At 42.7% G+C, this 144,179-nt stretch overlaps 1 protein-coding gene across 1 annotated transcript; it reads left to right on the top strand.

Annotated features, from left to right (window-relative positions):
* Positions 1–25,389: 25,389 nt before the first annotated feature.
* Positions 25,390–139,989, top strand: MKLN1 (muskelin 1). The gene is made up of 18 exons (XM_054399953.1): positions 25,390–25,481; positions 42,692–42,761; positions 52,019–52,161; positions 53,509–53,597; positions 59,859–59,968; positions 64,023–64,215; positions 73,783–73,860; positions 75,092–75,157; positions 84,647–84,759; positions 104,945–105,157; positions 107,386–107,607; positions 111,251–111,380; positions 120,526–120,673; positions 122,101–122,215; positions 125,039–125,178; positions 128,332–128,434; positions 137,327–137,381; positions 139,293–139,989. The coding sequence occupies exons 1-18, from the start codon at positions 25,390–25,392 to the stop codon at positions 139,412–139,414; spliced, it is 2,202 nt and encodes a 733-aa protein (XP_054255928.1). The 3' UTR covers positions 139,415–139,989.
* Positions 139,990–144,179: the final 4,190 nt, after the last annotated feature.

Raw genomic sequence — 144,179 nt, 5'->3', positions numbered from 1 at the left:
GGCAGGGATGTGCCCAGTCACCAAACCAGCCCCATACTTACTGGCTCCAGGAACGTTTCTCCAGGAGCTCTGTTGTCTGAGCATGGCCTGGGGATGTTTTTGCTTTGCAAGGCTATTTCATGCTGGATTGGTTCCCCAGCTCAGATCATTTCATAGCCCTGTAACAGTGAGGGAGGGATTTGGGGGCTCTGGGGCTGCTAATAAATAGGGAATAGCAACCTTAGTGACAGCTTATGTAATAATGAGGCTTGGGGCTACTGGCTGATGCAGGAGACATCAGTAAAAACTCTTCCTGTGAGGAGGGGCTGCTTGGAAAACCCTCTATGCAAGTAAGCTCTTGGAGGAGTGGCACAGAGATGGCAGTAATTGCCCAGTGTCATTTTGTGGGCATCCTGCCTGCAGAAATGCGACAGAGAGTGAAGAACTTGCCTCACAGCAGTCCTCAAAGCCTGCAGAGGTGATGATGGGGAAGAGGAAAGCCAGGAAGGAAGAGGCACTTCCCCATATCCATGCCAGGATGACGCAGCGCATAATTCCTGGCATAGAGGTCCCAGTTTCCACAGCAGTCCCCAGAGCTCAGACTGACCTCCCTAACCACAGGGAACTAAAATAACTCTCTAAGCTACCTGCTCACAAAGCCTGCTATCCTTGCAGTGCCCAAACAATGCTTAACAGGAGAAAGTGCTCCTGGGACTGGTGAGCACAGCAGAACTGGCACACACCCCATCTTAGACACTGGATTTAGGTTCTCCTTCATCCCATCCACAGTCTGTCATGGTCCCATCTACCTGAAAGAGCTGCTTCAATATCCCAAAGGGGCAGATTTCTCCCTGCAGCCCTTCAGATGTGCATAAACTTCTCCATCGACTCATCCTCAAATTTACTACCGGTATTGTTTTTATGACCTCCATCAACGGTGCATGGGGTTGCCTCCAGGGGGCAAGCCAGGATGCCTGAATTAGCTATAGGGAACCTGTATAGGTGACTTCAGTCTGCCCAGGACCAGCAGAGTCCAAATCTCCCTGCTCTGCTCAGCCTGCCAGAGCACCTGGCTCCATTGGGTGCCCTGGGTAAAAGTATCTCCCTACCTGGACATCTCTTACTGGGTAAATAAGCAAATACAGGAGGTAATGGAAATGCTGAAGTACGTTGTTGATGGATACCTGGGGTTTTGTTAGCTTCCATCCACCAGTATTCCAGTTTCATGGATGATCTTCCAAAAACAAGAAAAAAAAAGGACAATAAAAGTCAGATCCCACCCATGTGTTACAGGTGTGGAAGCACTGCTGCACCCAGCATTTGCTTTCCTTATTGGGCACATGCTTTGGTTTAGCCACTCTGGTTCTGGCTCTGGGTCCTGCTGGGGATGGTGAAGCCATGGAAAAGGGTCTTGCTGGGGATGGTGATGCTGCAGATGACGGTCCCACTAGGGACCTCCCTAGCCCTGGCAATGTTTCTTGCTTCTTGGACACAGGTCCACAACTCAGCCCACCTGTGAGGCTCCTGCTTCTGGTGGGTTCCCAAAACCCAGTCAGTTGACAGGGTTATTTGCTAAGGCTGGCAGGAAGGAAAGGCCATGAATTCCCCAGATATAATGTCTGAGTCAGAGAAGGAGGCAGCCATGGCCAATTCCAGCATGGCCTGAAATCACAGCTTAAATGGAGGGGACAGAATCAGCTGTGCCTTGTGCTGTTTCCCCCCATCCCAGGAGGTCCCTTGGAAGCTAGGAGAGATAAGATATCAGTCAGCAGGTCTTGCTTGCTCCTGATGGTCCCAAAGCTGCTTTCCCTGTGCAGGCCACCCCATGTTTATTTCCCATGCTGAGAGGCAGCAGTTGTCTTTGGTCTCCTGCCCTGCTCATAGATTGCGTTTGGGTTGAAAGGCCTTGCCGACAGCCTGCCCTTCCACCCTGGGGATTGCTGCTTCTCTTGCAGGAAAGCAGAAGGTCCAGCCTTCAGGGCTGAAGACCATGTACTGTCTTCTGCAAGGACTTTTGCAATCTCTTGGGGTTTTTACAAAGAAAATAATTGCACTTTCCTAAAATTAGCCCCGAGATGCTGCAAATGCAAAATCATCACGTTTCATTAAGAAGGCAAAAAACCTAACCCTGCCATAAGGAGACATTTGGGTCCATTCACTTGGGTTTCTTTTTCCTGTTTGTTTGGTTGTTTGGGAGCAAATTCTCCATCAGGCTTTGAGCAGCCAAAAACCCAAATGGATAAATATTGTCTCTCCAGAAGGCATTGTCCTATGCATGCCGGTGCCCCTCACAGTGTATGGCCTCCACAGATGACCCACCCATGTCCCATCCCTGCTAATTTTCCTCCTGGTCCCCACATCAGTCACTGTATCCGTTATTTCTGCTCTCTCCAGGTTTCTTCCTGATCCGTCTCAGAGGCATTCTGCCAGAAGGGAGGACAAGGTACAGGGACCTACCATCTTTTCACCTCTTGTTTCTCTTCATTCTCCACCCCCAGCAGATTCTAAGAATCATAGAACCATAGAATGGTTTGGGTTGCAAGGGATCTTAAAGGTCATCTAGTGCCAATCCCCCTGCCATGGACAGGGACACCTTCCACTAGACCAAGCTTCTCAAAGCCCCATCCAGCCTGGCCTTGAACACTTCCAGGGATGAGGCATCCACAAACTCTCTGAGCAACCTGAGAAGGCTGATGGAGGAAGGTCTCCCCTTCCCATTGTGGCTGCTGGCTCCCTCATTGACATTAATGTTCTTCCCATTTCCTAACTGCAGCCTAATTTCCTTGGATTATTGAACCTGTGATGAAAGACAACAAGGTGATGAAATCAGCCCCAGCAACAGCCTGCGTCCTTCTAGCCTGCTTAGAGAAGACATGAATGCTCCCAGATGTCTGTCCTCCCCTGCTCCTTCTCTCCTGAAGGCCAGGAGAGCTTGGCTCAGCACTCCAGTGATGCAGCTTATGCTACTTAAGGGATTCACAGCTGTTGCATAAGACCTCATGGATGGAAAGGTCTTGAACAAGAGCTGTGAGTTGCCCAAACAGTGTAAAGAGAAGGTGGCCAGGGGAGCGTGTAGGCAAGCACAGACCTAGGAGGCTTCTGGTGCAACCGGTTTGAGCCATGTTATCAGGTCAGAGTGCTGAAGGCAATGGGGAGATGAGAGACACCTTGAATACTCTATTCAGTTTTGGGTCCTTCGCTACAAGAAGGACATTGATGTGCTCGAGCGTGTCCAAAGGAGTGAAAGACCTTGAACACAAGTCCTATGAGGAGTGGTTGTTCAGTTGTAAAAGAAGAGGCTGAGGGGAGACCTCATTATCTTCTACAGCTGCCTCAAAAGAGGTTAGAATGAGGTGCAGGTTGGTCTCTTCTCAGATACAACATGGCTTTACATTGGCTGGAAATTTCCAGGTGTTTGGAAAAAAAAAACAAACCAACCAGAAAACTGTTATTTACTAAACCAATTCAGATTTACTGTCCTCTGTTTATCTCATTTTACACTGGAAGGCATTGTCCTGCCAGATCATTAGCAAAGATGTTAATGAAACATGATCTTCAGCCCCAACTCTTGTTCTACCCTGATCAATGTGCCTTGTTCAATGCAGCACACTCTTGTTGAGGATTACTTGCTGCCTTTCAATGTGTTTTCAGTTTGTACAAACCACAGCTCAGACCAGTGCTTTTATTTTCTTTTTTTTTTTTTTTATTTCCTAAGACAAAGAAGCAAACTACATTAGTCAAAAGAAAAACACATGTTCAGAAAGGCTGTGCTGTCTTCATCCTCTGGCTGTACCATTCTCTACCAGCATTCCTCTTTGCACCAAAAAGATCTGGAAAAGAAGAAAATCTGGCAGTTCTCTGTGCCCATCATCCCCTGAGTCTGACTCTCCTCTCATGGTAATTTTATTCCACATCTGGGTTCTGCAAAGTTTCTTCCCTTGACACTATTGTGTGGAAAGAACCAAGCTCTAAATATTTCATCATGATTTTTTCTCAAATATTTGTTCTATTATTTTTATAGGCTGGTGATTACCAGAGTTATTTCCTCCTCTTTTTTGTCTTAAATCATCAGCATGTTTCCTTTCTTCTGCCTCTCAGGATCATATTGTCCAAAGAGTTTAAAATATAGCCACCCAAGGATCAAGATGTTCATTAAGTAATCCTGTTATTAGCACCCCAAAATGAAAACAGATGACGTCTGCAACCTAAACAGACTGATGTCTTAAATAGAAAACTCCTCAAGGACCCATTTTTCCTCCTTTTCCTTCTCCTTTCCTTTCTCCTTGCACTCAGAGCATAAGACTTTAAACGGCATTCAGAGTATTGACCCTTTTGGCTTTCCAGGGTGTCATTTTCCACTTTGATCACTTCCCTCCTACATTTTTGGGTGTAAAATCCCTTTTTTAACCCTTCAATGGAGTCCATCTAGTCTTGTTGTGGTTCTCCCAGCAAATAACAGTCTCAAAAGGCCTCCGCCTTGGTTACCTCCCTTTATTCTGCAGCCATGGGCAGATGTTCACCCTGCAGAGGGCTGTGCCAGCTGGAAATGTCATCATGTCCCAGCTAATTGTTGCTGTTCTCAGCTGGAAAGGACGGTCTGCACCACTTCGTTCACAGCAAGTATCGTCCTGACCCCAAATCCTCAGCATCCGCTCCAGCAAGTGATGCTGCCTCATGTTAAAAGGGCTGGAGCAGCTGATGGGTGGGGAGGAGCAGCTGGAGGGGGAGCACATCCAGTGATACAGCTGGATCCAGGAGCACACATCTGTCCATGGCTCCCCATCCCTGAGGAGCCTGAGACTCAATCCTTCAACAGCTTTTACATTGGACAATCTTCTGGCCTTCAGCTCTGGCTTGGGATTTTCCAACCTTCTCCCTTACTACTGGCTTTACTTCCCTTCAGCCATGGATTTGAAACCCCACAAACCCCTGTTTTGATTTCTAGCCCTGTGCAATCCTTCCCAAGGCCCTGCTGAACTTCATTCACAAGCTGTGCATCCAAAGTTTCCCATCCGTTTCCAGTCTGCAAGAAGAAGGTTTCGGAAGGTTCCAAAGCACAACTCAACAGACAAGTGCACATGGTGGGATCTTGCATTTGGATGAGCAGCTGTGTTGGGGAGAAGCTGAGGATAATAGAATTGCTTTGGTTGGAAGAGATCTCTGATATCACCTAGTCCAACCACTGACCTAACACCAACACGGCCACTGAAAAGTGTCCCAAAGTGCCTTGTCTACACATTTTTTTGAACACCTCCAGGGGTGATGGTTCCACCACCTCCCTGAACAGCCTGTTCCAATGCCTGACCACCCTTTCAGTAAAGATATTTTTCCTAATATACAACCTAAATCTCCCCTGGCACAACTTGAGGCTATTTCCTCTCGTCCTTTCATTTGATATGAGAGAGAAGGAGATACTATGGAGAGGTGCAGGGAAGATTGGCTGGAAACATATAAAAGCTCTGGGCAGTCTTGGAGCATCAAGACAGAATGACCCAGGAGGCTGGAGTGGTCCTTCAGCTTTAGACCAGGAGCTGCCTTGTGCTGGTGCTGCAATGGTGCTGAACAGCCACGTGCTCTTCTTCAAAGCCTTATGCCATCCTCTGGCTCCAAGGAGCTGGCGACTCAACCTCACGCCACGCAGCTGTAACCAGCTGTGACAGCTTTGATTTGCTGCCTCCAGGCTCTGCTACACCACCCGAGGAATCAGCCCTTGCTGACAGCTTTGTTACCTTGGGCTGCCTGCAGCTCGGTGCCCTGGCGAGACACTGGTGAGGGCTGCTCCCAAAATAGTAAGGAGGCTCCTGGCTTTGGGTCAGATGTCCCCTGTGCTGGCCTTGTTTTGAGGAATGGACTTTGTGATTGTGTTTCTGCACTCACCATCCAGATCTGCATCTGTGGAAAGAAAAAAGGAGGAGGAGGGGGATAGAATTTCAAGTGCAGAAGCCGTGTGGGAAGCCCTCTATCATGCCCAAAGCGCCGACTCTGTTACATGGATAGCACAAGAATGCAAAAACTATCCCACTTTAATCACTGTTATGGTTAAACTGAGACCCCACACTGATTTAGGATCAGACCAAAGCCCTGCCATGAAGAATAAATGCTACATGACTCCATGGTCATCACCTCGTTGGGTAAATGGAAGGGCTGATGTGAGCCTACAAGCTGACATTCTCCAATTCCCATACAAAGTGGCTCTCATGTATTTTAGCTTTCAGGTCTTCTTCACCAGCACGAGGCTGTGAATATCATATCACTTGTTACTCAAGAGAAGAGACCAACACCCACCTCACTACAACCTCCTTTCAGGGCATTTTCCCTATGTTTACCTCATGCCAGGGAGCTCTGTTTGTAGTGGTTGATGCAGAGGGAAACTGAAGCAGAGAGATGAGGCAAATGCACTTTTCAGTGCTAGAGCTCTCAGGAGTTGGGGCTTCTCTGGACCTTCTCCTCCACCAGCCTGCCAGGGCTGAAGTTGCTGGGAAACAGGAATCAGAGATATTTGGCCAGATCTCTCCCCAGACAACTGTTAAATCCTTATCCTACCTCTGAAGTCTTTCCCCCACTGCCCTGGGCAAGTCACCGAGTTTATCTGTGAGTCAGAACTAACAACACCTCTGCACTTAGTAGCAGAAAAGAGAATATTGCTTGGCAGCACTAAACCCCTACCATACTCCTATTAACTGTGGCTTTCTGAACCTGCTTCTCCTTTGTGCACTTCATCAGCATGTTCATAGCTTCTGTTTATTTGATAGCATTATTTAGCAGCACAAGCTTTCCTAGTGGTGTTTTGACATCTGCCTCTTCTCCAAGAGCTTTGCATCTGAGATGCAGATGTGCCCGCTACAACCCCGCTGCCTGCAGATGGAGGAGGTTCAGATGAAACAGTTTTGAGATGTAGAGCCCCAGGGCCCCATGTACCCCACCTGTATTTTCCAGGCTGTAACAACACCAAAATTAGTGGCAAAGGTTTCATCAGCTCTTGCTATGCTGGATTGAGGCCTGGAGATGGCACTGAGCTGGATCATGATTGATGTTTTCACAAGCACAAGCCAAAGGTGGGTGGAAAATGCATCTTGGAAACCAGCTCAGTAGCACTTTGATGCTTTCTGAAGTCTTACCAGAATGTGAAAATGTACCTGGCATTTTACAGCTGTAAAGATGGGCTTCACAGCCACATACAGCACTTCCAGCTGCACAGATGCTACTTATCTTTGTGTTCTCCTGGAACAAAACCTTGCTTTGTTTTCCTCACTTCCAAAACAAACTTCCTTTTCTGCACTCCCACAGAGAATCTCCACCGGGAAGAAAAAGCTGCGCAGGTTTTTCTATCCAGCAGATTGCTCTTCTGTTCCCTCCACCCTGTGAACCTGAAAGCAGAGCAGGGCTACTGTTTACAGCAAACTGCCAAGCATTTAAAGATGTCTTGTTTCTAAATAGATCCGTTTCTGATTGAAAGGAGCTGAGCTCGTCATGCTGAAGCAGCTAATTAAGATGTAAACGGCATGGCTTTTAATTGCTACCGCTCAAAATTGTCATTATTTATTTTAAAAGTCGAGGTGCATAAGAATGTCTGCTTAATTGCAGAAAGAAGGAGGAGGTGAATGTCAAATATACTTTGGAAATGCTGCAGGCTCAGCTGGTTGTTTCCATGTGAAGATGCAGTGGGCTTTTTGGCTCTGAAAATCCTTCCACGCAGACACTGGTTTGATTAGTTGTTTTGTTTTAGTTTTGGTTTTGTTTTGGGTTTTTTTTCTTTTCTTTTTTTTTTCTTTCCTCTTTTAATGTCTGTTTGTTTGGCCTTTGTGTTTCAAAATCCTTTTTCCCACCTTCTGCAATTCTCACTCCTAGAGGAGTCTGGAAATCAGTCCAACGCTTCCAGATCAGTCATTATTGGATGTTTTTCTGTTCATGCTGGTAAATGGCTCGATTGTGTGTAATTAGTTAAAGATGTGAAGTGCAGACTAAGTGCTCAGCAGTGTTACATAAGCACAATGTATGGCTGACACTGTGCCATAAAAAAGCATCATACAGCTTTGAACTTCACCAGTACCTTTTACCCCAGCTTGGCAGAGCTCCTCTGTTACTACTGGAGGTTGTCAGCACCCCAGCAAATCAGGTTATTGGTTTAATACGTTTGCAGCTCAGAAAACTGAGGCTCAGAGCATTTAAGTTTCTCATCCCCATTCTCCTGGTGAGTCAGAAGCTGAGCAGCGTGGTGAAGCCAGGCATCCCAAGTTACACCACAGCACGGCAAAGCTGAGCATCCTGAATCCCACCACACCATGTCAAAGCCAGCCATCCTGTGTCCTGGCATAGCAAGGCACAGCCAGGCACTTCACTACAAGAAAGACATTGTGGTGCTGAAGCATGTCCAGAGAAGGGCAACGAAGCTGGTGAAGGGTCTGGAGAACAGGTCTTGTGAGAAATAGTTGAGGGAACCAGGGTTGTTTAGTCTGGAGAAAAGGAGACTGAGAGGAAACCTTCTCACTCTCTACAACTCTCTGACAGGAGGTTGGAGCCAGGTGGGTGTTGGTCTTTTCTCCCTAGAAACAAGTGATAGGACAAGAAGAAATGGCCTCAAGGTGCACTATGGGAGGTTTAGATTGGACGTTAGAAGAAACTTCTTCACTGAAAGAGTTCTCAAACAATGGAACAGACTCCCCAGGGAGATGGCTCAATCACCATCCCTGGAGGTGTTTAAAAGACACACAGATGTGGTGCTAAAGGACATAGCTTAGCACCAGACTTGGTAGAGTTAGATGATGGTTGGACTTGATGATCTTAAAGGTCTTTTCCAACAGAAACAGTTCTATGATTCTGTTTCTACGATCTTAAGTCCCACCACCAGCTCCCCAACTTCTGGCTGCACAGCTACTGCCATGTGCACTGTTGGTGGAACCCTGGGGTCACAGCCCTGGGGACAAGCTGGAAGCAGAGAATGTTTCAGTGGGGCTCTTCCAGATGTTGCAGTATGGACCGTGCATGGCCACGAGGGTCTGCTGTGGGCATGCTGAGATAAGTGGCTCCTCAGAAAGGCTCCCATCCTAATGAAGGATGGAGACTTCACCTCTTCCCTCTCCATGGCCAACCACTTGGTAGAAAGATCAATTTTCTTTGTTAGAAAAATCTATTTCCTTTGAAGGTGGCAGGCTTCTGGTTCCAGCAATGCCTTTTTGTAGGGCTTGCTACACTGAGAGCAGCTTCATCTATTGCTACTGTGCTGACATCGTTGCCCACCCGATGGCCATCCCATGGATGCACACTGGATCAAGCTGCCTGTTAAGTGGAGAGCTTTCCACTTGCAAACCCCCAACAGCCATGCAATTAACCAGAATAGGTGAGGACGTGGTTGAGCTGCAGTAGGCCACTGCTCTGTGCCTAAGGTCACCAGCCAGGAGCTGAGTCTTGCCACCTCAGCTGGTCCTGACTCAGCCAAACTGGCCTTGGGAATGACCATGGTCCTTGCTGCTCAGGCATCCCTGCTCTGTTCCCCTTTTGCATCATTGCTATCACAGAATGACAGAATGTTAGGGGTTGGAAGGGACCTCTGGGGATCGAGTCTAACCCCCCTGCCGGAGCAGGTTCATCAAGGACAGGTCACACAAGAACGTGTCCAGGCAGGTTTTGAAAGTCTCCAGAAAAGGAGACTCCACAACCTCTCTGGGCAGCCTGTTCCAGTGCTCTGTCACCCTTACATCTAAGAATATTTTCCTCAAGTTGAGGTGGACCTTCCTGTGTTCTCAACCTATCACTGGGCACCAGTGAAAAGTGACTGGCTCCATCTTCTTGACACCCAGGCTTAAGGTCTTTGTAAACATTGATCTGATCATGTCTCAGCCTTCTCCTCTCCAGGCTAAACAGCCCCAGGTATCTCAGCCTTTCCCCTCTTCCTCTTTCTGGTGAGAGGGAAGTCCCTGTAGCCTTTGCCTCCCTCTTCCAAGGCATTTTCTCCAGGCCTTGAATCACTTTTGTAACTGTGCCCTCCACAGATTTTCAACCTCCAATGGAAAATTCGATTTCACACCGTATTTGTATGTTTAACAAAAATAATTCCAAACACCAAACCCCAGCCATGCCCTGACTGGCATTACACAGTGTTTGTGATAATTGGATTCTCAGAAAGCCAAGCACTTTCTGGGGTTTAATGAGATTCAAACTTTAATTACTGCGTCCCTTTCCCAGGCATGCAGTGGAAGCAGGAAGGAAAATGACCATAATCAGGTCTTCGGCATGTTGCAAGAGATGACCTCGATGGATTGAGTTTGGGTTCCTTAATGAGGGGCCACTCTTGCCATGCACAGTTGGAAAGCCAGTTCCTCTTGCATCATGGCCTACATTTACACCCCTTAGGATTCTGGCCAAAACCCACTACTGTATCCTCTCAGATGAAAGCACTTTTCCTTCAGTGGAAAGCCAGCAGAGATGGACCTGAAGGACAAGAGAGGGAGACAAGGACATAGAATCATAGAGTTATTTAGGCAGGAAAAAGCCTTTAAGATCATTGAGTCAATTATATTCCAGGATGATGATCATTCAGGAGAATGGAGGCTCCCTTTTTACAAGGAGTCCCAAGGAAAAGGCAAGGGGTAATGGGTACAAATTACTCCTGGGCAGATTCCAACTGGAATCCAAAACACTGTTTTTCACCACGAGAACAGTTAGAGATTGGAATAATCTCCCAAGGGAAGCAGTGGATACCCCTACATTGGACAGTTTTAAGACTCAGCTTGACAGGGTGCTGGGCCATGTCATTTGAATTACACTATCACCTAGAAGGATTGGACCAGAGGATTCTTGGGGTCCTTTCCAGCATGAGATTATGGGAGTCCAATCATAAACCCAACACTACCAAGTGGACTGGTAGTAAGGGGCTGGTGTAGACCTTTATTAAGGTCTTGGTAATAACTGATACAACACAGGATGGTCTTTGTGCAGGGTCCAGGATCCCTGCAGGACCAGAACCAGCTTCCTGCAATCTTATTGCACAGCTATTCTCCTCCTGCACGTTGCAGATCCCAGGCAAATCTTGCTTGTAAGGCTGGGATGACTCACTTGCTGGCTTTCTCACTTCCCCGCCTCCATCCTGGAGGATGTGGTGTTTTGCCGAGTCTTATCTGCACTGAGGTTGAAGGAGGCAGATGAACGCAGGGGTTTCATGTTTGCAGGGCAACAGCTTCAATGGCTTCCACGGCTTTTACGGCAGGATGGGGTCATTAACAGAAACACTTGAACTGGGTCTGGGAGACTCAAGATACCACATGGGCATCTGAGAGAACCTGTAATTTTCCATGTTGAGCCTGTGTGAGGATGTTCAGATTCAAGCCATGACAAACTGATTACCAAAAAAAAGGGCTTTGTTAGACACTGTGTCCAGTTCTTCACAAATTAATGGATCTGTTGCCTCACAGTCTTCCTACATCTTGTCCTTGATAGCGTCACAGCTTAACTTCTGTTATTCCATCATCTTTTAGGTGTCAGAGGTTTCCGTCGCTCCCTACTCCTTTGCTGTCTTTGGGACTGAAGTCAGAATTGCCAGGTAAAAATTTCCAAGACTGATTTTCTTTCCACTTCCTGACCTCTTTTCCAAGTTCCCAGCTATCTCCCTGGTTTTCCATCACTTCAAAAAGGTCACTGCCATTGCTGCTTCTCCTCTCTCAGCAGTCTGGAGTACACGCTGTCCTTGCCTAATACATGCAAGCATTTTCTTGGAATTACCTTCTCTCTAATTGCTGGCTGGTTTTGCGTTCAGTCATGAATGCTGCTAGATGCCTACACAGTGAGATGTGACTACTTGCTGGCAGCAGGGGAAGCCATGGTCTAAGCAGGCAGAAGCTGTGGGTGGCTTGAATCGCTCTTGACATGAGACACCCCAGCAGTTAACAAGAGCAGGCTTGGCACCTCCAGATCATGGCCACGATCTTCATCAATTCCTGATATTACTCAGCCACTTTTTCTATTGGCTGGTTGTTGACAACTCATCTGATTTAGGAGGAGGAAACCCTTTCTCATGGCCACACGATTAGCAGTAAAAGTAGCTGTATGGGAGCTGGGGCAGGTGCTTGGGATGGAGGAGCTTGATGGGCCTTGTGCTGTGGTGGTGTGGCAGTTTAGGCTGGGTGCCCCCTGCCACTGCTACATGAGATACACCTCTGGTGTCCTGGGTGCCCACCCAGAGGGGTGGACACAGGAAACGACGTATTTCTACCCATAAATCCTGCGCCCTATAAGGCCATCTGCAGAGTCATTCTCTTCCTCTTTCTTCCCTCTGCTCCCATGGGAGATGTCCTCTCTTATCGGGTAATGCCGGGGGAGTATCCTCAAGGCCTCTTAGGCCTGACTAGGCCTAATGCCAGGAGGAGAATGGAGGGGGAGGCAGTCTCAGACCTGGCCAGCCTGAGACTTGCCTAGCAGTAGGAGGGGGGGGAAGGAAGAGCCCTGAGGGGTTGGGTAGACCCTCAGGTGGGAGGAAGGGAGGACTGGGAAGCTTTTGGGAATCCTGTGAGGGGATTCTGTATGCTTTAGGATGTTCTTTTCCACTATGCTTTGTAGTTTGTAGTTTTCTGTAGCTTCACCAATTCGTTTTTCCATTTTAACTTTTTCCATCACTCTCCAATCCGTTTGCGTGTGTCATTCTTTTGTCCCTTTCGGGGCAAGAGATGTTCTGGCTGGCCTCAAACCAGTACAGGTGGCAAAGCCTTGAACAGGGCTCAGAACACCACTGGGAATATGGTTTTTGTCGCCAGGCCCTCTAGTCTGTTGCGGGTTTAAGACTGGATGTCTTAACCATGGAGTTGAAAGTCCTCTAAGGACCAGATAGTCCAGGGAGGTGGACACCAGAAAGTGTATTCTTTTCCTATTCCATCCCATCATTCCTGCATCTCCCCTATACAAACAGACAGCACAGGCTGTTCAGCCCTGTTCCCCTCTCACCCTTCTCCCAGTGTGCTAAGCTGTTATCGCTCTGGGATTCTCTTGGGGGAGTTGAGGTTTTCAGCCTTAAGCAGCTTGGTTTATTTTTACTGGGTAGGGAGGTATGGAGTGGGGGACCCTGAGGTTTGGCATTGAGGCCTGATTGGGGGGGAGGTCTTGGAAGGTTTCTGGCTTAATGAGGTGGTTGTAAGCCAAGGTCAAAGGACTGGGCTGAGGCCAAATATGAATTTATGTATTTTGTTTGTTTTTTGTTGTATATAGTTGTGAGGAGTAGTTCCATTTAGATTTACGGTTCTTTCCAATCCTGTGAGGAGCGTTGTTATTTTACTCCTTTGGGAAGGGATAAAATAGCTTCTGTCCACTCAAACGCAAGACACAGCCTTGGCCAGGTGATGTCAGGCAGAGCAGGTCTACATCTTCTAGACCTTTTCCTCCAGAAACAGGCCTGTCTCCCTGGTACCCCTTGGGCTGGTATTTTTACACACTCTTTGCTCACTTTTAATCGTTCCGATCTCCCAGTTCAGACTTTGTTGTTGCTCTTCCCCCCACCTTCCCTCTTCCCGTGCAAACTCAGCTTGACTCACACTTTCTTCTGTGTTTGCTTTGCCCTTTTCCATTTCCAGAAGGATTTATTTTTATCCTTGAAGCTGTGTATTCTCAGGGGGAGACATGCCTGCTGCTGCTGTAGGCCTGTTCTACCTCTCCTGGGCTCATTTTTAGGGCTCCACAGCAGACATGAGTGGTAGGTGGTCCCCAGACACCCAGGGTAAGCAGGGAGTTTGGACCTTTGTGGTGGGTTGAAATTACCCCCCAACTAATCTTAGAGAATTACCCCCTAAAATAAAATCACCAGACCAGCTCAGTTTGGGATGGAAGCAAATGAAGCTATATTTACAAGCAAACTACAATCTAGAAATATGAAATGCAATGAATATGTACAAAATATACAATATATGTACTCTCTCTATATATATATATATATATTTACAATTTATAAACAACACAGAAACTCCTCAGACCCCCTGAATGGATCCAGGGGGACTGTTCACCTCCTCCCCCATTCCCTCCTTCCTTCCAGTAGTCAAAACAGAGATACCCCTGGCAAGGCCACAGAAGAGAGAGAGAGGGAAGTTGCAAGCAGAAGCGACAGAAGAAGAAAGGAGAAACAATTGCTTATGCCACTACTCTATATCCCCATTAGCAAGCCAATGAATTATATATACACTTTATCATTATTTTTCTTTTGTATCCGATGGTAATAATTTTACTTTCAGTCTTTGCAGTCAGGATCTAGGCCAAAGTTCCCCCTTCAAATGATAACAACCTGTGAGTAAAGCTGCAGCTTTGGGGCATGTGTAGAGGGCACATCTGATGAGGTTATGGTCAAGCTTCTTCCAGTTTTGCATGAAGCCATATTGTCCATCTTTGAAAAAGATGATCAAATTCATGGCAAATAACAGAAATAAGGCTCTTGTGGAATATAAGAGGGTGAGCTGGAGGGGTCCTCACCTTGCAGCAGGGCACAGGAAGTCTTAGGTCCTGTTGAAACAAATCCCAGGAACACAGTGCCCTCATAAAGGCCCTTATGTTGGGTCTTATGCAAAGGAAACTCCTTCACTCCTTGCTGCCTCCAAGGACCTTCAGTTTCCTGCACTTAGTCTGGACCTGGACAAACATGACTACATCAGCAGGTAATGTGGATTCACAGAATTACAGAAAACATCCAGTTGGAAGAGACTTGGAAGATCATCCAGTCCAACCCTTGACCCAGCACTGAAGTATCCACACTAAACCATGTCCCTAAGTGCTAGGTCCACACACTGCTTAAACACCTTAAGAGAGAGTGACTCTACCACTGCCCTGGGCAGACCATTACAATGTTTGATAACCCTGTGTAGGAAGCAAATTCCTTGCTAGGTGTCTAGACTGGAGAAGGACAAGATTGCCTTTTGGGGTGTCCATCCTGTTACATGCAGGACCAGGAGAAGTTGGGATCTGCTTATCTTGTGGCATTCAGCAACACTTCAGAAGAGGATTTGAATGTTTTCTTGTGTCCCAGTCTAAACCAGCAAGAGAAAATTTGTGCTGGATGAGGTTAAGAATAAGCTAGTTTTATTCCAGCATGTGTTGGGCTGATATTCTCTGGACTGGGCCTTTCCAGTGCCCATGTTGAAGAGCAGTGGGTAGCTTGTCACTCTTGACATGCAACACCCAAGCAGTTGCCATAAGCAGGTTTGGCACCTCCAGTCTGCCCATGCTCATGATCTTAATCAATTCCTGATGTTACCCAGGCACTTTTTCATGGGTCATTCTCCTGTCTCTCTTCTACTCTGGCTTTGGGAAGGGTATCCTCCTGCTCCAGCATATCTGGAATAGGACTCCTCATTCTCAGCTATGTGGGGAGAGCTGGCCCCTGAGCCCCACAGCCAATCCATGGATGTGGGAGTAGTTTGGAAAGCATCACTGATGGCACTCAGGCAACACACAAGCCTCTGAGCTCTGGTTGCCAAGACCACAAGGATGACTGCTCATAATCAGAAGTCCATCCCATGCCTTCAGCAGTCACAGGAGCATTGTCTCTTTCCTCTTCCCAGGAAGCAGATTGCAAAATCATGTAACCACAGAGACTAGCAGTTGTCTGAGCAGGCTCAGGCACCAGTCCATGCCCATCTGTGGCTCCTGGAAAATTTCTTCCTAAGAGCAGGAGAAGATGAGTGTGGTGAGAAACAAAACCTCCTGCTGGGTATGTGGCTATCCTTTCTCCTCAGAAAGTGGAAACACTGTCCTGCAACAGACTGAAAACTTTTGGAACTATAGGAAAACCATCTCTGTCCCATGTGTTACTCCAGCATATCCCCCAAACAGCCTTTCAAGGCGGGTAGCACTTAGGGCTGTTTGGGTGGATCTGCTGCTAGGGCAACCTCTGGAGAAAAAAAATAGCAATGTGGGATTCCCAGAACGACTTGCACTGAGATATTTATTCCTTCACATAATACTGTTTTTCGCTTTGGTGGACGAAAAATCCATCTCTCTTCATAGGAGCAGCGTGCCCCACTTGAACCTGAGTGCCAAAGAGGGTCTTAAGTAGAGCATCTAGCCATGGCATGGAGGGCGATGTGGCTGAATAGGTAGACCCATCCCCAAGACCTCCCCTTCCCAGCACTGCTGCCAGTATTTCCACCTACTTAGCACAAAACTGGGAACAGACACAACAGGAAATGTTTATTGAGGACAAAGCAGCCTTTCTGAGACTTCAGACACTGGGCACAACCCCTCTCTGGGGAACACTGGGATGGGGCAGTGGGTTTGGCACAGTCTGTCTTACAGTGGGCAGTCCACCATGACAGCATGTCTGCAGATTTTCATCTTCTCAGGCCTGGCAAGTGAAAGGATGCTCTTCCTTTTCCAGAGATCAAGCGTCACTTCTATTTATGGACCACTGTGCAAAGGTGGGGGAACGCAAGTCGTGGAGAGGATCAGTTCCAGGTTATCCAAATTCCTCTTCTCCCAGCTTATCCATATTCCTCTTCTCCCAGCTTCTGGCTGTGGAGATTCCAAGCAGAGCTGTTGGCAGAAGCTGCAGAGACGGTCTGCAACGGGTTAACCACAGCTCAGGAAAAGAGAAGGGAGTTGGCATCACCTCTGTGTGGCCTGTGGCTGGACACTCAACAGGAAACAGGGGAGAGCCCAGCAATCTCACTGGAAATGTCATCTTTTGCATTGATCAAAGCATGAGACTGTCTCCAAGATGAGAAAATAAATAGAGAGCATGCAAAATATTGGCTCATTTAGAAAAGAAGCAGAGGAAGAATCACAGAATCACAAACTAGTAGGTGTTGAAAGGGGCCTCTGGAGATCATCTAGTCCAAGCCCCTTGCTAAAGCACAGGACTGTGTCCAGGCAGATTTGGAATCTCTCCAGAGAAGGAGACTTCACAACCTCTCTGGACAGCCTTGTGCAGTGCTCCTTCACCCTTAAAGTAAAGATGTTTTCCCTCATGAAATGTGCTTCCCTGGAAAGCATAAGAGCCAGGCTTGAAGAGGTGGGATGGCAATCCACAGCTGCACTTCCAGAAGGGCATTATGATAGCACCGATGGTTTAGTAATTTTCATGTACAACAAGAAGAGGTTGAAAACATCTGTTTGTGAATCCACAGCATAATTAGTAGTGAGTCATGGGAAGGGTTGTTCCAGTTTCTGTGAAAACAAGCTGGTGCTGAAGGGTCTGATGGTCATTTGAGAGCATTGAGAGCTTCAGCCTAAGATTCCTTCCTTAATTGCACCATTCTGGGCCACTCGCAATAAATTAAGCAGACAGGAGCACAAGAGAGCTAATGCACTACTCTGAAAGGCAAATTACGAACCAAAGTGTCTCTCAGTTGTTTAACTTCAAGGAGGCCAAATTGAAACCTCATCAGTCACGATCAGCAGACAGGAGAAGGGCTTGGAAGTCCATCCATAACGTAATTTGCAGAATAATAAAAATTAAAGATGTGAAAGCACTTTTATGTTGAGGCCACTTTAAGTCCACAGGGTGAGTTAGGTGGGTCTCCGTGTTGCGCTTCTCGCTCTGCTGCATCCATGCAATAAATGGGGTGCAAGAACCCCTTTTTTACATGGACTTATTACAAGGGGTTGCGGTGAGAGGATGAAAGGGAATTGACTGAAGCTTAAAGAAGGTAGATTTAGCCTGGAGATTAAAAAGAAGTTCTTCACAATGAGGGTGGTGAGACATTGGAACAGGTTGCCTGGTGAGGTTGTGGATACCCCCTCCCTGGAGGTCTTCAAGGCCAAGTAGGAGGCCAAGCCTTGAGCAATCTGGAAAGTGTTTCTGTGGCAGGGAGGTTGGAATTAGATGATCCTTAAGGTCCCTTCCAGCCCAAACCATTCTGTGAATGTATGAATCTATGAAGAAAAGTTTCCTCGATGCAGTTTTGTTACTGAGATGACGTTTGACGTTGCTACTGAATATTTACTCTGCAATTACAGATGTGAGCCCAATTTGTACAGTCCCAGGCACATTCCCTGAACTTTTGTCTTCCTTGGCAGTCTTCCCTTTTCAAAATCCACCCAGTTATACTCCCAGCTCTTCTCTGGTATTGCAATAAGCTCTCTGCTGTCCCTGCAATCCTCTTCCTTTAAACTCTTTGCACAAGTGCCTTGCCCTTCTCAGACTAGGCACTGTGAACGATGAACTTAGGGAAGACCCTGAGATTCCCAATTGAAAACCAAGACTGAGTCCTTCACTTCCCACTGTGCTGCTGACAGCAATGTTACTTACTCTATGATGGGTTACCCAAACATTAGCTAATTATCCTGCCTGACTCCTTAGAAAGTAGGCAATTAAGTATTTAGCTCCATTCTGCAGATGGGGAAACCCAGGCATGAAACGAAGTTAATAGGAGGAAGACCAGTTCTGCTGGTAGGGTGGAGAGCATCTCTGCAATCTGGAGGAGTGATGTTGAGTGTGGGGTTTGTCTTACAGAATCACAGCATGGTAGGGGTTGGAAGGGACCTCAGGAGATCATTGTGTTCAAGCCCCCTTCTAAAGCAGATTCACCCAGAGCAAGCTGCAAAGGATCATGTCCAGGTGGGTTTCAAAAGCCTCCAGAGAGGAAACTCCACAACCTCTCTGGGCAGCCTGGTCCAGAGCTCTTTACCCTCACAGGAAAGAATTTTTTTTTGATGTTCAGACAGACCTTCCTGTGTTCCAGTTTGTGACCATTGCTCCTTGCCATGTTGCTGGGCACTTCTGAAAAAAGTCTGACTCCATCCTCTTGACACCCATCTTTTAGATACTGATCAGCATTGAGAAGATCCCCTGTCAGTCTGCTCTTCCGGAAGGAGCAAATACCAAAATAAACTATTTTTAATGCAGAGAGAATGTGTTTAGCAGAAAGGTTTTTAAAAGAAAGGAACAGAAGGAGTCCAAACCTAATAACAAGATCTCCAGCCATTGTGACTAAGTACTCCATAAAATGTGTAATTACAGCACTATAGCAACTATTGAATTCCAAGACACATTTTGCATCTGAAACACAGGACAGAGCATCCTCTTTGGGTGAATCAGAGAAATAATCCCAACACCCAAGTATTCCCTGTAGACAAGGGAGAAACGCTGAGCTGCGCCATGCCATGTGCAGCAAGCACCATCCCTATGGGATCAGCTCTGCCCAGAATGAGTGCACCTGCCCAAGGGCAAGAGATGAACAAGTAATTTTAGCCTGTGGCACAGCTGCAAGCATCTTATCTGCTTCTGTGAACACTTGCTGAGTCGTGGAGTGGAGATGAGTGTGGGGGTGTGTCACACTGGTGGCATGGGGAGGGTGGCATGGGGGTGACATCAGAATAACACAGAAACTACAGGAAATGGGTGCAAGCTGCACCAGGGGAGTTGTAGGCTGGATATTAGAAAATATTTCTTCACTGAGAGGGTTAACAAACACTGGAATGGTCTGCCCAGGGTAGTGGTGGAGTCAACCATCCCTGGGGGTATTTAAACAGTATGTGGACCTGGTGCTTAGGGACATGGCTTAGTGGTGACCTTGTAGTGTTGGGTCAAAGGTTGGACTAGATGATCCTGAAAGTCTCTTCCAACCAAAGATATTCTTTGATTCTGTGATTTTTACCAACATATGCAGGGTGCAAACTGGAACATGCCACCGTTCTCATCTCACCAGCTTTTCTTGGGTGCCCCATTTCAGTTCAGATGGGGACAAGCACACAAGGGTACCAAGGAGATTTTCTTTCCTCAGCATGGCTCAGAGCCACTAACAACCCTTAAAAGGCATCTTCTGCCTCAGATACACTCTCCTCCACTGTCTGGGGCATGTTGTTTGGCAGCTGGAGACTGGGGAATGAAGCTGAGTTACTGACCTTGATTCCAAGAAAACGTATTCTTCTGCTTTGTGAAATCAGGCTTTTAAAGCTGCCTTTTATGCAAAGAATGATGCCAATGTGTGTCTGGAGGTGCTGGTATTTCAACCCTTTTCAATATTCTGGATTGGCAGCAAGCTCTTTCATGGATCTAAGCCTTCATCCAAAGGATGGATTCTGCAAGGGGTGGTGAAGAGGCTTCAAGCAGGTATTGAAGTGCATGGCCTAGAAGCAGATGCTTGGATCAGGGCCTGGATCAGGACATGTGTTCTATTATGCTGAAGGAGGTGGTTTTTTACTATGTTGTATGGAGGCACAAATGATCTCTCTCTCCAAGTGGGGGACAAAACTGGTGTTTGAGACCTGTTCCTACCCCTCTTCAGTACGGAAATGCATGGAGGCCCTTCAGAAAATGAGTCTCTTAGTCAGCTTTCCCACTATTTTTCCCATTATGTCATTAAAATCAGAGATGATGATCACAGAGCCACAGAATGGCAGAATGGTAGGGGACCTCTGGGGATCATCCAGTCCAACCTTGCTGCTAAAGCAGGGTCATCCAGAGCAGGTTGCACAGGATCATGTCCAGGTGGGTTTTGAAAGTCTCTAGGGAAGGAGACTCCACAACTTCTCTGAACAGCCTGTTCTAGTGCTCTGTCACCCACAAAGGAAAGATTTTCCCTGTGTTCAGATGGAACTTCCTATATTACAGTTTGTCCCCCTTTGCCCCTTTGTCCTGTTACTGAGCACCACTGATAAGAATTTAGCACCATCCTCTTGACAATCACCCTTCAGACACTGATCACCATTGAGAAGATCCCCTGTCAGTCTGCTCTTCTCCAGGTGTCTCAGCCTTTCCTCCTCACAGAGATGCTCCAGTCCCTTCATCTTTTCAGCCTCCACTGGACTCTCTCCAGTAGTTCCCTGTCTCTCTTAAACTGAAGAGCTCAGAACCGGCTCTGGTACTCCAGATGTGGCCCCACTATTGCAGCGTAGAGGTGCTCTCCAGCGGGCATCCAGCACAAGTAGATAGGTTTATTCTTTTTGCGTGACTTACTGAGTTAAAATGAAGCCCTGGCTTTGCAGAGGGAGCTCAGTTAGGTGGTGCAGAGGAGCAAGCATCACCAAAATCTGGTACGACAATACCCCTCTGAGCCAGCGCTCCGCTTCCGCTCAGAAAACAATGGGAGTTTACACAACTGCAGCCCACTTGAGGTTTTTGCCTTACTTCACAGCTGAGCAATGAGACCCCAAATGTTACAGCTCTGCCTCATGTCCTTGGCTCTGTCCTGCTTTGGAAGGAAACATGCTGTGGCCTGAGCTGCCAATGCTATTTCCTCTCGCTTCTCTTTAAAGGTCTCTCTTTCCAACAGCTGATGGGCTCTGCAGCTCCGGGGAGTACGTGAGATCCGGCTGGCCCACGATCTAGCTGGTATGGCTGCGTGCCATGTTGTTGTTTGTATTGCTTTCATTTTTTTGGTGTTACTTGGCTCTTCCACGCAACTTGTTTTCATCCTGAACTATGTGCTCGTTACATATCCAAACACCCACACAGGTTTTGCATGAGGAAACTCGAAACACACGCGCAGCAGAAGAGCAAATTTGTCATGGGGGGGGGTGGGGGGCAGGGTGAGGTATTTGTCTTGAGGCAGACACAAACAATTCTCAAATCCCCCAGCTGCCCGTGGTTGGATTTTAAACTCAATGACAACAAGCATGTGAACACTGCATGCACATCCTGGCAAAGACATGAGTGGGACATCTCTTGTGGTCACCCTGGCCTCTCCCAGCAATTCCAGCTACTGTCCAAGGCACTCGTCCAGGGACCCCCTGACTTTCTGGCAGGCAGTGCCCTGACCGCCAGAGCAACCCATTTTTGCTGCTAAGAAAGCTCTCACTTACCCTTCACAGCCCCATCCTCACAAAGCAGCCACAGGCAGCACGGATCTACCCGACCAGCTCAAGTCTAGCTTGCACCAAGCTGTGCTGGAGGTCCCAAGCAAGGGAATCAGAATTAGGGCTGTCCTGAATGGTATTTCATATAATCAGAGAATGTTTTGGATTTTAAGAAACCTTTAAAGGTCATCTAGTCCAATCACCCAGCAATAAGCAGGGACATCTTCAACAACATCAGGTTGCTCAGAGCCCCATCGAGTCCGACCTTGAATGTTTCCAGGGACTGGCAATCTACCATGTCTCTGGGCACTTTCTGCCAGTGTTTCACCACCCTTATTGTAAGAAATTTCTTCCTTAGATCCAGCCTAAATCTCCCCTCCTTTAGTTTAAAACCATTATCATTTGTCCTGTCCCTGCTAAAAGACTGTTTTCCTCTTTCTTATAGCCTCCCATTAAGTTTTGAAGCCCACAATTTCTTTCATAAGTGCCGTCTTTGGGCTTTTCCTCTAAATCAGTGGGTCTGAGTTGCTGCTGGAGGCAGCTCAGACTGCATTGGTGCCATTGGGGCCCCCAGGAAGCATGGATCTGCTATTGTGTTAGAGCAGAAATGCAGCATAGACCTGGACTAGCAGAGCAGGGTTCAGGTATTCATGCTTTCCGAGTCTCTTCCATTTTTATAGCTTCACTGCCACTGCAGCCGAGCTCTGTCAGCCGCCCTGATCAGGATGCAGAGAGCTCAGCTGAAGGCTTCAGGCTGTCCCAATCTGCAGCATGCCATCCCTTTGCACATCATGCTCCTCTCTATTGTGCTCCATCCTCTCAGAGCATGGAAAAACCTTCTTCCAGTGACCACCACTAACTGCACAACACTGGGCAGGCTGAGCCCAAGAAGCTGGGGGACTTGGTTTGCAGCTCAGAATTACTTTGCTTCCTCACAACCATCCCTGCTGCCTGTGCTGCAGATGAGCAAAGATTTTCCAGGGCTGTCAGTACCACGTATTTCATCAGCATTCACTTCACTTTGAGTCCAAAATGTGCTAAAAATAAGCTGCATCGGCATCCAGGTCCTGATTCAAGTGTAATAGGATACCAGAGAAACTCCTGGGGTGGTTTGCACTGTGCAGTGGTGAGCAGGAGGCTTCTGGCCCTCCCTCCTCCTCCTCCTTTTCCTCCTCCTGGCTGCTGTGTAGCTGTTGCTCATCACTTGCTCACAATCCCCTAAACTTCACATTTGAAGGTCACAGATTTACACAGCATTGCTCTCCTCGGGCCAGCTGATAGCAAGGCTCCAAATGTCGAGGGAGTGTCTCTTTCTCTAGTGTTGGGAGTATTTTATTAGTGAGATCCTTACTAAACTGTTTCTGTTAATACCCCTGTGGTGACTTTGGGAGGGGGATGCCCACAGGCAGAAGTTTGGGTAAATGAAGCCTGAAACACCACAGGAAGGCCACAAATTTCACAAAGCCTTGTTAGTGCATCAGCGAAGGAAGCTGTGGGAGTTTGTGCTTCATGCATGGACTTTGTTGTGCTGTTGCAGAGCTGTGTGGCTTTGATACCTGTGACACACTGTGAACCCCTCATGGGAAAGGGTCTTGAGTTGAAGAGCTTGCTGCTCCCCCTCACTTTTGAAATACCCAGTTGATGTTCAGCCTTCAAGGCTGCTCAACAAGTTTTTCATCCACAGGCAGATTTTGCTGCCACATTCTCACTCGCTTTCCTAAAATAAAGGGAAAAAAAAATCCTTGAGCTAACTTCATCTAGCCAGACATCTTGCTGTCCTGCCTGATAGTATCTCTCCAATCTGTGACTTCCAGCAGACAGCTATTTACTTGTTTGATGCTTTTTCTTCCTTTTTCCCCTGATCTTGGAATATCTCCTCTGTTTTCTGAAGCAGACCAGAGCTGCCCCATGGACGTTCCAAGCCTCCTTTCTGTTTTGGTGGAGGCTCTGGGTGAAAACATCTCCTTTCTCAAAGGAAAACTCTCCAATAACCTCAGTCAGAGGGGAGACTTTTGCCACTGTACTCAGCTCTGATGAGACCTGACTTGCAGTGCCGCATCCAGCTCTGGAGCCCTCATCATAAGAACATGAACTTGTTGGAGCAGGTCCAGGGGAGGGCCACAAAAATGATCCAAGGGCTGGAACACCTCTGCTACAAAGAACAGCCTGAGAGAGCTGGGGTTGTTCAGCCTGGAGAAGGCTCAGGGGAGATCTTATAGCAGCCTTCCAGTACTTAAAGGGGGTCTATAAGAAAGATAGGGAGGGATACTTTATCAGGGACAATAGTGATGAGGAGTAATGGTTTTATACTGAAAGAGGGAAGATTTAGGTTAGATATAAAGATGACATTCTTTACTGTGTTGGTGATAAGGCACTGGAACAGGTTGCCCAGCAAAAATGTAGATGCCCCAGCCCTGGAAGTGTTCAAGGCCAGGTTGGATGTGGCTTTGAGCAATCTGGTCTAGGACAAGTTTTCTCTGCCCAGTGCTGGAGGGTGGAACTAGATGATTTTTAAGGTGTCTTCCAACCAACGAGTGCAGCACAGACTGAGATCTACTTGTCTGGGTTCTACAAGGGCATCACCAGCAGAGATTTGCAATTGCTTTCAAATGGGACTGTTGCTAAAACACTAAATCTGGGCCCCATTCAATCATCTGCATTTTCATTTTCCTTGCTATTTATTTACCTGTATGCCATTTTTCATGGTGACTTTAACAGCTTTACCTCCTTCTTAGAAAAAAATGAAAGATCATCCTATCCAACATTTAAAAATTGGCAGAAGTGTCAAAACAAGCATCTTGGGAAGTGTAAGAATACCTAGTCAAATATTTGGCTGATAAAATGGAACAAGGGAGGATAACTGTGCTACCCACAATGGGGATTGTAGCAGAAGCCTGTGTGGGATCAAATCCCACTGGATTTTCCCAGGTTCCTTTCCCAAGCACATACTTGAGGCTGCCATAGGGCCAGGAAGGGAGAAGTCCATCCCTTCTTGCAACAGGCCTCTTCAGCTCCAAGGGCCATCTCCCTGAGCCCCACAGTCCAATGTAGCCCCGTGTGACATCCCCCTGAGCCCCATAGCCCACCACAGCCCCATGGGGCATCTCCCCGACCCCACAGCCTGCCTCAGCTCCACAGGGCATCCCCTGAGCCCTACAGCAGCTCTACGGGGTATCTCTCTGAGGCCCACAACAGCTCCACGGTGCTTCCCCATGAACCCCACAACCCACTCCAGGCCCATGGGTCACCTCTTTGGGCCTCACAGCCTAACAGACATGCATGGGACATGTTCTTGAGCTGCACTTCAGTGACATGGGGCATTTCCCTGAGCTCCATGACTAATGCAGTCTTACAAAACATCTCCTGGAGCCCCACAGAAGCCTCATGGGGTATCTCTAAGTCCCACAGCCCAGCGCAGCCCACAGGACATCTCCCTGAGCTCCACTGCAGCCCCACAGGGCATCTCCCAGCCCCACAGCCCAATCCAGCCCACGGGGCATCTCCTTTAGGTCCACAGCCCACTGTAGCCCCATGATACCCACCCCTCCGCTCCATGAGGTGCCCCCCCTCAACGCTCCACATCCAGGGGAGCCCCAGAGCCCAGCCCCGCTTCCAGGCTCGGCCGCTCCCCTCCTTCGCGGCCCCTTTAAGAGCTCGGCCCCGCCCACCGCGGTCGCTGCTGGGGCCGCGGCAGCCGCTGCTGACAACAAGATGGCGGCTGCGGGGCCGGCGGTCCCGGAGAGCCGAGTGCTGGGTTACACCCTGCACCGCTGGAGCAGCTTCTCCTCCACTTACCTGCCCGAGTAAGTCCTGGCCCTCGGCCTCACTCCAGGACTCGGTGCTGGGCCGCTCTACGCCGCGGCGGGCTGCCGGGCCTGCGCCAAGGCCTGCGTCGCGGCCTGCACGGGGAGGCCGTGGCGGGCGACAGCTCGCGGGGGGCAGCGGCTCCGGCCAGCGCCGCGGGAAGAGGGTTGCTGGGGCGGCCTGGGCTGGCCAGAGCACCGGGATGGGGAAAGGGTGGGGAGGCGGAAAGATGCTGTGGGCAAGAGCTGGCCGATAGAGTTTGGGATACTGTGTACGTAGAAGGCTCTGCACAGCGGGATTTGGGGACTGCGTGCCTGGAAAGTGCTGATCGGCAGGGTTTGGGCGGACTGTGTGTGTGGGGTGTGTGCGAATGCGAAGGGGTGGTTAGTAGGATCTGGGGGGGGGGCTGGCTGTGGGGGAGGGTCTATACAGAAATGTTTGGGAGCCTGAGTGTGTGGGAGGGAGTACTCAGCAGGACTTAGAGGGCTGTGTGTATGGGAGGGGTTGGTCAGTTTGAGGCGGGCAGTGTGTATGGTCATCATTGGGGGCAGGGAGTGCAGTATGTGAGGAGGTCCTGTACAGCAGGATTTAGGGGGCTATGTGAGGGAAGCAGGGCTGGGAGGGTGTTTGGGGAGGAAGGTGAGCACCAGCACCAGGGGGTGGGAGAAGATGTTTTGGTTAGTGGTTGATGAGCAAAATTTGGGGAGACTTTGTGTGGGGTGGAGGGTCTAGGCTGCAGGTTTGGGGACTGAGTAGTTGAGGGGGCCTGGCTGCCAGGCTGGGGTCAAGTAGGAGGGAGTTGAGCGTCAGGCTTGAACAGGCAGGGCAGTGTGCATGGAAGAGAGGTAATCACCAGGTATGGGCAAGGGAGGGATGCACTTGAGCGAAGAAGCTGCCCCCAGATTTGGATGAGAAGTGGGCACTGTGTGTGGGAGAGGCTGGTCACATGTTAAGAGGGGATAAGGGTAAATAAACCTTCCTCTCTCTGTCCCACAGGCCTGGGTGCCTGTGGGCAGCATGTGTTTTGGCAGCTAGGTTTCCTTTCCTGCCCCTGACCTCAAAATGCTGGTGTTTTGTTGAGCTACCATCATCTGTTTTGTGTGGGTTTTTGGGGAAAGGGGTAGTCTGCTGCCCTCTTGCTCTCCTGTTAAGAGGTCAGGGTTTGGCAAAAGGAGATGGGGTCTGTGCTTGCAATCATCCGTTCATGCTGTCATAGTAGTGTGAACCTGTCCTGAATGGGAGACTTGTCCATGTGGCTGTCCACCTATGGCTTGTTTAATTCCTCTAGTTAGTGAAAGTAAAATTTGGAGGGACTAATGTGGTCTAGGTGTGCTGGCTTTGATTCACCTTTCAATAAGATGGCTTCAGAGTTGGAGGTCAGAAGGACCATGAGGATGTCAGTGTTTGGACACCTTATTCATTGTTGGCTGTAGAGTCTGGTTTGATCATGGATTGGGCTGAAATTATTAAGTATTTTGTGACTAAACTCCTGGTTGTTACATCTTTCTATATATTTGCTTTGCTAGATGTCAGAAAGAACTGGATTCTTCTCTGATTGCTAATCTTTGGTGATAATTAAGTAATCCTATTAGCTGTCTTGTTAAAAAGACTTGGCTTTAAGGCATTTCTTTTAGGTCTGTGATCATGCTTGTAGTTATTTCTATCAGCACTGCTGGCTTTCAACATTGTATTTTAAGTGTTGATCCCCAAGTAGGAGGGTGATGGTCCATTATTGATCTCAGTGGTGTGATCTAAAAAGATAATACCATGTTTCCCTTTGATGTTTGTTTCCAAGGCTTCTCTTAGTCCTTTCTGCTATAGCCTAGTATCAGGAATTAATGTTCACGTGGTATGTGCAATGCTGTCCAAAGTCCTTAATGTCATTGCCTACCGTGACTTAATTCCCTTCTCTGTGGTGGGGCTGGTGTTGTACAAGAACATGACCTTGCATTTGGCTCTTTTTAAGATGAAGTTTAAATGTGCTTCTCAGTAAAAGCAATTTTAATGGCTTTTAAGCAGTGTTCAATAATCCCAATGATGGGGTTATTCTCCAGTGTACTGACCTTGATCTGAAGGATGCTGGTCTTGATGTCTATGACTTGTCATAGAACCACAGAATGCACTGGTTAGGAAGGGACCTCTAAAGGTCATCTAGTCCAACCCCCCTGCAGTGAGCACAGATGTTCCTGCTTGTCTTCTATGGAAGTTTTGGGGTTTATTTCCTCTCTGATTTTTGGTTCCCCGGTTCTGGGAGAGAGCTTTAATCTGAAGTGGAAGGGGGAGGCTTTGACCTATGATTTAAGATTAGATCCTCAAAAGGAGAAAACTTAAAAAGAGATCTCTAGGGGGTGGGTTTTGGGGGGATGGAGTAAAGATGGAACACAGAAATTGCTGGGACAGGAATGTGATATGCTGTAGGATGAACACATGGATGGAGCTAAAAGTTGTCTTAGTATTTCAGACATGGAACAGAATTATACTTTTCTGGGAAGATACTGGGAATTCTGGTTATACTGTAGTTTGTTTTGTAGTTTGTTTGCTAGCATAACTAGGAAGAAACCATTTTAACCTTGAGCTAGAAGATGATTCTGCCTCTTACTTGGAGCTATTTAAAAGACAGGGAGATGTGGTGTTTGGGGACATGGTTTAGCAGTGGACTTGGCAGTGCTGAGTTAATGGTTTGACTCACTGATCTTAAAAGGTGTTTTCCAGCCTAAACAATTCTATGATCCTGTGTGTGTAGGAATACGCTACTTACTAAATAACATTTATTCTCTTTGGGACTTGTGGTATTGCAAGCAGAGTGCTTGTGGAAGAGGAACTGAGTATATTACCCACGCTCTTGGTCAGCTTGGTGTGATTTTAACACAGTTCTTCAGTAGTTGTGTGGTTTTATATGTAAAACAAAGATAGGAAATACAAAACTTTCTGCTGTCCAGGAAAGAAGGAAGATGTCCACTAATTTTTTCAGCTTATATGATGCTGAACTGATACTGAAACTTCTCAGAACACTGAAATCACCTTAATAACTGCCAATAAAACCTCCCGATCCAACAACAACAGAAGTGTTTTCCAAAGACCTTTCTGGTCATATTCTAGTTTAGGCTCTATTAAAACTCAGCAGTTTCCAATGGCAGAAGTTTCTTCTGGTGAATGGCAGTGTCTTTTCTGGGGGGGTTGATGGGGGTACCAGGGGATTAGTTAGTGCTGGATCCAGTTTCTGGCTGTTTTACCAGCATGGCTGCTACCTGTGTGTTTGCAATGACCTTTTAAATGATGAAATGAAGTTTGCCCTTCTTGGGTCTTCTAAAGAATAGTTCTAATGTTTTTCAAACTGCTGGAGTTGTTCTTTATTGGCTTTTAGCTACCAGCAGGAAGACTGACTTGCATATTTATTTAAAAAACCCATTGGATAGAAGGGAAAGAGTTGGTCTAGTAAATAGTCTCTAGTTCAGGGGAGGTTATGCCTTTGGGAAGAATATTGATCCAAGAGGAAATTTGTTCTTGAAACATCTGGTGTTTCCAGAGACACTCTGCCTGTGCAGAGGCATCAGTGTGTTGAGAGGCTTCAGCTTGTCCAACGTGGACCATGCTCAGCCCAGCATGTTGCCTGAGAACCCTCATCAGATCCCTTCCTTGCCTCTCTGTGGTTTCTCCCTGAAGGGGTGGAGCCATGGGGCAGGGTGGTCCCTGATACCTTGCAGGGATTGGATTCAGGATTTGCCCCTTACCACCAGTCACTCCACATCAGCTACATAACCAAGTGTTGGTGTCTTTTGATGTATGCTCAGAGCGAGAAACACAGACTTCATTCCTCTGTCCTGCTGCAGAAAGATGTGAGCTCTGCCACGTTGGGTGTTTTTGCTTGTTTTTGGTTTTTTTTGACATTCAGGGAATAAACGATTTGAACAAGGCTTACATTGCCTTCTATAAAGTTGGAATCTTAGGAAGGAAGAAAACCCAAAACTGTTGCTCTGCATTTCAAGAGAAGCTCTTCATATCTTGATTTGTTATTTTTTAAATAGCCTGTTTTTTTATATTTGCTCCAGTTTGAACTGTGTGCTAAGACGAATAAGAGGTGAAGCATTGTGCTCTGTGTCATGGTAGTCTTGTACCTCTTTCCATTGCCAAATCCTAGATCACTGTATCCTGGGACTGCGGTTGTATCACTTAGAATATCTTGTAGATGGCTTACAATGCTTGGATCCCACTTCAGAGACCAAGAGCAGCTTTTTGTTGTGTTATCCTAGTCATGGACCTTTGTGAGGAAGTTTCATCCCATTTCTATTGCTCAGGTCCTGAGCGTTGTTTTAGATTTTCTGTACTTCTATCAAATGGGGAAAGTAAACTAAGATATTTTGATAGTAAAGTACGAGTGGTTTATAGACTTTCAAAGTGAGAACACAATTAGTTTTAACTTTGGAGTTCAGAGGATGTGACAGTAAGTTCCGGCTCAGTCTAATCAAACATATACTGCTTTTGTGTGTTTAATCAGAAAGAGAGATGTACTCTCCTGTGTTGTCAATTCTGAATCTCAGTAAAGAAGGGGCCGAAAACGTGCAACAAACTTTTGGGGGTAAAGTTTGTAAAGATGTAACAAAAAACCCAAACACTGTGTAGTGACACCCCAAACAATCAAACAGAATAATAATAAAAAAACCCCAAACACAAAAACACCCACCCAAACAAACAGCCAGGAAATAACCTGAATTCCAGCTATGCCATCCCCTGAGATTTCTGTAACAAGAAAAACATGTGTTTGTGGCTAGTGAAATGTGATTCTTGGATTCTCCTCCTACCATGTTAAACTGATAATTCAAATCTGTACCTTCTAGGTTCATAAATCTTCTTATAGATATATCCAGGTCTTGAAGAATCTCATGATCAAATTGAGAGCTATGACTACTGGAAGGTTATTTTTTTTTCTGTTCTGTTTTCTGATTTCAGGCTCAGTTTCCTTGATAAGGTGAAGATACAGTCTGTTTGAGATCTCAGGAGTTTAGAGCTCTCTAGAGCAAAATGATGGTCTAGTGATGTGTGCTTCATTGGTTTTTGGACAGGATAACTTGTGCTCAATGTCCATATGCTGGAAGTCTTACAGATACTGCTTAGGTCTTACTGTGTCTTAAAGAACTTCAGTTACATAGCAGTGATGATTTCTCTTGTAGAACTGAAACTTTGAGGTTTGGTGTTTATGTTTGTTTGGGGTTTTGTTTGTTTGTTTTTCCACATCTAAGCACAAATGTATTTTTTGTTTCAACTTAAATTGCCAGCATTTATAGCTTTACTGGAATATTTTGATGCAGCCAGTTCACTTTCCTTGGCCTAATTGCTTTGACTTTAGGTAGGAGGAGATGAACAGGCAGACCTGCTGGTGAAATGATCTGTAATGGTCTGCTTGTCATGTCTTTGCAATATTGATCAATCCTTTAACATTTACTAAAACGAGCTGGGGATGCAATCAGTGTCTCCTGAAGTGAGCTGACCAGCTGTGTTCCCCTGCTGTGGCCCTGTGTACAGAAATGTTCTCAGTTCTGCTTCTCATCGTTTTCAGTGTCCAGTAGAAAGTATTTTTCCTCCACTTGTTTGTGTGGATTTTCTGGGTGTTTCTAGACAATCCCATGTTCTGACAGGCATTTCCCTCCCTTGCTTACGCCATTATATAGTCTAAGATTGTTCTCCAAAAGCTGAAATTCAGTTCTTCAAAAGCAAAGTATTTCTATAGAAAATAAAGTTACCCACCAATTGAATACAGAAATATTAGGTGATTCTCTGGTAAGGTGAAGTGGTGAGAAAGGGAAAGATCAGAGGTGGAGGGAGTGAAAAAGCCACAAAATTATGAAGTTGTTCATACCTTACATTGATATCAGAAGTCTGATAGCTCGTGCTGCCCAGGCATTGAGCACCAAAGCTGTAGTAGCAGAAGAAATTTTTTTTAAGCTCCAGTTGAAAAATAACTATTATTTAGGAGATGAGACAGTTTTATTCACTGGCAGGAAGAAAAGGTGAAATGCTAATTGCTCTGGTTCCCTGCTGTGCCAAACCTGGCAGAACCTGTATTACTCCAACGTCCAATCTCTTCTGGGATGGTATTTTTGGGGAACATTAGGAATGTAAAATTTTTATAGGAGGTGCTGAAAGCATCAGGTATGGATCATTTGTTCTTCACAGGCTTGATATCCTTCAAGCTTAACAAAGGTTTTCTAGTTCCTGATTACTAATTACTTGCTTGAAGACTAAAACACTATTTCAAACAGAAGATGTTTGATCTTAAGGGTCTTTTTCAACCTAAACAATTCTATAATTCTGTTTTCCTTGGGACAACTGTTGTTACTGCTCAGACAGCATGTACTGTTAGTTTGATGGTTACTGCTTTTTGCATGGCAAAGAGCATAGTTTCTAATTCTGTGCATTCATCTCCTTTTGTAGCACATCGCTGTTACAGTGTGTGGTTGTGATTTTTCTGTTGGGATTAAGTGGTGTGCAGCACTGAGTCAGCTTTCTATAGGTCAACATGTTCCAAGCATCCAAAGCAAGCCAGTGCTTGACTGATTTTAATTGCGTGTTAGCATAAACCTCTAAAACCAAATGTAGTTTTGCGTTGCCTTTATTTTTTTGACTCTAGCCTCTTGAATGCTGTAGGAACAGTAAGTTTAGCTGAGTTTGAATTTATAGAATCTTGAGTGGAAAAGGTTGGAAAACACCTCCAACATCAAGTCCAACTGTTAACCCCACGCTGTCATGTCTGCCAATAAACCATTTCTCTGAATGACAGTTACATATTTTCTGAACACTTCTAGGGGTAGCAATTCCAACACTTCCTTGGGCAATGGGCAGCCTGTTCCAGGGCTTAAGCACTCTTTCAGTGAAGCAGTTTTTCCTAATATCCAAACCAAACCTCTACTGGCCCAAGTTGAGGCTGTTTCTTCTTTTCTATTGCTTGTTGCTTGGGAGAAGTGACTGACTCCCACCTTGTGACAACCTCCTTTCAGGTTGTTGTAGACAGTAAGAAGGTCTTCTCTTAGCCTTCTTTTCTCCAGGCTAAACAACCCAGTTCCCCCAGCTGCTCCTTACAGGATTTGTGCTCTAGACCCTTCACCAACGTTATTGCCTTTCTTTGGGTATGTTCTAGCACCTCAATGTCTTTCTTGTGGTGAGGGGCCCCAAACCAAATCCAGGATTTGAAGTGCAGCAAATACTGGGAGGGGAGGAGAGAGTGCTGAAGATGTAGACTGGTTGTTACCTTAGGTGGTTGTTAATTCAGTCATTACTTGAAACTCAGAATGCATAATCTTTGAGAAATGATTTCCTGGATTGATTTAAATTAAGGACCGCAAGTCTGTATTTAAGTTGAAGATGGTAGCCTGCATGTCTGAATTTAAATGTCAAAAGCTACTGGGTTAACAGCACTTGCTTCTGTCAGTTTCTGGAAAATGACATGATCTTGATAAAGGAGGGCAATTGCACGCTGGTCATTCTGAGTTTGGTGCCATGTTCCTCCTATCCTCACTGCCTTTTCTTTCGAGGCTGGCTGCCGTGTTCATAGTGTTTCTCCCAAACACTGGAAGGTACCTGAAAAACATTGAAATTTGGGTTAGGACGTGACCTGTGTTTTTCTTAAATTTTTTCCTGTAGGTGCGTATGTTAAGCAGTATTTGTCTCTTATGATGACTGTTTAAATACTAGACTCAGAATGATTTGGGTTGGAAGGGACCTTAAGGATCGTCTAATTCCAACCTTCTGCTGTGGGAAGGATTAGCTCCTACTGGAACAGGTTGATCAAGGCCCCATACAACCTGGCTTTGAACGTTTCTAGAGTTAGAGCCTCCACAGCTTCTCTAAGCAACCTCTTCCAGTACACCACCCTCATGATGAATTTCTTCTAATGTCTAATCTAAACTGAGCTTCTTCCAGTTTGAAGCCATCATCCCTTGAATCACTTAATGCTTTTATAAAAAGCTCCTTTCCAGCTATCCTGCAGTCTGCTTCAAATACTGGAAGGCTGCCATAAGGTCTCCCTGGAACCTTCTCCAGGCTGAATATCCCAACTTTTTGAGCCTGTCCTCAGAGCAGAGGAGTTCCAGCCCTTGGATTATCTTTTTTGGTCCTCCTCTGGAGGAAGAGTTCCATGTCCTTCTTGAGCTGGGAAATCCAGAGCTGCATGGAGTACTCCAGGTGGGATCTCAGTAGAGTGGAGCAGAGGGGCAGTATTCTTTCCTTTGGCCTGCTGGCCACACTGCTTCGGATGCAGCTTAGGACACAGCTGGCTTCTGGGCTGAGGGTGCACATTGTTGGCTCACGTGGAGCTTCTCTTCAACCAGCACTCCCAAGTCCTTCTCAGGATTGCTCTCTATCCATTCTCTGCCCAGCCTGGATTTGTGCTTGGGATTACTCTGAACTGAATTTCCTAGCTCTTCCACATTTGAATGTTGTATTCATAAAGGGATGCTCTTAACAGCATTGAAATGAAAGGAAAAATTTGTTAGGTCAAGTGACCTGTGAACCCCCTGCTGAGTGGGTTCCTTGTGCTATTCCTAACTTCCACAGTTTGTCTCCTAAAAAAACTGCTTTCTGTTATAGGGTTTGGAAACTGCCAAATATGAAAATGATACTGGCTTGGGAACTGGCATACCTTTTAGCATAGGCTATTTATATTGCCCAAAGTAGGGAATTATTCCATAATGAAGCTTCAGACTTGTAATGTAATCCCTCAAATAAGCAGTACTTCATGACAGGCTGGTATTTCTCTCTTTTCCCAGGTCATTATTTTGTCTTTTAGATATGCTGAGTTATAGTGTTAGTGAGAACCTTAATTTTGAAAGGAAAGCTAATGCAGTGGTCCCACCAGAAACATGAAGCATTTTCCACAGAGTTTTGGTGAGAAAGCTCCAAAGCTGATATAATAAAGGTGTGGGTAGGAAGGGGCTTCAGTTGGTTTTGTTGAACATAATCTGCTTTAAATTCCTTTACAGGTGTTAATTTTTTGGGTTAACTTCATACTAGGTGTGGAATGACAGTGCTGTTGTATATTAAAGATGTGTTTATGGCTTACATTAGAAATTTTTATCTTTATATGTAATCGCTTAGTCTGTGAATTCTGGTCAGTGGAAACATTACTAATAACGTGGCATGCGAAACAGTTGTTGCAATGCTATGGAATCATGGAAGACCTGAATCTTCTTCCTGGCTTTCAAAAGTTTTCCATATGTGCCTTAGTCAAACAAAAATGCTTGACCAAATTTGTGATGCATCCAAAATTCAGTGCAGGGAGTTTACGTAGATGTGTGCTGAATGTTGCTTTGCTCTAACCTTCTTGTGAAGGGTCTGTCCCTTTGCAAGAAGATGCTTTTGGAAATGAGAAGTGAGAGCAATGCAGGGATGAACTGTGCTACACCACCAGAACTGTGGAAGAGCTATCAGTGTGCACTGGTGGCCAAGAAACCCATCAGCATCCTGGCCTATATTGGGAATCATGTGACAGTGGGACTGTAGAAGTGATTGTCCCCCTGTACTCAGCACTGGTGAAGCAACACCTTGAGTACTGTGGTCAGTTTTGGGACCCTCGCAGCAAGAAAGGCATTGAGGTGCTGGAGTGTGGCCAGAGAAGTGCAGCAAAGCTGGTGAAGGCTCAAGAAAACAAGTATTATAAGGACTATGGAGGTGTTTAAAAGGCACAGAGATGTGTTGTTGAGGGACATGGTTTAGCACCAGACTTGGTAGAGTTGGATAATGGTTGGACTTGATAATCTTAAAGGTCTTTTCCAATCACAAGAAGTCTGTGATTCTAAGATTTGGGAAGTCTGAGGGCAATGGCATTTCTGGGCATGACTGGCAGTAGAAATCCCTGTGTTCATACAGTGTTGAAATTATTTTCTTAGCAAGAAGTGAAAATGAAACTTTTTCATAAAGTGGCCTTGGCTGGCAGTATCTTACACACTGGCAAATTTTACTGCAGTATTTATTTGCTACAAATCCAGTGAGGTAAAGAATCTAATACCTTTTATCTTTTTTATTGAATATTAAAGAGTAAAATTCATCCTGTTCTTGGTCTTTTTATAATCTAGGGATTTATATCTGCTCAGGGAACCTTCTAGAAGCTCATAGACTGGGTTGCTTGCATGCCATGTTGCTTAAGTACTTTGTAGATCCCTTAAAAGGCTGGATTTCAGATATCCTTGTGGCTTAGACAAGTTGAAGTGAATGCTGAATATGACAAGAAATGGGCAAAAGAAAAGATTTCAGATATTCTTTTAAGATTCACTGATACCAGTTCAGTAAAGTGATGAGGTGAAGCAGTCTTGATAATTGTTTATTGTGTCAGCATTTTAGGTTCTTTAAAAAGTAGGAGGACTTGGAAGTATATGGAAGAGATCTGTTATTTCATTCATCTAACTACTCTTAAACATAAATCCAAAGAGATTGTGAGGAGAGAGAAAATCTTGATAAATTTGAAGCTCAAAGATTCAGCATCACCAGTTAAATTGCATTTAAACTTTAATCATTAAGGCTGGGACAATTAGGCTGGTAATCATATGCCATGTGTGAAGTTACTGTGGTTACCAACATACATGAATAGCCCTGACTTCATTTTCTTTCCAGTTTGTTTTTGTGTTGTGCTAATTCTGCTGTTACCAACCCAGAGCTGGGAGGATTTGGTGTGCTCAGTGCGGTGATACAGTCAAAAGTTTAATCCATGATTTAGAACTGTTGAGTGTCACTGGAATAGAAGTTATTTACCAGGCTCACTGGAAATTCACTATACTGGTGCAATGTTAGCACCTATTGATAACATTTAATTCCTGGTGTCTTAGCAGGGAGCACTGGTGAATCAAAAATACCTTGTTCAAAGAGGTCTTGATGGGAGGAGTGAAAAGGTGTGTTACTGTAAGTCTGCAACATTCCATGTTTAAGGAGCAGGTTTTGGTTGGTGTGTGTGTGATTTTGGTTTTTTTTCTTTTTTTTTTAATAGGAAAGGCCTTTGCATGTCATTGGACTGGCAGTGATGAGAGCTTAAAAATAAACTGTTAATTGAAAAATAATTGAGAAACTGGTTTCAGGGCAGAGACAAGTGATCCTGGTTTGTATAGTCATCTGTGGTCTGATAAGTATGGTTCTGAAAGATGATTTCTAAATTCACCAGTTTATTTTTGTGTGCTCTACTTGCTGAGCTGTTTTGATAGATGTGATAGAAGTAAATTTATCATGGATTAAATGTGTTTGAAATGTCTGCTGGGGAGATGGAAGTGGATTTTAGCAGGAAGTTGACAAATGACAGTACAGTATTTAAAATTGCAGACTTGTATATGTGTTTTATTCAAACTTTATCTTACTATTCACAAGGTCCTCCTGTGCTGCTTAGCAGTGGGGTTAGGAAGTCCTGTGTTTTAAAAAAATGCAAGATGAAAACTCGGGACCTAAATTCCAAACAGTTGCTTATGGAATGTATCATAGAATCATAGATTGGTTTGGATTGGAAGAGACCTTCGAGATCATCGAGTTCCAATGCTCCTGTATAGGCAGGGACACCACCTACTAGACTGGGTTGCTCAAGGCCCTGGGCAGATGCATACTGTGAGGAGCTGCTGAGGGAGCTGGAATTGTCTAGTCTGGACAAAAGAAGGCTTGTGGGAGACCTCATTGCTCTCTGCAACTATCTGAAAGGAAGTGGGAGTGAGGTATGTGTTTTTTTTTTTTTTTTTTTTCTTCTTTCTAGAATCTATTGATAGGACAAGACCTATCTGGATGTATTCCTGTGTGACCTGTGCTAGATTCTTTGGCCGTGCTCTCACGGGAGGGCTTGGACTAGTTGGTCTCCAGAGGTCCCTTCCAACCCCTGACATCCTGTGATCCTACGTGACGAGGAAACAAGGTTTATGGAACAAATAGTTTAAGCCTTGTTATCAAGTCAGAGCACTGAAGGAGTTGTGGAGATGAGACACACCTTGAATATTGTGTTCAGATTTGTGCATCTTACTAACAAGAAGGACATTGAAGTCCTGAAGCATGTCCAAAAAAGAACAGCTAAGCTGGTGAAAGGCCTTGAACACAAGTCCTGTGAGGAGTTACTGAGGGAACTGGGGTTGTTTAGTCTTAAAAGAGGAGGCTGAGAGGAGACCTCATTGTCTTCTACAGCTGCCTCAAAGGAGGTCGGGGTGAGGTGCAGGTTGGTCTCTTCAGATGCAACAAGTGACAGGACAAGAGGAAACGGCCTCAAGTTGTGCCAGGGAGGTTTGAGATGGATATTAGGAAAAATATCTCACCATTCATGGAGGTATTTAAAAAAATGTTTAGAGGTGGCATATTGGGCATGGTGCTGTTGGGTTGAACTTGATCTTAAAGGTCTTTCCCCACCTTAATGATTCTCTTATTGCATAATTGTGTGCATTTTGCTGCGCCTTAGGTACATGCAGTTTTTAAACACTGCATCTGGGAGGCTTGAAATCACCATTATACGCACTAAGCTTCTGGGAGGTGCAGAAGAATGTCCCTGGTTCTTTCCAGGTCCATGGAATAGGGTTTTTTTGGTGGTGGGTGGTTGTGTTTTTCTGTTTTGCTTGGTTAGGAGCGTGTGTACATTCCAGTGTCGAGGCTGGGCTAGAATATCTCCGCGGCTGCTTTGTACTGGCTGGTATGATGGTTCCACGTGTTTGAAATAGTTGGCCCATCACGTCTTACAGTCTTCTGTGAAGTGGACTTAGTGGAAAGTTTAGCCTGTGTATTCTAGTGGCTGTATTCTTGCTATTCTGTTTTGGGATGATTGTGGGGAAAAAAAAGAAGAAAAACCATTCTGTGGAGAGTCCCAAAGAGTGAGCTTTTCCCCTTTGCAGTCAGACAGTGTGTGTGTAACTCTCCAAATGCTTTTTGCAGTCTAATGGGGTGGTACCTCATCATCCATTTGAGTTCCAAGTACTTTTGGTGATGTGTGCCCTTTTCTGTGCAGCTGCTCTCAGAAGAGCAATCTGAATGTGCCAAGCAAAGCCAGTGTTTTGGATCTGTTTATTCTTAAGGACTTGTTCCAAAAGACATGTATTTCTTTAATAGCAGCTTCATGAAAATATTTAGGTTAGATGCAAATTATAGCAACCTTAAACCTAATTTGCAGTATATTCTGCAAAGTCATCTTATTTCTCTTTTCATCCCCCTCCTCGGAGTGAAGGCAAACTTTCCCTTAGTGACAGTCATGCCTGAAACCACAGAGCTTTTAGCACAGAGCTGTCCCTTGGTAATACCAAGTGTGGGGACATCTCTAGTCCCAGAAGAGATCAGCCAGCGATTGGTACAATGGATATGATGGTTTCTGGGTTGGCAAAAAGGGAAAATTACCTACTTACAGCAGTTGCAAGCTCAGTGTCTGCATGGGCAATAAAAAGAAACTTCCACTGTGTTCTGCCAAGAGGGCTTTTTAACACAGAGCAGCCAGAAGGATCCACTGCTCTTACTTAGTGATGGGAATGCTTACAATAAAGGCTTGGACGCTAATAGCCGCAGAGGAAGCTTGGTTATGGAGTTAAGGCACACCAGTACTGCCTCTGGACATGTTACTGTTCATGGAGCAGATAAAATGGCTCCTTCTGCTTAGCTTTTAGTGTGAGGTGGGATTGCCCACAGGGTGGCAGAGGTACCATGACATCTTTTTTAGTAGTTCCTTGCCAGTGGAAGAGTGGTATTGAGAATTCATTGAGTATCAACCCCTCGCCTGCATCCAGCTGCTCATCTCTGTTTTGCCTTTTTGTTTTTTTTTTTTTTCTTCTCCTTTTGTGCCAGCACTGGTAGTGAGCTGAATTGGAGAACTGCTCTGACATTAAGAACTTATTTATGCTGATCTTTATTATAGCTGCTGGCGTAGGGAAGGGAGAGGATCAAGCATGAGTGGGTGGAATGGTCCCTCTTGGCAGTGTTGTAGATGTATGCTAGTATCTATGATGAGCGGTTCTCTAGAACCACAGTTAATGGGCTGCCTTTTTTCACATGAAAAGCTTGCGTAAAATTTTTTGGGACTTGAGTGAGCTCAAGGGATTAGAGATACCTTTTAATTTTTTTTTTTGAACGCCTTGAGAAAATTATGTGGAAAACTATTGAGTTAATGGAATTTTCACTTTGAAAGTTATGTGGATTTGAATCTAGGTGTCATATCTGGAAAGGCAGCCCCCAGATACTGTTGAAAAACTTTGTGATGTCCATGGAAAGGGCTTTACATGGAACAAGGAATCTGTCATTAGGAGATGTCTGTGTTTGGTTCTTACTGTCTCATGACTGCTGGAATGCTTGAATTCTTCCAAGCCCATAAATTTTCCAAACCACTATGGTAAATTGACTTTATACAGATGGAGTTCTGCCTCCAGTGTTTGCTTAATCTTAATAAATTAATAGCCTATGTGTTTTTAAAACATGTTTGTATATCCATTGGCACTACTGTCTTTATCTTTTACGTCTCTTTCTAGCCTTAATTTTGTGTGAGCTGTCCATCCCTTTTCCTTCTCTCTGCAGAATGATTTTTATCTTGTCTAGCTGTACTGATTGAGGTCCTCTTAGGTTGTAGCAAACTGATCTTTGACCTGGAGAAGCAAACAAATCCTCTTCTAAAAATATGATCTTTGGGATCTGGCCCAGTTATAAAATGCCTCTTTCCAGCAGGGCATTATCTGACCACGTAACAGTGCCAATTCCTGCAAATGTTGCTCAACGTACCACAAGATGATCATCTAAATGTTTAAACAAATCTAATAGCATCATAAATAAAATGTGTTCAGTAGGGTAAATTGTCATATTGCGTGCTAGGGTAAAGCTCCATAACAGAAAAAAGCCATACAGTGTTGTTTGGTCTTATCTGCTTTTGTGTCTCTTAGATTCTAGTTCAGCAGTTTTTTTCTCTATCCAGATATTTATTTCTTAGTACTTTTTAATATCCTTTTGCCTTGCCTGTGACCTGGCCTAGGACACTGCAGGTATGATACTTCTCGAAACAAGTGTGTTTTGGTTTCTAGTGGTGACTTACCTTTGAGACTGGCAGCTGTCTTTAGAAATTTGCCTCATCAGATCCCAAATTGTCCCCTTTGCTTTGGTTGGGTCTTTTTGTCCCTACTGAAATGAAATACAAGGGTGATGTTTTTCTCTTGGAGTTGAGGCTCTTTGTGCTGCAAACTAGATGTACTTAGTCAGCTGTTTAATTACCTGGACCAATGGCTTGGTGTTTCCTATTTTGAGGCTGGAGAAAGAGGGTAGTGTGAATGCTTATGCTCTTCAAAGGTGTTTTTCCCATTGGGGAAGTGAGACAAAATCAGCTGCAGGCCTGGGTTGATGTTAGCATTGCTGAGGTAGTAAATGCCATGCTGTGGTAGAAACTAACTGAAGCCAGGGGGGAGTAATGGTATCCTGGGTGCATAAAGAAGTGTGACTAGCAGGTTGAGAGAGGTTTTCCTCCCCCACTACTCTGTCCTAGTGAGGTCAAATCTAGAGTATTGTGTCCAGTTCTGGGCTCCCCAGTTCAAGAGAGACAAGGAATTACTGGAGAGAGGCAAGTAGAGGCTGCAAAGATTATTGAGGGGACTGGAGGATCTCGCATATGAGGAGAGCCTGAGAGACCTGTGACTATTTAGCCTGGAGAAGAGTAGACTGAGAGGATATGTTACTAATGCCAATGAATATCTAAAAACTGTGGGATCAAGATGATGGGGGCAGACTGTTTTCAATATGGCTCCATGACAGGACAAGTAGACAAACTGGAAAACAGGAAGTTGCACCTGTACATGAGGAAAAATTTTGAGTGTGGCAGAGCACTGGAACAGGCTGCTCAGAGAGGTTCTGGAGTTTCCTTTATCTGGAGAGATTTCAAACCCCTCTGGATATGATCCTGTGCAACCTGCTGTAGGTGAACCTGCTTTTGCAGGAGGGTTGGATTAGATGATCTCCAGAGGTGGTCGCTTCTAATTCCCACCACTGGGTGATTCTGTGGATCTGAGATTTGCTCCTGTTCTGTTTAAAAAAAAAAAAAAATAATCCCAGTGTGTCTCTTGTAAAGTCTGCAGATGGACAGCCTCTAGGCCAGCTCTTCCAAATGTTCGTCTTTTAAGGGGCCGCTGTGGTCTAGCTCCTTGCCATCTCTTTTGTCACAGCTTGGGACCACTTGGATACCATTGTTAGGGTGGTGATTTTGGTCTGCCTGATGTGGAAAGAGGGAGCTAATTTCTGTCTGTTAATACTCAACCTCTGACTTAACCTTGTTCCCTTCTCAGCGTTTATACAAGCTCTTTTTCCTCCAGTCCTTTGTAGTAATCCAGATGCTTGTGTTCTTTCCCTCCTACACAGCAGATGGAGATGGCAGAAGCCTTTTGATGATTGCTTCCCTCTTTTTACATCAATTTTACAAGCTGATGAGTTTGTTACTTGGGACATGGTAGAGCTGGTAAGCCCTGTCCAGCAGGTGGGGCATTGTTACCTTGCCAACAGTTATATGGATTTTAGGGACTTCTTAAGCTTTTAATTCAACCTGGAAGGTGAAATTTTCTGTATGCTTACAGGAGAGGGGAAGGCAGATCCTTCATATAACATGTCATGATAAATCTATTTCATTTTAGCCAAAAAAACTCTTCTGAATTCATGTTAATTCCCTAAGTGCTATTCCAGATTAGAAGAAAGCAATTTAGAGGTAGTTTTGCTGGTTGAAAAGTTAACTGCTGCTTTCTTATGTGTTGTTCTAGGCTTGTACCTCATGTGAAAAATACTTGTTAGATTTTGGCATGAGTTAGGTGGTCATCATTTACATTCCAAGAAAGCTTAAAGGGGTTTGCAGCTTGCTGATTCCATTCCATTATTGCCTGTCTAGTAAAAGCCAGTTCTTGGCTTGCAGTTTTACTGCTCATAGTTTTAACCTTACTGAAAAGTTCTTGCCCCATTGAGGTGAATGAGATAGTTTTTTCCACTTGAGCCTACGTAAATTCATCTGCTCTACACTGATTTCACAATTTAGATCCTTTTTATTTTGCAACTTGGAGCTCCGTTTCACAACCACAGGGCTTGGAGGCATATTTTGGTGGAATCCTGTAAATAGCGATGCAGAAAACTTATTAGTAAAAGAGAGGGAAACCTTAGTCTCAGCCTAGTGATTTTGGTAGTTGCATGAGAATGAATTGCATGTACATGGATGGAAATTGTATTGGAGATGCAAAATGCAACATGGCTGTTACTTATGTTACTTCTGGTTTCTTTTTAGGAATATCTTGGTGGATAAGCCCAATGATCAGTCTTCAAGATGGTCTTCAGAAAGCAATTATCCTCCCCAGGTAAGCATTTGGATCTCTTCAACTGTACAGCTGTGTTGTACAACTTAATGTATACTTTATATCTTATGTAGGCTGCAACCATTTATATTGACATTCTTTATAGGCTCTTTATCTCAGACTGCAGGTTATTGCTATATTAGGTATTTACATTTCCAGCAACTTATTTGTGACCTTTCAAGAATTTTTTTTTTTTTTTTTTTTATAGTTAGGGGAGGGAAAGGGGGAAGCTTTACATTTGCATCCTTGCCAAATGTGGTTGTACTGGAAATAATCTAACCTTATGGTTAGATTAAGCTGCTAATGAGGCATACAGGTCCCCCTTTGTCAGCACTACTGGAAACTGTTGTAGATTGCTGGCCCTGAAGCCTAGATCTGAGGAGTTTGTGATTGTTTCTCCTAATAGCATGTTTAGGAGTGTGGACTCTGTTTAAAGAGACATGAATGTCACTTCTGCTGCTGGTTAAGTGGCTTATTAAAATAAGATTTGTATTGATTTTGGTATCCAATTTGCTTTTTCACTATTAATTAGATTATTAGATTATCAAGGAAGAAATACTTAACCCTTTTACTTTTTTTTTTCTTCAATAAAAGTTTTCTTTATGAAGTTTTCTTTTTCTTTATGCTAGATGTATACCTTATTGCTGTTCTTGATCATTTTCTGTAGTTCTTGCGGAGGTTGTTTTAAATTCTTTTCAGGCACTGATGCACAGTAGATAGTGTTATGCAGTGTCGCTCTCACGCTAAGTTCTAATTCTTATTTAATCATTGAATTCCTCATAAGTCTTGATTTTTTTTTTTTTTTTTTTGTCTAAATAAGTGATGCTACTTTGCTTTGAAGGTGTGCTTAAAAACTCTAGTTTAGACTGGCAGCTCCCTATAGGAGCAGGTCATTTCAGCCAGCTGAAAAGCTTTGATCTCGATTTTCATGATAGTGTTCCATATGGACTGTTGTGTCTGTAACTGTTTTTTGGGGGAGAGCTAAAGCTACCGTGGTCATTGCATTAATGTTTCATAAACCTGCTTGTGAAGATTAGTAATTTTGATCCTCTTGACCTTTGTGCATCTACTACTAAGTGCTCTCTTAATTTTCTTTTTTAAGTGTATATATATTTTGATGAACAGCGTGGGAATTTAATCCATAGCCTGAAGCAAGCAGTTTTAGTCTATCCAGGAACTATCAACTGCAGGGTAATGGTACTGAGCACATGTTGCATCCCAGTCTGTGCCATCCTTTACTTCCTTTCATGCAGAAAGAAAGGTGATTTTTTTTTTTTTAAATTTTTTTTTCCTGAAGCTTTCTTGTTCCCAAGGCAGGTTTGACTTGTGATATGGCTTTGGACAGGTTTTTTTTCACTTGAGATGCTCTTAATTGTTGCTAGAAGTTGCTTTTCCTTTTTTTTGGATTTTTTTTTTTTTTTTTAGCCATCGTGAATATTTTGTGCTTTTAAAAATGATTCTGGAATGTGAATACATCTCTTGTAATTGGATGCTGTAGAATATTCTCAACCTATGCTTAAAGCTGACAGGCAGTGATACAGTTGTGTTCAGGCATGTAGATTACGCAGGGGATAATTACAGTGATAGTTTTGTGCAAACCATGTGAGCTTGTTGGATGTGTCTTCTAACAATTTTATGTATATTTGATCATGGCCTGAATGAAGATGCTGTTGAAATACTGAATCCAGTCCTTGGAGAAGGGCACTGCTTTTCATGGTACTCAAGTCATTGAAATAAAATTTTTTGATAGGAGAGAGATAAATTAAAGTCATATATATGCACCCACACATACATCATCTATTTATATATCATCTACCTTATATTTGTCTATCGCCTGTGTCTTTCTCTTCTGTTTCTCCTTCTTCTATCTATATCTCCTACCTGTCTAGATACATCTCTTGATTTGAGGTACTTTGATCTGACTTGGAAAAAGTTAGTCTTTGTAATGGCACCTTAGACTGACAAGACAGTGTTTGAGTGTTTTTCTGTGTTACTCAAAGACAAAACCACCAGAAGACTTGGCTGTGTTAAGCAGAAAAGTCTGGAATCCTGCTGGGTCCCTCTTACTTGTGTCCAATAGTGAGAATATAAAATACTCCATAGTTGAGTTGCACATGTATTCAGCAAGCCCAGTGCTGATGATATATTTGCAGTGTCACTAATATGTACTTTAGCTGAATCTCGTGCTTCTAACTTGTGAGTTTAATTATTCATGTAAAGCATTTTTTACAGTGTAACATTCTCTGTTGAAAATTTAACTGTAAAGAGGGAACAGGGAATTGAAATTTGCAGAAGAGGCTCATGTGCAAAGGCAATTTTTGTTATTTCTGTGTACACAGAAACAGTTCCAAATTGTGTTGTCTCACACTTGACAACTTCAAATTTGGTTGCACTTTGCTCAAAATAGCTAGTTCTTGCACCTTGTGCAGATTTCTTGCTTCTGTGTTCTTGCAGATGGCTGACTTTCTTAAAGTAGATTCTTAGTTGGGGAAACTTCAGTTGAAACAGTAGGTGACTGAATTGAAAGTGTGGGAAAACTAATTTTGTATGTTAGAAATCGAATTTTTCACCTTAGAGAGATTATATAGATACTTGACTTCAGTTCCCTAGAGGAAACACTATGTATCCTATGGAAACTGAAGCTGTAAAGTATTTTATGCCTTGTGTGTTGGCATGACTGCATTTAAAAATTGGTCATTTTTGCAGTGACGCAGTTGTTGAAGTGTGTGGGTGGCCATAATAGTCCAGGATAGGAAGTGAACTAAACCTTGGTAAAAATAAATCTTTCCCTGTGTCCAACTTTGTTTGCTGAAACTGGGACTAAGATACAACACAAGGACTGATGTCAGTCCTGCTCAATGGAATGTGCTGTGAGATATTTTAATAAGCTGCAGCCCTAATCATGAACTCACAAAATGGCTTGGGTTGGAAGGGACCTTAAAGATGATGTAGTTCCAACCCCCTGCTATGGGCAGGGACATCTACTCGAGGCCCTGTTTAACCTGGTGCTGGGCAGTTTCAGGCTTGAAGCCTCTACAACTTGTGTGGGCAACCTGTTCCACTGCCCCAGTGGACCTTCTTCACCCTCATGGTGAAGAATTTCTTCCTAATGTCTAATCTAAATCTAGCATCTTTCAGTTTGAAACAACTGTCCCTCATTGTATCATTCCATGCCTTTATAAGAAGTCCCTCTCTAGCCATCCTGTAGGCCCCTTTCAAATACTGAAAGACTGCTGTAAGGTATCCCTGAAGTCTTCTCTGTGGCTGAACAACCTCAACTCTAAGCCAAACTTCACACAAGAAGTGCTCTAGCCCTCTGGTCATTTTCATGGCCTCCTCTTGATCCACTCTTAACAGTTCCATGTCCTTCTGTTGGGGGGCTTCAGAGCTGGACACAATATTTCATTTGAAGTCTCATGAGAGTGGAGTAGAGAGGAAGAACTCCCTCTCTTGACCGACTGGCCACGCTTGCTTTCAGTCATGGAGTTGCTGAGTGTCTCACCTTAATATAAGGGTTTAGTGGTTCCCTGCTGAGGTGGTAGTGCTATACTGGCTTAGAGGTAAAAGTAGGAGTCCTGAAACGTTGATTTATTCCCTTTCCCTGTTGAGTAAAGCAAAAAACCTTTCCAGGCACCTCAGTTCTTTCAGAGAGTTCCTCTTGCTGGGATGAGCATGAATCAGAAGATTCTGAGTAAGAATCTGAGAACATAATCAGTAGCTCAGTGAAGATCCATGCTTTGTGTTCTGGCACTTGTAATAAACTTTGTACAAAGGGAAGGAAAATGAAAGTGGAAGTGCAGGTGGATGAAATGCTGCCATGTGACTATATTTAATGAAGGGCTTTCCTAGCTTTATGGCTATGGCAGAGTTAAATAATTCTTGTGGCCATGAAAGCCACCAGTTGGTTATGAATGATTGCCAGTGAAAGGAAATACATATGACAGCTGTTTTTCTGTTTATTGAAGATGTCCTTCTTCAGTCTTGAAATAGAATGACCCAGAAATTATATATTCAATAATAAACCTGTTATGTAGTAACCTATTCAGGCAGAAGGGGGCTGATGGTTCTATTCTTAAACTAGTTCTCAGCTTATGTAGGAAGTGTGAAGCAGTGAGGCTGGCAGGGCTGGAGACCATGGCCTGGTCAGAAGTCCTCATCCTGATGGCTCCAACAATGGTCTGAACTGGAAGGCTGCATGCAGAAAAACATTTAATTCCCCTGAGTGTCTTGATTAAGACAGTACAGAACAAAAGAATGGATTTTTATTTAGCCACAAACTTGACTGCAATAGCATTAGGTATGTTTGTGTAGTGGACTGGGGTGGCTCCTGTTATTTTGTGGCTTTGTTTCCACCTGTAATAGAAGTTTCAATGATTGCTAATAAGAAATGCTTGAATGGAGATGGTTAAAGAGAACTCCCTGTACTTGACACTAGTGAGGCTGCAACTTGAAATACTGTGTTCAGCTTTGGCACCCTCACCACAAGAAGGACATAGAGGTGCTAAAGTGGGTTCAGAGAAGGACAAAAACATGGTGAAAAATCTAGAGAACCAGTCCTGTGAGGAGCCACAGAGGGAACAGGGGTTGTTTAGCCTGGAGGAAAACAAGGGTAGACCTTCACTCTCTTCATAACTCCCTGAAAGGAGGTTGTAAAGAGGTGGATGTTGTGCTCTTCTCCCAAGGGGCAAGTGACAGAATGAGAGGAAATGGCCTGAAGTTGCATCAGGGTAGGTTTAGGTTGGATATTGTGGAAAATGTCTTCCCCAAAAGGGTTGTCAAGCTCTGTACAGTGTGCCCACCATCCCTGGAGCTATGCAAAAGACCTATAGAAGTGGTGGGAATGGACATGGTTTAGCAGTGGACTTGGTGGTGTTGGGTTAATGTTTGGACTCAGGGACCTTAGAGGTCTTTTCCAGCCTAAATGGTCCTACAATTCTGTGAAAATACAATATGACTCTTAACTTACTTAGCTTGTGTAGTGCAATTTGGATTCTGGTCCAGTGTATTTGATGTGAAAATGTGTTTTGGACAGTTAAAGAGCCTGCGTATATGGTGGCACTGTCCGAGCAATGGGTTTGTTTTGCATCTGAGAAGACCAGTTTTCCTCTTCTGATTCCTATCCCTCTGTGTGGATTGTATCAGGAACTAATTTAAAGTTCACTAATAAAATTTACACTTGGTTGCATGATGCAGAAGCATGCATATGGCTGTCATCAAATGGTAGCACAGACCAGAGCTTCAAAATGGTTTGGAATTTGCTGCAGCTCCCAGTGTGGCAGGGCTGGATTTGCTCTTTTAATTGAGTGGACTGTAACAAGCTGTTGAGGTGTTGATGTGCTGTACGTTCCTTACTCTGCTCGTTGTGCATCTTCTCTTACAAATGTGTTAATCATAAACCCGAAGTTCTACTCTTCTAATGTTTTGTAGCATCTTTTAAATGTTCTAATTTGAGCTTTAGCAATCAGGCTGAGTTTTTTATGCAGTTAATGCCAGTTAGGGTCTGTGTGCGATGCTGCTAATGAATTATAGAATCATGGAATTATTTTGGTTGGAAAAGACCTTTAAGGTCATCAAGTCCAACTGTTAACCAAACACTACCAAGTCCACTGCTAAAACCGTGTTCCTCAGCGCCACATCTACATGTCAAATATCTTGTATACATATTTGTCTGAAATCTCAGACTTGTTCTCTCCAGGTTGAATAAATTACTTGATCTTACATACACTTCTGTCACATCTTTCAAAGCTGCAGAGAATAGTCTGTCGCATCTCAAATCCTGGTAGCAGTCCAAAAATATCCATGCAGCCAGCTGTTTGCAGCTCTTGAGGCAACATTTTTTTTCACCATTAGTGAGATTTGTAGCTGGTATCCACAATGGCAGCAGTGTGTATGTTGGCATATAAAGCCATAAAGGACGTCTATGTGTGTTTTTATGTATGTGTGTATCATAGAATTGTTTGGGTTGTAAGGGACCTTCAGCAGTCATCTAATCCAAACCTTGTGCAGTGAGCAGGGACATCAACTAGATCAGGTTGCTCAGAGCCCCAAACAACCTGACCTGAATTTTTTTCCAGCTATAGGGCATCTACTACCTCTCTGGGAGACCTGTGCCAGCATTTCACCACCCTCAGCATAAAACATTTCTTCCTTAGATCTAGTCTGAATCTCATCTCTTTTAGTTGAAAACCATCACCCCTTGTCCTGTCACAACAGGCTGTGCTAAAAAGACTGTTCCAAACTTTCTGATAGGGCCACCTTAAGTACTGAAAAGCTGCAAGAAAGTCTCCTTGGAGCCTTCACCAAGCTTAACATCTCTCTGAGCCTCTTCTCATAGCAGAGGTGTTCCAGCCCTCTGATCTTTTCAGTACATCTCTTAGCTGTAAAAATGCATCCATAGGTACAGGTATTGGGCAATGGGCTTTCGTCCATCTTTCGTTTCCATGTCAGGCAGCAGCTAAATTCACAAGAAGATTGTGTTTAGCTTTTAGGGTTGTGTTTTCTGTGGTGTCACCCTGACTCAGCAGGTGAAGGGATGTGTGGAAGCAGGGAGGACTGCAGAGTTCCTTCTCTATCTCTCGATTTAAGAAATTGCTGCTAGACACATGGAGCAGTTGCCATGTCTTGCTCCCTTCTAGGCATGTATCCTAAGATTTCACTGCAGTCCTGGTATTCTCTCCCTTAATTTAGGGTAAGAATTGAATAATGCAGGATGACATTTGTTCCAGGCTTTTGCAGATCTTGTGTGGTGCTTGAAAAAATCTTGAGACTTCCTTGAGAAAGTCAGTCTGTCTTGATGACCCAAGCATTAGGTTTGTGCTTCCAGCAAGATAAAGGAATTGCAGTTGCTGATGCTGGCAGTGCTGGCTTCAATTCTTGAGCTTGGGGAGAAATCTGCAGGGAAGATACGATGGTGTAGGAGGAGTGCTTAGATGTTGTTGTTGTGTACTGGCTGTTCTGCATGGGAATTTTGGCAGTGGGCTGTGCCATGTATCAAGCACTGCCTTGCTCATTACAGGACCATCCTTTTGCTCATCCTTTCGTTTAGAAAAATCAGTTTTCTGTACAGAACCTTTTCTTTCTGAAGTTAGGAAGTACTTTGAGACAAAGTGTGTCTTACTGATAGTTAAACTAGCAGTGGGTTCTGACATGGAGATAATGATATTCTACAGAAAACTAGAATTCTTTCATAAAAAAAAAAAAACCAAACAAGCCCCAAACAACCTGGAAAAGCACCGAAGCGTTCTTCTGTTGTACACTGGCAGTGCTCATGATCACTTTTTGCATTCTGAAAATTCTGAGTTGCTGAAAACATCTCAGGCAGTAAATCTTCCTTATTCTGTTAGGTACCCATCCAGTCTGCATTACCACCTGCAACTGCTAGGTGCAGAAGTACTTCTTTTAAATGAAGCTTTTTGTAAATATAGTGAGAACCAGCTACTTGGATCACACGTTTACCCTGATGCTCTCTAGAATGTCATCACTATTGCTCCTAGATGGAGAATTAGCTGCTTTATTGGGCCATGAGAGAATGACTGAACTAAATGAATAGGAAAATGTCTTCCATTTCTCACGCAGAAGATGCACTTTTAGGGAGCTGTTTAGCACAAGGAGAGTGATGCCATGGGAGATGACAAAATCACAGAATAGTGGGGATTGAAAGGGACCTCTAGAGATGATTTAGTCCAACCCCCTTGCTAAAGCAGGATTATCTAGAGTAGGTTGCACAGGAGTGCACCCAGGTGGGCCCTGAAAATCTCCAGAGAAACTTCTCTGGGCAGCCTGGTCCAAGGAAAGAAGAAAAGAACTGGAACTTCCTGGGTTCCAGTTTATGCCCATTGCCCTTTGTCCTGTCACTGGGCACTACTGAGGAGTCTGGCCTCATCCTCTTGCCCCCCACCTTTTAGATATTGATCAGTATTGAGAAGATTCCCTCTGTTTGCCTCAGGTCTTTCAGCATTTCCTCCTCAGAGATATGCTTCAGAGTCCTCATCATTTCCACTGCCCTTTGCTGGACTCTCTCCAGTTGTTTCAATCAGTTGAACTGGGGAGCCCAGGACTGTACCAATGCTCCAGATGTGAGGTACTAGTCTGTACTCAGGACCCATCAGAGGCAGGCACATGCATGCAAATACTTGCTGCTGCTGAGGGACTTGAAACACTGCGTCAGGTCTGATTTGGCAGCGCTGCTTCTTGGAGGAATGGGCCACCAGCAGTGCCTGCAGTGGGAGGTGAGCTACAATGCCTGACTGATCCTGCCTGTGCTGTAGCCTTGATCACAGGGTTTTGTAGCAAAATCCAACTTGATGAGTAATTACAATTCTGCGCTTCGTCTCATTTCTCTGCTATGTGTTGTGTATTTGTAAGAAACTAGGGAAGAGAGTGAGACAGATTGTTTTCTGGTATAAAACTCAACATATTCTGCAAACCAGGATGTCTCCAGGCTCCCTCAAAGATGTTTTTTAGTAGGAGAAGGTTAAATTAACTTGGTGCTTGATTGTCCCTGATGGATGTTGCGTGCACTTCCCCTGCGTACACCTTTCCAGTGGAATAGATCTTCTTATCCAGATGTGCTGGTGAAGTGGATAGCTGGGCCCTGAATATAACTAATCTGACTATTCATACACTGTTGGGAGGGATGACATCTGTGTAAAGGGGGAGCAAATGTTCATGAGGGAGAACATTCTCACAATTTTACGTGTAAAACTCCTTTACTGTTAGTGAAGTGGCTTGGTTTTTCGTTCGGTAGAGTCAATAAGCAATTGGTTCCTATATTAGCCACACATGAATTTTGGTCTGTGTTCAGTGGTTAAATTGTATCTGCCCAGAGAGGAAAAGTCATTTGATGTTCTCTTAGCCTGTGGAACATGCTGTATTTATCTAATTATGTATTCAGTTTAGGTTTCTTTTTGGGCTTAGTGGGTGTTTGAATCATCGCTCTCCATAGTTTGATCCTTTTCGCCAGATTTCAAGAAGTCTTGCATCCAGCTTGAAGGTATATATGTAAGCCCTGAATAGAAATGCTAGGAATAGGTGGTTCAACCAAATCTTTTTCCTTGATAAACTGCTTTTGAAGTAATATTCTGAAAACCCTTTTGCTTCATTCCAGGAACAAAGGGGAAAATATGATAATGGGGAGACACTTTCTTAACTTTCATTCTCTGGCTTTGTTAGCTACATTTTTGGATACTGTAATGCTTCTCCCTTAGTGCGTTTTGCAGCCTTGGCTTCAATATTAAAATTCATTGTTCTCTCTTCTGCAGTATTTGATTCTGAAACTTGAAAGACCTGCCATAGTCCAGAGTATCACATTTGGCAAGTATGAGAAAACGCACGTCTGCAATTTAAAGAAGTTTAAAGTCTTTGGTGGGATGAATGAGGAAAACATGACAGATCTGTTATCCAGGTAAGATGTGATTTCAGCAGCTGCAGTAGTAGTAAAGGCTGGACCAAAATGCTGTTCCCCCTTCGCTCCCAAGCAGATACATGGCTAACAGTGTAGTAGAGTTGTGGTTGTGATCCTGCAGTTTTCACCCTTGTGTTTATGGACAGGTCAGGGAGCACCAATCCCAATACTTGCTCCAGGAAGCCTTCCACATTCTGCTCTAACCACAAAGGATTTGTGGGGAGCGAACTCTTGGAAATTTGGAAAAGCTGAGAGGGGAGTGCGATGTTGCTGCATTGTGATTGCTTCTTGTGCATGTTTGAGGCACAAGAGAATTGATTCCCTGGGTGTGGGTAACTGAGTAGCTTCTAAAAGCCTAAGTAACCTGCCTATGTCAAGAGCCTTATTGCAGCTATAAAGATCTGAACTAGTCAAGTGTCTTTCTTCAGATGGGTGAATAAATTAAATAAGCGAACGGAAACCCCATGCTTCTTCAAGTTAGAAGTCATATTGATACGGAATAAAGAAAGAGCCTCTTGGCTAATCAAGATATCCAGGGCTTCTGAGGAGTTTCTAATGTAAATTTGCAAGGGCCTTTTAAGGAGCCTTCTGCTTCAGAAAGGGAAATGTTTAAATATCTAGGAATACAAGAGAAATAAGTACCAGGAACTAGTTATTTTTGGAGTCCTCCAGAAGGAGTGTCCACCTCTGGGGAATGTATGGGTGTATATCAGGGTGTAGTAAAGCAGAATAGCCATGGAGAAACATGAACAGGTATTCCTCAAGACATAGAAACTGACCACAACCCTTTCCATCCTTTTGCCCTTTTGGCCAGTTTTGCAATTTGACTTTAGAATTCTGGGGGGAGAGTAGCAGAGTAATGATTGGTGTTTAATGTCATTTCACTTGTACTGAAGTTTAATAAATATCTTTATTTATTTGCATCTTCTGTAAAAATGGACATAAGACTTTCTTTTTATAAATTATACAAAATGCTTTTTATTTTTATGAAGTGATGTCCGCAGATGGATCATAAAGCACTTTGGCAGTGTGGTCATCTTGAGAGCTGATCCATCTCCCTGTTAAACAGAAAAGTGTTGTTGAGGCAGATTACTGTCAACACCACAGGGATGCAGACGAGCAGCATTGATCCCATGTCAGTTCCCTCCCAAATCCTCTCACCAGTACTGCTTCCCAGGGAGAAACAAGATGGTGGATAGCAGTCCAGGCCTTGGTCCAGCATGCGTGCTTATGATTCATAGTAGCATGAAGCAAGCTTGGCTTTTCAGGCATGACCTAGATCGTGTTTATTAGCTAGTCCTAAAATACAAGGTAAGATTTAGTAACCTTATTTATTTTTTCCCACAGTGGCTTAAAGAATGATTATAACAAAGAAACATTCACCTTGAAGCATAAAATTGATGAACAGATGTTCCCCTGTCGATTCATTAAGATAGGTAAATGCATTTTTTCAGCATTCTGAGTAGAAAATAATCTCTTCTAATACTTGTGCCAGTCTTGGCACTTGTGCGTTGTACTCAGGCAAAGTATCACAATAGCTGTTCCATTTCATGATCTTTTAGGCTGGTTAGATTGAAACACAGTGAAGTCCTGCTCCTGAGAAATAACAGCATCATAATTGAAATCCTGGGGATTGAAAGTGAAATACAGTAATTTCCAGGAATACAGTTGCTGAGTCAAGTAATTGCTGGAGAAGCTGCCTACTGTCCTACTACAAATTACTATATATAATTAAAAAAAAAAAATCGTTAAGCTAAGTAGTGGTAGAATTTTCAGCATTGATAACTTTAGAGCTTGAAAAAGGTCGAAATCTTTTGTTCTCAAATACGTTTGCAACACACAGAGCAACAGCAGAAGCCTTCCCTGTTCTCTTCCTGCTACTGTAATCTTTATGCCTCAGCTCTGGCTAAAGATGACATCCAGGTGCAAAGAAAAATTGCACACTGTGGTGTCTAGTCTTGTCCTTCTGATGAAGTTTACTAAAGGGGGTGGTGGGGAGGGATGGTGGGGAAGGCTGGTGACTTGTGATGAGAGCAGGTGAGGATCTCTCTTCTTGCTTTGTGCAGAACAGAGAATAAGTGTCTCACAGTGGCTGTCAGTGATACTGGGTGGATTTAATCCAAGAATTTAGAGCCTTTCAGCTTTTTGTAGCTCAGTAAATTTACCTTCCCCTTTCTGCTTACTGAGACAGTAACAGAATGACTTGCTTTAACCTCGCTGTTTTAAGTTTAAAATAGAGGAAGGAGTTAGTTGCTGAAAAATGAGATAAGATCTTCTTGACTAATTGAGATGAATTTAGGAGTGTTTTGAAGTGGTGGTTAATTCCTTTGTCAAAACTTAGATGTTCGTGGCTGTAGAGTGGCTCTCCTTGGAGCCCTTTGCTCTTGCATCTTCTGCACAATTTCCTCAATCTCCTCCATATTTGCTTGAGGAATTGAAAGCTTCAGGCTGGGTACCAACTAATAATTTGTGTGCCATGGATGGTTCCACTTGTTAGGGAAGTGGAGGAATTGCATGTTTATTGCTTTTGGTTTTGGCTGCTTCTTTTGGAAGCATCCGTAACACCTGACTTTAAGAAACCTCAAGAGGAGCAGGGTAATAGTTAGAGGTTTATTGCATCAGGGAAGTTAAATTGTTTGGTTTGTTTTGGTTTGATTTGAACAAATTCTGAAGCTTCCCTCATTAGGTTTTTGGGAAATAATACTTTTAAGTGGCAAAAAAACAGCAAGTAGTTACTGGAGGGCTAAAGGGGTGATTGGAAAGACTATGAGCTACTTTTGGATGTGTGAGTTGTCTTCCATCAAAGTTTTTTCAGATGTCCTGAAGTGTAGCAGTAAGTTGAAACTTGTTAGGAAAGTGAAATTCTGATTAGCTTTACTACTAGTATTTTTTTTTTCTCTGCCATGACATGAGTATTTACATGGCTTGTTTTGTTGGAGTGGGTTCCTCCTGTAGCAGTAGGCATTTGGTGTTAAATACAAATCTAATATTAATGTATTTAACTGTCACTTGCTACTAGTTAGTGTTTGAGATTAGTTTTTCTTTTTAGCTCTATCTTTAGCCTTTTGTTTCTTGAAGCTGTCTGCTATGAGGAAATTCCTATGCTAGGACAGAAGTGAAAACTTTTTTGCCACAGTCTATTAAAACCTCTAGCTGATGGCTAGCATCGGTTTGTTTGTGAAGTTGTGAGAACGTCCTTTGCTGTGAAACAACTGCAAAATGAGGTTACGAAATTCTGTTATTTTTTCGGATTCACAGCTTGAATATGTTTTCAGTTTGTTGAAATTTCCAAGCTGCTAGCCAAAGTAAGTCAAAATTTGAGGTACCGTGCTGTGTTCCTTGTAATGCTGCCAGTAAACAAGAAGTCAAAATCTGCCCTTTTGGACTCTTAGAGACTGACACCGCAGAACTTTTGCTATCAGTGAGGCTTGGCTGCTTGGGGCAGGCATTAGTTCAGCAGTGACTTGCATCAGCATTTGCTTTATAGTTGTGTGGATAAGACTGCTGACCACTGTTAGCAACCTCACAACAGCAAAGTTTATATTGGGCAGGCAGGAGGAGCATGGCATGTAGAGAGAGGAAGAAAATACTTCCTACAACTTCCATTGCTCATGTATTAAAGGATGTTTCAGACTCATAGCAAAAAAAAAAAAAAAAAACCAAACAAGTACCCAAATCTACTCTCTCCTTCTGTCAAGACAGGCTTGCACTTTTGGTTAAATTACTTCAGCTTCATTTCCTTAGCACCGAGCTGCCCAGTTGTGCAGGCTTTTGACCTATTTGACAAGTAATTTTTACGTTTCACATAGCACCTCATTAAAAAAACTTGTGGAAGGGGACAAAGATAACTACCTGGATAAAATATTGAATAATCTCTTTTGTATCTGTGAGCTTTGTTTCTGGCTCTCTTTGTGGTTACTCCAAGCAGAGATTTTTGTTCTTTGTACTGTGTCCTTGAAAGCAGAATGTGTTGTAGAGGCTGATCGTCATGAAGGAGCTTGAAGAAAGAGTGTAATTCTCATGTCTGTTTGTTACTAATATGGGAATTACTTGTTAAGCTTCAAGATTTCTAAGGATTGGTGTAATAGAAATGAGCAATACTTTATGGCTGCTTCCTGCACAGTGCAAACATGCATTTATCTGCTGCACGTAGAAGAGTGAGACAGAAATCAACTTGAGAGGTATTTGAAATTACTGTGATTAATGCCTCTGCCACTGAGCCTTCTACAAGGCTGCAGCCCTAGTCTGGGCCTAGATTCCAATTATTGAGAAATATCCCTTAAAATATCTTTGTACAGGTAAAGAACTATTTAAGTGACCTAGATACCTTCTGCTAAAGGGATATTGATTTTTATTTTTAATTATTGTTTTTTTATCTCTCACTGGAGTGACAATTCCACTGGTCTGAATACATGTTTCAGGGTGGATTACTGTGGTACCTGTAGCAAAAAAAAAAAAAAAAAAAACAAACATGCTGAGGTGACTTTATGTTGAAAAACTGGAAAAATAACTTTAGATTTAGGTTTCAATTTCACAGCTTTTAATCATAGTGTATTTCCACCTCAAAGATAGGAGTGTATGTGGGGAAAAAAGCACAGCAAAGAGTGGATAGCATAAGGTGTGGGCTCTGCAACTGTATTGCAGGACAGGATAGTCACTGATCTTTGGAGGAGGGTTTCACAGCTTTTGCAAAGGCTCTGGTAGCTTTGTGTCTACCTAGGCTGCAGTGTGAAATCTGAGGTGGATGAAGGAGTTGACAAATAAATTGTTGTTGGGAGATGTGAGAAAAGAAATCTAAGATCCTAGACTGCTGTTATCTACAGAATTTGTTGCAAAAATAAAAAATGAAATTTGTGTGTCACACTGACAAGTGATGCCTATTGCTGTTGATATGACTGTTGCAACTTCCTTGTTGCACTTAATGTCTCTTTCCAGTTCTAAATTAGATTGTGGTTGCTCTAAAAGGAGCTGTGTCTAAATAGCTAAGCACTCCTATAGAGGCCGCAAGAAGGAGAGGGCAGAGAAAGGGATGAGAAGTGCCTTCATGTAGCCTGGGAGCCAGGGAAGAGGTTCAAGAATGGGAGGTAATCCAGCAAGAGACTTGATCTTTCCTAACTGGAATAGAAAGCACATTACAGTTTCAACCTTTCTGCTTTGTTTCTTTTCCTGCTCCTATGGAGTGGTTTGGAAAGATCACCTTCAGTTTTCTCTGTGCAGCACCAGAGAAGCATTCCCTTTGCATTCTCTATGCAGCTACTGTGCTTTCCTCAAAGTAGATGAGAGCACATTGAAAATCTTGATGTCAGAGACACCACTGCTTGTGTTTTGTTTCCTCCTTCTAAAAAAGATCTTAGCTTGGATTTGAAAGGAGAGAGGTGAAGTGTTGGCAAGTTGATGGCTTTGCATTATTTTTATTTTGTTCAGTAGTTGTAGCTACCTAGGATTCTTACCCACATCCTGGTAATGTCTTTTGTACTGTAGTTGGCTACCAAGAGCAGAGGGTGTATTCTTAAATTTTCCCTGGGGGAAGTTCATTTTAGTTCTGAGAAGAACTGCTGAAAACAAATGGAGGGGGGATACCTCTGTAATTTTTCTGGAGTGAGATGAGGTGGTGGTAATACTTGGGTTTGTTTTTTTACCCAGTGTTAGGAAATTGGTCTCAGGTTCACCATCAGGAAATGTACAGCTTTGGTCTGTTTGAGGTGGTCTGTGGTTTGGTTCAGTGTTTGTGCTGTAAACCGATAGACTTTGGTTCCATATAGCTGACCAAATACCAAATTTAACTTCACTTGAGACTGTGTTCTGGTTTAAAGACAGATCAAGCATGTTACCCTTACGTGTGGTGTTTTACCAGTCTGCTGCCTTAATAGGTGGGATATCCAGGATTGTATTTGTCTGTATGCTTAAGGTTTATTTAAATGTGGTGATGTTTCATGCTCTTATTGGCAGCACTCATCTTGCGCAAAGGACAAAACTAAACAAGCGAGTAGATTTGGATTAGATGTTAGGAAGAAATTACTTACTCTGAGGGTGGTGAGGCACTGGCACGGGTTGCCCAGAGAGGCTGCAGATGCCCCCTCCCTGTAAGGGTTCAAGGCCAGGTTGGATGGGGCCTTGAGCAACCTGGTCTAGTGAAAGGTGTCCCTGTCCATAGCAGGGGGTTGGAATGAGATGATCTTTAAGATCCCTTCCAGACCAAACCATTTGTGGTTGTAAGAAACAGATTTCTTTTGCAGAGCATATGCAGAGTGGACAGAAGACAGGTGATTCTTGGTTTTTCTGACCAGTTTGTTTCTCTCCTGTCTCCAAAAACATGACCCTGCTAGGAAGGGTTCTGAAAGCATCTTGATTTTAGTGCTGAACAATCAAGTAAAAAAACTGAATGGTGTGATTTGAAAGCTGTAACTTATAAAGTACCTACTTGTGGACATAGAAATCAGTTAAGGGACTTTGATTATGCAATTCTTTCCAACTTTTCTAAAACTCTTTTCTGTTGATGTCTTTTCATCGAAGTTGTCACGAGTCTTTAGCAATAGGCTTGTGCATTCACCCTTGAAAATTTAGAAAATCGTGTGTTTGAGCATATGTTTGTGCCCAGGCACATAGCAGAAAATGCTAGATGTTGGAACTGTAAATACTTAAGAAACTTTAATAGCTCAGGAACAACTTCTAAAACAAATTTTGGGGTTTATTTCCTCATGGAGTAGGTCAGAAGAAAACCTGTAGTTCAAAAAGTTAAATCTCCAGGCTATTTCATAGTAGTTGGAATGACAAGGAGCAATTTCTCTGTTGCGAAAATAGTTTATGTGGAAGGAAGTTGTTCTGCTGCTGGGAACTACTCATTAATCTCTAATACTATCTTTTCCTGTTTATCAGTTATGGTCAAATAAAAAGGAAGCCACTTGATTTCACTGCAGTTTTAAGGAGTCAGAGTTCACACACAAGTTTTCTGGGAGTTGAAGTTGCTTCAAAAAGCAGAACCAAGTCTTACCCTGCAGATTAACCAATAGATCAGTGCAAGACCAGAGCTGTTAAGAAAGAGCCAGTAGAGAAGCCTTAGGTGAGAGGCTACTGTGTGTTCATGGGTCATTTAATACTTCAAGTATATTTGTTCCAGTACACAGTATTAGCCAAAAAGCTGCACAGATTGAAGCTTTATAAAAAGATAGATTTTTTTTTCTTTTAATAGAAAGCTGACAGTTTTCCCTCCTCCACAACTTGCAGACATTACTAATTTTGTAAAATATAAAATACCCGACCTTCTTGTCTTCACCATTAGAGAAAATGATTGTTGCTGACAAATGTGGATGTAACAGTACTATGAGGAGCAAATACTGTCACTAGTATGCTTGTGATTCCCTTCCATGTCAAAATTTGTTGCCTTTTAGAGCTATTTCAAACGAGAGTATTTTTGCTCTTTTGCTTAACGCAAGCTTCTGCTCTGTAATGATCTGCAGCGTGAATGTTGCTCGGCACAGGGTGCTTTCAATACATCATGTTAAAGCTGTCATTTGGTGATTTATTTTGGGGCTTTTTTGCATAAGATTAAACAAACTAGAACTTAAATCAAAAATACTGAATTTTGTGTAACCTTTTAAAGCTTCTATTGCAATAGTACTATGTACAGCCTAATGAGATGAACACAGTGCTGGGTTGAAATTTACGTCTCATTTTTCTCCTTTTACTCTCTTCTCCAGTTCCGCTCTTATCCTGGGGACCTAGCTTCAATTTTAGTATCTGGTATGTTGAACTTAATGGCATTGATGAACCAGATGTGGTCCAGCCGTGCCTCAACTGGTACAGCAAGGTAGGCCCTGCATTTTAGATGCCTGTTTGAAGAGTTGTAGTCTCAGAATCTTGTGAAATTTTTCCTGCTGCAGTTATGTGACCTTTTTAATTCCTTGAGTATCAGCTATTAAAACAACGAACCTGCATAGTTAGTCAGCCATGTGGTATGAGTTTGAAGTGGAATATTTTTGAATGGCATCTGCTTATTCTCTTGGGAAAAAAAAAAAAACCACCAAGAAAACAAACCCCACAAAAACCCAAGAGAACTCCAACAACAGCAAAACCACACCCCAAAACAAACAATAACAAACCAAAACACTATAACACTCAAATCACCATTCCCTGCAAAAAGAACCCTCAACAAAATAAACAAAAAACCCTTCCAACAACCAACCCCACCAAAAGCTTAAAAAACCCCCAAACAAACCCCACAAATGACAAGCACCAAAAAAACCAAACCAAAAACCTCAACAGAGCAAACAAACAGTCCTCCCTCTCCTCCTCTAGCAAACAAACAGACAAACCCCAAACAAATCCCAACACAACGGTAAGAACAAACTGCAAACCCTCTAGGTAGTGATCACAAGAAGAGCCTAAGAGGAGCACTGAGTCCAAGGGAACAATATTTGTAAAATAGTATTTGCGCTGGAAGGGAAACAAATTTTAAAACCAGATTCCACTTTCCCTCCTTCTTGCCATCTGGTCAGCTATTCTTTCACCAGCCAGACTTTCTGTAAGTGATCCTGGAGCCTTTAGGTTGAGTACACAGCTTTTTGTTACAGGAAATAAAAATGAGCTTGCTTTAAAGAATCCATGTTGGTGTCTTCACTGTTGCATCTCCTTGCCCTTCTGATATTTCTCTCTTTGTTTTCTGTTGGATGCTCTGGGTCTTACTGCACTGTGAGATGAGATGAGATGGTGCATGCCATTTGTCACTTTGATAGACAGAAAGTTCAGAGGGTTCTAAACATTATTTGTCTAAAGTGTATTTAATTGAGTACAACCGAGGCCTTTCCTGTGGGAAGGAAGTGCATGCTGACAACCAGAATTCGTTTCTTTGCTGCTTCTTATGCATAAATCTTCTGGAACAATTAATGAAGTTCATATTGTGTTACAGAGAAGACATATCCTTCCCAGCTGAATAAGACTGAGTAGTGGAGCAATGTGTCTCTGCTGGCAGAAGAAAAAACTTCAAAGGGCATAAAGGTTGTGTGTGGTAGTACTGAGACTCCCTCACCAGTTTATGGTGGTGCCAGTATGGTAAAGACAACTTGTGGCTGTGCTGTCTGCCTTTGGGCCAACATCATGAGCTCCTTCATGAAGGATTTAAAACCAGCACCAAAAGTCATGCTGGAAATTGTCTGTAGCTGCTTTATGGTTGTGGTCATTAGTCTGCTGATTGCTGATGCCTGGTTCTAAACCATCCAGTTGACAGAGGCTGCTGATGGTTTTCTGAGATTCTTTCTGCTGCCTCTGCACGTGGTGGTGTCTCAGGCATTTTTGATCAGTTGCTGCAACCAGAAAGCTCTGATTTTTATTTTATTTTTGTTGTTCTGGAGCCATCTCATGATGCCAGCAACTGTTTTGTTCGATCTTATCCCATGTAATCCACAATTTTCATGGTCAGCATGTATGCAGTGACAACTTCTTCAAGGGGTGCCAGCATTGTTCTTCTAAAGCTTGAAGCCCTAAAGCAGCAAAGCAGATGATGAGTGCATGCCTCGCTAATGTTCTAGTGTCTCACAGTACTGAGAGGCCACTGTTGCTGGATCCATATAGGATAATATATTGACCTGTGTTTGGGGGAAAGGCAGAAAGGTTGACCTGTTTCTTCCAGGTCTTTGAGACGGTGTGAATCTTTTCATGCATGTGCTTGGGAGTCTCAAAGGCTTTGAAATCTAATAATTCTTTGCATCCTGAGACATCAGATGAAAAGTTCTACCCAAAGTTGCCCATCCTTTTTATTGTGTGTGCTTTGACTAGACTCCTTTTCTGAAGGACATAGAATTGGGGGTAACAGATGAGCATTTCAAGCTGCAAGCATGCTCCTCAGTTCCTTCCCTGCTGCTTTCTCCTTGCTGTCCAGCTCATCCTGCTGCCTCCTGAAAGCCTTCCCACTTGGCTTTCATTGAAGAGTGGGTGTACTAAGTGGGCTTAAGTGTAGCAGCTAAGAAGTAGCAGTTTATTGATGGCTATCACTTTAGATTTTAATAAACACTAAAATGTTTTTTAATTCTGCTGGTGTGTTTGACAGTGTTAATATCTGTCTCGTGCTCCTGTAATGTTTTTAACGATAGGAATTATTTACAGCTTCAGATCAAAGCTATTATTTGGGTTGTCATCTCTTGTGTGACAGGTTTAGAAGACTAATTTTCAATCTTTTTTATACAGTATCTTGCATTTTTTATTTTTACATTTAACTTCTTTAATGTACCACTGTGTTGTTACGAAATGCAAACTTATATTGCATTAAGTGACCAGCCTGTATCCAACAGTCATTTCATGTTTTATAAACCAGTTCCAGCAGCCATGAGAGGCTCAGTGGAAATACACCGAGTCTGAATTTTGTCTAATGTCCAAGCTAGAGGAGCTGAAAGTGCAGAGCTGATTCTGGCTGGTTGTTACTGGTGTGCAGCTATCCTTTTGCTTGCTGTCCCTTTGAGCAACAAAATCTAGTGTGGTTTTGGCCTTGACTGATGTACGTGAACATTTGTTTAAAGACAATGTCTTAAGTATATCTTAGAAACAAAAACATCTATGCATTTGTTTTCTCAGTTGTGCTGCAAAACTGTTTTAGCTTCAGTAATCCTTTGCCACAGTCTGGCATTTTTATTGGTATATGTTCTTGGCCTTTTTCATGTGGGCTGGGAACTGTTTTTTCTAAAAATGCATAGTTCTGGCTATTTGCAGCTGTGAAATACTGATGGATTAAGAACTAAAAATACAGCTTGTGTCCATGTTTCTCTTTAGCTGCTTTGGTTTGAGTTTCTTGCTACAGAGCCATTATTTTGAGATCACTAATTTTTGTTCAATGTCAGTGTTAGTTCCAGGTCTTCAGAAAGATTTTATTAATTTAAATATCAGAAACTTCACTTGTCTGCAAGTTCATCATCTTAAAGATGCATCAAGTTAGCATTTAATTTTTACCTCTGTAGATGAGTGTTATAGATGGAAAGTGAGACAATTCCCTTTTAATGCCTTAGAAGTGAGGTTTGGAGAGTCTAGTTAAAAGAAGTGATTCTGCCACTTATCAACCTCACAGTCCGTATCACTGATGCATATTTAGCAGCTTTGAGAACGCAGTGGATGATCTGGTGGGTTAACAGCACAAACTGTAGTTCATATTCAAGAGTTTACTATTCCCTCACTTTTGTGTGCCTGGATGTTTTGACCCAACATGGATTTCTTTAGCTTTTCTCACAGCTCAGTGGGAAGTGGGCAGCTTTGCCTCTGTGTTATGAAAGCAGAGGTTCTGCTTTGAGATACATGGGAGTATTTTGACTGTGAAACTTTGGCGTGCACCAAAGTCTGCAGGATTTGGTGGTTGGCCCTGGTGTCTGCCTTCCCATTGCAGGAACAGTGGTCATTGAAAGTATTCCTGTTCTCCTGGCTTTTTTTTTTTTTCTTCTGCCTCTCGAAAAGCTGTGACCTACTTACTCTTCTAAATTATTTTGTTATGTAAGAGTCATACAATCAAATTATGTAACGCTGATAGCGAAGGCTTTTTCCTGCCCTGTACTTGGTGTAGGCCTTGAACAGCAGGGACAAGCAGATGGGGGGGGGGGGCTAGAAATAATGGTCACTCCAGAGATCTGGGACACTGTGCACTCTCTTCTTCTCTGCTTATTAAATTGGATGGTACCAAGTTGTATAATTTCTATAGTGTTGGAAAGTAAATGCGTGCACAGCTTGTAGTGTCTTTAATGTAGTGTTCCTCTGTAAGCTTGTCAGCGATTTATGTGCAGTGTGTAAGAGATCCTGCTTCTGTCTCCTGGCAGGTTCACAGGTAGTTCCCAGTGGTGCTGGTAAAAGCAAAATCCACATGTCTCATAGGTTTTCTTGTGTTCCAGTAGTACCGTGAACAGGAAGCCATTCGCCTTTGCCTAAAGCATTTTCGTCAGCACAACTACACCGAAGCTTTTGAGTCACTGCAGAAGAAAACCAAGATTGCTCTGGAGCACCCTATGTTGACAGACCTGCATGACAAGCTGGTGTTGAAAGGCGACTTTGATGCTTGTGAAGAACTGATAGAAAAAGCTGTGAATGGTAAGACTGTCAAGGGGTCTGGTATGCTAATTAAAAGCATGGAAATGATGCTGCTTAATGAATGTTAATGTTCTTCATAGTAGAATTGGAATGTCCATGTGCTGCTTCATGTCTAACGTGGTGGGCTCTCAGCTTCTCATCTTGTGATGTGTATGATGAAAGCTAAAAATTGTTGTGAAATCAGTCTACTTTTGGGAGTGCCTTTCCCTCAGAGACGACAGCATGGTGCGTTTCAGTGGGTAAAGATAAGTTCTTCGTGTGGCTGGCAAGCAGAAGGTGGGCGTAACTCCCAGAAAAGTCATGAGTGGTGAGCAGGGGAGCATAAAACTTGAGTTCTCAGTAGTGATCTTGATCATGGTTTCTGGTTAGAGCTTACCACTGAGTTGGTATTTCAGCAGAAGTTTTTAGCTGTGGTTGAGTAAGAAAGCTGTCTTTGCTTATGGGGAGAATAGTCTTTGGAGAATGGTGTACAAGTCACAGTGACTGGAGGCACAGGCTGTTTACAGAGCAGGACATTGGCAGATAGTTTCGTTCTAGCAACTGTTAATTTTTTACTCAGAAACTTTTTGCTTAGAACAGTGGTGTAAACAGCTCTCAGCTCCTAAAACGAGGGAGATGGACTTTCTGTTAATAGAATGGAATACAAAAACAGTTGGGTGTAGCACTGAAGTACCCCCTAAGACCCATACAGTGGTTTTGGATCCCAGACTGAGAAAGCAGAGGTGCTTTTGGTTGTGGGCGTAGTGAATCGTGATTATGACTTATGGGAAACTTGTACTGGTATGAGATGAGAGCCTCGTGTCTAATTCCAGTGGAGTTAGGAGCTGAGTTGACCAGTTTCATGGATGTCTGGCACCAAAGATTTTTTTCTTTAATTTTTGGGCTAATCAGTCATTTTGTAATGCCTTTTGGACAAATGCCAGCATACCTGCTTGACTCCAGTATGGTTTGTACCACTGAAGTTGGAAGTGGTTCTCAGAATGATAGAAACGATAGCTTTAAAATTGAGGCTTGTCTTCTATGAAAACCCACAATCTTGTTGTGAATAAGCTGTTCAGCTACTCACACTGTTGGGGAGCTTGTTGCAACAGGCTGTCACAAACTGTGGTAAATGGCTTTCTACGGGTTTTGGCTCAAGGCTTCTTGATTGTGTAGATAGAACAGCTGAGCTCTGGCCTGCACCGAGATCCCTGAGCAGCTGCAGGCGTTGAGACTGAGAATTTCCAAAGTTCCTCCTCACCCTCCTGAGACAATGTCGTGTTGCTGGCTGGGATGAGAGCGTGAACAGCTTCCTGCAATGCAGGGGCATTTTGCAACTGGCAGCTTCCTCCTGAATCTTAAGGGCAAAAGGGAGGGTTGCAGGATGAAAAAGCAGCAGGGAGCTGTGGCTGACTGTTAAGTGTCTTTGCAGTGTTTCTCAAAGACATGAGTGCCTGGGGGGAGCTGATGAGCCCACCAATATGAAGCAGGAACTGCTGAGAGCCAGAGGAGGTCTAGATGCTGGTGGTGATGATTTTATCAATGCATCAGTCTGCTGCCTTGGCCATGGCTTAATTTTGTCAGTGCCTAGAAGCCATTCTCCTTCCAATTCATTGCAGGCTGTAGTAGAAACTATTTCTTAAGTGGAATTTCCCTAGAAGTCTAGAACATACTGAAAAAAGCTTCCTCAAAAATGGATTTTTTTTTTTTTTTGGGTAGGGCATTAATGAAGTGAATGTTTGTGGCCTTAGTTTTCGAGCTGCTACGTGTCCATTTCTTTCAGTATTTAATGTACTGCATTTATTCTATTCAGCAGTTTCATAGAATCATAGAGTTGTCTCGGTTGGAAGAGACCTTGAAGATCAAGCCCAACCGTCAACCTAAGACCACCATTGTCATTAAACCATGTCTTGAAGTGCCATGTACACACATTTCTTGAACACCTGCAGTCATGGTGACTCCACCAGCTCCCCTGGCAGCCTGTTCCAGTGCCTGATGACTCTTTCAGTAAAGGGTTGTTTTTTTTTTTTCTTTCCCTAATATCCAACCTAAACCTTCCTGTCACAGTTCAAAGCCATTTGCACTCATACTATCACCTAATACTAGGGAGAAGAGACTGACCTCCATCTCACGACAAACTTTTTAGGTAGTTGTATAGAACAATGATGTCTCCCTCAGCTTCCTTTTCGCCAGACTAAAGAACCCCAAGTTCTCTCAGCTGCTCTTCCTAAGACTTTTTAGACCCTTCACAAACTTTACCCTTCTCTGGACACACTTCAGCAACTCAATACCTTTACGATAGTGAGGGATCCCTGTAGCGAGTTTATCCCTGGGACTTAAGCTGAGGTGGTATTTCTGTTCTCTCTCGAGTTGAGTGGGGTTACTATCTACAGTGCTCAGCCTTTCCAGGTGAGGAAGGATTGACATATAACCTGGTGGAAGACTGTAGGCCTTGTATTGAACTGACAAAGGGACACTTCCTTCTTGATGTGAATAATCCTGCTGCCCTGGTTCTTGTAATCATATCCTTTTTTTTGGGAGGCTGAGGAACAGCTTGTTTTATCACTCATTCTGTGTTCCAGCAAACAGCTAAAGTAAGAGGCTGTGGATAACTTAGCAGAGCAGCCTTCAAGTGGCATCATTAAGATTTGTCACTGCTGCTCAAGGAGAGAGTAATATGCATGAGGATGTTTATATTGCTTCTTTTTAATTTGTCACCTGGCTAGTGGAAGTTAAATGTCAGTGTACCCATCACCCATTGCTCCATTGCTCATCCTTAATGATTTTGCTTGTCTTTGAACACATTACCCTTCCTTCTCCATCCTTCTGCAATTCTTTGTGCTGTCTTCAGCTTTTGTACCCATTTAAAGCTCTGCCACTTCTCAGCACCTTCAGTTAGAAGTTTCTGTCCTGAGGCACTGAGGCCAGATCCCGTATTTGCTTTAAGCTGACACAACTGTATGTTTTTACTGACTGGGTTAGTCCTGCCCTTACTCAGGACAGTGTGTCCCCTGGCACTCGTGCTCATGCTGTCGCATGTCACAGCAGGTCAGGGAGTTGTTCAGGCTATGATGAGGGAGAGGGTAGGACAAACCTCCTCTGGTAGCCACAAAAAACTGCAACTGCAGCAGGAATAGTTTGTCCTGAGCAGTACAAGATGACAGCCAAGTCAAGGTGTTGAGTGTAGTTGGGATTTAACAGCTGTATCCTTCTTGGTAGGATTGGAATAGACGTTTTCAGCCCTTAGCGTGGTCTCCTGTGTTATTGCTACCATCTGCTTGCTGTGGTCCTCCACAATTCACTCATTTCTGCATCTCTCAAGCCTCTCTGTTTGAAAAAGGCTCATTTGCACCTAGCATTTTACTATTTTACTTCCTCAGCGGCTTTGTTGCGAAGTCTTCATCATTTGTTGCCTAGTCTCTGAGGTGTGGGTGTTCTTACGACTGAACTCCTGTGTGTTGTTTTTCCAACTGGAAGCATATTAACTTCAGTCCTCTGCCTGGTCGTAGTAGTGTAGTTGAAGTGTAGAGTTAATTGAGATATACAGGCTCTTAAATTATCCCTGAAATTGTTCAAAGAGCGAACTGTTCTGTAACAGGCTGGACATGAATATGTGAACTTCTGACCTCTTGCTGAACAGGGAGTTCATTGCCTTTAAGGAACAAACAGAAGCTCCATGAGATTGACAGATACCGCACGCTCAGTTCAGCCTAAAATCTCTTCTGGAGAGGCTAAAATTTGCAGTGGTAGGTAGTTAAAAAGTGAAATGTGATGCACCTCTTGCAGGCTATTTCCATAGGCTTAGTCATGTAGAAAAAGAGTAGGTGGTCAAGAATTAGTGCTAGCAGAGCTAGCTCTTGTTCTTTTGCATTGCTAATGATGAACGCTGTCTTCCACCTCACATCACCAGATGATTTCTTTTGAGAGCACAGTGGCAGGCAGCCACACTTTTCCCGCAGATTCTTTTGACTTGTGCATTACACTTAGAAAACGGGCAAATGGAAACTCTGGCAGCTGCCTGACTTCCTCTCAAAAAGAAAAGGTTCCCTAAATCTCAGTTGGTTCACAGACTTGGTTCAAATGCTTCACATTTGGATGCATTCCTATAGCTTTGAGGTGGGTTGAAATTACCCCCCAACTAATTTGGAGAAACTACCCCCAAAATAAATTGCCAGACCAGCTCAGTTTGGGATGGAAGCAAATTAAGCTATATTTACAAGCAAACTACAATCTAGAAATATGAAATGCAACGAATATGTACAAAATATACAATATATGTACAATATATATATATTTACAATTTATAAACAACACGAACTCCTCACCTGGATGGATCCAGGGGGACTGTTCACTTCCTTCCCCATACTCCCTCCCTCCTTCCTGTTACCTCACAGTAGTCAAAACAGAGATACCCCCAGCAAGGCCACAGAAGAGAGAGAGGAGAGTTGCAAGCAGAAGTGACAGAAGAAGAGAGAAAGAACTGTTTATGCCTCTGCTATATATTCCCACAAGCAATCCAATGAATTATATAGACCGTATCATTATTTGCCTTTTACATCCAATGGTAACTTGTTTTACTTCTTTGCAGTTGGGGACTAGGCCAAAGTTCCCTCTTCAAACTGTAACAAGCTTTCAGATATCCTATGTTATTGAAGGAAGATAAATCTGTTTAATATTCCTACAGAGAGTATGTGAAGTGCAAATGACTTCGTTGAACTCTTTTGCAGCTACTCTAGACACAGAAAGCTGCTTGGAACAGGCTGAAGATCTGCTAGTTTCATATTAGTATTCTGGGGGCTGAGGTGTTCCTTCTGGCAGTTCTCGTGTCAGGATGTGATATGTGTTTATCTGCTGAGAAGTCAGCCCCGTATGGCAAACAAGAAGTTGTGATGGACAGCTTGCAGGCTCCAGTGTCTTCCCAAAACTCAGCGGGCACAGGAAGAACTGTATACCCCTGCAAGTTCTAGACAGACACATGTATCTTGATTCTAACATCCCTGGGCAGCCTGTTCAATGCTTGACAACTCTTCTGGTTGTTGGTGGAGTTTGGGTTAGAAAAAGCATCTTTTGTAGATACTTGAAAGCAAACCTTGTTTTATTTTTGTAAAGAAAGAGCAAGAGAATGTTACAGCTTTGAGGCTGGAAGAAAATCGTGCATTTCCTTTTTGCTCCCACATCTTAAGAAAATTGCTGAGTAATGGCTGGATTTTATCTGGTGTCATCTTTGTTTTCTGCTTCAGGTTTTCTTTAGCAAGATTTTTTTTTTTCATGACTACAGAAACCCTAATCTGTCCCGGTGTGGGGTTTTCTTTTTTCTCTTCTTTGCTTTGGATTAAGAAAGATCTTGAAAAACCAAACCCCATCACCCAGAAACTATGGGCTAAATGTTGCTTTGAAGCTTTTTCAGTTACTGACAATGAAGGGAATAGATTCTAGTGATTCATTCTAGTGATTCTGTCTAGAGAAGTCTGATGCCTAAAGACAATACAGCTTTGAAATGCACCTTGTTAATTTTTACTTTTTTCTGATTGGCTTCATCAAGTTAAATATTATTGTTGTCAATGTTTGTCCTAATCCTTTCCAGGTGACCTGTAATTTGGCTGACAAAATAAAAGCCTTGGTTATCAGAGAGGTAGAATTTACTGAGCTTTAACCATGGTGAACTTGATGTTGTTACATCCAAAATGCATCACAACTTGCTGCAAAGAGCTTGAAAATAGTACAAAATAAGTGTACTGCTTTTGGCCATGATTTGATAGAGTAAACATGGACATTGAAGTGAGAGGCCTTGGGAGTGAAGAAGAAAAAAATTTTCTCTAAAAACTTCCACTTAACACTTTTTTTGTTCTACAGGAGCCTTGAAATTTGTTTTAAACTACTGCTTCACTGGGAACAGCTGACAAACCCGAGCAGGCCTAGATCTGGTTTCCACTGTCTTGCAGAAGCTTTGGAGACCTTTTTGTCAGCAGGGCTCTCCTAGCAAGGAACATAAGGAGTGTGGTAGAATAGGTCTGGGATCAGATGCAGAATCTGCCTGGAAATCCTCCTTTTTTTTTTTTTTTCTTTTTCCCTTGGTGGTGTCAGACAGGTGGTGATTCAGCTTCCAAAACAAGCTGCTGCTGATTTGCAGTGCAAGTAGAATGAATGTGGAGCTGCTCCCAGCAGAAAGAAACATTTCTGGGAAACAAGCTGGACTGTTTCCAAACCAGTGTCCCATGGAAGACAAGAAGCATTATTAAGAGGCTGAAGGCACAGTAGGGGAGAAGTGTCATATCTTGACAAGTGCTGCCTGTGGGTGTTTAGCATGGGAGAGAGGTTAAATCACCCTTTCAGATCATATGTGGTGTAACTCATCCTCTTGAGCTATTCATGTCCAATTAGCTATTGGCTGCCGTGGGCATAAATACAGTTTTGCGTTCTGTCTTGAAGACCAAACACTCTAATGATAACCAAAAGGCTGGATTTCTGTCTAGGTTTGTGGCTAAAAAAAAATCCTGCCTGAATCAGTATGGGATTTCTGTTGGAAGTTGGCTTTTCTGAATCAGAACTCACAAAATCACAAGCATAAAACCTCTCTCATCTTGTCCCAACATCATAAATGCTGAAGAAGTGGGAGTTAGGAACCCTACTCTTATAACCAAAATAAACCACTTTTCTACATGAGCTGAGCAAACGTTTGGCTTTCCTCAATTACATAATGCTGGAGTGAGCTGATGTTTTTGGCTCTAAGACAGGTGGAAGTAAAGTCTGCCCTGCTTTCACCAAATATTTAATTTGAAAAACCTGCAGGCCTGAGTTTATGGAAGTTGAAAGCAATTTTATTTTTTAAGACCAAAATTCATCACCTCCCAGGAAATCTTGAATGCCCTTATTTTCCTATTATGTGGTCTCTAAGTGGAAAGTATTCATCTTGTCCTGGGACCACAAAGATGTTGAGGGGACTGGAGCATCTCTGCTGTGAGGAAGGGCTGAAATCTGGGGCTGTTTAGCCTGGAGAAGCCTGAGAGAGGATCTTAAGCTGCTCAGTATCTAAAGGGTGGGAGTCAAGGGGGTGGGGCTGGCCTGAGTTGGTATAAATTACAACACAGAAGGTAAGGTTTCATTTGAACTTAAGGAGAAAATTCCATATTTTGAGGATGACAGAGCACTGGAGCAGGCTGCCCCGAGAGGTTATGGTATCTATTTTGGAGATTCCATTGGACATGATCCTGGACAGCCTGCTATAGGTGACCCTGCTTTAGCAGGAGGAGGTTGGACTAGATCTTCAGAGGTCTCTTCCAGCCTATTCTGTGAAGTACTTGCTCACTTGGGTTTTAATTTAAAACCTAGGTTCTGGTCATGACAAACTGCAGAATGCCAGGAAATGCTTTCATGTGTTCTCTGAACATTGTGTCATGCTTAAGAAAATTTTATCTTTTTGTAAATAACTAGAGATGTGTGTGGTAAGGACTCTTATTCTTTTTTGTCTGTATGCCTACCAGGGAATTTTCTGTAGATAAATTTCCGAATCTCTGAAATTCTTACTTCAAAGACACAGTTACTGGGATTGGAAGAACAATTAAGTTCTCCACGGAAAACTGTCGCCTTTTAGTACTTAAGAAAGATGGGGACAGACTCATGAGCAGTGTGACAGGACAAGAGGTGATGGTTTTATGCAAGAGGAAGGGGAGACTGAGAGTGGTGAACCACTCTCCCAGGTAGCCCAGATTGGTGGTAGATACCCCATTCCTGTAAAAAATAGAAGGTCAGATTAGATAGGGCTCTGAGCAGTCTGATTTAGTAGATGTCCCTGCTTAGTGCAGGGGTGGTGGATTAGATGATCTTGAAAGGCCCCTTCTAACCCAAACCATTTTATGATTCTATAAAGTATTAGATACAGCTTATGGAGAATCACAGAATGTTAGGAGTTGGAAGGGACCTCTAAAGATCATCTAGTCCAACCCTCTTGCCAGAACTTAGTAATTTCATTTTTCTTTTCTCTGCTGGGAAACATAAAACTGGTTCCTGAGCCAGGCCCCATTCTACCAAAGAGTGTGGCTGTTGGACAGGGTGTGGTTAACAAGTCTTGATCGTGGAGCAGTGTGTGTTCAATTACCTGTTTCAGTGCAAAACCATGAATATCTATCGTTCGAGTCTTTAATCTGCCTGTGGTAGTTGACACTGTGCTAATGATGCAAACTGGGTGAACTCTCATTTTTTTCCATGGGATATATAAATGTGGAACAAATGCTTGTCATGAAGAGCTTGTGTCTTGCGTTGATGGGATGAGGTGTGGAATGTAACCAGGTGAGCAGTGTTAAAGAGGCTGGTCATTAGTGATCTCAGTTTGTTGTGTCTGCAGATGATAATGTAGGATTTCAAGAGGAAATATTTGAAGAAAAATAGGAACACTTTCCCCAAATGCTTGCTAAAGCCTTCCCAGACCTTAAAGCAGTCCAAGAGAGCATGGGTGTTCTGAATCTCAAACAATTATGTGATAGATGTGTGGGAAAGCAGCTCTGCAGAGAGGGGACTGGAGCATCTCTCTGAGGAGAGGCTGAGAGATGTGGGGCTTTTTAGCTTGGAGGAAATTAAGAGGTCACAAGGGCAAAGGTCAAGAAGATGGAGCCAGATTCTTTTCAGTGGTGCCCAGTGGTAGGACAAGGGGCAATGGGCTCAAAGTGGAGCACAAGGACTTCTATCTGAACATGAGCTAAAAATACTTCGTTTGAGGATGACAGAGCACTGGAGCAGGTTGCCCAGAGAGGTTGTGGAGTCTCCTTTCCTGGAGAATTTCGAAAACTCACCTGAATGTGAATCTGTGCAACCTGCTCTAGGTGAACCCACTTGAGCAAGGGAGTTGGACTAGATGATCTCCAGAAGATCCCTTCCAACTCCCACTGTTGTGTGATAACATGTAATATGAATTAGAAACTGACCTCTTGACACTGAAGAGAGGGAATGTGGTAAAGATACGGAGGAAGAGAGGAAGGCACAAAGGGAGCTTGGATGAAGCGTGCTGGAGTTAATGTTCCCTACAGAAGTGATGTGGTTGGCATATCTGGTCAGTGACCTAATGCGCCTTCTGTTTCTCCTCTTGCTTAACTCTCTGCAGAGAATGTAAACTATTATTGTTTGTCACCCAGTGCTTGGTTGTCCCTTATCATAGCATTTAAACAATCTTCTTTTTTGCCATTTTCTTAGATGAAGTTCCAGAGATGCTGCCTGACCTAGTTTAAACTTAACATGTGCTGAAATGGTTGAGTTCTACATGCACTGGCAACTTTCCTTTTGCTTAAATAAGGAGGAGGGATTCTATTCTTAATTAAATGCAGCAGACTGAGGATTTATAGATGGTTGGCATGACCTGGCTGGCAGACTGGGTAATTCCTGATTGATCTAGTAATGAGTATTCTTTTTATTTTAGTGCTTACACATTTGATTCATTAACAAGTTTAACAAACTGACATATAGAAAGAATTTTCTTTAAAATGGAGTCTTTAGAGTAATGTGCTGGATTGACTTAGGCTGAAGTTCCTTGAGTTAAAAGTGATTTTGATATACTAGAAGCAAATGGATGTTTTATACAGCAAAATGGTTGTTTTGCAGATGGCTTATTCAATCAGTATATCAGTCAACAAGAATATAAACCTCGCTGGGGGCAGATCATCCCCAAGAGCACCAAAGGTAAGGACATTTCCTAAGATACAACTTGTGTACTGCCAGTTCCCTCTTGTTCCTTGGAGGATATTGAGCAAGAAAGTGATGCAAGAAAGGCTCCTCTAGAATTGTTGTTCTAGGGAATGGTTTCATGTATGAAAAATTTGCATTTGTCTGCAAAGTCACTGAAATGCAGCCTGGTTTCTGGTTGAGTAAGGAGCACTAGCTGAAGCTTTAGGGGTTGCTAATCAGTTCAAAACCGATCTCAGTTTAAGTTAAGCACGAGAGCAGTTACTCATATAACTGGATTTAATGCAGGGAGGCAACTTCAATCTACAGCAAAGAGTGGCAAATAAATATGTTAAACAGGGAATGTTTTGAGAGGCAACTTCTGAAGTGTTGGTCTGTCACAGAGCAAATGTAAACTGCAGAGTCTTGTTCCATTGCTTTCTGCCTTGAAGAAACCCGTAGCAGCAGCCTTGTCTGTAGAGTACAAAAATCACTGTCATACAGCAAATGTAGGATTCCAGGTGACAGTTGCCAAATATGGAGCACTGTATCCAAACCTCTTAGGAAGAGGTTTTTTTTCTAAAAACAAGCAGATTTCTCTTCCAGCAGAATGCAGGTTATCTTTCTAGTGCTACTTCCCATAGATGACACCTGTCCTGAATACTTAAGGTATCCGAAGTGGTTGGAAAGCCGCTTTAATTGGACAGCTGGAATTCCCTTTTATGTGAGAATAAGTAGTGCAAAGCTGGCTATGCCACATCTATACCATTACCTCTTTGCCTCTGTTCCGTGGGTATATTTGCCCTGGCATTTGCGTATCTGCTCTCACTGCTCAGCCTTCAGGCAGCTCTCAGCCAACCTTTTCCTCTCCTTCTATCTCTCCACATCTGTGTCCTCACCACTGGAGAGCTGCAAAGATAGCTCAGGTTTGTGTTGCGTGGTTTTTTTGGTGTTTTTGTATGTGTGGGCTTTCATGGGCAAGAAACTCTTGAGCTCTTTTCCGAGGCTTTTGGAATTGCAGCAGAGTCCTGCATTCTCTCTGCTGGTACTGTCAGTCACCAGGAAGTTAGTCTAAAACTCCGTACAGTTTTGTAATGGACAGAGAATGATTCCTGCCAAAAGTGTTGTGCCGACGTTTTAAGTATGACTTACTAAGTTGCTTCTGTAGTATTTAGGCTATACATGAGGATATAGTTCTTTGGTTTAAAAATCTTGTAATGGAAACCTCTCCTCTCCCTCTCTTTTAAAGGTGATGGAGAAGACAGCCGACCAGGGATGAGAGGGGGCCATCAGATGGTCATAGATGTTCAGACAGGTGAGTAGTTGCTACATTTCTTAACTAATTCTATTACTGGATTGGAAGTTTTCCAGATCTTAGTCACCAACCCTGGATGTGTTTAAAGGTCATTTAGATGCGTTGCTTGGGGATATGGTTTAGGAGTGAACTATGCAGAGGGGGGTTAGCGGTTGGACTTGATGATCCCAAGGGTCTTTTACAACCTGAATGATTCAGTGATTCAGATAAATATGGAAATGTGTTTTTCTTCAGAGACTGTCTTAACTTCAGTTTTTAAGGATAAAAATTAACTTTCTAACATTTGGATTAAATACTCTGCTTTCTCCCTGGATCTCTATTCCAACTGCCTTTCCCAACCCCTTTTCCCCCAATAAAGCTCTCTGTTACGCCTTAGTTGCCTTAACCAAGGAAACAACAATAATTCTTCTTAATTTTTTTGTCCCTCCTACCTTCCTTTGAGCAGAAACTTAAACAAGAGAAGTCAGGAAAGGTAATTTCCCTTATCTGCTACATGCTGTGCTCTTTGGAATGGCACCGGAGCAGATCAGATATGTTGAAACATTCCTTGTATTTTGTTGGAGTGGCTTCTAATTCCCACAGTGTGCAAGAAACTCCTGTTAAATATACTTTGATAGACATTTTGTTACTAAAACATTGTCTTACAGCAGTTAGAAGAATACATTGTTCAGTTTCTTTTGAAGAAAGAGAAAGAAAAGAAGGATAGGAAGGTATAACAGTTCTGGTGGTGGTGGTTGTTCTTCATTTTCTGTATCTCTGCCTTTTGTTTGATCAGATTTGTGTGCTATGTCATTCCTTACTGAAAAAAGGAGTGCATCTGCCTGCATCTTTGAGAGGTACATGATTTGTGTGAGTGAAAGGTACAATCTTAGGAAAAGAGAAACGGGATTAGGGTGTGAGCAGCAGAGAAGAATATAGGGTGGCATTTCAGGACTTGGCAAAAAAATGCTATGGCAGTATCTGTTGTGGTCATATGGACAGGGACTGGAGCATGTGACAGGATAGTACCTTCAAGAGTAATTTGCTAAGTCATAGTGAACAAGCAGAAAAGCAGCAGTAGCTGCAGTCTTTGGCTTTTGCTCAGGGTGTAGTTCCTGCTTCAGAGGAGGCACTTGAGTTATTTCGTTTATGAAAGCAAATTTATTTATTTATTTTGGTTTGAACTTCATTAGAATAAAGTGCTGCTGGAGGCAGGCTGGTGTGTGCCCACAAAAGAGGCTGGGAACGCTCCCTAGTGGCCTTGTTGAATAAGTAGACAGGGACTGGCTCAGAAGCACACCAAAGAGACATGAGACTTATCCTCTTGGAAGTGATAGCCCTTTAGACCTCCTAAAAAATAATGTGTTCTTGGTAGTGTGAGTCTTCATTTCCATTGCTGTTGGTTTCTTTTAAGTCCTATTAAGCTTATTTTCTTTGACTGAAGGTTTCACTCTACTTCAATGAGGCAGTAAAAAAAAAAGCATTGATACCTTTTTTTTTACTTCTACAAAGCTGGCTGTAGAACACCTCCAGAGGTAGTCACAGTTGGGGAGAACTGGATTCTCCCTCCATCATGCAAATCCTTTCTTGATGCAGCTCTATGTAGGGGTGAGATATCATCAGAACGTTTCAGAGGGATATTTGTTCTTAGTTTTGCTTCCAGGCCCACTGAGGCTGGTAGAAACCTAAATGCTTTTGAGAGCATCACTTCTGCCACATAAGTCAGCTCATGACCAGACCAGAGGAAGTTCTTGGTGCTGTTTCTCTTCAAACCAGCTGCTGCTGATGTCTCGAGTTTTCCTTTTGAATATAAGTAAAGTTTAATGAGACTGTGGGAATTTTGCCAGTTGTGTCAGGATGCATTACACAGGCTGGAGCTGTGAAGCTCCCTGGCTAACCTTGAGCAAATCCAGTGTTAATAGAAAAAGGAGCAGGGGCAGAATCTTTCCTTTAAAGACATCCTCCTTTCCCACACATTTGTTGAGTTGTTTTATTAGGAAGTCTTTCACAGATGAAATAAAATAAGCTCACTTTGCACTCCCCATTAAAGGGCTATGGTCCTTTTCAAACATAAGTGTTTTCTTCAACTTTAATGTTTCAGAAATTAAATAAAACACTAAAATCATACATTTAAGTAGTAACCAGTTATTAAACTCATAATTGTTTAGTCATTAATAGGTTTTGCAATAGTACTGAGCCTGCTGGATGCAAGTGTTGGTGTTGGGGTACAGGATAGAGGCTGACAAGCAGTTGAGCTACATTCGAAATTATTGATAGTAGGTGGAGTCACTGAGACTCTGTTTATACTTTGAGTTGCAGGTAGAAGATAGTTTAACTTAATCTAAACTGCCTTTTAGCATGTTTTGTCTTCCAATTAAGGTAGACAGAAAGCAATTAAAAGAGCAATTCTGGCATCTCCAGTAACTTGTGCTGTAGCTCATTTCCATCTGGTGTTCATGCTCTTAATAGCTATTCCAGCTGTCTTAGAATAAATGCAGTGTTCTCTGTGCTTTTGAGAACTCTTAAAGCAGTTTGAAATGAAAGTATAGGAGTTTGGGGATGAAGAACTGAGAATGCAGCCTGATACCTTCCTGCAGAAAAAAATTGAGTTGGTAGTTGCCATTTCTGATGATGACTTCCATGCTTTTAGTCGTATTAACACTCAGACTGGAATGACTCTGGGTGGCAGAATTTGGAAGCTGTTTTTGGCATGTACATAGAGAAACATCTACTAGGAGGCATTGCCAGTTATAGCTTGAAGCCATTGTTTTGTACTTTAAAGCCTTGGGCTTCAAACAAAAAAAAGAAGCCACTTTCTAATACCTAAAGGTGATCTGCAGGAAAGCTGGAGAGGGGCTCTTTACATGACCATGTAGTGATAAGGGGTAATGGCTTTAAACTGAAAGAGGGTAGATATTAGTTTAGATACTAGGAAGCTCTGTACCATAAGAGTGGTGAGGCACTGAAATGGGTTGCCTGGAGATATTGTGGGTATCCCTTCCCTGGAAGTGTTCAAGGCCACATTGGATGCAGGTTGAGCCACCTGGTCAAGTGGAATGTGTCCCTGCCCATGGCAAGGGTGTTGGAACTAGATATCTTGAAGGTCCCTTCCCAACACAAACTGTTCTGTGATTCTGTGGTAAACAATGTCCTTTCAGGCTTTTTTATAATTCAGATATGGTGTGCATTTCAAAATGCCAGTGCTTATACTGGAAGAAAATGGGAATGGGTAAGGTTTAAGGAATAAAGTTGGTACTTTGCAGGAATGTGCATACTGTTTTCTAAATTTGGTTTCTAATTCCGTGGTTAAGGTGGAATTGATCTCTGCTCATAGAGGGCAGAGAGTTTTACGTGAATGACAGTGTGGACCATAAAGCCATGTAATTTTGTTTTGGAAACAGAATTATAGACTATATAGAAATAATTCTCTTAAAGTAATAAATCTTTTTTATATATTCTGTTTAAACATTCATCTTTTATTTCATTCAGATAAAGCCTTTAGAAGTTTTCTGACAAGCTTGTTTTAGGAATAATAGCTAAGCAACCAAGATTTTTTTTTTTTTTTTTTTTGTCTGCATTTCTCTTCAGCAAGTGAAACTTTTTAAAAAGAAAACACTAGTGAAATGGTTTTGCCTTGTACTGCTGTTCACTCACTGAAGTGAATCTACGCTGTAATTTTGGTTGTACGTTATTTTGCTTTTGATAGGAAGGAATTCTGCTTACTTCATTCTGTTAGGTAAGCGAGGAGAAATCTGTAGGTTGGAAACCATGGGAGATTGAAGGCACTGGGCACAGTGGGCCCGTAGTGTATATGAGGGGCAGCACAGTGAAAGTGCTGAGGCTCGTTCAGAAGCAGCATGAAAAGGTGAAAAGATGAAGTGAGAGCAACAGACATGAAGGAGGATGCTGTTTTGCCTGAGGAAAACACTGCTATCCATAAGATATTTAAAGACAGGACTTGTGTACAAGATGAAGAGATCTCTGAAGCAAAACACAGATGGCTTCTAAGCTCTAAAAAACAAACAGCTGCTGAATCCTGGAGGTTACTCAACTTCAGGGCGCTTTCACATTTGAGAAGGCGGCTGTACCAGCCTACCCAGACCAGCCCTAGCTTACATCCAGCCACCATCTACACTGAACTGTGATTCAGAAACTGAGTGGTGTGATACTTAAAGGAAATTTAAGGTCTGGCTTTATGGTTTTTCTCCAAGTGCTCCTTAGGAAGTGGAGAATGCTGCTTGCAGATAAGTAAGTCTGTGGTTACTACAGAGGGAAATGATGTCCCTTCCTGGATGGCTTTTGAGATACCTTACATCTAGATTTTTTTTTCTTTCTTTTTTTACTTTTGAGATGAATCCTCTTTATTTCTGAGGTCACTGATTCCTTTTGAGATGAATCCTCTTTAGTTCTGAGGACACTGATTCTCAAATACATTCTCAGCAAGTCTGGGGTGGTAAGAGATTGGGAGAGCAATGGCTGATGACCTAGTGAATGAGTCAAAGGGATCCTGAAGAGATGACACAGAGAGGTTCATCCAAGATAAATGCAGAGTCTTGACCCTGGGATGGCACAGCTGTGTGCAGTGGTATAGACTGGGAAATGATTGTACAGAAAAGTGATTTGCAAAGTGGTAGACAACTAAATGTCAGGAACGTTAAACGTGATCTACTCTGTTCAGCCTTCTGCCAAGGGTGTCGGGATATAATAGAATCATAAAATCATAGGATGTTTTGGGTTAGAAGAGACCTTTAAAGGTGTCCCATGGACAGGGTTATCTTGACTAGATCAGGTTGATTAGAGCCCCATCTGACCTGATCTTTAATGCTTCCAGTGATTGGGAATCTACCACCTCTGGGCAACCTGAGCCAGTGTTTCACCCACCCCTCATTGTTCCTTAGATCTAGTCTAAACCTCCTTGCTTTTAGTTCAAAATCATCACCCCATGTCCTGTTGCAATAGGCCTTGCTCAAAAGTCTGTCCTCATCTTTCTTATACATCCCTTTTAAGTACTGGAAGGTTGCAATAAGGTTTCCCCAGAGCCTTCTCTTCTTCAGGCTGAAGAACTACAAAACTCTCAGCCTACCTTCACAGCAGAGGGGTTCCAGTCCTTTGATCATTTTTGTGGCCTTCTTTAGACCTGCTCCAACATGTCCATGTTCTTCCTGTGTTCGTGATCCCAGAGCTGGACCTGGCTACTGCAGGTGGGCTCTCAGCAGAGTGGAGCAAAATCACCTCCCTTGACCTGCTGGCCATGCGGCTTTGGATGCAGCCCAGGATGCAGTTGACTGCCTCGGCTGGGAGCACATATTGTCTGCTCATGTCCAACTTTCACTATGGTGGTTTAGGTCCATAATTTTTTGATGTTCTGAGACATGGCTATGAACCAGCAGTGTGCCCAGGTGGCCAAGACAACTGCTAGCATCCTGGCCTCGATCAGGAATAGTGTGTCAAGCATTACCAGGGAAGTGATTGTTCCCTGGTAGTTATCACTGGTGAGGCCGCACCTTGAATAGTACATTCAGTTTTGGGTTTCTCACTCCAAGAAGCACAGTGAGGTATTGGGCTGTGGTCAAAGAGGGGCAGTGAAGCTTGGTGAGGGGTCTGGAGCACAAGTCGTATGAGGAGCAGTTGAGAGAACTGGGATTGTTTAGCTGGAAGAAAAGGAGGCTGAGAGGAGAACACCTTGCTCTCTGCAACTACTGGAAAGGAGGTTTTAGTGAGGTGGGAGTTGGTCTCTTCTCCCAAGTAAGAAGTGATAGGATGAGAAGAAACGACCTCAGGTTGTGCCAGGAGAGGTTTAGGTTGGACATAGGGAAAAATGTCTTCACAGAAAGGATTAGCAAGCCCTGAAACAGGCTGCCCAGGGAAGTGGTGGAGTCACCATCCCTGGGGGCATTTAAAAGATGTGTAGATGTGGTGTTGAGGGACATGGTTTAGCAACAGACTTGGAAGTATTGGGTTAATGGTTGGACTTGATCTTAAAGATCTTTTCCAACCAAAATGATTTTGTGGTTCTTTGAAAATAACATTTGACCAAAGTGTTTAGTTAAATATGTTACCAGGATTGGAATAGATTCATCTGCCCTGGTAAAATCAGGCATGCTCAGGCATACCGAGGATCTTTGATCAGCTTGGCTCTAACAGTTTGCCACTTCGTGCCCTAATGGGATAAGGATATTCTGCTGTACCAGAATCCCACCAAAGGGAGAGGATGGAATTAAGAGAAGTTAGAAAAACTGACCTGGAGAACATACATGAACCTAGACTGAAACTGCCACAGGACTTTTGGTATTGAACAGGGTTTGGAGAAAGCTGCTTTGCATTTCCTTGTGAAAAAATACAGCTTAAAGAGATGTTGACAGGAAATATGTTAATTTTTGGGAACGTACGTCCCTTAATAATTTAAGGAATGCTCTGGCACCCTGTAGTTTTCCAGAGCATTAGGGAAGAGAAGAACTCAGACATTACAGAAACATTTTTGACTAAGCAAGCAGTTCAGAAATATTCATAGAACATATTTAATTCAAAGTATTGAATTTAAAAAATAAATGTAGAGGAGATAAGGTTAAGGTGCTGGAGGAGGAATTTGACTTTCTAAATGTAGTTGGTAAAAGCTTTGGATAAATATAACTACTTTCACGTTTTTCTTGTTGCCTTGCAGGTAGGTTTGAAAATTCTTCTGCTCTGTCCCCCTGAAGCAGAACAGAAATTTGCTCTAATAAAGCATCATCAATATCACTGTGTTACATATTGCTTGGATACAAAGGAAGGGAAGAATCCTTCCCTTGCCAGAGCAAGATGCCCTGCTTTTATCTTGAGTTCCCTCATACCACTGAAGCAGAAATTGTTCTATTGATGTGAGACTGCTGTTCACACCTCTCCACTCTTCCTGCCTGGAAGTTTGTGGTCTCTTCCCTGTGCTTCCTCTCCTCTGAGTGTTTGCTGATGCAAATCGTGGCAATGCCTGGGAGTGCTGGGCATGTATTCTGTGTCTTTCCTGGTTGGATCTCTGTGCAGGTTGGAAGAATAAACTTCCCTGCAAAATCTGAATTGATAAATAGAGCAAGTGGTGTGATACTAGTTGGGGAAGAGAATGAAACGAACAGAACACCCCAGATCACCAAACATCTAATTTGTCCTTATACTGCAGGAGAGAAATTGCAGACTTTAGAAGAACTATGAAAAAACCCAACAAAGTAAACAAAACCCACAAACAAACCAACCACATTTTCTTGACATGACCAGCAACAAAGTGTAATTAGAAAATAATAGAAATCATAGAATGGCTTGAGTTGGAGGAGACCTTAAAGATCATCTAGTTCCAAGCCCTCTATCATGGGCAGACACACCTCCCACTCGATCGGGTTGCTCAAAACCTCATCCAGCCTGGTGTTAAACTCTTCCAGGGATGAGGACGTCCCCAACTTCTCTGGACAACCCATTCCAGTGTCTCAGTGCCCTCATAATAAAGAACTTCCAAATGTGTAATCTAAATCTACCTTGCTCTAGTTCAGAACCATCGGCCCTTGTCCTCTCACCACATGCTATTACTAAATGGAAAAATACATAAATATATAGAATCCTCCTCTATAGGAAGCTTCTGTACTTTCTGTATATAGTTCTGTTAGAAGACTAGAAACCAGTTGTTCTGAGTCTAGACAGTGATGGAGCCCTTCTTTTCATCCAAGCTACAGCTTTACATCAGGATGAAGAATGTTTGGCATGCTGTTCCCGTACGCTTGTGTTATCATGGTTGCTCTCAGAGCCCAGGGATGCTCAGTTTGCACTGGCTGTAGGACTGCACTCCTCTTTCACTGCTTACACGCCACTTAATTCTGTCAGCTTGATTTAGGTAACTTCCAAAATCTGAGTTTTCATCGGATTCATTCAGGTTTGCTATTAAATTTCATCAGGCACAACAAAGCTTTTCCAGGCAGGCATGACGTTTTGGCAAGGCCCCAATAGGATATTTAGCTGGTGCCAAATCTTTTATTTTTCTCAGCTATCAATGAAGCTGTTGTGGTGATGTGGGTTTTGTGAGCTGTGAGAATTTATGCGCACAAAGGGACCTGCTCTTTGCAGGGAACACTGGAAGCCCTGAGTCCAGGAGGAAGGGTAATTAAAGTTAATGAACCAGGGTAACCTTTCCATGGTGATGACCACTATCCTGATGGTAGGTAAGGGTCAAGGACTATTCCCATTTTATAGTCGTGTTTCTAACTCTGCTCTTTAATTGGTGTTGGATTAAGAATTGGCCATTACCTCCATAACGGAACTGGTGTGTAATTTTTTAAAGGGGTTTTTCAAAGCTCTGCAAGTCTTCAGTGGTTTGTTCTTCTTGGACTTGGCTTTGCATTGTGTTTTAACAGTTTAAAAATGAAGTATTTTTAGCATTTGAGACCAGAGACCAATGTTTCTATAATGGGAGCAGCTTAGTTATCTCTCCCTGTCAGAACAGAGACTTCTTCCTTAAATGCCTTCCATGCTTAGAGGCCACATCAAGTTTTATCAGTGAGTCTGAGAAGCCATTGAACTTGTTGTGCATGGAGTAATTGTGGCTTTAAGGTGAAGATAGGCCTGAAAGACTGACTTAAATCTGTAACTCTTCTACTTATTTGCTTCTGTGGCAGCAGTTAAGTTACTTTATGCAAGGCATTTCTCTTGAATAGGATTTCATAGTCGACATAAATTTGCCTTTCTAAAGTATGGGCTAGACAGAGAAGCTTTGCTGCTGCTATCTCAGAACTCTTTGTAATCTATAGATCTTGTACCAGACAGCTTACAAGCTGAGATGTCATTGACAGACTAAAATGTGTGGTATCCAAGATGTTAAATATTATTCATTTGTCTGTCTTGAATTTCAATCAGAAGGCTGTGGATTTGATTGCCTCTTATGTAAATGTAGAAATAGAAGATGACTCCTTGAGAATTGGCTGGCTGTCAATCCTAAAAACTTCCCTTCCTAAACCAAATTGTATTTCCTTGCCTTGGTGACTGGTTCCTTTGAAAGAGGGAGTAGTGTTTTAAGTAAGAACTGGTTTAAATTTCTCTTCTGCTTGTCATAGAATCATAGAATAGTTCAGATTTGAAGGGACCACCAAAGGTCATCTAGTCCAGCCTCCCTAAAGCAGGCAGGGAGCTCCTCCACTAGAACACGTTGCTCAGAGTCTTGTCAAGCTTGACCTTGAAAATTTCCAGGGACGGAGCCTCAAGTACCTCCCACGGCAACCTGTTCCAGTGTTCCACCCCCCTCATGGTAAAGAGCTCATTCCTGACATCCAGTCTAAATCTACTCTTCTCTAATTTCAAACCACTGCTCATCATCCTATCTCTACAGACCTTTGTGAACACAGCCCCTCTCCAACTTTGTTGTAGACCTTGGGTACTGGAAGGCTGCTGTTGGGTCTCCTTGGAGCCTTCTGTTCTCCAGGCTGAACAATGTTCTGTAGGTATTAACCTGATTGAAGACAGTCTTTTTTTAAAATTAGCACGTTCTTCTTTTATTTATAGAAACTGTTTATCTGTTTGGTGGCTGGGATGGAACTCAGGATCTGGCTGACTTCTGGGCATACAGTGTGAAGGAAAACCAGTGGACCTGTATATCCAGGGATACTGAGAAAGAGGTAAGTTCTGCACATGTCTCTATTGTTGATAATATATGAACCATTGCAGAGAGAAATGCTGGGCTTCTGAAGTGCTCATGCTGATGTATAGCATGCAGTGAGAGCTACAAAACTCAGTCCTTCAAGTTCTGAAGACTTGAAATGCTTACGATGAGAAAATGTGAGATGGATGTGAATTTGAAGTGTTAAGATTGCTGGAGTCAAAAGGTTTATTTCTCAAGAGCAGATTGATTGGCCAGAAATCAGTGCAGTGAGTAGAACACGAGTTAAATGCCTTGATAGGACTGAACAACCAGATCTGCTCAGACATTTCAGATTTGATGCTGGTGTTGTACTTCAGAAACAATTTGTTTGGCTTCTGTCAAAAATGACTAGAAATGGACAACTAACAGAAGGAAGTCTAGAGGACAGGGGTAACTGCCAGAGGCCACACAATCCCAAGAGCCTTCATGGTATTCATTTGAGCCCTTTTCTTTGGCCTGTTTTGCTCAGTGTTTGACATATGAGACCTCTGAAATGAATGTAGCTTGGGTTACAGGAGGTAACAAAAAATGTCCAAGACCTTTGGCTTGTGTAATTCATTTTACTGTGTACTGTGAAATGTTAAAGTTCCATGTGGTGGTTGTGTTTTGAGTTCAGGACTTGTTTGTCAGAGCATGACTTCAGAAAATTCATGCAGCCTTCTCTTGCAGGTCTGAGAACTTGGAGGTGCCCCCCACTTTTTGACAAATTCAGGAGTTGATTTTTCTCAATGATTTGAAAAAAAGCCTATGTAAAAACAAAATCTTATTTTCCGTTTGTGTTTTTCCAGTTTCTTGTCACAGTTTATTTTGTGAGCTTCTGTACCAGATCAAATAACACTTCAATATTGTCAATTTTTGTGGCAAAGGTGTTTGGAGACTGTAATCAAACAACCTGAGTTGAGGAAAAAAAAATCTTACATCAAGGCACTTCCCATAGCCTTCAAATCTCTGTGTCATGCACTTACTGGTCTTGACATCCTTTACACAATGGGCAGTAACAAAACTGAATGTGATAATCTGGTCTCTGTCATAGTGAAGCTGAAACTATCCTTGCTTTTTATGTCCTCCTAAGTTGGTACCTTTACTTTTATTAGAAGTGGGGTTCTTTTCCTGCTCTTAGTTTTTTCATCACTGCTTTTGGGTACTTGTTTGTTTATTGATATGATGCTGAAGCTGTACTTAGTCTTCCAGGGTCTAGTCCGGGTCTTGTGTTGCCTCTGTTCCACTAGACCAGTTTGTTCAAAGCCCCATCCAACCTGACCTTGAATACTTCCAGGCATGGGGCACCTGCAACTTCACTGGGCAACCTGTTCATGTGTCCCAGCACCTTCACAATAAAGAATTTCTTTCTAACACCTGAGCTAAACGTATCCTCTTTCAGTTTGAAAATGTTATTTCTTGTCTTGTTACTACACTCCCTGATAAAGAGTCTCTCCCATTTTTCCTGTAGGCCCCCTGGGCTAAGTACTGGAAGGCTGCCATAAGGTCTGTAAGGTGTGGTAAGGATATGGTTGACCTTCTGGGCTTTGAGTGCTCATGTCTAGTTTTTCATCCATCAACTACCTGAAGTCCTTCTCTGCAAGGCTGCTCTCAATCCACTCTCACCCAGCCTATCTGTGTTTGTGCTTGGGAATGCATCAACCTGTGTGTGGGATCTTGCACTTGGGCTTGTTGAACCTCATGAGATTTGTGTGGGCTTACCTCTCAAGCCTGTCAGGTCTCTCTGGGTAGCATCCCGTCTCTGAAGTGTCAACTGCACAACTTGGTGGTGTTGGCAAACTTGGACCTGACCTCACTGTCTGTGTCACCAACAAACAGGTTTAATAGCACAGGTGGTAAACAGCAAGACCTTCCTTTTGTCTCCCTTTCCTTATAAAGGTGTAAGGTGATGAACATCAGCAAGGAAGAAGACACAACAATTTTAATAGTTTCTTCTTTCACTTTTCTTCTTGTTTTGTTTATCTCAGGATGCAGTGACATAGGATTTTTCCTGTCAACAAGAGGTTACTGTGTTTTCTTTCTGCACGAACCAGTATAGGTAGTTCTGGTGTTTAAGGGTATATTTCCTTTCTTACTGGGATCTTGCTGCATCCGTTTGAGCTTCTGTAATGCTTGGGAAGCCTGGCTGGGATGCAAGGCATCAGCAGTGCCAGAGTAGTCAGATTCCTCATGCCTGACTCACTTGGGATGGGAGGAAGAAGGGAGATCCAAGGGAGGGTTGTTGAGGAAGCCCAGGAAAGTGGTGGAGCCACCATCCCTGAGGGGGTTTAAAGGATGTGTAGACATTGTGCTGAGGGAAATGGTTTAGTGGTTTAGGATCTGACAGTGCTGGGTTAGCAGATGGACTTGATATTAAAGGTCCTTTACAAACTAAAAAAAGCAATAAATCTCAAAATCTATGAAGGTCAGAAAATTCATCTGGAAGATGGGCTTGGTCTTGGTCTGTAAAGAAGTGAGATAAGGTAATTTTAAAACGAAGAAAAAAGAAGAAAGGAGAATGAGTTGAATGTATGGAGAATTTTGGAGAGACTTAATAGCACAAACAAATGTGTGGGGCTTCAGAAATGCAAGTTTCAGAAGGACAGCAATATTTGAAGGGGGCCCATGGTATGGCATGTAGTGATAGGATGAAGGTGAATGGTTTCAAACTGGAAGAAGCTCAATTTAGATTAGACGTTAGGAGGACACTCTTCACCATGAGGATATTAAGGTACAGGAACAAGTTGCCCAAAGAAGTTGTGGAGGCTTCAACCCTGGAAGTGTTCAAAGCCAGGTTGAATGGGGCTTTGAGCAACTTCATCTTGTGGAAGGTGTCCCTGCTTATGTCAAAGGGGTTGGAGTTGAATGATCTTTAAAGGTGCCTTCCAACCCAAACCATTTTGTGATTCTACAGGGATTCTTAGTATGGATATAGTCTGCAGTAGAGTTCAGAAGAAGGCCTAGTAAGGTGTAGTCAAGGATTATAGGTGATTTGCTGAGTTTCAGTGAACTTGATATGTGCTATACTTGCAAAGCAGCAGAGTTTTGTTTTGGTTTTTTTCTTCTTTTTCTTTTTAGTGTATTTTTTTCTTTCTAAAGAGATTTGGATAAAACCTGATTTAGAAATGAAAAGGTCAGTTTCAAATGTTGAGAAGTAAATTCAAAACTGAAGTCTCCAGATGTTTCTCTAATAGGGGCATCAAATACTCACAAACAATTTCCTAAAAGGAAATATCTGTTGTCATGGAATTTTAAAAAATACTTGTGTGGGGTTTTTTTCTGTTGTGCTGGTTCTTTTGTTTCAATTCATCAGTGACACTGTTTAAATTAACCACTCAATAACTGGGTAAGAGTAGAATATGGTGGAAGTTGCATCTTACCTAGTGCTGTCATGGGGGTAACACAGGAATTTTTTGGTTTGAGGGTGCTGGTAGATTCTGTTGCAACCTGTTACAGAAGGGTTCTATGACCTTTTTAGTCAACTCTCTCGCTGCCTTTATTCCAAATTTGCCAGTGAGCTGGAGAAATGTCTGTCACCTGAAGCTGAATTTGTGATTTTTTTTTTTTTAACACTTGCACTACTAAAATCTCTTTTTCTCTACCCCTTTTTGTGTCAGGAAGAAATATTCTCAGAGCTGCTGGAGTAGATGGTCACTTGTGGACTTAGAGGTTGCGCTGCCTTCTGTGTTGGGCTGAACCGTCAACATACGTAGCACATGTGCTGATTGTGGCATCATAAAACTGTTCTGGTTGGAGAAGACCTTGAAGTCCAACCGTTATCTAACTCTGGCAGTTCTGGTGCTAAACCATGTCCCTCAGTACCACATCTCTGTATCGTTTAAACACCTCCAGGGATGGAGATTCGGCCGCTTCCCTGGGGAGCATATTACAGTGTCTGAGAACCCTTTCAGTGCAGAAGTTTCTTCTGGTGTTCAACCCAAACCTCCCTTAGTTCAAGTTCAGGCTGTTTCCTTTTACCCTATCACTTGTTACTAGGGAGAAGAGACCAACCCCCACCTTCTTGCAGGTAGTTGTAGAGAGTGAGAAGATACCTCCTCACCCTCCTTTTCTCCAGAAATGAAGAGGACAAACAGATATGAATTAGAAGTTTCCCCACCATCCTTCCAGTATATGGACCTGGCAAGACTCCTGCAGTCCTTACCAAATCCTCGTCCACCAAACCAGCATCCTTCCAAGGAGGTGCATCATGTGTCAGCTCTTGACCTCTCAACTGTAATCACAACTTCTGTCCTTCTCTCTCCTCTGTGGAACGCTCCAGTATGCTGATAAAACGTTCTAATGCTGACAAATTGGTACATGTGTTTAAAATCACTGTATTTGGGCAAAGAGGGACAGTGCAGGAGTGGACTTGGAAGTACTGGGTTTATGATTGGATCCAAAGATCTGAGAGGTCTTCCAATCTAAATGATTCTATGCAAAACTCTATGAACCAGTTGCAATGAAGTACAGCCAAAAAATGTTTAGTCTAAGAGCCTTTAAGGGTTTTTACCCTGAACCAAGTGGAATCTTCTGACAAATGCTGTCGTTTCCAGGGTTTACTAGCAGTTGTACATCAGTAGATCTTTCTAGGATTTGAGAATAAATAATTCTGAAAAAAAAACCCTTGTAATTCATTTTGATCCTAAGCCAGTGTCAATTAATAAAGAAACTTAATGTGTTTTGATGTCTAATATTTCTAGTTTCCAAGCAGCAGCTTTCTTTTCTGAAGGCTAATTTGGTGTAGTTCAGTACAGGAGGACAGTTGAAGTGAACTGACTTTCCTTGGTCCAAATTGAAGTTCATGAAGTTCAACAAAGCCAGCTGCAGAGTCCTGCACCTGGGTGAAGGCAATCCCAAGCACAAATATAGGCTGGGCAAATGGCTTGAGAGTTCTCTTAAGGAGAAGGACTTGGGAGTATCAGTTGATGAGAAACTCAGTATGAAGCAGCAGTGTGCACTTGCAGTCCAGAAGGCCAACTGGCCTGTATCAGTACTGGGACCATTTCTGGATGGTCTTCATCAGGACATAGAATGTGTCATCAGTAAGTTTGCAGATGACACCAAGTTAGGTGGGAGTGTTGATCTGCATGAGGGTAGGGATGCTCTGCAGGGGGACTTGGATGGATTGGATTGATGGGCCAACGTTAACGGGATGAGCTTCAACACAGCTCAATGCCAGGTCCTGCACTTGGGTCACAACAACCCTAAGCAACACTACAGGCTTGGGGAAGTGGGGCTGGAAAGCCGTCTAGCAGAAAGGGACCTGGGGGTTCTAATCGACAAGTAGCTGAGTTCGGTTTTGTGTCTGTTTCCCCTTGTTCTGTCGCTGGGCACCACTGATAAATCTGGCCCCATCCTGTTGATGCCTGCCCATTCAGATATCAGTGAGCATTGATGAGATTCCCTCTCCGTCTTTGCTTCTCCAGGCTAAACAGCCCCAGGTCTTTTAGCCTTTCCTTGTAAGAGAGGTGCTCCAGTCCCCTAATCATTGTAGAGACATGAGAAGAGACTGAGGATCTCCCTTCAAACAGATTGATAGCTTCTGTGGTTCATATTTGTAAATATGATGTGTTGAGTCATCCTCATTCTGGCTTACAAATCAATTCTGTGAAGGATGTGGCAGTAGGTTAGGTTTAGGTGACACTGTCAAACTTCTCAAGTGTTTCTCGCCAAAGATAGCAGTGGAGATCTTGTCATGGGTTAACTGGTTGAGAAGATAAATTGTTTCTCAGAACAAAGCAAAGTAAAGGCCAACAAGTGCCTGCTGTTCAGTGGGTTCAAGAAGATCTAGAAAATGGGTGTCCTATGAGGTGACAGTTTGCTGCTACCACCAAGTGCTTTCCAGGATTCTAAACATAAAAGCTGACAAGTATATGAAGATCTCATAATAGTGAGAGCCAGGGTGAATGTCATCTGCTCCTGCATTTCTACTTATGTTTTCTGCATGCTTTTTTTGACGTTTGTTGATACGGATGAATTTACCCAGAGCTTCTAATGTCAGATGTTACAAAGCGAGCTTTTCAGGCATTTGTAAGCATTGGTGACACCTGTGACGGATTTGGTTGGGGTTTTTTTTGGTGTGTGATGCAGCAATGTGTAAGCCTGTCCATGGTAAGCTTTCACTCTGTGCTGTTTAAGTGTAGAAGCTGAACTAGTCTCAAATACTGACTCCTTCCTACAGATGGTGATACAGTTTGGAAGAAGCTTTACCTTGAGGGTGTTTTGTTTCCAGTGCTGTCATGTTTATGGACTTGAGATCTAATATACTAAATCTGCCATGTCCTACTTCAGAGTAGTTCCAGTTGTACAGATGCTCAGTTGTACGAGATGCCTGGTGGCACAAAAGCACATAGGGAGAGAGCAGCTGTCCCAAAAAGCCTGCAATAGAAACTTGGATACTGCAGATACACCTCTGAGCCAACTCCCTAAATAGTGTAAATGCTTACAAAAGTAGGGACATGGAAGGCAGATGCTGGAATGACTGAAGAAAAATGTCCTAGGCTGCCCCTAAATATCATAGAATCACAGAATGGTTTGGTTTGGAAGGGACCTTAAAGATCATCTAGTTTCAACCACCCACCATGAGACCAGTTTGCTCAAGGTCTTGTCTAGCCTGGCCTGGCCTTAGACACTTCCAGGGAGGAGGCATCCACAGTCTCCCTGGGCAACCTGTTCAAGCGTCTCACCACCCTGACTGTAAAGAATTTCTTTGTAATATCACAGGCTAACATTTTATTTTCCTCCCTGCTTAGTAGCATAATGGTTTAAAAATATTCTAGCCAGTGCTCTTTCTCCAAAATGTTGGAGAGACACCTTTAAATATGCCTTAAAAACTTCTCCAGTGATTTCCACATAGGCAACCTAAAATAAAAAGACTCTGTTAAGGGAGATTTTTAAAATAAACTTTTTCACAAAGGTTTTCAGTTTTTAAAAGTAACTTTTTGTTTGTGTTACCCCATATGTTTAAGCTCTGTCCTCTTAACCCTTGTTTATTTATTTTGGGTTTTTTTAACTGTGACATTTTTTAAAGAAAAGATCATTTATATTTTGAAACAGCTCTGGGTCTTCAGTTGCTCAGATCTATCACTAACTGCCTGTAGTCTTGCTTCCAGCATGATAAAGCACAGAAAACCAGCCCAACTTCACTTACTCCTGACACCAGCTGTTTCAGCGTGTATAGCTCTTTTGATATTGAAGTCAGTCTCAGAGAATCACAGTGTCACAACATGATAGGGGTTGGAAGGGACTTCTGGAGATCATATAGTCCAACCTTCCTGTCAAAGCAGGGTCACCTGGAGCAGGTTGCACAGGACTGTGTTTAGGTGGGTTTTGTATCTCTTCAGAGAAGGAGACTCCATCGCCTCTCTGGGCAGCCCACTACAGTGCTGTCACTCTCACAGGAAAGAAATTTTTATTTATGTTTAGGTGGACCTTCCTGTGTTCCTGTTTGTGCCCATTGCCACTTGTGCTGGGCACCCCTGAAAGAGTCTAGTCCCATGCTCTTGACTTCTACCTTTTAGACACCAGTGCTGATCAATAAGGTCTCCTTTCAGTCTTCTCCAGGCTAAATAGCCCTAGGTCTTAATCTTTCCTTGTCAGAGAGATGCTCTGGTCACCTCAGCATCTTCATAGCTTTCTGCTGGACTCTCTCCAGTAATTCCCTGTCCCTCTTGAATTGGGGAGCCCAGCAATGGACACAGTACTCTCAGTGTTGTGCCTCTGGACCAGAGTAGAGGAGAAATAGAACTTCTGTCAACCTGCTGTCCATGCTCTTAATACAGTCCAAGATGCCATTGGTTTTCTTGGTCATGAGGTCATATTGCTGGCTCATGGTAAACTTGTCCACCAGCACTCCCAGGTCCTTCTACACAGCTGTACAAGCCCTAACCTGTGTGGTTAGGAATGGGATTAGTCCTCTTCAGGTACAAGACCCTGCACTTGCCCTTGCTGAACTTCATTGGCTTCCTCTCCACTCAGCTCTCAGGCCTGTCCAAGTCTCTCTGTCAGCCACTCCTCAGTTCTGTATCGTCAGCAAACTTGCAGAGGGTGCCTTCTACCCCTTCTTTTAGGTCATGAAGACCTGGAAGCAGATGTGGGGCATGAGTGTGTTGAGCAATGCTGGATCCAGTACTGACCCCTGGAGAACTCTAATTAGACTCTGTGCTATTGATCAAAACTGTCTGACACTCTGTTATTCAGCCTGGTCTGAGTCCACCTCACTATGCACTCATTTAACCCACACTTCTGAATCTTCCCTTTGAGGATGTTACTGGAGACAGTGCCAAAGTCTTGATGAAGTCAAGGTAGACAACATTCACTGTCCTCTCCTCATTTATCCGTCTGGTCATTGCGTCATAGAAAGCTATCAGATTGGTCAAGCATGATTTCTTCTTGGTGAATCCATGCTGACCACTCACTGTAACCTTTTTGTTTGTTTGCTTGTTTTACTCCACATGCTTAGAGATGACACCCAGAATAAGAAGGGAGAGCATAAATAAGAGCCTTATGCATGATGTTCTGAAGGCTGCAAAACTTTGGCTTTCCTGGAGCTTGCCTGTGCCAGTCTTTGGATTCCATGTGGATTTCCAAATTGTCTTAAAGCCTTCAGTTGTGAAAGATATTGCTTGTAAAATACTTTCACACCTTGAAGTAACACATCATGCAGAGCTGCTTTGTAGGTGTTTATATTCTAATAAAAATTACCACTTCACCTTTAGCTTATGATGAGTTTACTTCTCTGATCTGGAATGCAGCTTTATTTAACTTATGGCTTTGTCAGGAAGTTACTGCATCATCCAGTGTCCTGTAAATTGTAGATGAAGCAGTACAGAGAGACATGGAAGGGTGGCTCGGAATGTATCTCGGGGAAGATGAGACATTACTCATCTGCTTAAAGTATTAGAATTTGGAAGTAAAGATTTAGTGAAGCCATGGGTATTGGTATAAGGAATACTGATTTATATCCTTTTATGTCTTAGCACAGATAGAATCATAGTCATTTAGACTAAAAAAGATAATTTTTAGACTTTAAAGATCATTTAGACTTTAAGATCATTGAGTCCAACCAGTAACCCAGCTCTGCATGTCCACTGCTAAACCAAGTCCCTCAGCACTACATCTACACAGCTTTTAAATCCCTCCAGAGATGGTGACTCCACCACTTCCCTGTGCAGCCTGTTCCAGGGCTTCACAACTTTTGGGGAAAAAAAAGTTTTTTGATGTCCAGCCTAAACCTTCCCTGGTGCACCTTGAGGGTGTTTCCTCCTTGATACATGCACTTGTAAGACAAGAGCCAGCTGGAGTGCCTGGCACCCTGTATTTCACACTGAATGGATGGGGAAAAAAGATTTTCAGGAAGCAGGAGATATGTGGGAGTAGAAGGTGGGAGGAAAGCTTATTCTCTTAGATGGCGAGGAGAAAGTAACTTCACACACTAGTCAGCCTTGCCTTGGGAGTAGAGTAGTCTCTTATTTCATCTAGACCAGAAAAGACTTGTGTTACGTTAACACTCCTCAAGCTGTACAAATACAGAAATCCCTGAAGAAATATCGGTTATCCCAACATGGTAACAGAAAGGAAGCATTCTCAAGTGTTTAGCATAGACAATCCTTAGCTAAATTGTCTGGATAATTACATGCTTGAAAATGGAGTCAGGTTTTGTGGACTTTGCTGCTAATAATTTATTTCTGCCATCAGGCTTTGAAGGTAATAGGGACTTAATTTCTGGACTGTCTCGAGAGCATAAACTGGTAGAGTAGATAGAGCATTGGTATGTTGAGTTCTCAGCCTTGGGAGAGTTTAATAGGACTTAGTCCATGACTTTCTGTGTGATGGAAACATTATACTGGGATTCAGGAATTGTAGGTTTCTACTACTTGCATTCATAGATTGCATCAGTTTGGGAGGGATGCTCAAAGGTCACCTTGTCCAACCCCCCCCCCCCCCGCCCCCCTGCAGTGAGCAGGCATACTTCCAACTAGATTGGGCTGCCCAGGCCACATCAAGTCAGCCCCTTGCCAAATCAGGCTCACCTAGGGCAGGCTACACAGGAGCACATCCAGATGTGTTTTGAAATTCTCCACAAGAGACTCCACAACTTCTCTGAACAGCCTTTCCCAATGCTCTGTCACCCTCACCAGGAAGAAGTTTCTCCTTATGTTGAGGTGGAACCTCCTGTGTTCCTTGTCCTATTACTGGGCATTGCTGAAAAGAGACTGTCACCTTCATCTGGACACCCACTTCTCAGATATTTATAGACGTTAATACGATCCCTTCTCAGTCTTCTCAAGACTAAACAGCCCCAGGTCTCTCAGTCTTTCCTCACAGGAGAGATGTTAAAGTCCCTTAATCACCCTCATAGCTCTGCTGTACTGTATCCAGTAGACCCCTGTCTGTCCTGAACTGGGGAGCCCAAAACTGGATACAGTATTCCAGGTGTGGTCTCACCAGGGCGGAGTAGAGGGCGTGGTCATCTCCATGATTCTGTGTTGGGATTTTTTTGTTGATACTGGAAATATTCTGTTCTGATTTTCATACACACACACACATATATATGTAAAATACGCACACACATCTATGTATTTCTCTTGTCATGCTGCTGTAACAGCTCACAGAGGAAGGCTGCATTAAATTCTATTCGGTCTCTGTGTTCCCACAAAGGCAATCTTGTGGGTTAGCCTGAGGGGAAAAATTATGCAGCGACTTCTGTGACTTTCTAACTTTCTACTCCTTTGTCATCTCTTTAAGACTGTCTTCACTTTCTCAGAAACACCCGAGAGCCTATGGCTGTCAAAATATTTAGACTTCTAATTCCATGGCTATCTATCATCAGCTTTTCAAGGACAATTAATTAAAAAAAAATCAAAACTTCTGGCTTTGCTGCATCCTTATCTTTGTGGCTAAAGAATCCATAAATGACTAGTTAACTTTTGGGTTTTTTTCAGCCTGTTCGTCTGTTAGTGTGACTGTAACTAGGCTGAATAGTTTTCATCTATGGAAAAATCTTTCTTGGCTGGACCTTTACTAGCCATTGTTACTGGTAATGAGAGGACAGCATGAACTTAGGATGTCTGCAAGAATGACCTCATTCAATATCCTGCAATTGTTAATGGGGTTAGTTAAATTCAGCACATGAGGGATGTTGTCCTCAGGGCCCATCTTGGAGCTGGTGAAAGCTCTGGTTCTCTGGTGGGTTGTCTGTTGAATTTCATCAGTATTACTGAAAGCAAAGCTGAGGAGTTGGTGTGGAACAAAGCAACAGCTTACTTCTTAGAGTTTAAGAAGTGATGATTTTATTGACAGTGCTCAGTTTGCAGGTAAATGCAGATGACACCCATTTGGGTGAGAGTGTTGATCTTCTTGAGGTTAGGAAGACTATAGAGGGACCTGGGTAGGCTGCATTGATGAGCTGAGGTCCTGCAGTGGGGTCACAACAACCCCATGCAATGCTACAGGCTTGAGGAAGAGTGGCTGGAAAGGTGCCCAGAAGACAAACACACGGGGATGTTGAACAACAACTGGTCGTACATGAGCCAGCTTGTGCCCAGGTGGCCAAGAAGGCCAACAGCCTCCTGGCCTATATCAGGAACAGCATGGCATGCAGGGCTTAGAGAGGTGATTGTCACCCTGCACTTGATACTGGTGAGGCTGCAGTTTGAGTTCTGTGGTTAGTTTTGGGCCCCTCACTCCAAAAAGGACATAGAGTTACTGCTGCGTGTTCAGAGGAGGGCAGTGAATTTGGCGAAGGGTCTGGAGAAGTTCTCTGACCAGTGGCTGAGGGAGTTTGGGTTGGTTTGCCTAGAGAAACGGAGGCTAAGGAGACCTTCTTGCTCTCTACAACTGCCTTTCAGGAAGGTGGGAGTGGGTCTCTTTTCCCAAGTAGCAAGTGATAGGATGAAAAGAAATGGCCTCAAGTTGTTTAGGTTGGACATTAGGAAAAATTTCTTCCCTAAAAGGGTTATCAAGCCTTGTAACTGGCTGCCCAGGAAAGTGATTGAATTGTCATCCCTAGAGGTGTTTATCAGATGTGCAGATGTGGTGCTTAGGGATATGGTTTAGCAGCAGAATCGACAGTATTGGTCTCAATGATTTTAAAGGTCTTTTCCAACCTAATAAATAGGTTTATCTCTGATAAATTGTGCCTTTTGTTCACAGTAGTGCTGTATTGGTGTCCTTTCACTGCAGCGTTGTCATGCACTAGGATAGTACTTTAGTGCTTCTCTTGTTTGTATTTTAAGCTGAGTCACATAGTGTGGATGACTTATTTTTGGCTGTAAGCTAAGGCCTAGATGCAACCTTCGTATGGTTCCTGTAGCCTGCTTCTTATAAATAAATGAAGTGCTTCATGCTGTTGCGTGCTTGAAGCTCTTGGGAGATTTTTCCTCTTTCCACTATTCCACTTGCTTGCCTAGAAATTCTCTTGGTCATCAGATGCCTTGGTTTGCTGCAACATGAGATCTGTGGTGTTGTGTTGCTGGAAGGCCTCCATGATACCTTGGTGTAAAAGCAAGCCAAGTGAGAGCACATAATTCAGAAATGACCCAGGCATGTGGCTCCCTGCACTGGCAGTAGTGCAGGCATCAGCTGCCAAAGTTGTTTCTGCTCTGTAGGTAAATTCATGCAATACAGCTGTCCAAAGCAGAATATTGGTGCTTTGGAAAACTTGCAAGACATGTTCTCTGACACTTTATTTCTTCAGAGATGCATTAATCAGGGTTCCTCAGAAGCCATTAGATTATGTGCTAGTTCATTCCTTTATGAAAATGCTCTGGAGTTAGTTGTTTCTGCAAGCAGTAGAGCTTCTGGGAGACTAATTTTTAACAGGTAATCTGGTGGGAATAGAGCATTAAGCATCTGTTCATTTTCATAGCAGTGTTCATGTGCTTCACTGAGCCTCTCTTTCTCATTTGTGCTGTACTGAGCCTGCACTGAAGGATGGAGCAAATAGTCTGAGGTCTTGTGTAGGACTGGAAGGGATGGACCCCGCATGGTTCATCAAATCCAGTCCACTGCTATCGTAATCGTAGAATGGTTTCAGTTGGAAGAGACTTATAAGATTGAGTGCAAACTGTGTTGTGTGATGTCTGGTCTTAATCGTTTCACTTATAAGCTCATTGAACAGTCTTTCAAAAATAGAATACTGGGTCACTTGGTTTTTTACTTCTGGTCAGAGCAGGGAGAGTCCTTTTGTGGAAGACTCAGCTTCAGACCCTTTAGTATCATCAGTGAGAAACTGGGACTATCCCAAATGTGTGCCCTCTTTTAGGAAGAGGGGGAGAAAAGCTTCATTCTATTCAATTTTTCAGTTTTACCACGTTTAGAGATGAATCACAAATGTGTATTGAACGCTGCCCCTGACTTTAATCTGCTTCATCATGTCTGAGTCAGATGCCCAGAAAGGACTTTGCAAGTAAATCTATTTAGTTGTACTGCTATAGGAGGGCATTTGTAAGCAGATTAGCCATAGCTCAGAGTCTCTGTGAACTGTCTGACTGAAGGAGATCTTCCTTGTCTTAGCTGTGGCTGGATTTATTAATAGTTTGTTTGCAAATACTTGTCAGAAACTTTTTGATATCTGAACCTGACAGTTGTCATAATATATTTAACTGGTTTGTGTGAAAAATTGTCTTCCAGTAGCAGTGCTGGGGAGTTCTGAATGTGGTGGATTTTAGCCAGGTTCTGATCTTAGGCTTCCCAAAATATTTATTTGGGAATGCTCTCAAAGAATCTTCTTTATAGCCATCACAGCAGCCATAAAAGTAAGTTGGAATATCTGTTACCTTTCGTAAGTAGCAGCAGGAATATCTCTCACTGAATTTAGTAGTAATCTAGAGTAAGGCAAATCGGAGATGCATAGAAAGGTTTGGGTTGAAAGAGACGTTAAAGATATCTAGTTCCAGCCCCCCTGGTATGAGCAGGCACATCTTCCACTAAACCGGGTTGCTCAAGGCCTCATCAAACCTGACGCTGAACGCTTCTAAGGAGAGGACATCTGTGACCTCCCTGGGCAACCTGTTCTAGTGTCTCACTACCCTTACTGTAAAGCATTTCTTTCTAATATCCAGTCTAATTCTCCCCGTCTCAAACTTCAGTCCATTCCCTCTAGTCCTATCACACCATCATGTTGAGCTACTGCTTAGATTAAATGTTCTGGGAGTACACATTAACTGAAGACTGGCGTTGGTAAAGCACTAACAAGCTCTGATCTTAAAAAACATACAAGCTTGAATTGTTGCCAGGAAAAATATGCATTTCCTTTCATTTTCATGATTGTGGACAACTTTCCCTTTTTATTTTTTTTTTTCTTATATTGAGGGTGGTGGGGTGGAGAAGGAAATGAATTATACTCTGGAACTGGGAAATGAGAGCAATTAATCTCTGCAGCGGTGTGTAGGCAGGAGGGACTATTTGTTGCATGACAGCCTGCTCTCAGAACTGAAAACAAAGTAGGTTGTTTGTGTCTTTTTATGTCCTCGTCCTAGTTTGCTTTAGGACAAGAGCATTTACCTCATGACGCTTATTTTTGAACTTTATACTGGAGGCAGTGTTCACATTCCATTCAGTCTTTTACAGCACTGAGAAGGGAGAATTAGTCAGCTGTTCTTTGTTTTTATTTCCCTGACTCTTGAACAGGGTCCAAGCTTGCTCCTGAGGTTTTTCATCTGGATCAGGCTGAATAAAACAGATTTTCTTGCAACTGAAAACCCTTTATTCGCAAAAGGTTATGATAACCAAAAGAAACCAAGCTCTCCCCCACCCCAGTTTTAGTTTTGGGGGATGGGGACCTCCCGCTGTCCTGTTCACATTAAAGTGGATTCTTAGGACATTTATTTAAAAACGAAACAAAAAATGAAAGCTATCATGTTTGTGCCTTAGCAGAACATGCCAGGATGCTGTTGCTAAGATAATGCATGCTGATTCTGGCATAAATAGTTCCTTGAGCAGACCCTACCCTGAGGAGTTTGAGCCCCAATCCTTTCTCTCCTGTATAGGAACAAATCAATGATTCGAAGGAGGCTGTGTTGTCTCTCGGTGCTGTTGTGTTGCTTTTTGAAAACGTTTTGTAAGTTAGTCCTTAAAGTGGGATAATTGCTTTCAGCATTTGCAAGTTAAATGAAGAAAGCTCTAATTAGATTTTATAAAGTGGCTTAGCATGTTGAGAAGGCTTTTCATAAAGTATACTGTGTATTCACTTGGCGTTGCACAACTGAATCCCGTGTAGCACTGACGAAACCAAAAAAAATCCTATTTGGCCCTGGTCACTTCTGAGTGCTTAAAGGATTGAAAAGCCCATCTGAGGTACTCCCAGCTGTAGATGATGTCTTCTTTCTTCAACCATCCCACCCTCATCAGGCCATTTATCTCTGTTTTAGAGACAGGAGGAGTTACATCAAGACTAACCTGTTTAAGGAAGGCTGTCAGAGTCGAGCATAGAAGCTTGGCATTTTGTATGGCTTTAAAAGGGGGCTGTGGCACACACTGCTTAATCTGTCGTGGCTGTTATTGTGCTGTGCTAATTGCACGGTGGTGCTGGGTGGCACAGAGCCATTCTGTTCAGGTTAGCCTCAGCTCCGTGTGGGTGCTTTTGAGTTCCACAGAAACCGAAGAGTGCCCGTGCTTAGTAATCTGTGGTATTGTTTTGGTGTCCTGTAGGTTAGAAATGTGATATGCTAATGCTCTGCTATTGCCATCGCAGCCTTGGCATCAGTGGAGGGACTGGACTGGCCAGAGCAGTGTCACACATTGCTTGCTGACTGAATAAGACCGTAGCCTAGTCACAAGCCTCTTTCACGTGTGGTTTCTGCAGTGTGCATGCCAGGAGCTTCCTGATGAGAATTGGAAAGAATCCCCAAAGCTGGTGTTTGTTCAGATCGCTTGGGTACTGTTGTTGCATGTGGCTTACAATCCATTTTAACCAAGATGTGCTCTGTTTGGGAATTGAGACCTCTGCTAAATCAGTCAACCAGTTCTTGAAATTTCATCTACAGAAATGTAGATTCTACTTGCAAATAGCTTTGAAGACAGTCAACAAAGCTAGGTTTAAAAAAATACACTTAATTGATTTGTTATCAGTTCAGATAACCACAGGAGGAGATAAATAGAAACTGGTCACAACTCTTAGTTGCCTTCTGCTGTGCCCAAGAAGACATGACCGTGTTTGTTCTTCTCTTGTGGTTGTCAGTGTGCAGGTAAACCAGTCTTTATTAGAATCATGGAATCACAGAGTTCTTTGAGTTGAAAGGAGCCTTTAAAGGTTATCTGGTCCAACCTCCCTGCAATAAGCAGGGTCATCTTCTACTAGATCAAGTCGCTCAAAGCACTGTCTGACCTGACCTGAAATGTTTCCAGGTATGGGGCTTCTAACACTTCTCTGCACAACCTGTGCTAGTGTTTCACCACTCTCGGCATAAAAAACCCATCTTCCTTGCATCTAGTCTAAATCTCCCCTCTTTTAGTGTAAAATCATTTGCCCCTTGTCTTGTCACAACAGGCCCTGCTAGAAGGATTGTCCCTATCTTTCTCATAGACCTCCATTAAGTAGTAAAAGGTGGCAATAAAGTCTCCCTGGAGCTTTTTCTTCTCCAGGCTGAACAACCCCAACTCTCTCAGCCTTTCTTCATAGGAAAGGTGGCCGAGCCCTCTGATCATTTTTGTGGCCTCTGGACGCTCTGCAAATGTGTGGGGATAGCAGTTAGTATGTTCAGAGGAACAGCAAGTACTGCACCTGCAGTTTCTTTGGCTGTAAGTCCAACATTTGAATAAGGGTATGGAGATCTCTAGTTAAATCCAGTGATCTTGGGTGACGGGGCATGAACTCAGGGATTGTCAACCAACCTACATCCTGGCAGGAGGGGACAGAAGCTTGTTCTTCCACTCTCGAACCGTACTTGATCCCTTCAACTCTAGAGTCTTTTCTATCATGGTCAATTTTTCTCACTTTTTGTCTATAAGAGGTCAAGTTCTTTGAACACTTCTGGAATCAACAACCTCTTTCCCATTGTAATTTGGTGGGTCACTTTCTCCAATAAGAGCTGTGGCAGCATGTTCTTTGAACAACAGGCTTGCTGTTGTAACCGCCTGAAGTACACGTCTTTGGATGAACACTCACAGCCGCCCACAAACTGATTCACTTCACCACATGTGCCTTGAAGTGTTTTATTAATTTTCAGTCTGCCCAAATCTGTCTTTGTAAGTGGTCTTTGTGTGCCCTTTGAAGTGTATACATACTACAAGGAGTTCCATGGTCAAATTAAATAGCTCTCGAGTGAACACAGATTTAGACAATTCTCCTCTTCTGCTTCAAATGTCAAGCCAATGTATACCACTGTTCAATGGAGTCACTTACTCATATTGGTAAACTTGTAGACTAAATTGGAAACTTTTTGCAGGTTCCACACGATCTTCTAAGTGCTCTGCAGAAATAACTTCATTTATCTTTCAGAAAAGATTGAGTTGCATAAAGTTTTCTTTGTTACGAGAGAGTTCATACCATGGCAGGCTCTGCAAGTTGGTGGAGCTGAAGCTAAGTGAACTTGAGGTGATGAAGTTTCTGTGCCTGTGTAGATGAAATGATAGAACCTTTAATAGCCCTTTAAAAAGGCGGATATTATAAGGGTGAGACATGACCAGTACATCATCTGAAAAAAAAGATACTTTTCCTGAATTCTTTCTTAATTAAACATAGTCCTAGGAGTTTTGTATGAATTAGAATGTATGAAATAGCCAATGCACTACCTGTGCTGTTGATGTCAGTGACTTGAAACTATTCTTGTAGATGTTAAGTGTCATAGATTCATAGAATCACAGAATGGTACTGGTTGGAAGGGACCTCTGGAGGTCATCTAGTTCAAGTCTTCTTGCTAAAGCAGTGTCACCCAGAACAGGTAGCCCAGGATTTCAGCGTCTAGGCAGGATTGGAATCTCCCCAGAGAAGGAAACTCCACAGCCTCTCAGGGCAGCCTCTTCCAGTTCTGTGTCACCATCAGTGTCTGTACATAGACAAATTTCAGTTGAAGATGCAGCTTTTCTTCAAGACAAGTCAGGTCTGGAAATGGATACATTGTTCCTGAAAGTGCTGAAAGTGTTATTAGAGCAAATTCAGTAGGATTTACTTCAGCCCCTAGAGCACACAGAGGTGAGGCAGTGGGGAAAGATACTTAGATCGCTAAGTACAGTGAAAAAACTGCAGTGACCTGGCAAAGATGGGAGGGTTGGAAGGCACAGGTGGATCTTAACACTCTATCTACAAGGCAGCTGTGCCAAGGCAAGTACATGCTGTCTGCTAGGGGAACAGTGGCATATCCTTACGTGTTCCAGCTGCATAACTAGAGATGGACACTGTCTGCTGAGGTTATTTCTTGTGAATCAGGGGCAACCTTTGTGAATACAGGGATCAGTACATTTCGTATGAAGAAACCACACCATGCCTTTGGAACAGGGTCCTGAAGGTAACAGTTTGTGTTTTCTAAGGACAAGGTAAATTATGTTGCTGCCTTCTGTCAGCTTCTTCCTTGTGACCAAAGGCAATGAATGAACTTTTTGCTGCACTTCAGGATTTTATGCTCATGTTTCACTTCTAGCAGTGTTTGCTTTTCAGTAAAGAAAATTATCTTAATTACCATGAAGTAACTAATCCTCAAAGCTGTGATCACTGCTGACATAATGCTTCATATTTACAAAATATGAACAATTTAGCTCACCTCTTCACATTGCTGTTGGAGTGACTGCAAGCAGGTCCCTGGAACTGTTGTTTAATCAAGAAATTAAATTCCATACCCTAAGTATCAAAGTCTTCTCAACTACAAAGACGTAATACTTCCTTTTGTATTTTATCCAATTTAGTGGCGTATTCCATCAGCAGAATTTAAATTTCAGTAATAATTTCAGCTGAATCTTTTACATGAAATGATACAATCATGAAGTTTTTTTTTTCCACAAGGCTGTATTTAGTAGCACATGGAGAAGAAACTGTGCTGATTGTTTGGTGTGGCAATGACTACTTGCCTTTAACTCCCAAGTCTTCTAGTTAATGATGGCTTGTACTTCTTTGCTTACTTGAATAATCTTTATTTTTCAACAGGCTTTAATAGATTTTTTTTTTGTCTTTCATACTTCAGTCTTCTGTACATCTTGCCTTTCATTGTCACTTGAAATATTATGGGTTCTCATGTTGGCTTCCAGACTCTCAGAGTTAGCTAGCCAGCCAGCCTTGTTCTGGCATCTGAAAATTTATCGAAATTAGACAAAATAAAGCCAAATTAACTATGACATTTATAAGCATGTTTGTTATTGTGGTCGGTTTTTTTCCCCTCCTGTCTGATATTTTGCAATATAGTTTTGCACATCTTGATTTCTAGTAATTCAGAGCACAGGAGTATCACTCGTGCTTCAAAATGAGTGCACAAAGACTCACAAAATGCAATTTGGGAAGCATAAATGATGCTGCCCACTACTATGTATTATTATCATTATGTCATTGAATTAATTGTTCTGTGGTTTAGCTTGAACACCCCTAGATGGATAAACACATAATAATTTGACAGGAGCCCTCTGATTCTCTCTTCGACCTCATAACTCATAGCACTTTTGCTCACCGTGGGAAACTTCCTTGTTGTTGGAAGCTGGACTGCCATATCTATCTGTGAAGGACGGGGACTGCTTTTGTTACCTTCAAAGACCTATTATGGGATATGATTGCTTGTGGGAGTGCCTGCTTATGATCTGTTAGAAAACAACCTATTAATAAAACAGAGGCTCTTGTAATAGAGCACTTCTTAATCTTCTTCCTATGTAGCTATTTATAGGCTGTGACATCTTAATTTGCTTCTTGTGCATCAACTTCTGTTATTTTAAAAGATCAAGTAGCTTTCACATGCCTCTCAGAATTACTCCTGGAGGAGATGGTCTGTTTTCTAAGGTATCTTACCAAAAAGGCTTCAAGCCATAAGCTTGTTTAAAAAGGTTTTAAGGTTTTTGGTCGTGGCTTTCTAGAGGACAAAGAAGTTCTGCAATGTCCTGTTGTATAGATACGTACATGTTACTCCTCTGTTGGATTACAAGCCTTGAATTCTCAAAGGATTTCCAGTTGCAAATACCATTTACTTGCCCTTAGTGTGCAGTGACCTACCTGGAGCATTATTTAATATATAATTCTCTTTTTTTTTTGGTGTGGTTTTCTTCATTAGAGTGGCCCTAGCGCCAGGTCTTGTCACAAGATGTGCATTGACATTCAGCGGAGGCAGATCTACACGCTGGGACGCTATCTGGATTCCTCTGTGAGGAACAGCAAGTCTTTGAAAAGTGACTTTTATCGCTATGACATTGACACAAACACGTGGATGCTACTAAGTGAAGACACTGCAGCAGATGGAGGTCCGAAACTGGTGTTTGATCATCAGGTCAGGCTACACTGATACTTTTAATGCCAATTCTTAGTACCATTCTAATACCACTACGGCCATTAAACTGTGTCCTCAAGTGCCATATCTACATGTTTTTTGAACACCTCCAGGGACAATGATTCTACCAACTCCCTGGACAACCTACTCCATTGTCTGATCACCCTTTCAGTAAAAAAAGTTTTTGTGATATCCAACCTAAACCTTCCCTGGTGCAATTTCAGGCCATTTCCTCTTATTCTGTCACCTGATACTAGGGAGTAGAGACCAAGGCCCACCTCACTACAACTTCCTTTCAATGGTTGTAGAGAGCAGTGAGGTCTCCCCTCAGCATTCTTTTCTCCAGACTAAACAAAACCAGTTCCCTCAGCCACTCCTTGGAAAACTTGTTCTCTAGACCTTTCAAGAACTTTGCTACCCTTCCCTGGACACACTTCTGCAGCTCAATAGCCTTCTTCTGTGAGGGGCCCAAAACTCTGTGATCTGCACTCAGTTAGATTCTGACAGCATTGCACTTAATGCCACTGGCTACTGGTATTCAAATCAAATCGAGTCAGAAGAATCATAAAAGCCTTTCAAAGCAATTGATTTATTAAGACACATTTTATTAAAGCTCAAAGCACAGTTCATCTGGTTTTAATCAGTAGCCTTAAGCTAGGTTTGCAGATCAACTTACTCAGAAGACGTTAGGGAACAACTTGCAAAGCTGTGTATGGTACCTTTGGAAGAAGTAAGCTACGGAAATGAGGCCAGCAGGATCAGGATGCTTTCAGAATTGCTTATCTCTTGAAATTTGTAGTGTTGTTTGCTTTGTAGGGATTTCAATACCTTAGAGGTGTGGCTGCTAATCTTTTTAAAAGCCACACACCTGGCCACATATTCAAACTTTTTACTTGTATTGTTGTGTGCTTAATGTTTATTTTTGTATTCGGAAAAGGTGTTCTGTTCTTAATTGATTTTTATATAGTGTGGTCAAGAAGCAGCACTCGTCAGTACTCAGTTTTAAAGCAGCCCAAGAACTGCTGTGACTGTGCTAGCTGTTTTGTAACCAGAGCTGCTGGTTGCCAGCACAATTCCTGTTTCTGCTGACACCAAAAAGCAAAGATGTTGTCTGCAGAACAAAAGCCAATCACTCTTTCCCCTCTATTAATATCGAATACCAGGCTCCCAAGTGTGGGAGGAAGGGCAGAAGTAAATTGTCAGCTGGCAGGGCTACTCTGGGTACCTTGTTTGCCTGCTTCAGAAATAGTTTCTTTTTCCCCTGCTGTCTTTTAGGAATGAATGTCCTCCCTAAATTCTTTATCAATCTGCAGCTGCTGTTCTCTCTTTCAGCACCTACTGCGATAGCGCTTTTTATTTAACCTTCAGAAATGTGCTGCAATAGAAGTGTTTTGTGTAGGCTTTGCTGAGTAGCATCTCTCTATCTTACTGTAATCTTGTCTGGTTTGTTTTTCCTCCTCCTCTCCTGGTGTTTTGTAACCCTCTGCCTTGCACTGTGTCTGAAAACATCACCTGGAGCCAGGGAGTTGTCTGATTTGTACTGCAATGCATCTCTTGCATGCTGTAACCTGAATTCAAGTTTGGGGAACGAACATATTCCTGCTGCAGTCTCATCAGAAATCCTATGCCCCTACTTCATGTTGAAACAATGGGGGTCACACTAAAGTTATGCTGGGGATGGAATCTGAGTACCAATCCCATGCTGGTTTTTGGCTTGATTCAGCAGTGGTCAGTAAATTAACAGGGATTTTGAGTTTTTCCCCTGCATAGAATCATAGAACTGTTTTGGCTGAAAGAGACCTTTAAGATCATTGAGTCCAACCTTCAACCTTCAACCACCATGGCCATTAAACCATGTCCTGAAGTGAATGACTATTGTCAAAGGTGATACTTTGTTAAATTCCTGGCAAAAATGGCCATGAATCCTGGTGAAAGATTCCAAAATGCTTTTCCTTGAAATCAGCAGCTGGAGCCAAGTTTTTAGGTAGAGGGTACATTTAGTCTTTTTTTGTAACAGTAAGGTGAAATTAAACTCACATTTTAAATTAGCATTCTGAGCTTAATACCTGTCAACCATAAAGACACAGATGTTCTTTCCTGGTTATTAGAGGTCCAGGAGATGGGCAGAGTCCTGTCTGACTTACTAGGTATCACTTGCATGGGAGAGATGAATGCTCTAAAGATTTAAGATGAACCAAGTCTTAAAATTGCTTCTGTCATCCTTACAGATGTGTATGGATTCTGAAAAACACATGATCTACACCTTTGGAGGCAGAATTCTGACCTGCAATGGCAGCGTTGATGACAGCAGAGCCAGTGAACCACAGTTCAGTGGATTGTTTGCTTTTGACTGCCAGTGTCAGACATGGAAACTTCTGAGAGAGGATTCCTGCAATGCTGGGCCTGAGGATATCCAGTCTCGAATAGGACATTGTATGTTGTTCCACTCTGTAAGTATCCACACTATGCTTTGATTTCTGATGCCTGTCTTTAAGGACAAGGTGACCCACTTAAGTGGATGAGGGAAAGGCTGTAGATGTTGTTTATCTGGACTTTAGTAAAGCCTTTGACACTGTTTTTTACAGCATCCTCCTGGAGAAATTGGCTGCTCATGGCCTGGATGGGTAGAAGATTTTCTGGCTTAAGAACTGTCTGGATAGCTGGGCCCAAAAGGTGGTGGTGAATGGAGTTAAATCTAGTTGGCAGCTGGTCACTAGTGGTGTTCTCCAGGGCTCAGTATTTGGGCCAGTTCTCTTTACTACCTTTATTAATGATGTGGATGAGGGGATTGAGTGCCCCCTCAGTAAGTCTGCATAGACACTGAATTGGGTGGGAGTGTTGATCCACTTGAGGGTAGGAAGGCTCCGTACACGGATTTGGTCAAGCTGAATCGATGGATCAAGGTCAGCTGTATGAGGTTTAACAAAGGCAAGTGCTGGGTCCTGCACTTGGGGCACACTAACCCCATGCAACACTACAGGCTTGGGGGAGAGTGGTTGCAAAGTTGCCTGGCAGAAAAGGGCCTGGGATTGTTGGCTGACATCAATCTGAAGATGAGCCAGCAGTGTGCTCAGGTGGCCAAGAAAGCCAACAGCATCCTGGCTTGGATCAGCAATAGTGTGGCCAGCAGGAGTGTGGAAGTGACTATGCCCCTATACTCAGCACTGGTGAGGCTTCACCTTCAATCCTAGGTTCAGTTTTGGACCCCTCACTACAGGACGTGACACTTTGGGATGTGGATTAATGGCCGTGGTGGTGCTGGGTCGATAGTTGGACTTGATGATCGTAGAGAGATTTCAGCTGAATAAAATTTCAAGTGAAAACCAAGGTGGATTCTAAATAGTTGATGTTAATTGAGCAATGGTAAATAGACCCAAAGGCTCAGTTTGATCTGAAGAGTTTTTAAAGTTGGTAGAGAACTTCAGAAGCTTCTGGTCTGGTAGGTAGTTTGTAATAGTTACTGGAATGATAAACCTGACTAGAGCAGGGGCTTGCTGGATGTGTATTGAGGTGTACAGGTCTCATATTCCCTTTGGCTGAACACTCAGCTGCTGCTTGTTGTCTTGAGCAACTGTTGACTGCTGGGCACAGGTGGCATTATTGGAACATCATCCAGAGTCTGATGGAAAAGCAGAGAGATGGGAGGGTATTATTTAGTATTGAGTATTTAGATTATTGAGTATTTAGTATTGGATATTGAAAACGTCTTCCATTGCCTTGCCAGTTGTGCTTACCAACTGTATGGTTACTTAACATGGGAACTGCAGGGTGAGGGTAGTAAAGGGACAGTGGTCCGTGTCATGCATGTTCTGGACTAATTTTCTATGTGAGTGTTTCAACATGGACCTGTTGTGTGGATCCAGAAGAGGCCACAAAAATCAGAAAGCTGGAACCCTTCTGCTGTGAGGACAGGCTGAGAGAGCTGGGATTGTTCAGTCAGGAGTAGAGAAGGCTAGAGAATCATGGCCTTTCAAAACCTAAAGGAGCCTGTAAGAAAGATGGGGACAGACTTTTTAGAAGGGTCTGTTGTGACAGGACAAGAGGTGGTGGTTTGACAGTAAAAGAGGGGAGAATCTAAGGAAGAATTCTTTTTTCTTATGATTAGGTTGCACAGAGAGGTGGTAGATGCCCCATCCCTGGAAGTGTTTAGATTGAGGTTGCTTGAGGCTCTGAGCAATGAGATCTAGTTGAAGATGTCCTTGTTCAATGCGAGGGGGTTGATCTAGATGACCTTTAGAGGTTCCTTCCAACCCAAACCCTTTTGTAATTCTGTTTTTTTCAGAGGAATAGCACAATACAGAGGGGATTAGCATCAAACAGGAATGCACACATAGGTATGTGTGGTGCAGTGGCAGTTCCGCACTGAATTTACATAGTAGCTTCTGAGTTGCAGTAAATGGAGTTTGTAGAGTTTTGCTGACATAAAATTGTGACTTGAGGGTGAGGAGGAAAAGAATTAAAAGTAATATTGTGTTGTTCAAGTGTATATAGATGGAAAAGTTCAAACCTGACTGGTTTGGTAAATTGACTGACTTTATTTCTTTTCAAATGAAAGATCTGAATTTTTGTAGTGAATACTATGCTTCCAAAGCTTTTCATTTTATTTTTGTTTTGAGTGGCTGTGTACAATCTGGTAAAAACATTGCCACACAGCGTTCTGCATAGGTACCTGAGGGTATTTCATGTACATGTTGGTGGTAAATGTATGAATACAGGTTTCTATAAACACAGGTCATGGAAGCTTTAAGTCCTTTGCTGTTTTCTCAACCATTAGAAAGAAAAATAATCTACCTCTTACAGACTTTCCACTTGGCAGATGTGAAAGAAGTAATAAATGTTATTCTTGACTTGCTGCTTTCCATTTGCCTGTTCTGAGTTTAGTAATGTGCTGGTACCTGCATGGTTTCTCCTACAGTACGTCTTTTGTTTCTGATTTGCTTAATTATTTTTGAAGTGAAGGTACAACCTAATGGATTTTTAGACGTGGAGACTCTTAATTCTTTAAACTTGAGAAATGAATTGCTGTTCTAATGTTCTGAAGTTACAGTTTGATTACACAATCATTGAATTGTCAAGGTTGGAAGGGACCTCAAAGATTATCCAGTTCCAACCCCCCCTGCCACAGGCAGGGACACCTCACACTAGATCAGGTTGCTCAGAGCCCCATCCAGCTTGGTCTTAAAAGCCTCCAGGGAGGCGTAGGACAAGCTAACTATGTAAAATCTGTGCAGTCACTCTAGATCTGAAGCTCTTTTGGATCTGGATTTGTGGTCTCTTATACATCGTGAATCACAGACTGCTAGAATGCTAGGGACTGGAAGGTACCTCCAGAGATTGAGTCCAACACCCCTGCAAAGGAGGTCACACAAGAATATGTCCAGGTGGGTTTCGAAAATCTCTAGAGAAGGAGACTCCACAGCTTCTTTGGGCAGCCTGTTCCAGTGCTCTGTCACCCTCACAATAAAAAAAGGTATCTCCTCATATTGAGATGGAATTTGCTGTGATTCCGAAAGAAGTCTTTAAAACTGCATTTGAAAGGGGCTTTTTTGGGAGGTGAAAGAACTGTGAGCCCTTAATGATTTATCTCTTGCAACTCATAAAATCATAGATTGCACTGGGTTGGAAGGGACCTCTGAGGTCATCTAATTCAACTTCCCCTGCAGGAACATCAGGTTGCTTGGACCCCATCAAGTCTGACCTTGAATGCGTCCAGGGATGAAGCCTCCACCTCCCTGAGCAACCTGTTCCAGAGTTCCATCACCCTCATATAAAGAACTTGTTCTGAGAAATTGTAAATTCCAAAATCAGGAAGATCAGGAATCCAATCAAGAATTCTTAAGTTTTTATTGAGTTTGAGAAGAATCTCCACTGTTCTGCATGATTTTGTTCCCTGTGAATGTTTGCGGAGATGGCAGTAAAAGACACTTCCCAAGGTCCGATAGACCTGATAGTTATGGCGTGATTTTAAACTTAGAAGGAATGTATCTGTTAGTCTTTGATTTATTAATGTCTCTGTTAATGGTCACAGTTGGCCAGCATTCTTTCTTGAGCTTTGTAAAGACACGCTTTTTATTTTTCTGTTTTCTACCCTAGAAAAATCGCTGCCTGTATGTATTTGGTGGACAGAGATCAAAGACTTATTTGAATGACTTCTTCAGTTATGATGTTGACAGCGATCACGTGGATATCATTTCAGATGGCACTAAGAAAGATTCAGGGATGGGTAAGAGATAACTACATCTGTTAATTACTTCGTGTTTGGTACAACTTGGTAAGTGGGTGAAAGGCCAGCTTTGGTGTCCTGCAGTATCAGGTTAGCATCCTTAACTAAGCTCTACATACTCAAGTAAACTCCACAGTATATAGGTTAAACTTATGCCAGCTCTTTTGTCCTTCCTGTCATCTGACACTCCAGCACAATACAAATAATTGATGTCTGAAACCACATAGCATCTCAAAAGAAAAAAAAAAAAAGGCAAAATAAGAATTAAAAATATCTTTTTTTTTGAAACTCCAGCAAAGACAAACCAAAAAAAAAAAAAAAGAAAGAAAAAATAATTGTGTCGGTTTTGGGGGTGTTTTTTTGTTGTTTTTCTCCCTAATGCTCACCAAATGAAAAATACCATAAAATAGAAATAATCTGCTTGGTTTAAGATGCAGAAAGATGCTCAGAGATAGAGAATCGGGGTAGTGGGGCAGAGGTTGTTATGCTAGGCAGAAGCTTCCTGGAAAGATGAGACTGGTTGTCCTGTGGTTCTTGTACTAAATTATCGGGGAGGGACAAAAAAATGAAGGAGGGGAGGGAGCAAAGCTTCAGCCCTGTTTGGTTCCTGTCACTGGCGCTGTATACATAGGGCATAGTTCTCTGTACCAGAAGCCTTTAAAAACACCCACAAGGCATTGTAACATGGCCAGAAAGAGCTGATTTTGTACCTTTTCTCCTCAAATCTCGTAGTGAACTATGCTCTTTATTTCCAAAAAGAATTTCTGCATGTCAAAACACTTGATGTTCCTGTTACAAACACCCTGATTTTCAGCGTGCAGCTCAGCAGTTGAAATCTGTGTTACACCGTGTACTGCTAGGACAGAAGTTATGAATGTTTCTCATTATGTATATTTAGTCCCAATCTTGTTTACTCTTCCTCCACTTACCAAAATCCGAGGAAGCTAATTTATCTTGAATTTAGGCTGCTCTCTTATTTCGATCAGACTTAATTTTTAGCAAGTAATTTTGTAGAACTTTTGAAGTGAATTATTAATGGTTATGAGTTACTGTTTGCTCATTAATTTAGTTATGCCAATGAGGGAGAAGAGTACCCAAGCTCTTATCCTCCAGAGTCATTTATTTACATGAGTGCTTCCAAGAAAGAACCAGCCTGTCTTGTTGACAGTCATCTTTATTAAGGTGCCTGCATGTTGCCTGATGCTTTTCTACTCACACCCACGCACCGCTTGTTGTCCTCAGAGCTTTTAAAGAATTGTTTCTATTATTTATTACTGCCCCCCCTCCCCCAGCCATGAACTTGCTAACATTGTGCCATTTTGCTGTTTGAAAACTACATTTCTTTGCACCCAGAAGCTTTAAAGCATTGCTTGAAGATGAAACCTCTGTCTACTTCACATTTAAAGATACCCAACTTACCTTATGGCTGCAGAAGGCAGAGCTCTGCTTCTCAGCAAGTACATGAACTGAAAAGTTGGGTTAAGCAAATGAGACTCTAATATTTAGCCTTCCTCCCCATTCCCACAGGCCCTGAAATAGTGAATAGTAGACTTCAAGAAAATAGCTCACTGGAAATAATTCACAAGTAGATTTTTTAGTTTACTGTTCTCCCATGTGCCGTAAGTAAACAGATTTGAACATTTCCCTTGCTTTTGAAAGCAAATGCTAGGATTATTTGCATTTTAACAGAAAGAGAACAAAATGCTTGTTACATTCAGACAGCAAATCGTGACAGAACTATTTTCACCCAAAAATGCAAGTCTTTACTGTGTTCTTGTTAGGTAGTGATACACCATTTTGATCTGTATGAACAAAGTGATTCCCTGACTAGTCGCTGTGAAGTCTTAAGCTGCTCGGTATGATGAGTCAAGTTGAGGATGCCTGACCTAAATGTTCCTATAAAGTCCCATGATTACACTTTGTTCCTGGCTCACATGTGGCATTCAGTTCTATTCTTAGTTGAGCTATTTTGATTTTTACCCTTTCTAAAAAGAACTTAATTGTGCATTTGTTTAAAATTTCCATTTGGGTAGTGAGAAGATTTTTTTAAGTAATAGTAAAATGGGGAGTTAAGGATTACCAGTAACAGGCAATTGTTGCAGTGCTGGGAAACTACAGTAATAGTGTTGTGAGTTTGTGTTCTCCTCTTCTGGATTGAGGGAACTGGGGTTGGCTAGCCTGGAGAAAAAGTGGCTCAGGAAGACCTTCTCGCTCTCTACAACTGCCTGAAAGGAGGTTGGAGCCAGGTGGAGGTTGATCTCTTCTCTTAGGTAGCAAGTGATAGGACAAGAGGTAATAGCCTAAAATTGCACCAGGCAAGGTTTAGGTTGGATATTATGAAAAACTTCTTCCCTGAAAATGTTGTGAAGCCCTGGAACAGGCTGCCCAGTCAAGTGGTGGAGTGCCCATCCCTGGAGGAATTTAAAGGATGTGTAGATGTGGTGCTGAGGGACATGGTTTAGTGGTGACCTGGCAGTGCTGGGTTAACGATTGGACTTGATTCTATATTTATGCTGTATAGTGTTTCTTTATTTGTAACAATTCCTTTGTTGATACTAGAACCAGTTCCTTGTACAAGTGACATGTTTGAGAATATTGGGTGGTAAGGATCATTTTACATCTTCTTTCTTTGGAGTAAAGGACAGTAATTTCAGGAAGTTGAGATGTGTTTTTTTTCAGTCCTGGGACAAGTTTAATCAAGGTACAATTTCTGAAAGAGTTTTTGCATACAGATTTGCCTACTAAAAGTGTCTCCTGACTTGGTCCACTTTGAAATGTGGGTAGTCCTTGCAGCTCTTTGTGTCTGCCATATGCCGTTTGCCACTGAGCATGTGTGTTTTCTCCAGCTCATTGCATCAAAACCCGTGGTGCTTTTCCTTTGCCATCAAAGGAACACACTGCAGCGATAGGAAACCATTAGGGATGGCTATCTTCCTGCTGCATGATAAGTCTTGAGATCAAGAAATTGTAGTCTGCCGCAGAATGGAGAAAATGAGACAGTGGGAACGAGAATGCAACTGTGATAATGAGTTTGATGTGAAAGGCAGTAGTGGTACAAATTGGAGGAGGTGCAGTGCAGTTGAATAGAGGCTGTGGTTGTAGGAGAGGCAGAAATGTGTATGTTGATGGACATCCCCTTTTTGAGCAGTCATCTGCTTTTAATTCCCTTAAAAAGAACCACAAACAACAAAAAACCAAACCCCAAACCTAACACGCCTTTGCCACGCACTGTCTCTGAAGCATACACACGTGGTCTGGAGAGGCCACTGGTATCGGATGTCTTTGGAAGGCTGCACTGACAGCTTGTCTGACTTTCTTTGCACGCAATCCATGACTAATCATGGGCAGTCATTTCAGGTCTACAGGAGCTAATGGGAACACTTGTGGTCAAGGTTCCTGTGATAATCCTTTTTGGCCCTGACTCAGGTGATGTGTCAGAGCTGTTGGTCAGAGGGAGAATTTCCTGCTGCAAGAGAATCAAGATCATCTTATATCACTTGGCATCAAGTAACTTCCAAAGTCAAATGAGAACAAGCCGTAGATACTCTTGTGGCTGCTGTTGACAGTGAAGCAGTTTGTATGGGCAAAGTGCAAGTATCACTGTGAAGATCTCACATCTCTTGCTGGGGCAGGTGCTTGTTCCAGATACAGACTAGGGCACCTGAGAGGAGGTTTCATGGCTAAGTACCACGGACAGAGGCCCAGGCCAGAAAACCCTTGTGTAAACCAATACAAAATCAGAAAACCACTAATCCAAACAGATAGCTCTGCTAGGCCACCATGGGCAGAATCCAACTAAGAAAAGCAGTCTGAATATACCATTTTGATCATCAGTTTTCAGTTTAAGGTCCACCTTGCCAGTAGCCATGTGTCCCTTGTTATGGAAGCACATTTTTTTGTGAGGGACCTTACATGCTCTTCTTTTAGGGTGCTTCTCTGAACCAATCTCAAAGTGCTTTCTTCTGGCTGCAAATGCAAGAAGAAGAGTAGGCAGCCACTAAATCCTGAGGGTGTTTTGCAGAGATGTCACTGGAGCAGAATTCCATTCAGATTTACTAACTGACCTGTTTTTGCCAAAATCTCACATTGCTTGGGAGGGAACTGAGCGCTGGACATTGGGTTGTTGCTTTTTCAACATGACAACTAAACTGTTCAAATGATCTCCTTAGCTGCTTCCTGGCTGACTGCCAAATGCAGTCTCATCATGAAAAATCTAAGAGGATAATCATTATCTTGCTGTGTCAACAGCTGGCCTGCATGCTCACTCTATCACTCATCAAGGTTTGCTCCATAAAAGTTCAGGGGAGGTGCTGCTTCTGTTCCATATGGATTGCAAGTAGTGGTGTGGAACAATTTGCTGACCTACCATTGCAGGGAGGTGCCAGGTTCTGGTGAACAACAATGTTCGTGTGACGTAGCTTTCTCCAGTTTTAATCACGAGACATCACAAGGAGGGAGGATACTTGTGAGTCACTTGTAGTGGGATTGGCAGAAAGGTGTTCTGAGGGTTTTGTGACTTGGGTGTCACTAAAAGGCTGTCAGCGAACTTGCTTCTCAGTTATCCTTCACAAATCCTCAGACGTGGTCTGTCAACTTCAAGTTTTATATAATTGTTTTGCCAGTGCTGTGTTTCGAAGCTCTAGTATCCCCTCAAAAGTGAGAGAAGAGATTTAATTTGGAAACTTCTGCCTAGTCCTGAGAGAGCCATGTCTGTGAACTCCAATTTACTGCTTTGCAAACCCTGCTTCTGTGTGAAAGCTGTTTCTTGCTTAGGCCTGGCAGCAGCCAACGTTGATCTTGAAACAACTGTAGCTGTTTGCACATGCAAGCCAAAAAATATTCAGCTTGCTGAAATGATTACTATGATTAAATAAATGCCTGTAAGTAGGGATTGGGGTAGTGGGAAAGTTTCTGTTTCAACATCAGGCATCACTTCTGTAGAAAAGCTTTTCCCATGTTTTACATTTAAGTGGAAATTATATTGTACAGGGTTACACAGCGTCTTACCAAAGCTTTCTGAGGCATTACTACTTGTTTATGTAAATGGATGCTAACTCAAGGCCTGCGTGGCTGAAAATATGGTTTTCAAATATTGAATCCATGAGCTTTTCATTTTTGCTGTATAAAACAATAAATGAAAATGTTAAATTCTGGAGAGAGGATTCAGACCTCTTCATTGTCAGTTTGCTACTTCTACACTGGACTGGTTACTGAGATTATGCAGTGGCACAGGAGAGCATTCACCATTTCCTAGATTTTTGGGGATTGTATTGTTTAGTAATTTCTCTCTACAGCTTTTCCTCTTCAGTCAGTAGTGTGTTGTCACAAGAGCCAAGTTAATATTGCGTAGAGACAGCCAGTGCACATTCAAAACAACTATGGCCCAGTCCTCTGTTACTGCTTTGTCCTTCGAGCTGCCCACAGCTGATCTGGGTGGTTGCTGTGACTCAGAGGCACTCTGAAAGGTGTGAAATCAGTGGGGATTTGCTCCAAAGATATTTACATCTGTGTTTATGCAAAGAAGTAGAAGAGTGCTGTTATTACCACTTTATGCACCCCTTGGATATAGTGTACTGCAAATAACAGTTCTGGAGTGCACTGTCATTTCTGGGTCTGGTTCTCACTCACTTGTGGTTTTTGTGACTTTTTGAGTCTTAAAAAAAAAAATCCTAAGCAATCAGTTCTCAGCACAGGTTCAGTTTGGTCTCTTGTGCAGGATTAAATGTCCTTCCCAATGTACATTTTGTCAGCTAAATATCAGAAATAGTTTTCACAAATTTACAGCCCGTGTCATCCTCTCATACACTGACCACAATAATTTGAATTATATCCAGCAGTCACTGGGAGCCTGCTGTCCATGCAGACTGTGAGGCTCTCTTACCCTCTAGTGGAAGTATTTGTTAGGCACCAGGATTCTGTGTAGCTCTTTCACTCTGTCACGATTAAGACTTCCTTGCCAAACATCTTTTTAAATGTTTCTGTTGTGTTTAAAGTCATGGCTTCTCCCTCTTACTGTCTAGTTGCCTTATTTTCTATTTATTTTCAGGGACTTATTGACCCAATTTGTGGTGTTTTGTGTTTTTGTTAAATCATATTACATCCATTTTTCAAGTTCAGTCTTCCTCTGCAGAAAACTGTGTCAACTTTGTCTAGCCACTATGTAAATATGATTTCTACACAGGTGTTTAGATAAGTAAAAGACTTTAAGTTATCTTAGACTCCTACTAAATACATATTTTTTTGGTGTGTTGTTTTTTCTAAGTCTGCATTTCAAACAGTCTCCAGAAGAGATTAATTTGTGACTGAGGGAAACCTGAAATTACTTCACTTGAATTTGTTTTCTCTGATTGCTGTTGCTGTAAATAAATCCTATTCTTCCTATCAAGATGTAAAAAACCCAGCAGAGACTGAACTTTGGTGGCTTTTCCCTCCTTCCCAATATAAATAATAATTTCAGCTTCAGGCCATCGAGCATAAACTAGATAGACAATTCATGTATTTAACAACATTTCAGGAGGAGGGATGGGACTTCTATAGACAAGTTTCACATGCTTTCTGTATCAGCAGTAATAAAGCAACCGCCTTCCTCATGATGATAATAATTTTCATTTCAATGAGCCTGAGGTACTAATGTTCTGAAGATTTGCATAACTTTTTTTTTTTTTTTTTTTTTGTGAAAACCCAGCATGGTCTTGAATGTTCAAAGCAGCAGATAGGGTTGCAAAGACCTTTTCCATCTACATTAGCATTGCTGATGAAATTTAGATGGCTCTCCTGCCAGAAATGTCTCAAATATGCCTTGAATTTAATCCTTTTGGGTCAATGGCTTAGTCTCTGACTATGCAGGCAAACATATCAGAAGCTATTTTCAAAAATTAGTAATGTTTAATCTTTAGTTGCCTTTTTCTCAATTTCCTTTTTGGGTGACTTTCATAGGACTCCTTAGTCTTTTTTTAAAAACTTCCTTGTGGTTTGCAGCTAAAACAAGGTATGTAGTAGTTGTTGTGCCAGCATTGTTCTTTTTTTTTTTTTTTTTTTTCCTTTCCCCCCTACATTGCCACCAATTTGCTTAAACAGATTTTCATTTTCTTTTGAAACTTTGTGGCAAAATCAGAGGTCAAAACAGGCTGATGAGGGCTCCAGAGGATCTGCCTCCTGCTCTTCCATAAAACCATAAGCAAGGATTTTGTTGACAGGACCTGGAGAAAAGAAGCTCCCCGGAGACCTCATAGCAGCTTTCCAGTACCTGTAGGGGGCCTCCAAGAAGACTGGAGAGGAACTGTTTACAAAGGCCTGTAGTGATATGATGAGGGGCAATGGTTTGAAATTAGTGAAGAGTAGATTTGAATTGAATGGTAGGATCAAGCTCTTTACCATCAGAGTAGTGGAACACCGGAACAGCTTGCCCAGGGAGATAGCTGAGGCCCCATCACTGGAGATATTCAAGGTCAGGCTGGACAAGGCTCTGGGCAATGTGATCTAGTGGAGGATCTCCCTGCTTACCTCAGGGAGGTTAGACTAGATGACCTTTGGTGGTCCCTTCCAACCCAAACCATTCTGTGATTCTATGAATTACCTGAATGTATTTCAGATTCTGCTGAAGTTTACGTAAGAATGAAGCATTTCTTTCATTATATTTTGATTTTTATATATCTATATATTTTTAAGAAATGTTTGATTTTATTTTTTGGGGGGGGGGCAGCTTTGCTAAACATTTCAGTAGGGATTTAAACTGTAGCAAATCAAATGCTACTCTGAGTATTTTAATTGATGTTTATTGCTTTCCTGGCCTCTACCTAATGAGAACAGGGAAAGAGAAGACCAAGAACTATTACAGAATTGGCTTGCAAAATGCCATTTTGTGTGTTCTTCAACAGCAATATTAAATGGTTTAGTAGCGTAAAACTTCTTTTCTAGATAGTGTCTGCAGATTACAGTTAATTGCAGGGAAGAATTTGCAAAATACAAGAGTTCTGAGAATTTTGCATGCCAAAAATCTTGCTGGAAGGCCGGGAACCTTTACCAGCCTTTGTAAACTGACCCAGAAAGAGAAATGAGACAAACAGGATCTGTAAACAAAGATCATGTGCCCTTCACAAATACATTTTGGAAGGATAGTTGCCTAGGGAAACAGGAAATGGGGAATTATACAACAAACAGAAAGGGCTGCCAAACAAATTTGCTGACCTTTTTTTCAGGGAATTATGATGAAAACTGCTGGAATCCTCAGTATTTCACCATATTTCTAAAGCTGAAGGTGGGACAGAAGAATAGCTTGGTAATTACACCACAACTATTTAGGAAATACAAAAAAAACTTCCTTGACATCTTTGTCCTAAAGGAAGCAATGTTGTTTCAGATGCATAGGCAATGCAAGGTTGTGAGCTACGTAATCTTGAGTTCATCTTGAGATTTTTTTGAGTTTTCCCAGCTTTTGCAATTGAGCTTTTTGGAATTGGTGCTTCCTCTTGCAGATGAGATCATGAAGTCACGCCAGTTATATCTAAAAGGATCTTCTATCTTGAGGCAATTTAATCCTTGTTTTTGAGCTGTTAGTCTCCCAGATAGTTCTGCTTTTCCTTAGGAAACAGCAGCTCTCAGAGTGGTTTTTGTGCATTCCAAGTGTCACAAATAGGAAGGGAAGAAGTGAGTTTGCATTGGACTTGTCCTTAGCAGGGAAGGAGTCAGTCTTTGCGTGATGTTTCTTCCCCTCCTCCCTCTCATCCTGCTTTGGAGGGTGTGTACAAGAAGGAAGTTGTTTGCTTGGCAACTTCTGCACGCCTCCTATTTTAGGATGTGCCATTCCAGTATTCAGTTGCGGTAAATAATGAGATAGCTCTGGAGGAGAGGTCATGAAAATACCAGCTTGGGATCACTGAGTCCCACGTTTTGGGTTTATATGAATGATGAAGAGATGAAAGTTATTACAAAGAAGGAAATGAGGAAACTAGGTAGTGAGGTTAAACTTAAGGTGCTGTTTATCTCATAATACTCAAGAAGTTGGTAGTGAACTCTCATGCTCATACCCATGGGTATTAAAAGATCTGCTGGATTGCAGGAGGACAAAGATGTGTTTGTCTGATGCTTGAATCCATCCCATTTTTCCTCTGTTGTTTTCAGTGTGTAACTTTTTTTTTTCTGTCAGTTCCAATGACAGGTTTCACTCAAAGGGCTACCATTGATCCAGAACTGAATGAAATCCATGTCTTGTCAGGACTCAGTAAAGACAAGGAGAAGCGGGAAGAGAACGTAAGGAATTCCTTCTGGATTTATGACATTGTGAGGAACAGCTGGTAAGTCAGTTGCTGTAGACTTGCTGTAGAAAGCAGTTGTACATTGTCCTGTCTCCCAGGTGACTCTGCGACCTCTTACAAGCATGGAATGGCAGTGTTGAAGACAACTGAAGTCCCTTGAGTCACCTTTTTATCCCATAGTCTTTAGAGACACTGTGTCAATAAGCTATGTGAGGGAGAGAAACCATGTGAATTTCTTTATTGGAGGCAGGTGGAGGGGATGAGGGGAAGTAAACTATTCTAAGAAGTTTTTCCTGTAGGAAATGTTCAAGGCCAAGATTCATCATCAGTGCAGCAAATACAGTCAGATCTAAGTTAATAGCAGCATACAGGGTACTGGTTATTAGGAACTAAGGAAACTGGTCTGCTATATGAACAGTGACAGGGAAGCCTTTGTACTAGATCTATCAGCCCCTTCCAGGCTGCATGAGGTACTTCAGCTACCTACTGGATCCGGTATGCTGAGAAAATACATCCTCCTCTGTTTCCTGTACTATGTTTGGCAGTTGGTTGCACTGTTGCTTTCCAGAGCTGGCAGCATTTTTGTTTTCAAGGTCTCTTCTCATGTGGGTCAAATCACATTGGAAGGTGTGAATGTTGTGTTTTAGAAGTGGATTTTCAGCTGCAGTCTGCTTGGAAACCAGTGACTGACATGAACTTTGCTAATAGTCTGTGACTCTCCTGTGTCCAAGGTGGTCTAGAGCACAAGTCTTATGAGGAGCCGCTGAGGGGAACCAGGGTTGTTCATCCTAGAGCAAAGGAACTTGAGGGGGAACAGGGGACATTGTCACTCTCTGTAACCTGAGAAGAGATTATGGCAAGGTGGGAGTGGGTCTCTTCTCCCAAGCAGCAAGTGACAGGACAAAAGGTTAAAAACTCAAGTTGCACCAGAGGAGGTTTAGGTTGGACATTAGGAAAATACTTTCCCAGAAAGGTCATCAAGGCCTGGAACAGGCTGCTCAAGGCAGTGGTGGGGTCCCCATCCCTGGAAGTATTTGAAAGCTGTGTAGATGTGGTGCTTAAGGACGTGGGTTAATAGTTGGGCTTGATGATCTCAGAGGTCTTTTCCATAAAATCACAATGGAGTTCATTGCAATGAAATATGCTGACAATTGTGCTAGCAGATAATGCAACATCTAAGGAGATCTCCAAAACTCATGACAAAAAGTCTTCTAGAAATTTTTTCCTGTCTGGCTTTTGGTTGGTGACTTTGTCAGCCAAAGTGACTCTGATTATTGGATGGATTTTGATGTAGAGATAAGAACGGGGGTGGGATAGTACAAGACAATATACAGAGAAGTAAGAGAATCTTAGCTGCAATATGCCAAACAGTTCAGATTGACATCGTTTGGACTTTATAGCCTTTCAGTAACTTTTTCTCCTTCCTGTAGGTACCACTAATGATTACTTACTGCTTTGTATTTTAGGTCTTGTGTCTACAAGAATGACCAAGCAGCAAAAGAGAATCCAGGTAAAAGCCTTCAAGAAGAGGAGCCCTGCCCAAGGTTTGCTCATCAGCTGGTGTACGACGAGCTGCACAAGGTACGAGGGTCCAGATACACATCTGTAGTCTTGTTGCTCTTAATCCCAGCCAGCAACTAAGCACCACACAACTGCTTGCTCACTCCTTGCTTCTCCCAGTGGGATGGAGAAGGAGAATTGGGAAAAAAATGAAACTCATAGGCTGAAATGAGAATTGGTTGATATCTAAAAGGAAATAAAAAATAATGAGATCTAATAGTAATGAAAAGAATAACAAAAAGAGAGCAATAAAACTCAAGAGGAGGCAAGTGATGCACAATGCGGTTGGTTGCTCACCACCCGCTGACTGATGCCTCAGCAGCCATCTGACCACCCCCCATCAACTTCCCCACTTTATACCCTGAGCATGATGTCCTATGGCATGGAATATCCCTTTGGCTTGTTTGGATCAGCTGCCCTGGCTGTGCTCCCTCCCAGTTTCTTGTGCACCTGCTCGCTAACAGAACATGGGAAACTGAGAAATCCTGAAGCTAGGATAAGCGGCTACTTAGCAACAACTAAAACATCAAGTGTGTTATCAGCATTGTTCTCACACTGAATTCAAACCACAGCACTGAACCAACTACTGGGAAGGAAATTAACTCTATCTTAGGTGAAAGGAGGAGAAATGGGATATACTAAACCTCCACAAAGTTGTCAAGTGGGTTGCTCCTAGCTAACACTTGAATCTTCGCTCATTATCCTCAGGGACTTAATTGCACAACCTGTTAGTGACAAAGTGGTCACAGATAATTACCAACATTTCCAGGGGAAATTGACTACTCACTGTTCAGAATCTGCTCTCCCAGAGGTGCTTTACTTCGCGTGTCAGAAACAGCTGTCATTCTTTAGCTCTGTTTGACTTTAATGGATATGTTCATGCATAAATAGAGTTCAAATGGCTTGTAGTGTACATGACTGCTCAGTAAGCTTAGGGCTTTGTGCATATTACCCAATAAAGCACAAACCCATGGATTAGATTACCATAGCTTCATTAACGTATGAATTTAAGTCACTGTCACACACTTGCTTAACCTTTCATGGACATTTTGCAATTAAAATAAACTTCTTCTTAGATTTCTTTTTAATCTGAAACAGTCTGACAAAAGACAAATATACTTCAGTCTTATCACTCCATGGAATGTTAATCAAATTTGGGAAACTCAACCAGGCTAGATGTTGGAGATAGAGAGATTTTAGGGAGAAATAGGTGCAACTCTTATGTAAAGAACTTTGATTGTTTCTTGTCTTTATGTACTTTAATGATAGACTGTAAATACTGCTCTGCCTTTACTGGCTTACTTCTAAGTGCAAGGTGCCATGAGATTGAGAGTAGTATTTTATAAGTTACTGTGAAGGTTGCCAGATCATGGCAGTTGCCCAGCTTTATCTGAAGAGCTATTTGATGTGCTTGTTTTGAAGAGTTTTATTTTTAGAAACCTCTGTTCAAATGACCTTTCTAAACTCCTCTGATATAAATAAGAAGAGCCTACATCAGTGGGATGCGGAATATATTGTTTTGAGTGATTATTTTTAAAGCTGTGGAGAAGACTACCCTGTTGGACTTCTTGAACCTCTGTATTTGCAGACCCTCTGTGGCATGTTTAATATCAACAGTTTAGAGTCTGAAATATCAAACGATGTGAAGGAAAAAGAGTAGTGAAGAAATAAACAGTCCCTTTTCAACACTCCTACTTTTCTTAGCCAGCAACCTGGTCTAGTGAAAGGTGTCCTTGCCCTTGGCAGGAGTTTGGAACTAGATGATCTTTAAGGTCCCTTCCAAACCAAACTATTCCAAGATTCTATGATAAAGTGGTGTTTTCTTCCTCAGTTCTTCTTGGCTTCTTTTGAATATTTATTTTACTCTTTATTCAGTTGCCTCCTTCCTTTGTGCCCAGGTAGTGTATTGAATGTCCTACAGCTAGGTTGCTCTGCTGAGGTGAGACAAATTTGCCCTTCCACAGGTCATGGAAATATTTCTCCCCAAGTCAGATTAACTCTGTCGAGTTCAAGGGACATGTGGGGACAGAGGTTTGGACGTTTCCGAAGATTATGCTGGACTGGGCTTTTGTCACTTTCTTTTGAGCATCTTTGGGACTTGCCTTGTCTTTGGGGAAGATAATGGTCTTTGCTGACTCAAGGAAACGGCTGCTTGTCTAAACTGTGGTGCTTCAGTAGTGCAGCTTCACCAACAGTGCTCTGACTGGAACCAGAGCATTAGTCTACAAACTGCCTATTTTCTGAGCCTTCCTAATAAACATAAATGTTTATTCTTGAAAGAAAATGTGTGATTGCTGGAGTCAGCTCACAATTATATGGGTGTAATTTGCTCATCCTCTAATTAGAGAAAGGCTGAATACAGGTTCCTTAATTTAGCCTCTCTCATGACAACGAGAATTTGGAGTCTTTGAGGACAGGACTGGAGAACATGCTGGCAATCCATCACTTCGAGTGTTGCTTGGTATTTAGAACAGGGCAAAAAGAGTTGGCTCAGATCCTTCTTTTTCTGCTCATATCTTATGTACTTAAGGAGTTATGCTACTAGGTATTTCCTAAAGGAAGCGAGTTCCTGGTTTCTGGATCTTTGATTTATAAATATCTTGGGAATCTGCTAGAGGGAGGTTCTAATAGTGCAGCTTTTTTTATTATCTTAGAATGTAAGCAGTCTAAGGAACTTTTTTAAACTGATAGGGGACAAAGTAAGGGTAATAAGAAGATTGAGCAGCTCATTCATAAGGCAGAGTTCTCTCCCTCCAGAATAAACCTCTCCAAAGATGCTGACATGGTAAATACTCTAATGGATGTATGCAACCAACCAACTTCATTTGTCTCTCATCTGCTTAGGTTCATTACTTATTTGGAGGGAATCCTGGGAAGTCCTGCTCTCCAAAGATGAGATTAGATGATTTCTGGTCTCTGAAGCTCTGTCGACCTTCGAAGGAATACCTGCTAAGGCACTGCAAATACCTCATAAGGAAGCACAGGTATAGAAACAAAATGCATTTTGTAGCTTTATTTTCCAAAGTATCTTTTTGTTAAGTTACTAAAAGTTGAATATCTTGCAAACTGTTTTGGGAGATGCCACTTTGTTGGTTGTATGATGGTTTCCACATTTCTTGATTCATTAATTTAAAAACGAATAACAAAAAGCAGTGGGGCAGGGCTAGAGTAAAAAATTACCTTCATTCTGGTTTTGTGATGTTACTCTAAAACTAGAAAGATCTGGCGTTGTGTGGGGAATCTTGGGGAATTTTTAGATTCCGTCTTTACTTTGCTGCTCGTCAACATGTGTTTTGGTACTGTCACCTCCCAAGGAAATGGAGTATGTTTCTGAAACACTGTGCTAGGAGATAGTAACAGCTCACAAGGATGCTAATGAAGTCTGGGGGCTGGATGCCTTTGCACAGCTGAGACGTACTTCTGGTGAGGGCATCAGAGTTTCTCATTCAGAATCGCTTGAAAGATCTCAGTTTAGCAGAATTCAGCTACACTGTGATGGTTCTTGCACTCTGGCTGTTTCAGAGCTGCCTTATATTTGCTATTTAGGGCAACAGCTTTTCAAAATCAAGCTTATGGTATTACCCTAGGCAAGAAATTGCAGCAGTGAGACAGCCTTTCAAGGCCCAGCAAATTATTTGAAGCCAATAAATAGCACTTTCTGCATACTTTGTGAGAATACTTTGTTATCAGGTTCTGCCAAGAGCTGGAGGTCATCTTTTACCAATGGCATTTTAATTTGGGGGCAGCAAGTAAAATTCTGCACTCATTCACTGTGGCTGGATGAGGCCTTCTGCAGATTAACCACGAACGAGATGTGAACACCTGCAAGAACGAATGAAGATCTTGGCCAGTAATCTGGGAGCTTATTAAATCCTCATGTGGTTGTATGCAAATGCAGCTGTACAGCCTCCAGAGACAGGTTTTAGTTGCTTAAATTGCACTCAAAGGAAATGTTGCTGCATGTTTCCATTCTACCTGCATTACTGTGTTCAGCTCTGGGGCCCTGAGCATAAGGCAGACATGGATCTGCTTGAGCAGGTCCAGAGGTGGGGCATGAAGATGATCAGAGGAACACCTTTGCTTTGAGTGCATCCAGAGTGTTAAGGTTGTTCAGCCTCGGGAAGAGAAGGCTTCAGGGAGTCCTTATGGCAGCCTTCCAGTACTTAAAAGGGGGTCTATGGAAAAGATGGGGAGGGAGTTTTTGCCAGGGTACGTAGTGGTAGAACAAGGGGTAATGGCTTCAGACCGGAAGAGCGTAGATATGGAATAGATGTAAAGAGTAAATTATTTACTGTGAAGGTGTTGAGAACTGGAACAGGTTGCCCAGAGAAGTTGTGGATGTCCCCTCCCTGGTAGTGTTCAAGATCAAATTGGATGGGGCCTTGAGCAACCAGGCCAATTGGCAGGTCTCTGTGCCCATTGCAGGGGGTTTGAAACTAGATGATCTTTAAGGTCTATTCCACCCCAAGTCTTTCTATAATTCTATGATGGCTGGAGCTGAACTACTGCGGAGTCACTTGGCTGCCTATTATCTGTGGTCTCTCAAGCTCTAGCTAGCACTACAGATACTTTGCTTGCATATACAGCAAATCCATTGCATCAGTTGGAGTCTTGTTTGGCCTATTAAACTCTTTGGTACCAGTCAGCTATAGCAAAACCAAGCTGGCCAGGCATAAAAGAGCAGGGTGTCAGTGGTTCCACTTATTTAAGGTACTTCAGTTCTCTGGACCATGGTGATACCATGTTAAGAAAATACCTGAATATTTGGAGGAAATAATTTTTAATTACCAAAACATTGTGTAAAACAGGTAACAGACATGTGCTGCATGCAGTGGCTGAAGACTGCATCTTTGGACAATTGATTCAGACAAAATTTGGGCTATATATGCCCTCTACAGTATAAATAGCCAGGTACATGACCCAAATTAAAACCCAATAGTATGATGTATGGGTTTTATGGTGCTGTGGCCTCTTACAGTTTGAGAAACTATACACTCTTGAGGGTATCTGAAATAAATATATAATGAATACCTTCTATTCCTGTAAGGCAGTGGATACAAGGCAGTTATGTAACTGAGAATATAGTTTGAGAGTTCTCATCTCTGGAATCCAGAACTGTCTGAGGTATTTTCCTGGAAAGGCTTAACACTGTATTGGTGATTTAGAAGATAGAGTATGATACTGCACTTGGCTGATAGGAGAAAAAAATAAATATTACCTTCACCGAAAGGATCATAAAGCCCTGGAACAGGCTGCCTAGGGAAGTTACACCCCTGGAACACCCCTGGAGTTATTTGAATGCCATGTGGATGTGATGCTGAGAGACATGATTTAGCAGTGACCTGGCTGTGCTGGTTTATGGTTGGACTGCAGAATATTAAACCAATTTCCAACCAAACCAGTTTGATTCTAACCTCAACCTATCAAGGCTTACCCACCCAGCTCAGTGCTGCAGGGAAGTAGCACTGCTCACTGAGGATGCGGAGCCTGAGTAATTTTCTGAGGGCTATATGAGCTTCAAGGCATTCACAGAATGTACAGTTTCTGCTTGTTAAAAGAAAATGAGAAAATAGTGATAGTGGTACAGAGGAATTTTGCATATGTGTGCACTTTCCAAAGGTGGGATGTTAAAATGCAGTGTTTGTGGTATCTGAGGGTTTTCACCAACATCATCCTTTTTTCTGCTGTCTGTCAGAAGTGGGGAGTATTCTCCATCCCTGCACTTCTATGCAGTCAGGAATGTAAATATATCTGGGACTGAGGTGCTCAAGGCTTGCCTGTGTCTGAACTGTGCTCCTCCCATGACATGCTGCTCATGCCTTACTTGATTTGTGGAAAACAAACTGCACTAAATGATTTATATTTATGTATTGCTAAGTTGCTGTACATGTGCTTTTGAATATTTTTCGTAAGAGTGAAATACTTTGCCTTTGTAACTCCCTTACAACCCCAAAAAACCCTCCTCAGTGTTTCAGTCTGACGTGAAAGCAAATACAAGCCCAAGCTGCCATTAACTTGTTCTGTTTGTAAGTACCGGACTGCAAGTTTTGCTAGATTGGCTTTCCTGTTTCTAGAAATACCAGTGCTTAGTCCTGAAGCAAATGGCTGTGCTCAGGTTTTCTGTCTTCTCTTTGCAGGTTTGAAGAAAAAGCTCAGACTGACCCTCTGAGTGCACTGAAGTACCTGCAAAATGATTTGTATGTAACCGTGGATCACTCAGACCCCGAGGAGACAAAAGAGGTAATGATGAACAATTCCATTAGTAGTTATAAACAGCCTCAAAAAATTTACATTTCTTTAACCTTGGTTTTATTCAGCCTGAAAAAGCACTACAGGTGCATGCCACTTTGCTGTATCATACATTTCTCTGCACTGAAGATCACACTGCTTTGGAAAGAGTCATTTTACAACTGCAGTTCCAGATAAAATAGCTTTTGTACTCCAAATACTGAAGGCTAGGCCTTTGTTTTAATTCCAGTGTCCTGGTGTGTATTTTGGGAGCTTTAATTGAAATGTAAACTCTCCGAAATGTCATGAGCCTGTAGTTGGTTGTGTGATAGAAAGTGAATAAAAACTCTTATTCATGTTGCCTTTTAGCTTGTTGATATTAAGCCACTCTAGGGGAGGGAAAGAGGTTTTTCTCTAGATGATGATAAGTATTTCTGGAAGCACATTGTGTATATATGTTGCTCTCTAACCTTAAAATCTTATTTCCTTTGCCTTTTGAATATTATCCAGTAGGCATGTTCTTTTATTTGTTCCAGGAATTTGCTCCCATTTCCTGTTTTGATTTCATTGCCACAGTACGTGTCACGTTACAGAAAGGATTAAAGCAGTAATGAGAAATGTCAGATAAGGTGGTTGGTTTGATGCTGCCATTTGTTTCCAGCCAGCTAGATGGACAGGCTTCTGATGGGTAGATGAGGAAGAAGATGCCAGGTTTCTTACTCTCTTCTTGTGTCTAGTGACTTTGGAAGTGATTCATCAGCTCCTCTTACGAAACTGATAGGAGAATGGGTGCTGTTAGTTCATGTTGAGTCTCTGGATTAAATAGCTTATTCTGGTGCTTTCAATTTGTTACTTCAGATAAAGAAAAGATGGTTATACAGACCCTAAAAACTTTTGGGGGAGAGTATGCTTCTTGTATATGCTGCACATTATAGAATTGTAGGGTTGGAAGAATTAAAATATTTACTCATATCAGGATCTTGGAACTGATCACATTTGTCACAATTTCTGGTTACTTTTCATAAAGATGTGATTCAATAAAACATGTAACTACTGTTTCTGAAAGTGCTCTGTTAGATGGTTTCTCATTTACATTGTCCCATACCAAGTAGTTCATATCCTTTCTAGCCATTTCTAGGACACAAAAGGCAAAACAGATAATCCTGCTTTTCTTCAGGTAGAAAAGCAATAATTTTTTCTCCATGCAATATGCTTCAGGAGGACTTGTCCCAAGGATGCTTTGTACGTCCAGTGTGATAGCACTTTCCTCCTCCTATCTGAACTGTTAAATAACCTATAACATACAACAACCATTCTCATACTATCTTCACTCCTCTTTCCCACCCACTATAGGACCGTGTCTTATGTTTGCTCATCTCCCTTTCTCTCCACATCATACATGTGTGTGCTGGTAGCCCCATCACTGCTGAAAAAATGTCTCTCTCTGGCCAGTGACTTAAAGAGAACTTGCAGATATCTTACACCTGGCTGTGCCTCTTTATTGCCTGGACAGAAAACATTTGTGGTGCAGTCAGTAAGCTCTTCTCCTTGTGGTTCATGCTGCCTACTGTCACTAGCAGACCAAAGAAACTGCCATAAAGACTGCACATAGCGGCACTGTTAACCCAGCACTGCTCACCGCTAAACCATGTCCTGAAGCCTCACATCTGGTATAGGAAATCCTTTAATATTCTACATTTGATTCTTCTAGTTCAGCATCTAGTATTTAACTTGTTTGCCTTGTAAGAATGAAGAATTCATCTGACTTCATAGGCTCTTCTGAGATTTCTGGGGAAAAGTAGGAGCTTTATCATACAAAGCAGAAATAGAATTACATGTTAAATATTAGCCCTTTTCCTAAAGCATACTGGTGTGTTCTGCACATTAATGATCTGGTGTATGAGCTTAGGTAGCTGAATCCAGCTGAGTAAGTATATTGTGAATCCTTTCTCTGCAGGCCTAATGCCTGATATGAACAAAATTCAATAGCTTCTGTCTGTCATGCTGGTCCCTCAGATGAACACACATCATCAGAACTAAAGCTTCTGTTCCAGTGGCCTCCTGAAGTCATGCAGCGATTTCCAAGAGGCTGTTTGGGTTTTGGCTTGGAGTCTTGGTATTTCTTGTTGTTCCTTTGGGGGTTTATGTGTCTTGTTGGTTTGTTTGGTGTGTGGTTTGTTGTTGTTTAAATTGTGCTGGTCAAAAAGCTTTAACTTCCAAAGCTTTTTACACTGGAACAGATCTGCTGGGTATATGGCACAGAGCCAGCTGCTGCACTGGTACTGGCTGGGTGTATTTCCAGTTGACGTCAATTTACCTTCCGGTTATCACATTTGAGCTGGCTTTTTGCTCTGGCATTACATCTTCAAATAGCTCTTGTGATTTCCAGAGCACTGACGCAGGTTTTTTGGATTCCAGATCAAATTTCAAGCACCAGTTGGATTGTTTGTCTCAGCCCAGACACCTACATACTCTCTCTATTTGAAGCTGAGATGGTCTTAATCAATATCAAAGGCTATCTATCTGGTGGCTTGCTCTGTGCTGGCTCCAGCCGTTGAATGCTGTAAGGCTTCTCAGTGTGGCAAATCTTCAGGGAATCAGTTTCTGCCCGTTCTTGTCCCTTTTCAGGGCAACTGATAAATTTGGGAAGGACCAAGGTTAACGGGTTTATCCTCAACAGTTCTCATGGGGGCAGGTCTATATGGTTTTGTTTTATGTCTTGAGATATGGGGTAGTGTTATATAATATTCCAAGCAGAATTTCACTTTGAGATAAGGCTTGCTTGCTTTGTAACAGAAGTAATTTCCTTTAACTTAGTTAGACCAGTCTCTTCAGCTGTTTTGAGTTGGATGCCAAAGAAAATAAACAGACTGTTCTCAAAACTTACTTTGGCATTAGTAACCAATTTTGTTTAAAGTAGTGTGAATGATTGATAGTAGGAACATAGCTCCACAATTTCATTCCTTTGCTGTGAATTTTAGAGATGTTGATATGATATGTTGATTTCCTTTTCCTTTCTTATTCTGAGGTAGATACCTCCAAGTAACAGGTATTACACAGGTGCTTGTTTTAGTAGCTGCAGACTCTATGCCAGCTCTGTCTGTGCTGTTGCTAACAGATACAGATGCAGTTTTCTTTAACTGTGATTCTGTTCAAAATCCCTTAAACCCCTTCAGCTAGCTCAGTGTTCTCTGATCAGTGAATCTTTTTTAACTGGCTGTGGATTAATAGCTCTGGCACTATGTAAAGGAGGGTAGATCCCTACAGCACATGGAAGTTTCTCTGTGTATTTTAGTTTATGGAGAGATGAAAGTTGTATAAAAGCATGGCATTTGTTGGTGCAAAAATTTCTGACAGCGTGAGTGTTCTGCTGTTTCATATACACACAGATGTGCATTTGGTGGTGGTTTACTGATAGAGGGTTTTAGAGATAAAAGGATGGTAAAAAAAGAAAATCCAAATGAATTCCAAGTTTTGCACTTAGGTCAAGGAAATAAACCCCAGGTGCTGCTACAGCACAAAAACAAAGGTAGACTATGTACAAGGCTAAAGGTGTTGTTCCTTGAACACTGGAGTAATTCCATTCAGAACTTTGCTGCTGTTTAGTGGGCTATAGAACAAATCAAGATGATACAAAAAATAGCCAGTGCTATCAGAGTAAAGGAGAGTAAGATGATTTTGTACGTTGAGATTCAACTACTGGTGAAGCTCAATACCAAGATCGCTATAAAAGAGATACAAAGTGCAAGTAAAACTTGAAGTGTGTTTATTTTGGAGCGTGGTAGGAGAATGAGTAAGGACCTGGAGGCCAATTTGAAGCCTGACAAGCTTGTCGGCTGAGGCTGGAGGCACCTCTTCAAGGCTGCTTCATACTTTCCATTCTTAAGGCCTTGTCTTTAAGAAATTTGCCAGATAAAGCCAGCGGGGTCCAAAAGTATTGTTTGAGCCTGCATTAGACTGATATTTCTGAGAAAACTGAAGCCCAAATGGGAAATACAGTTCTAGGAAGGAGCTAAGAAAAGCATGTTTCACTTCTTCATGTCGTGCTGTGATTCTTTGTAAAGCCTCAGTCTGAGTGCTGCAGGAGCAGAGGCTTTGGAGCCAAGGAGCCCTTACAAAAACAGCATTCAGCCTTCCCAACTTCAGCTAGTGACAGCTCTATCCTCAAACAATTTGAGCCTCAATTTGCTCCTTTGAGCCTATACTGTGAGACACCATCCCAACAAAGCTGGGAAACCAGTTTAGGCTGTGCTCTGAGCGCATCCAGACATTACAGAGAAGGAACTGGGTCTGATTGATCCAACCAACTCCAAACTGGAGTTACTCATTCCCTCTGAATGTTAATTGTTTCATTGGTGCAAAAGGCAGAGGCTGGCAGCAAGTGCACTAAAACTGGCAGGGGTTGCCCTATGGCAGAAGGGCTTTATTGCTGTAGATGAAAAACCCTCAAGTACAGACAACTGATAAATGAGTAGTAGTGCTGGAGATGTGAGGGTCGTAAGTTGGACAATAGCAGAATTAATATTATTTATGTGGTCTTCATTTGACCTCTCTCTGACCATGGTTTGATTATATTAGCTAACCATACATTAGTTAGCCAGATGTGTATAACCAACGCATCATGCATGTAGCTAATGTAGCCTTAGTAATAACAGGCTACATATTAACCATATATTATCACTGAATGGTTTGGGTTGGATGAGACATTAAATACCATCTAGTTCCAACTGTCCTCCCATGCAAAGGGACACCTTCCACTGAACCAGGTTGCTCAAGGCCTCATCCAACCTGGCCTTGACTTCCAGGGATGGTTGTGACCACAGCTGCTCTTCTGGGCAACCTGTTCCAATGCCTCACCACTCTCACAGTGAAGAATTTCTTTCTTACACCTAATCCTATCGAGTCCATCCTCATCTTTTTTACAGGCTTTCTTCAAGTACTGAAAGGATGCAATCAGGTCTCTCTGGAGCCTTCTCTTCTCCGTGTTGAGCAACCCCAACTCTTTTAGTCTGTCCTCGTAGCAGAGGTGTTCCAGCCCCATGATAATTTTAGTTCCTACTCTGGACCTGCTTGAGCGTATCTTTCTCAGGCTGGGAGGCCCAGAGCTGGACACAGAACTGCAGGTGAGGTTTCAACAGAGTGGAGCAGAGGGGCAAAATTACTTCCCTGACTTGCTGCCCATGCTGCTTTGAATGCAGCCCAGGATACAGTTGGTCTTCCAGTCTGCAAATGCACGTTAGTAGCTTATGTCCAGCTTTTCATCCACCAGTATCCCCAAGTCCTTTTCCTCAGGGCTGCTCTCTATCCCTTCATCACCTAACCTGTATTGATACCAGGGATTACTGTGACCTAGATTCAGGACCTTGCACTTGGCTTTGTTGAACATCATGAGGTTTACATGGGCTCACCTAACAAGCATGCCCAGGTCTCTCTGGATGGCCTCAGCCATGGCAACCACACCACACAGGTTGGTGTTGTCAGCAAACTTGCTGAGGGTGCACTCAATCCCACTGTCCATGTTGCTGACAAAAGTATGTATATATCTCTAAGGAACCCCTTCTCAGTTCAGAAGGTGTTTGGTTCTCCAAGACAGAAGTTAATTGTATAATGAAGGGAATTGTCTTTTGAATAGAGACTTAATTTGGAATGGGTGAAGTTGGTGAGCGTTGGGGAATGTCAGAAGAAAATGGGTGGTGCTGTGATTAGAGTGGTTGGATGCTTCTGCTGGATAATTGAGTTCTGCCTTTATAACAGAGTTGCTGTGTGATGTTAAGCAAATAATTTTTTCCTAGATGTTCATTAACAGAGTCTTTCATTCTGGTGCCTGATGGGAGAGATCTGAGGTGTGTTTTGCTTAAGGGCTTTGCTCTTCTGGCTGCAAGTGAACCCAGAAGCTGCTGCCCATTACTATGCATTTTGAAAAACCAGATTCTGGTAGCTCCAAATCAGGGACCCAAAATTCATCACAATGTGAAGTGCTGTCTCTTAGCATAACAATATGATAGAAAAACTCGTCAAGAAATTAATTTCCTCTAAAAGCAGAGTCTGAACTTCATGAAGAAAATACTTCATTGGATATTTGCTGTGAACAAGCTGTAGGAGACCTGGACTTGAGCAAGCAGTAACAGTCCTGTGCAGTGGAAAAAATGTAGAGGTCCTTTGGGAGAACATCAGACGGTTAGCTGGCATTGTAATGCAAATGCAGAGTGAACCAGCTCAGGCTCTGTGCTGTCTGTAACGTGTTTTTATCTTATGTGTTTGACTTTTCTGTCAGGAAGGGCTTTTAAAATGTGAGATGGTACATAAAAAAATCATTTCAAAACAAACAAACAACAAATCTCAAGGTTAGCTGAAGTGCAGTGTCATCAGCACAGGAGACAAGATACTGCTTCCTCACCAAGCTTGAAAGAAACCTGTAGCTGTGAAAATCCATCATCCCTAGTGCAGATGAGGCTGGAATTCTTGACAGAGGGTCTTTTAAATGCATTTTTGGTCCCAGTTCAGCGAGTTACTAGCTGGATCCTGCTTATATGTTCTTAGTTAGGCATCCTGAGACCCAGACTCAAGCATGGTCTTCTGTTTCCAGCAGGGTGGCTCCTGGTGTTGCTGGGGGAGGCAAGGGAACCTCAGAAAGCTATGCCTTGTCCTGGCATGGCTGGTTTTGTGTGCTACCAGGCAGTTGGCAATTGTGTGGGAAGGAAGGATGGCCAGGACATGGCATTTGCTGTCAGAAGCAGCACAGATTTAGCCACAGGTTTTTTTGGATCTTTTGGAGCTATTTATGCTGGGCATCTGATTAAGTATATTGCTGATTCGGAGCCAAGCAACTCTTACAAGGTAGGCTAGCAGTGAAATACATGTGTGGCATTGCCATCCCTTTTGGTTTCCATATAACCAGACCCTACACTTGAGGGTACTGAATGAACTTCTTCCCCTTGTTCTCAGTGTGTTAGTCTTCTATCCTTCTAAACTCTTCATAGGTCCCTCCACAGCTAGTTTTGCGTAAGAGCCTCCCCAAACAAGAAGATGCAAACTTGTTCCAACGCATAACAGTCCTTTTAGGCTGTTCTGCTCATGGTGTCATGTTGAAACTCACCTTGCTCAAGTGTTTTTGTGATTTCTTGCTCTTAGTTGTAGTTTTATGTTTTTGTAGTGGCCTTCCATGCTCGTTTCATCCTTGGACGTTCTTCTGTGGAGGCTCTGCAGCCCTGGCTCCTTTGAACTTCCTTTACAGAGCTTGATTTTCAGACCACCTGATTTTTCTTTAGTGCTTTCCTCATGTTGCTAATTGATGCAGGGCATCCAAAAGTGATTGGCTTAGTGTAGATGAAAATTACAGCCTTGGTAACAGCAGGAGTACTTGATGTGTTTGAAGATCCTGCTCCTTTTCTATCCATTTGTCCTTTTTGCAGTAGGGTGATACTTACCCATTATGACTCCTAAATGTGTTTTCACAGAGCCCATGTACTCAGACCTGCTGTCTCTAGCTGATTTTTCTTGTTTAGATTGATCTGCACTTGGCCTTAGTGAATTGAACCTTGATCCATCATCATAAACTGGGTGAAATGCAAAAACAGTCTGAAGCCTATCTGCTGCTATGCTGGCAGGTGTGAGGTCTGTGGACTTGGTGAATCTGTCCTGTTCTCTCAAGCAGGTTAGCACTGAATACCCAGAATAATGCTGAACCTGCAGTAAAGATGAATTACTTCTGATTCATGGCTCCATTTTGATGTCAAACCAGTGATGGTTACCCACAATAAAATTATTTTACATATTTGCCATTCCCTGTTAGCTTAATCTATGTGGAGCCTTGATAATTTGCCTTAAATATCATATAAAATCTTCAGAAGCCCTAGGAAAGTCAAAATGGACAATATCTATTGCCAAGTCCTACCCATAGGGCCTGGTGCCTTCTTGAAGATTAAATCAGATTGATGTGATACAATTTGTTGCCAAATCCACGTTGGTGGTGATTGTCACTTTCTCCGCTCCTAGAGGTATCCTAGAGCAAATTGCCAGTGTTCCCACTTTTTTTGTTGACATTTAAACTGATGGATATGTAATTCCTGGCTGTTCTTCCCACTCCTTCCCTGAAGATATTTGCTTCTCTTCTGTTCCCCTGTGTGCTGTAAAGACACACAGAGGAGATAAAAGATTACAAGCCTTTAAGGGATCAACTAATTCTTCAAGGGAACATGACAAAGCACTTGGCTTTGCCACAACATGGGGGACTGAAAAGAGCAGCTGGGGGCAGAGGAAGGTGCTGTGTTCACCTCTATCAGTAAGGCATTAAGGAAGAATGAAACAGTGAATGTGTTACTTAAAACATTGGTACTCATGATTTTGATGTTCCCAAGTGAAGAGCTTTGGGGGTTTTTTTAAGTTAAAAAGCTGTTGCCTTAAACTTGTGATATGAACTTCTCTGATAGTTCAGGGAGGTTGTTGCCATTTAAAGCTCTCTGTGATCGTGAAGTTCATGCTGTGCTGCAGCAGTCACCCTGTTGTCGTGCCATCTAATCTTTGCTTGCTCAAGCCTGCTCAATTCATCCCTGGCACTGTTTTTTGTAGGGAAGAGGGTCTACGCTTCTGCACTGTGGTATCTACCAGGTAGGCAAAAAAGAATATATAAACCCCCTAGGTTTTAGGGCTCCCAGTCAAATGCCTGTCATTACATCAGCACTGCTCTGATTCTAGGTAAAACCATGCAACTTGCTCTGCCAAGGAAACAAATTATATTGCTCCTGTGGAAATCTCTGCTGTTATTTATGTGTGTGCCACAATAGTTCTAAGGATTGTGCAAAGAAAGCCCAGGAACCTGGACTTCTGTGAATTTTCTGGATTTTTTTCCTGTGCAGTTTAATAACACTTTTTTCTTTCTTTGTCCTTCCACTTCCTTTTTTGCAGTTTCAGCTTCTTGCCTCAGCATTATTTAAGTCTGGCTCGGATTTCACCACTCTTGGTGAGTATTGCGTATCAGAAGAATGTTCCCTCTGATAATTCCTGTTAGCTTCTACTGGTTTTTATGTTACATGTTACATTGTATGAATATTGTAGGTCTTCTGGGGTTCGAATATGCAACGTGCCACCACACAGACACTTGAGAGATTATTTATAATGACCAGTGTCCAATGCCTCCAGCCCATATTTAAAACATCTGTCACCAGTGGTTTTAAACCCACGTCTCCTGGGATCATTTTATGCCTCTTATTACATCTGATGCTTCATTGTTACCCAAATAAACAGAAGCTTTGGTCAGAATAAAGCACCTCCTGTCATGTCACTTTGGAATGTCACAGCATGGCTACGGCTCTGTTTGCTGTGATAACTGCAATTCCTGGAGTAGTTTGGTTCGCTCTGTTCTTTGCAAAACTAGTTCTTTGGGCAGGATATCAAGAGTGAGGAAAACAGTGGTGTGTAGGGCTGGAAACAGGAGGTCTGAGCCAAAGCACTAATTTGTTTCACTCTTCTGTCCAGTTAACTCTTTTAAACTGTTGAGAGGTTAATCTTGGACAATCTATAGGAAGTCTATGGGCATAACTTACATACTTCTAGTGATATCTTATCATCAAGATACCAAGCTCTTGCTGGGAGCATGGGTGGCTTGGGTTTTGAACACAGAATTCCCAGTCTGAGGAATTGAGGGAACGAGAATCCTGCTGCACAATCTCTGCACTGCTGGATGGGGAAGCTGCTGAGAATGTGTGGTTTGGAAGATGTTATCTAGTTGATGCATAAGATTAATTTCTTAAAGGAAGAAAACCCAAGTTTCAGAAAGTTGTTTTTTCCCTGTTTTGAAGTGTTCTGAAAGATGGATTAGTTCTTGACACAGTACAAAACTTTATTCAGTAGAAGGGTGCTTCTAAAATAAAACAAAAAACCCCAAGCCCTCCTTCATTTGATTAACTTGGTTAACTTTGATTAACTGAGAGTGAGTTCACTGAATTGAAAAGCATTCCTCTGAGATACCAGCGACTGAAGTCACACAAAGCAGAGGAATTTGTTGCATGCCCACTCTATTGTTCTTGGTGTTGATGGTTTAAATATGACAATTTGGATAAACAATGCTTCTGAGTTGTTGGGAGGCAGCACTTCACCAAACTAGTTTGCAAAGCACCCTTGTGCCAAGCTGCAGCCTGGATCTTTGCTGCCAGTCCAATGATTAAATAGCAACTCCAGCATGGGACTCCCACCATCAGCAGAGCTTGTCTCGAGGAAAACTACAAGCAGTACCAAGGACCAGCTCTGGTTAAGACAGTAGCAAAGATAATGAGGAAAGCCTGAGGACAGAAGAAATGAGGCACCAAATAAAAATAGCTACACGGATTTTGTTTTCTGGGACAACAGAGCAGTCCCCTGAGGACTCTCACGTCTCCTATTTCTTCAGGACTGTCAATGAGCTTGACAGCCGTTTGCTTACCGCTTTTCACTGCATTCTGATTGCAGTGTTGGCTTGGCGTGGTAGGATCTCAGGGTGAACATGCACATAGTAGTGGAACACAGAGGTGGCAGCCTTCTTGCTTGAGGCAGAAGTAGCAAATATTAACATGTCTATATATGCCTATAGTCTTCCTTCAGTGGTGCCCAGAGGCAGGACAAGGGGCAGTGGGCACAAACTGGAACACAGAATTTCTGTCTGAATATGAGGGAAAACTTTAGTTTGAGGGTGACAGGACACTGGACCAGGCTGCCCAAAGGGGTTGTGGAGTCTCCTTCTCTAGAGAGATTCTAAACCCACCTGGACGTGATCCAGTGCAACCTGCTGTAGGTGACCTGCTTTAGCAGGTGGGTTGGACTGGATGATCTCCAGAGGTCCCTTCCACCTCCTGAAATTCTGTGATTCTATGATTCTGTGATTTTCTTGCTCCCCCAGGATTTTCAGACGTTGACCACACGTATGCGCAGAGAACTCAGCTGTTTGACACACTGGTCAACTTCTTTCCAGACAACATGACCCCTCCTAAAGGCAACCTGGTGGACCTCATCATGCTGTAAAACGGAGCAATCACTGGACACGTGGAAGAGGGGAAAAGCATCCATTTTCAGTATTTTAATTTTTTTACTGCATTGATTGACTGCTGGGATGAAGTAACACAGTTAACCCCTCGGTGTTTGGAAGGGGTTTTATACTTGTATGGTGAATCCCTGAAGCTTTTCCCTTGGAGTAGGTTAATAAAATGTAACTGATGTACTTCTGACTAAATATATATATATTTTTTCTGACTTTGGATTTTGAGTTAGCAAATGTAAGCTGAAAATGTGGGGGGAAAGAAGAAAAAAATAAAACCCAATCATGCAGCAATTGTTTTTTTGCCTCTAGAGGAAAATTGGTATTTGTCTGGAATTGAAGATGATGGGTTTTATTTCGGGTTTGATGCAAAAGCGGGGGGAAGGTTGTTCTTTGCTCATTTGTAGCTAGTCATGACTTATTGCTTTATCCTACAACTTCATCCTCAGCAGCTGAATTACTTGGTGGCAGGACACAGGCACGCGTTGAGGTAATAGTTCTGTATGTGTCTTGAGTCTTGTAATCACAGTGTGTCATGTGAAGGGGAGCACGTGTTACAAATTGCCTGTCTCCTCGTCCCAGAATCGAGCTGACAGAAGTGTCTAATTGCATCTGATACCTGATGAAAACCTGACTACCTACACGCCTGTCTTCTGTTCTCTGGAGCCTTCCACTTAAAAATGACAGGCGAGTGGGAACCTCAGAGAAACCATCAGAAAGCAGGAGTGCAGTCCTCGTCTGCACAGGTTCCTTTTCAGGGATTGTCCTGTTTTTGCTGCTGTGCTCTTCCCATCAGAAACCCTGCGGGTCCTCGCTGCACCTGGCAGAACTGGGTCTTCCACCCCACGCTCACCCAACCTCTGCAACCCAACTCCGGCTTGGGTGTAGGATTTCTGAGGCAGATTGTCTTTGTTTACTTGCACCTATGCTTCTGTGTGTGTTTGTCTGTGTCAGTGTAAAGAGGATCGCTCCCAACAGCTTGTCTCCTTCCTATGTAGTGTGGCTCATTCACTTCTAAATGCATTTTAGACCTAGATCTGAATGTGAGGGAGGCATTTTTAGCATAAATCTCTTTGAAAGCAAGCTGATGCATATGTATAAAAAAAATATATTCCTTGCTGAAAGCCTTCTTTATAACTAGGGTAAGGGCTTGGTGCTGCACTGTGAAGTGGAATGAAGGATCTGCCTCCCCAGCATTAGAAACCTTCTGCGTTCAGTGCCAGTGAGCATTCAGTACAAGCTGGCAGCTGTAAATATTTATACAAGACTGCAAAGCTTTATGTCCAGAAACGTTGATACCAGTAGGGTATCGTTGCTGCGCCCGCTGTGGCTACACAGCTCCTGTTGAACTTGATGGAAGTTTTGTGTTTGCAAAGATGATTTGGACTCTTGAAATAAAGAGTTAGTGAAGTGTCTTTTTTCCAGAACTTGAGTGTCTGCTTGCTTTGATTGCCTTGTATTGCCTCTTTATCACGTTCTTTGTGTGACTACTGTAGCCCTGGTACGTTAGAAATAAATTTAAAAACTCATAGTAGTGTTTAATCACTTGGAGAGGAACAATGTATTAGAGGCTGGGCTCGGCTTTGTCTTCAGGGAGGACTGTACAAATACTGTGTAAACTGTAACTGGAGACTGCTTAGACATCATACACTTTGGTGGATGGCAAATCAGATATCTGTGGAAGAATCCATTCAGTACCTAGTCCAGGACATAAAATCTGATTAAATTATTTCTTTGAAACATTGCTCTTTTTTTTTTTCCCAGTGACATGGAAAGTTTTACATCACTGCTACCTTTGTTTTGTTAACTACTTAGTAAAGTTTATATGGTACAAATGTTTTACATCACTGCTACCTTTGTTTTGTTAATTACTTAGTAAAGTTTATATGGTACAAATGTAGATACTTGGGGGGGAATATTCCAGTTGGGGTGTTGCTTCTTTTGAGATTGAACTGAGCACTTTTAACACAACCAGCCAAAAAGCTGCAGCCCTCTTGTACTTAAAACTGTAGTGATGTTGTGCTCACTTACTGCCTGATCTCATTGTCTGCATGCTCTGCAACTTCAGTCAGGTGATTAATTGCTTTTTTTGTGACAGTTTTCTGATCATCCAAGTTCTTCATAAACTTCTATGCACACACCTTTGATGAGGCTGAACCCAAAAGATGCAACTAGCCTGAGGAGCCCCATGGAGCAGACAGTGGAGGTTGAGGAATGCCAGAAGCTTTGTGAACAGCACTGATGCTGAGCAGGGCATTGCATCAGGCTTGATTTGTCTTGTAGAAGTTTATCACAACTCATTGTCCTTCGTGCCAGGGATGCGTGCAGAGCCTGACAGCCTGGCTGGGGCTTTTGTAGCGTAGCATAAATGAGTGATTTGTCTGAGCAAGGTGCAGTGTTGCTTCTGCAGGACTGACAATGCCAACTAATGAGAGCGCTTCAGAACGATCAAATCCTGACCTGCCTTCATCCCGAGTGGATCGATTTCGGCTCGCACCAGTACGGTTTATGGATTGCAGCTGGTGATTAATCAGCAGAAAGCATTCACTCAGCTTCGGAGTATTTCTTGAGCAGCAGAGGCACCCTGTGGCCAGAGAGGTTAATCCAAAGTGAAGGCTTCTTGTGGCTTTGCCAAGAGTCTTTCTTGGTTCTGTGTCCTTAAAGTGAGGAGTCCAAATGAACCAGTTTCTTTACACTGCTATATGCTACACGACCTGATTTAAAAACTGATCAGCAATTCTGAGCAGTGAAGTATAAATTTCCTTTCAAAATAAGCCACTTATCGACAAGCACTAACAGGGAGAGTTTGAATTTAATTGCACACAGATCTTTGAAGGTCCTGGTGACATTCCAGGAGAGTGTTAGATTTGATCAATACAGAAATACTAAGGTCCAATCAAAAGGAAACTCACTTGATCTGAAAACAGCCACCTGATGATGTTCATGTGATGTTACAAATCCATGAGCTGTACGTGAGAGGTCTTCAAACCTCACACTCATTGCTTGCAGGATATAGCTGAGACTTTTACCTTAGGCAAAACAAACACACTCTGTTTGCCTTTATATTATGAGGTGACTTTATGGATTTAACAGCACGTAATCTTTGCTCTACAGTTGTTTGTCTCTAAATTGTGTGAGCTTGTAAATAAAGTATTGCAAAAGAAAGCATCAGAGCTTGTTAGAGAGGACTAATTTATGGTGACTGAGGTTCTTAAAGCCAAAGTTACACACTTCTGGTGTGTCTTTTTTTAATTATGTAGGAAGTCATGGTGAGATAAACTTGATAGAGACATCAAGGCTTCACTCTTGATTTAGCTGCTTTCTTGGTTCTTCACTGACCCTGGCCTTCAGCATAGACGCCCTTACAATATTACTGAGTAGACCATCTCACTGTAAAACACAAGCTTATTCTTCATGCACAGTTGTTGCTGTCAAGTGACACTTTTTCCTAGGGAAATAAAGCCCTTCAGGTTTGATTTTTGGTTACATAGATTAGACAAATTTGAGTTCCCTGATGTTTGTCTTGTACAACCACTCATAGCACTCACAAGGCAGAATTCCTTAAGACATCTCCCAAGCATGACATGATAGTGTGTGTGACCCAAGATGTTTTCATGTGGCAGAAGGACCTACTTAGATAACATTGTTAAAAATGAGGTTATAGACATGGCAGAGTCATGGTAGTGTCACTGTCCCTGAAGGTGTTCAAAAAACGTGTAGATATTGCACTTTGTGGCATGGTTTAGAGGCCATAGTGTTGTTAGGCCAAAGGGTGAACTTGAAATTGTTGTTGTTGGAGAAAACCTCTATGATTCCATAGATCTTGTGCCTTTTGTTTTTTGGTTTTTTTTTTTTTTTTTTTTTTTTTTTTTTTTTTTTTTGAGGACCGTATTAATTAATATTGGTCCAGGGAGACCCAAGGGGTGATGCAAAGTGGTTACTGAAATTAGTTGTAGTTTCTCTCTTGCTCTCTTAATATTTGTGACATATTGGTAATCATCTCTTCCTTTTGCTGAGTATAATGAGGAAGGGGAACTTTGTCTTGGTAAAAAATAGTTTGATCTTTTTCTAGACAGCAACTTGTGCATGTAGTATAGGTAGTCATGTTCTGTTGTGGTAATAAATGTCTGAGATTTGATTCTCTTTGCCCGGGGTGGCTCTATGTGCACACAGGTACACACTAGGTCAGGGGTCAGGCTGAGGGGGCTCCCACCAGAACATCCCTTAGCAAAGCGATGCTCTCAGTTTGGAAAATCCATCTGTGAAGACCCATCTTGAAAGGCTCTTTGAAGGTATTTGCCTTCTGCAGTGGCAACTAGAGTGAAATTAGGAAAATCTCCTAAATCACAGGCTGAAAATTATTGTTACAAAGATTATAAGGCTGTGGTGACAGGCTTAAATTAAATAGCTTAAAGATTTTGGCAACTATTTTGAGAACCTAACCTGAAATTGTAATGATTGAGTAGTCAGGAAGTCAAGTGGACCCTCCTCTTTGCAGGAGGGCAGGCTCTTTGCAGAGGTGTGGGGCTAGTGGCAACAGTTTCGTCTGTGTCTTTATTCAGCAGCCACGAGTGTCAGGGTCTCCATTAGCTGTTCCTTCTTCCAGAACAGATTCCTTCCAAAGCAGAATGATGACTCTGGAAGAGTGTTCTCCATAGGGGTCTGTGGAACAGCTGCTTTCTGAATCATTTTCCTGCTATGTGCACATTTTTAGAAGGGAGTATTCTTTGTCACCAAGTCACAGGCTGAGTT

Source organism: Indicator indicator, chromosome 3, assembly GCF_027791375.1.
Source record: "Indicator indicator isolate 239-I01 chromosome 3, UM_Iind_1.1, whole genome shotgun sequence".
NCBI lineage: Eukaryota > Metazoa > Chordata > Aves > Piciformes > Indicatoridae > Indicator > Indicator indicator.
Note: the sequence above shows the minus strand (reverse complement) of the source record. Positions and strands in the feature narration are given on the sequence as shown.

What these genes read in the sequence shown, in the direction of transcription:
- MKLN1 (XM_054399953.1), top strand. Translation starts at nt 25,390, where the DNA reads ATGGCGGCTGCGGGGCCGGCGGTCCCGGAGAGCCGAGTGCTGGGTTAC. An exon ending in CTGTCGATTCATTAAGATAG is followed by an intron (nt 53,598 to 59,858) that starts GTAAATGCATTT and finishes TCTCTTCTCCAG; the next exon opens with TTCCGCTCTTATCCTGGGGA. An exon ending in CATCCCCAAGAGCACCAAAG is followed by an intron (nt 73,861 to 75,091) that starts GTAAGGACATTT and finishes TCTCTTTTAAAG; the next exon opens with GTGATGGAGAAGACAGCCGA.